This window comes from Carassius auratus, unplaced genomic scaffold (assembly GCF_003368295.1).
Source record: "Carassius auratus strain Wakin unplaced genomic scaffold, ASM336829v1 scaf_tig00215734, whole genome shotgun sequence".
Classification (NCBI taxonomy): domain Eukaryota; kingdom Metazoa; phylum Chordata; class Actinopteri; order Cypriniformes; family Cyprinidae; genus Carassius; species Carassius auratus.
In genome coordinates, this window is record NW_020528217.1 from 62,071 (window position 1) to 191,994 (window position 129,924).

General features: G+C 39.1%; 1 protein-coding gene and 1 long non-coding RNA gene across 5 annotated transcripts; both read left to right on the plus strand.

Annotated features, from left to right (window-relative positions):
• Positions 1-16,498: 16,498 nt before the first annotated feature.
• On the plus strand, positions 16,499-35,484 carry LOC113095466 (partitioning defective 3 homolog B-like). Of its 4 annotated transcripts, none has more exons than XR_003288345.1 (4): positions 16,499-16,688; positions 23,133-23,222; positions 31,379-31,765; positions 34,921-35,484. XR_003288345.1 is itself a non-coding variant. In XM_026261003.1 (3 exons), exons 1-3 carry the CDS (start codon positions 23,104-23,106, stop codon positions 34,925-34,927), a joined length of 513 nt encoding a protein of 170 aa, XP_026116788.1. In that variant the 5' UTR covers positions 23,057-23,103; the 3' UTR covers positions 34,928-35,484. The 4 variants fall into 4 exon arrangements, 1 of the variants encoding a protein (XP_026116788.1); XR_003288343.1 differs by having other exon boundaries at positions 31,495-31,765; XR_003288344.1 differs by lacking the exon at positions 16,499-16,688 and adding an exon at positions 22,453-23,050 and having other exon boundaries at positions 31,495-31,765.
• Positions 35,485-58,041: 22,557 nt separating this feature from the next.
• Positions 58,042-118,169, plus strand: LOC113095468 (uncharacterized). The gene is made up of 6 exons (XR_003288346.1): positions 58,042-58,175; positions 62,621-62,769; positions 69,111-69,244; positions 75,389-75,482; positions 75,988-76,080; positions 117,953-118,169. It is a non-coding gene; the product is annotated as an uncharacterized LOC113095468 (long non-coding RNA).
• The last annotated feature ends 11,755 nt before the right edge of the window (positions 118,170-129,924 follow it).

Sequence of the window (129,924 nt, forward strand, 5' to 3'; positions counted from 1 at the left end):
TGGTTGGTTATCTTGCTTGATTTATGACCTCCTGTTGCCTTTCTGAGGAATTTGGCTCGTGTTTCAACCACAGTCCTGATTGACTCTTTAATTTGTCTGGTTTGGGTCTGATATTGTAAGGCTCCAGCCCCTAGTTGCTGCCCATGTAATGACTCTCCCAACCATTAGTTGGCGCTGTCACTCATGAGGTGTAATGACTCTCCCATCCACTAGGTGGCCCAGCCATTGTAGAACTCTCTGGGTCATCACTAATTAGGAATTGATTTCTACCACCTGCTGGTCATTATCTTGTTGGTGTTCTGCCTATTTAAGTGTGCCTCTTCCTTAGACTTGTGTTAAATCTTGAGCTAACCTATCGTGTGTAATCCTTGCCTAGAAAGTCAAGTTTGTTAAACTTCTGGTTTTGTTACTGTTCTTCTTTTGTTTTGTATTTTCACTGAGGAAGCACGGCTTTTCTTATGTTGTTCTTTGGGAACTTGGAGCCTACAGTAAAACCCTTTTGTTTGATTGACAAAGCGTGCTTGTTATCCTTCTGCTCTTGGGTCCAACGGATATCTATCACTCACCATAGCCCAGTGGTAAACAGTTGACTAGAAGACCTGAGTTCGATTCCAGCTTCAGACACCCATTACAGCAAGATTGAACCATGGAAGTGGACCCAGCAGAAGGAGCCCCACCTGCCTCCAATGTGGATCGTATATTAGCTGCCTTGTCTGGCCAAGCCTCCACCATTCACAGACATGAGCAGATCTTAACTGAGATCCTACAACGCCTAGGTGAGCGAGCTGAGTCTCGAACCTCTCCAGTGTTTAATGTTCCCGCACCTCCAGTTCCTGGGCTTCTGTCTGAGCCAAAACTACCTGCACCAGAGAGGTATGATGGGAATCCTGAGAGATGTCGGGGCTTTGTCACTCAGTGCACTCTAGTATTTGGATTACAACCTAACAGTTTCCCTACGGAGAGCAGTAAGGTTGCATACATCATCACTCTGCTCACTGGAAAAGCTCTGGACTGGGCTACGGCTTTGTGGGAACCACAATCCCCACTTACTGACAATTGTGACCAATTTATTGCTGAAATGAGGAGGGTCTTTCATCACCCTGATAGTGGGGGAGAAATTGATCACAGGCTGCTTCAGATCTCTCAAGGGACAAGGAGTGTAGCTGAATTTGCGATTGAGTTCCGCACGTTAGCCACTGAGAGCAGTTGGGACCAACGAGCCCTGAGAGCAACGTTCCACCACGCCCTGTCCCCTGAACTCAAGGATGAACTGGCCTTCCGGGATCTGGCTCTCGACCTAGAGTCCCTTATTGACATTTCTATCAGGGTGGACAACCGCATTCGAGAGCACAGACGGGAATGCTGTGGGGAGGTCAGGCTGCCCGAGCCACAAGCTTGTAGCAGTACCCTTGATGCACCTCCACTCCCCAGGAATTTCGAGGAACCCATGCAACTGGGGAGGACCAGACTGTCACAAGCCGAGAGGGAACGACGCATGAAGGAGAAGTGCTGTTTGTACTGTGGTAAGCCAGACCACTTCAGGTCCAACTGCCCTGAGCTGATGGGAAAAGACAACTCTCGTCCGAGAAGAGGGGGGCTGGGACGAGAGTAATCACATTCCCCCAACCAACAGCTTCTGGGGTTTCACTCAATGTGTCACTGAAATGGGGCAACCACCATCATAAGCTTCGGGCCTTTCTAGATTCAGGGGCTGCTGGAGATTTTATGGATTATACTTTAGCCAGACACCTAAGAATTCAGCCCATCTCTCTTCAAGAACCCCTGACCATTACTGCATTGGACGGGAGACCTCTGGGCTCTGGTCAGGTGAGTCAGTGCACTACACCCATCCATCTCCAAATCGGTTGTCAGAATGAGAGGATACAGTTTTTCTTGATTCATTCACCAGAGTTCCCCTTAATCCTTGGTTTCCCGTGGTTGTCCCTCCATAATCCACATATAGATTGGACAGCCAGGGCAGTGATCGATCGGGGTACTAATTGTGGTATTTCAAGTCTCTCTCCCTGTTATTTTTTCCGAGTTGCTGGTGAAGTCTGACTCCCCAACCACTTCCAAGCTGCTGCCCATCCCTCTCAAGCCACCAGCCCAATCCACAGAGTTGTTAACGATCCCCAAGCTAAGACCTGTATCCTCCGGCGCCCCAGTGGTTCCTCGTGAGCTGTCTCGAGTCCCCTCAGAATACGCAGACCTCTGTGAAGTTTTCAGCAAGACCAGCGCCGCTTCACTGCCACCCCACAGACCATATGACTATGCAATAGATCTGCTACCAGGTACCTGCCCTCGTCGAGGGAGACTTTATTCCCTCTCTGCCCCAGAAAGAGCTGCCATGGAAGAATATATCAGTGATGCACTTAACAATGGATTTATCCGTCCATCTACATCACCGGCAGGGGCTGGATTTTTCTTTGTGGGGAAAAAGGATGGTGGTCTTCGTCCGTGCATTGACTACCGGGGCCTTAATCGCATCACAGTAAGGAACCATTATCCACTGCCACTAATGACCACAGCCTTCGAACTCCTTCAAGGGGCAACCATTTTCACTAAGTTGGATCTTCGGAATGCCTACCACCTTGTAAGGATACGAGAAGGAGATGAATGGAAGACTGCTTGTATCAGGTAATGCCCTTTGGACTATTCAATGCTCCAGCAGTTTTTCAGGCACTTATTAATGATGTGCTATGGGATATGCTTGACAAGTTTGTGTTTGTATATCTTGATGATATTCTCATCTTCTCTCGTTCCTATCAAGAACATGTTCAACATGTCCGTACTGTCCTGTCCCGACTGCTGAAGAACGGACTCTTTGTCAAGTTGGAGAAGAGCGAATTTCATGTCCCCACTGTATCTTTCCTTGATTTTATAGTCTCTAGTGGCAAGGTCCAGATGGATCCCGGCAAGATCCAGGCAGTGCTTAATTGGCCCCAACCATGCTCGGCCAAGGAGGTCCAACGCTTTTTGGGATTTGCCAATTTTTACCGGAGATTTATTAGGAACTTTAGTGCTATTGCCGAACCCCTGACCGCTCTTACCAAGAAGACATCAAGCCCTTTTAAGTGGACTGAGAGGGAAGATCAGGCATTCAACCGACTCAAGCAGCTCTTCACGTCTGCACCCATTCTGACTCTCCCAGATCCTGAGTTGCCATTTGTTGTCGAGGTGGATGCTTCGGACGTTGGGGTAGGAGCTGTTCTGTCACAGAGGGCTAGAAATGACCACAAACTTCACCCTTGTGCTTACTTCTCACGTCGACTCTCCCCAGCTGAGAAGAATTATGACATTGGTAACTGGGAACTGTTGGCAGTAAAGCTGGCACTTGAGGAGTGGAGACAGTGGCTGGAGGGGGCCAAGCACCCATTCCTTATCTGGACAGACCACAGAAACCTCACCTACATCCGTGAGGCCAAGAGGTTAACTTTACGTCAGGCTCGTTGGGCCCTCTTCTTTAATCGTTTTGATTTTACCCTCTCATATCGCCCAGGTTCTAAGAACTCAAAGCCTGACGCCCTCTCAAGACAATTCGATCCACCAGAAGTGGAGGGGGAACCCGAGCCTATCCTACCCAGCTCCAGAGTGGTTGCATCTATTCAGTGGGGAGTTGAGACCGCAGTTAAGAGGGCCCAACAGCAACATCCTGACCCAGGTAATGGCCCACCCGGGCGCCTTTTTGTACCTGATACTGTGCGTTCTGATGTGTTACAGTGGGGCCATGCTTCTCTTTCTTCGGGCCATCCTGGGAGCACAAGGACATTGAAACTCATCCAGAGAAGGTTTTGGTGGCCCAACATGCAACGAGACATTCGGGCTTTTGTTGCTGCATGTGCTGTGTGTGCCCAGAACAAGGAACCCAGAAGCCACCCTCATGGCCTTTTGCACCCACTACCCATCCCTAGACACCCCTGGTCCCACATATCTTTGGACTTTGTAACTGGTCTACCCAAGTCTCAAGGTAACTCTGTAATTCTGGTGGTGGTAGACCGATTTTCTAAAGCCTGTCACCTAATACCATTACCCAAGATTCCCACAGCAGGCCAGACTGCGGAATTGTTGATGCAACATGTTTTCAGAATCCATGGCTTTCCCCAAGATATGGTGTCTGACCGGGGATCACAATTCACCTCCCGATTCTGGAGGTCTTTCGGTAACCTCATTGGGGCATCCATTAGCCTGTCCTCTGGATTTCACCCCCAATCAAATGGACAGACTGAGAGGGTCAACCAGGAGATTGAGAAGACTCTTAGATGCCTGGTGTCTAACAATCAGACCGCCTGGAGCTCTCAGTTGATCTGGGCTGAGTTTGCACACAACACTTTACACCACTCTTCCTTAGGCATGTCCCCCCCCCCCCCTGTTCCCTGAACCAGATCCTCTTCCTTAGACTTGTGTTCAATCTTGAGCTAACCTATCGTGTGTAATCCTTGCCTAGAAAGTCAAGTTTGTTAAACTTCTGGTTTTGTTACTGTTCTTCTTTTGTTTTGTATTTTCACTGAGGAAGCACGGCTTCTCTTATGTTGTTCTTTGGGAACTTGGAGCCTACAGTAAAACCCTTTTGTTTGATTGACAAAGTCTGCTTGTTATCCTTCTGCTCTTGGGTCCAACGGATATCTATCACTCACCATAGCCCAGTGGTAAACAGGGAGCTCAGTTGACTAGAAGACCTGAGTTCGATTCCAGCTTCAGACACCCATTAAAGATATGCTACACCTGATTCAGACCAGATGAATATTATGGATAGAGTACTTATATTTTAGATGGAAGCAGTGTTTTCAAATGAAATACAGCTTCATGATGATTTATTTTTATTTATTTTTTCTACAGCCACAAAATATTTTTTCTTCACAAGACTTTAATTGATGGACTGGAGTCTTGTGGATTACTTGTGGATTGCTTGTGGATTATTAGCTTGTTTCCATCATCCTATTTTTATGTGCAAACCTGTATGCTTTTCTTTCTTCTGTAGAACACAAAAGAAGATGTTTTGAAAATGTTGGTATCCAAGAAGTTGGTGGGCACCATTGACTTTCATAGTATTTGTTTTTCTTACCATGGAAGTCGGTGGTGCCCATAAACTGTTCGGATACTAACATTTTTCCAAAATATCTTCTTTTGTGTTCCTCAGAAGAAAGAATGATAACTTGACTAACCAGCGGACTGATCTCATTGCACAGCTTCTCAAATGTTGTTTTTGTCATTCTGCAATGCCTGAGCCAAATTTTGTCATAAAAGTGTTTCTGTTGTAGCAGAAATGAGCCTTTACTGGTGTATCTAATATAATTTTAACCTCATTGAGGAACTCAATGCGAGCGCTAATTACGTGATTGATGGTTGTTCATGTTTATGTAATTTAACGTATTGCTGTTAACTTGGGATTCCATATTTCCATTCTCTTAAACTCATCTTTCCCTAACTTTTGACCTTCCTGCAACTTGTGTGAATGTGTGTGTGCGTGCGTTTATGTTAGATTAGTTTATATGTCTTAGATTTATCTAATAAAGCCTTATTCATATTGAAAAGAGAAGTATCTTGTGTTTTGTGCTTACAAGTTAATGTCTTAAACTGCCGATCTTGTTACTGTGCTAATTGATAGTGTTTTCACTATAGTGTGGATATTAGTATCCAGCGCAGATTTGATGTTAAACGGCTCGTTCATTGAACCGCAGGCGCGTCTCCGTGAACAGCCGTGAAACAGTGATTCTGTTCAAATTCCCTTTAAAATCTTAAATGATTCCCTTTGAGCTAAATTGACCTGTTTCCCTTACATTTATAATGGTGGAGAATGATTGCGGGCAGTTTAATCTAAATTGTGAGCATAAACCAAGTTATTTAATCTTTGATTTTGCTAAAGGAATGACGGATGAAAAGCTTCCGAGACCTGAGTATGTGTGTGTGTTTGCGTGACGTAAGCAGCGCGCGCCCTCCCGCTTGAATGAAAGGAGCTAGAGGAGACCTTAACTCGAGTCCGTCTCCCCTTTGTTAACAGCAGTAAGTGAACTTAAAAGTAAACATCTGAGATCGTACAATAAGGTAGAAATTGAGCGTGTTCCTCATTTGTGTAATGCCTTGTTTTATAGCTGATTTGATTTCACTGCGTGTTCCAGTGTCTCAAACGCTATCTCAGTCACTGTTTGCTGAACGGAGCTAAACTGTTAGTGTTTCAAAAGGGATATAAATCGGTGAATGAAGAATAGTTTTGAGCGGGTTCCTCAATCTATTTATCAAAGTCCCCGTATTCATATTTCATATAGTTTGATTGCCAGTGCGTGTTCCACTGCCGAATCAAATTTGATATTCGACTCCCCTAAGTTAACGTTAAACATTAGAGAACAATGTTTGCCCATGTGTATCCGTTCACAAAGTGAATGCAATCTCGCGTAACACTGCGTGTGTCCGAGAGTAATTTGAATGGGAGTGTTTTAAAAGCTTGATCAAGTAAATTTTAACTGTGTACCAACAGCGAAGGAAAACCTTTATGTTTGTGTCCAGAAAAACTGGCACGGAGAATCAAATTGCTGAGATTGATATAATAACTACAGCAGGAAGCTGCTATTTGAAGTAAGATAAATTTAACTCTATACAAACTGAGAGTTTAAGTGCCACATCGCAAAACCAACTGAAAGGCGGTGTTGTTATTTGTACAGTGTTGAAATGAGCCGACATTTCATGTAACATGCTTAACTGTATTTGCAACAATGCAACGATTCATGTGCTAATCCACTAGAATGTGTTTTGGTTGCCATAGTGACGACCAGGAAGCCTAACGTACTTCCGGAGCAACTCTGAACTGTGCACGCGCAGCGCACAAACTCCACGGTGTCGCTAAGCTAACGAAACCATTGCATTTACATTGAAGTCTATACTAAAGCCACTAGCCTCAAAGGTTAGCCGTTAGCATCACCATCCAGTGGTAGAATAATGTGTGTTTGGGCAACGCTGACGTGATTTAACCATTTTGAACATCAACACTTGTTAGTCCCTTTCTTTTTATCGCTCTCTTTTCTCACTAGACCACTTATTTTCATTTTACTAGAAAGGGAAATACTGACTCACAATTATTAATTGTCAATTTGAAATTTAATTGAAACATTAAATTTATTTTGAATCATTTAAAATTTCCCTCTCAGATCATTTCATATGATCTTTTATTTCTAGTATTCTCTTTTGGTCTTAATTATTTTAGGAATGAATAAGCCTTGAACTTTGGAAGTTAAGTAAACTTATTCTTCCTAATTTATTTATTACCCATCTGAATGTATGCTATTCAGACCTTTACTTATTTGAATGCGTTTTACCCCTCTTCCTATTTTGGTTATACACTTAACCACTATTGTTTTACTTATTAATTTCCTCTTTTTAATTTCATTTTTGCATATTTTGCCCATTTATTAATTTTTTTTATTTTACTTTTTCTTACCATTTCTTTACTTTGTGTATCCTAGCCTGGGAACGACAAACCTGAGCCCTAAAAGGAGACATTGTTATCCCTCACTACGAGTTCAAATAAATTAGAAAGACAACCCTCTTTCACTTAAAGTTTAAGATGTTTGATTAGTTGTGCAGCAACTAACACCACGCTCTGCTTGTAGTTGAGATAACCGCTACTGAGACTTACCATCTCCGTCCTCTCTCTCCTTTACTTTCCTCTTCTCTTTTTACATTTGTAGGACATGTAAGAACCATCAATCAATTCTAAGTGAAGTAAATACACAATCGTGCCAAAGACGACGAATCATCCTTATGAACTTGATTGTAATCATCCTCTCATTTGTTCTTCCTAACCTCCCTACATTTGGAAACGCAATCCAAGTTTTAGCATCTCATCCATCGTTGAGATCAATTTAATAGAGATACGTGTTGAGCAACTGTCGCCTTCGCTGACTCCCTGGTGAGCGGTCCAACTGAAAGGTGTACGGTGTCAATCCTGTCAGACTAAGAAAAGAGATATCAGAATTATTATTGTATTATTTTGTCCAAAGCAAGAAATATAATAATATTGTTTATGTTTTTGATAACATTTAATTGGAAAAAATAATTTTCCTCATTTGAAAAACAGAAATTTTGCTTGTCATTTGAATTTGTTTTTCACCTCTGTCTCTCTTTTCCTCTTCCTCATTAGAGTGACAAAGTCTTCGCATCTCTAGTCTACTTAGACACCCTGAGACCAACACAGTCATCACCACATTTCACTAGTGGTTCACAATCACTGATACAACACTTAGTTGTCCCACCACAAATAGGCTTTTACTCCACACAGATCTGTGTCAGTCTCTCTTCTCCCTAGCGTGCCAACATGCCGCAGACTGCAGACCCCATTTCCCATGGGGAAGATGTGAACTTTTGGCTGAGAGGCATAACAGACAGCCTCACTCCAAAGACATTTGAACTGTTATTATTTTTAATAATAATCCTAATCCTGAGAAGATTCCTGACACAAGATTCAAGCCAGAACAACAACCACGAGGAGCTAGTCAAGATCACGAGCTCACTAAGCTATGCCTTCACAACCCAGCTGAAACTGAGCGACAAGCACATCACCCACCTTCAAGAGGAGCTGACACGTGCTCAACATCGCATAGACAAGCTGGAAGTGAAAGTTCAAAATCAACTCAAAGCACCCAGCGAGAGGGAGCAGGATACAACAGAACAAGTTATGAAGCTACAAGCAGCCCTGGCAGCAGCTCAGCTCGACCAGCAACATACAACGGCTGCTCAGAAAGACCTGGTAAACAGACTCCAGTATGCCGAACAGCTACTAGAGAAAGCCAAGATAGACATCAGAAACAAGAATTCTGAAAATAGTGCTTTGAAAGACCACCTTGAAAGGTACAGCACTGAAATGGACAATCTGACCCAACAACTAGATGATACCAACGATGAGCTCTACATGGTCAGAAAAGAACTCCAAAATGCTTACAAGCACAAACTAGAGCCAAGGAAAGAGAAACATCTCTTAACCTCATCACTGCTGAGCAGAGCAGAGTCCCACGTCCAAGAACTGGCATATGACGAAAGGAGCGAAGGGCCACAACCCAAAACCTCACCTGCCTTCGCCACACAACCCTTTCCTGCCAACGAAAGAAAACCTCCCGTCCAAGGCCTTGAAGCTGCACACGGGATGACAATCAAAGACCTCAACAAGCTGTCTAAAAACATCAGCAGGTTCAACCCGAACTCCACAGAGAGCCCCGACATCCAAGCTTACCTGCGAGATATCGAATTTCACCTGGAAGTGAGACCTCATGTGACTGACAGAGACTGGTTATACCTCCTTAGAGCCACGTCCAGTTCCGAGGTACGAAACTTTCTAGATCGACAGCCCAGTCAAACCAAGTCAAACTACCAGCAACTTCGTGAGGTCCTGATTAAAGAGTTTACAGACCCAGAGTCTGAACATGGACTGTTAACTGCCTTGGAAACCAAACAAGGTCGTCAAGAGACTCCACAAGCTTACTACAACCGACTCCGACAATCCTACTTTGGTGCACACAACAACTCTGACCTTGAAGAGGATGTGAACTTCAAAACCCTCTTCCTAAAGAATCTGCACCCTGGAGTCAGTCACCATCTAGGTGTCATGGCCTGTCCGAACTCCATGACCATCCAACAGTTGCGTGACCTAACACAGAAGGCCTATAACAAGCAGAAGTTGGCCTCAAAGAAAGGTAACAAAACATCCACACTCTTGAACTCTGTCAACAAAGACTCAAGCCTTGCACTGGACGACACCCAGTGGCATCACAACACCAGAGTCTTCCATCAAGAGCACAGAGAACGTGACGCCCATATCCACGACCGCTTTCAGCCCAACTGCTGGAAAAATCCATGGGACCAGCCACGCTTCTCAAGAAACCAAAAGGATAACATCTGGAAACCTAACCAGATATCCAAAGGTAATCACCTGACTCATCCAAGAGCAACTCGTGTGGGTAAGCGACAACAAAACCCACCTCAGCACCACTCAGACATGCACAGTGCTGAGTATGCACAAGAACATGACCGCTTACCATTAGAAGACACGGAACAAGTCATGGAACAACTAAGAGAGTTCCTTCAAGACAATTTACATGCATATGACCACAAAGTTGAGTCATGCTCGCTGTGACCAGCGACAGAACGGAAGGCCGGTGATCACCTGGTGCACCACATCAGAGATGACAAGCACCTGTTCAACAACAACCCAGAATGAACAAGTCTTTCACGGCCAACTGTTGATGAAAAATCTGAGGTACTAAAGGACATCACCTCGGTCACTAACAAACTGTCAAATGAACTCCAACTCCAAGTTCCAAATTCCCTGTCTGTGCAACAGCAACCACCAGAGCACAGAAGGTCAGAAAGTCTGCTACAGCCAGAAGGCATCACAAGAAGAATGCAACATAGGAGACAAGTTTTGCAACTCAGCTTCACACAGCCATGCCAAACTGCCTCCGACTGTCTGCTAAAGAACTTCCTGCCTTGCTGGACTGACCCCTCATTAGACCATGGACACGCCCTCATCCAAGCCAAGGATGCTGAGAGCCAGTCTTAAGTGACATGCTAGAAAAAGGGGGAGACAACACAGATTTGAACAGATCTGACCACACATGCACTACACCAGTAACACACAACATTACCTACATCCAGAGGTAAACACATCTACTGATAACACAGTCAACAAACATATTCTTCCCACAGGTAGAATATCCAACTTTTAGCGTAACAAAGTTACACATACCATCCATGAAGAAACGTGCAGCCATCCTCACAATAGGTAGAACACCTGACACTAAGTTAAGGTTCATGACACACTAGCTGCACCTGACATCCTAGCTCAATAGTAGTTGTAACCCATGCTAGGAAAACCCACAGCAGCCTTGTTTTGTTTTGTTCTTCTTCTACCTATCCTTCTCCTTCCCCTCTTTCCTGAGTAGGTGAAATGCCTAGACACCCTGCGAGGGTCGAAGGTCTGATATTAGGATTGACTCGCAACACCTAATATCCGCCAGCCACTCTAAACTGAATGGAAGCCAGAGAGCTCCATGCATGATAGGTCAATTCATTGAATTGAAAATGAAATTACTAGAAAACTAATGGTAAACATGTAAAGTAAGACAACCTAGAAGAACCAAACAAAGTTAACCACAAATTTGATTGATGAATCAAAATAAAAACAATTTCCAAGACGATCTAAACTATCCTCAATGTGCTAAACTACATTGACTAATTGAACTTAACCACGTGTACCTAAATAACCTGATGCCTGCACCAGTACAGTAACTGTCATGGAGGTGTTGTCTTGCTGTTTGCTGTGTTTGTCTGCTTCTTCTGCCTTTGTTTCTCCAGCGATCGACGATGTCTTCACCTAAACACCTCGCCGATCGAAAGGGGGATATATGTAGCAGAAATGAGTCAAATCAGACAAATCAAAGAGTCTATCAGAGCTGTGTGCATTGAAACATGAGCTGAATTCCTCAGGAAGTCATAAATCAGTTCTAGTGCCACAAGAACCAAGCAAGATAACCAACCAACCAACTTGTTCACACAACAGCTTTCAACATTAACACCAATAGAACAATTATTGACAATTTTAATTCGAAGAAGAGATTGTCAAATTTATTGTTCGTGATTGGAATGCAACGCTGGACATCACATGTAAACCCAGGAGATCAAGTTAAATACTTGCATTGACTCCCCCCCCCCAGCCAGTGAAACCAGACTGAAATTCCTAAGGGGGAAGGGCTTTAAACCTTTGTCTTCACAGAAAAGTCCTTTGCCAGAGAATGGCAAAGAAACCCTTTTTATACATTATATATGGACCAGAATGAACTCAAAAAAGACTTATGAATGAATCATTCCATCGCTTAACTCCATATTAATTTATGTGTAACCCACACATTTGACTATCATGTATAATCACTTATTGTGTATGTCTTTTGATAACTATAGGATACCTAGTCATGTCTAGTATTGAAATAATCGCATTTTCTTGCTTGATATTGTCCTGACAATCATTTATTTGTAAAATATATCATAATCATGTTATAGGAATCATGTCCAAAATTAGACCCTGTGAGGCTAGAACCACATGCTTGGTAAGATAAACAATGATTTATGATACCCCAGACCCCAGGACCATATCTGATTGGTCAAGGCAACATTTGAGGGTTGGCCAACAAGGAAGTTTAAAAACTTTGGACACGATTAAATCTTGCTTTTTAGTTCTAGTCTAGCTGCTGCTATTAGCCATGTCGGCTTTTAGTTCTAGCATTGCTCGTGCTATCAGTCATGCCTGCTCTTAGCTTTTAGCTTGTAGCTTTGCTACCTAGCTTTAGCTTGTAGCATCTAGCCATGCGGTAGTCATCATTGTTCTTTGAGCGCGGTTCCAGCGTGCCTGCCTGCTGCTACTATGAGAAGGAACACAACCTAGTCTCGTCAAACTTTATTTCTTTTCTTTTCCGTTTGAGAGTTTCGTGTTCTGAGTTAAGTTTTGTAACGTCCATTCAACTTCAACCAGCGAACACGACTCTGCACTTTCAGCCAACGCCCAACAACCACGGGCTTCCCAAGACGTCACTTCAGAGACTGAACTTCCAGCCAATCAACGACCTCGGGATAGCCCTTTCACCGAGGCTCCTTCTTCACAGGAGATGCAAGTAACTTTACCTCCAGACTGTGACCTTTACTGGTGTATCTAATATAATTTTAACCTCATTGAGGAACTCAATGCGAGCGCTAATTACGTGATTGATGGTTGTTCATGTTTATGCAATTTAACGTATTGCTGTTAACTTGGGATTCCATATTTCCATTCTCTTAAACTCATCTTTCCCTAACTTTTGACCTTCCTGCAACTTGTGTGAATGTGTGTGTGCGTGCGTTTATGTTAGATTAGTTTATATGTCTTAGATTTATCTAATAAAGCCTTATTCATATTGAAAAGAGAAGTATCTTGTGTTTTGTGCTTACAAGTTAATGTCTTAAACTGCCGATCTTGTTACTGTGCTAATTGATAGTGTTTTCACTATAGTTTGGATATTAGTATCCAGCGCAGATTTGATGTTAAACGGCTCGTTCACTGAACCGCAGGCGCGTCTCCGTGAACAGCCGTGAAACAGTGATTCTGTTCAAATTCCCTTTAAAATCTTAAATGATTCCCTTTGAGCTAAATTGACCTGTTTCCCTTACACTGTATAATTGCCTCCCAGAATGGTCTAACACGACTTCATTCCCAAACAACAGGCATCCACCTCCGATAGCAATGACTGCATTTATTGTGTTATGTCTGCTCGCTCTGAGGCTCAAGTCATTTATTATAAATGAAAAATATTATATTCAATGGCTTCTCCTACTTTTCTTAGTGATATTTAGTTCCAGTTTATCAGGAAGTGACAATTTTGTTCTCTTTGACTCATTGGATAGAAACGGTGCTTTATTTGCAAATATTTTATGCAGTATATTCCAAATTTGCGCATAAGTTAACATTCACAACATTGGATGGAAACATAGCTATTGTGTTGTTGTTGTTTTTTTTTATCAACTGTTTGAACTCTTATTCTGATGGCACCCATTCACCGTTGATGAACAAGTAATGCAATGCAAAATTTCTCTAACAAATTCATCTACATCTTGGATAGACACATATTTGTAGATCTTAACGGTTTTATCTTTGTTCACAATGTCCTGTTTGCATAGAATGGATTTTGTGAGGGAGTCAGATATTACCCTAAACACGTTCAGAGCACAGACGGACAGTAAGAAGGGGTTGATAGGGTCACATCCCCACAGCAGGAATCCTCTACCAGCCTCTCACCATAGAAGCCGGCTGTGCCATCACTGTGAGGAATGCTGTATGCTCTCTGCTCTCGGCAAATGATCCTTGAAATTGAGAACTGGAAAAAAATGGATTATCACTTGCACTTTGAATATAGAAATTGAAAGCCATTAGTACGGACAGCACTTTGCTAATAACATTTATATGTTATAGGAATGTGTATTTCCAAGAATGTGTTCAGTGGCTTTATGGTTGGTCACCTTAAAGCAATAGTTCACTCACCCTCATGTTGTTTCAAACCCGTATGAGTTTCTTTCTTCCGTGAACCACAAAATGAGAATTTCTGAAAAATCAGAACAAGAGTTTGAAGTGACCATGTCTGTCAAGATTGAAAACTGAGAAAAAACAAGCAAAATAAATAAATAAAATAAAATCTACCATAAAAAAATCCCTAAAATATTGTTAAAAATTAAATAATAGGTCTAAGTTTGCAATGATAGTAAATAAACAATGTAATAGTGTAATAAATGCCTTGGTTCATGACCCAAATGTTTTATCTGGTTGAACCTTTTTTTTTTTTTTTTTTTTTTTAATTTTCCCTTTGTGAATGGAGTCTACAGGAATGCATTGTTTTGTTTGTTGTGAGAAAATGACAAAATATTTGCTCCTCATTCATGAAACTCAAGAATAAATAAATTATATGTAAATCATTTGTGAAACTCAATTAAATTATTGCTTTGAATACAGTGTGACAGTTTTTGTGAGAATTGTTTTGTGAACGATTTATCGTAAAAGTTACTGCTTATGTGTCATGATTGATGATGTGTGAATAGGCTTGTGTTGTCAACAGGAAAACAGGAAGAGATAAAAATGTAAAATAAAATAACAAATATTTTCTTAGCACAAATGAGTCCTAATGAATCGTGGTTTAATCCACTCGGACTACAGGTAGAAATAAGGCCAGCTAAGTTAAGTTATACTTTGTGTATTATTAGCTGTGTGTAAGCTACGTATAGACTCACGTGTGTGCTGTGGGACCCAACAATAAAGCTAAAAATTGTATGTCTTTTATGATATTCAACAATGTTGTCACTAGATTTTTACTGTTGTATTTCTTACGTTTAAGATTATGAATGAATTTTTGAATTTAAGGTTCATCTTGAAAATACTTATTATGTATTATTACAAATAGAAAAATACATTAGTTTTTTTTTTTTTCTTCTGTTTTTCTTTTCGATTATATCGGCTATTATTCAACAAGTAGATTTACAGTAGATGTTATTTGAAGGTACTAGAATGGTAAAACAAATCATTAAATTATAAATGTCAAATTTCCCACATTGTTATTTACGTGTTGAACGTGTTTATTTATTTATTTAATACAGTGATACATGTTAAAACACTTTTACTTGCATATAAAGTACATGCATTCTACTATTCAAAAGTTTAGGGTTGGTAAGATCTTAAACCTGTTAACTGTCACCCGGCCCCTCGGTGGGCCGCCTACATTTACTTCATTATATTACAATTAAATCCTAATCTAATCATGACAAACAATATATCACCGGAAAGGTCTAAGACTCCTAAATAGATATTTTTTAGCAATTTTTTTGTTAAAAATTATGTAGGAAAAGTATAAGATTAATTTATGGCAAGAGTGCACCCCCAAAAACCTACATCATAACAGGAATTCTGACCTTTGTCAAAAAAAAAAAAAGTCTTCTTTGTTTCTCTTTTCTCTATCACACTTTAGAAATCATCAGAAATTATATATATATATATATATATATATATATATATATATATATATATATATATATATATATATATATATATATATATATATATATAATATCACTTGAAAACTTAAAATCTCAAAATTCATCCTTTGAAACCTATTTGTCGAGCTCTAGTGTTCTGAAATGTCTTATCTCTTTAATATCAGTCTGTCTGAACCTATCATCACGGTCTTTATCTCTTTTTTTCTTCTCAGTCTCTTAGTTTTTCCTCAGTCTGTTTTATATTTCCTTTGTATATGTGTCTCATTTGGCCTTTTTGCACCTCTGTCTGTTGTGTTTCCATCTCCCATCACGTCATCATCTGGCGTCTGCCGATTCGGCCCCTTATTCATAAACACTTCACTTCTCCACCTTTGTTCCTATTCCCCCCTCTATCTCTCTGTTTACCCTTCTCTTCCTTCCTCTGTCTGTCTTTCTCTGTGTAGTCGTTCTGAGGGGCCACAGACTCATCTGTGTGTTCTTATCTGCTGTGCCATTGTGCGGTTGACTCCCTGCTGTCAACCCCTCGGGCCTCTTTCACACTGACACCCGTTTATCATCATCCTCTCATCACCCTCTCTGCCAATCACACACATACCCACTGATAACCATCCACTTTATCAGAGAGACAGTGAGAAAATCTTAAACTCTAACCCTGTCAGCATTGAGCCTGACTCCTGTGTCTAACTCTGCGTTTCCTCTTAACTGATCTTGATTCAGTCTGCGGGATAACATTTCAGACACGCCTCCTCTGGGGCTTTAATTTCGGCTAAGATAAACAGCAGTATCAAAGATTTGCCTTGTATTAGTTTCTGCCTCAAGATTATACCTGGGTGCTTAAGATTTTTTTTTAAATAGAAAGCATGCAATCTCTCTTAAATCAATTAAGCAAGAGCTGTTCTCAAGTGAAAGGTAATTGAAGTGATGAAAAGAGGTGGTGCAGGTAATCTGGGGCTCAGCGGTCAGTATCGTAGTGGATTAGAGCCGCATTGTGACGGTCTCAGATCGATACAGTGGTGTGATGATGAGGGTGATGGGAGGTGAGCTAAGAGCCCCATTCTGAGCTTAAGCGTCTGACTGACAGCATGGCAGTGAGCAGCTTAGATGCAACCCGCGGCTTGATCAGGAGACTTCAACTTCAGAATGTAAGTCTCAGAAAATCTCAGATTGGGGCATTTAAAGTTTGTTGTAGAGTACTCATAAATATTCAGTTTCAGTATTCAATGGAGGTTTATGCAGCTGATTTCAGAAGAAAACAGAACAGTTTTGTGGTGATTTGGTATATGAATCCATGATGTGATTTGCACAGAAACATACAAAAAAAGTAAGCATGAAGGTCCACCCCTAAACATAATTTTCATTGAGGCATAAGACATTTGTATGAAAAAGCATGGCTTCATATGAATTATATATCAGTTCTCCAAAACATAAAATAGTTATGAAACGCTGCACTCTTAATGAAGGTCCCACAAAGGGATTTCAAAATAAGAGCAGCTTTTAGTGAACAGTTCTTAAAAGAACATTTAATCTAACATTTTAATCTAAATAACCATTTTCTACTAAAACTGACCTATTGTGGAATAGAAAGGTTCCGTGGAACCACAGATAAAGAACCTTTTATTTTTAAGAGTGATGAGAATGTGTTGGGTTTATGACATTTAGAATGACAGAATATATATATATAATAATATACATAAAATATATAAGATATAATATATATATATAAACCCACAATTTATATTCTAATTCAGGTCTAATATACTTGATATGCAAATTCTAGTTTACTCACCTTCATGATGTTTCAGTCAAAAGTAGAAATTTAGTGGTATGTTTATACTGTTCTTTTCAATTCAGTGGTATTTAATAGTAAGGGATGAAAAAACACAAATAAATACTATAAAAGCTGTCAACACAATTTGTGCCTTATGCTTTAAGTCTTCTGTAGCCATACAATAGTATCGGTTATCTTCCTCCCTGCCATAGCTCTAAAATCTGAGTAATGCACATCTCAATAAATGCCACTTGTTAGTTCAAATCTTGTAAAGCACTGTGTTTGAGTGCACAATTTTAGAGTTTTTGTGGAATTACTTCAAATCTATAATATGACTCGGAAAAACAGTGAAAAGTAAGTCTAAAATGTTTTTCAAACACTGTACTTCAAACTCATCGATACAACTTTGTTAATTATTGAAGTGAACTTTTGCCTCTTTGGTGATCAGATTAACTGTTTTGGGCTGCTATCTTGTATTGAACATGATGCATTTTGTGTGCAATACTTGTGAATTGACGTAGATCTGGTGCAGTGCTTCTTGTACGGTTTGTGACTGCCTTGATGGACCACATTTATGGTGCTTATTTTGAGCTGATTTGCAGCCTGACAAGTCTCCATCCAGTCATTTTGTATGGAAATACTTTGATTAAGGAGAATAAGGAGGATTTTTAGTTCCGTGTGAACTATCACTTTAATATCTTTTGACAGCATCTTTGGCAGACTCAACCTGGTAAAGGAATGTCATGCAAGTACTGATCTGTACTGAAAACTCCACCTATTAGAAATTCCTCCAATCCCATCTGTAAAAGAGGATTTAGACACTTTTACAGCTCAAATAATGCATTCAAAACATTTGTCCCATGGATCTCAACTTTTAGTGTGTTTACCATCAAGTTCTGTAATCAGATATGTGGGACAGATGTGGTACATAGTGAAGACATTAAGTTGAAAATATTTTTGTACATTTCTGTGTGATTAGCAGTTAAAACAAAGTGCTGGTCTAAAGTAACCTTTGCATTTGCAAAGTGCTGTTTAAATACGTTTTTTACCAGCCCCTATATTTATTCCGAAGGTAAACGGGTTTAACGTTAGTCATCCTGCTATGAGTCTGGCGTATTAACCACTGGAGACTGAGAGCATGATTGTGCATGCGGTGCCTCTGCATCCCTGTTGAGTGACTGGATCCCTGATTGTGAGGCCGAATTAAATTCCTTCTGAATAGGGGGATTATTTCAACCCTGTAGGGGAGCTTTACTCTGGGATAAACACTTGCAGGTAAACACACAGCCTTGTTCACACCAATTCACATACATTTTCCATTACTCAGTCCTCTTCAGCCTACATCAGACATCTTTGAATCCGTAACACAATAGGCGATGCCTAAAGAAACAGCAACTGTATTCAAATAGTCCTTCATTCAGAGGAGTATCGCATGTTTCTCCAGGAACTCTTGTGAAGCAGGCCCACACTCACAAGAGAGACTGTTAATCTGAACCAGCGCTCTTATTTGTGCAAAGCTACTGAAGCTCAGCACTTTGAAGAAGGAGAGTTGAAAAGACGAGAGTGCTTTGGCAATTTGCTTTCTTTTATTCCTCTCTTTTTTGTACCTTCTGTCTGTATGGAAGAGAAAGCAGGTAAATGAAGAGGACACCTGCTCATGTGCCCCTTTCCTGTTTCACAGCTATGCTTTCATCCACTGTCCTCATCTTTAGACGGTGTGGCAGGCTTTCTTCGCCATTCATTTGTTTGCCTGTTGATGCAGGATGTTTAACCAAAGAGGAAAAGTAGAAGTGAGGTAATGAACGAAAGAGCTCTGTTCCAAATCTTAGTAAGGTGTTATTGAAAAGCTGATCCAAAAGGTAGGCAACCTCATTATGCTGCTTTGAAAAATACTGTGTTAAATTGTAGCCTTTGCAGAGAAGGCACTCACATGATGCAATGTACCAATCACTGTATGAAGCTGAGATGGGGAATTTTCAATTTCTCTCATATTGTCCACTGGATTTGTGTATGTGTGTGTGTGTACATGTATTTGAATATATTTTAAAATGCCATTTACTTCTGTCATGACAATGACTGAATTCTCATGACATGATTCTTTAGAAATTCTTTAATTTGCTGATTTGGTGAAACATTTAAAATACATATGTTTTTCTTTTTCTTTTTAAAGCGTCATAGACCCCAGACGTATTTAAATTCAAATTAAATGTACAATTAAAAATAAATTCAATATACATTTTGCATGCTGTTTAATGATTGATATATATATATATATATATATATATATATATATATATATATATATATATATATATATATATATATATATATATATATATATATATATTGTATATTGTATATTGTTTAACTTAAGGCTTATTTAACTGTAATATGCATGCTTATTAAACAGATGAGTTATTAATTAATTATGTTATTTTTCAATGTATGTATTATTTTTATTACATTTTGAGTTGAGCCCCATCAGTCACTTATTAGTAGATGACAAAGGAGCAGGGGTAGAGATATTTTCTTTAGAGCCATTATAAAAAGAAATACTGTGTTCACTCCAACCTATAAAATTCATACAGTAATGAATTAATGCATAATATGGAGTATGTAACAACATTTTGGAATTAATTAGAAGTGGAGAGTGAAATTGGGAGTGCTAGATGGAAGGGTGCTGAAAGCTCCCCCCCAATTAAAGCCATACTAATTATTTTGGGGCTCCTTGGCCCCTCCTCAAGGAGCTGATTCTCTTTGAAATGTCTTATTTCAGCCGGCCTTGATTAACAAAACTTCTGGTGAGCTGATGAGACTGCACTTCATAGAATTTACTCATACTTACCACCGTTTTTTCCCCCGTCTTTGTTGTCGTTGTTTGCGGTTTCCATCTCATGGTGATTTTGTTTAAACCCTGTCTCTCTCGCTCTCTCTCTTGCTCTCAGACAGAGTCTTTGCTGGGGTAGCTTATCAGTGTTGAGTCCTCAGAGCTCTCTCCTGCATTAGCATCTCAACAGTCTCAGCTCTTTCTCCAAATAGACTCTCACACACAGTCAGACACAATCTGCACTACATACCTCAGGAAACATGAAAGAATTAAAGTCAATCAGGAGCCCAGAGAAGGGTGTATTTTTGTGTGTGTGTGTGTGTGTGTGTGTGTGTGTGTGTGTGTGTGTGGTGCAGTCATTAAGACCTCACACACGGGTAAATTATTGGACTACATGCCTGTTTGAGAGTGCTGAAGCTTAAGGCTTCAGGAAAAGAGAGACTCTCCACGCATCTTTAAATTGCAGTGTTTTATTTTACCACCTCATGTTCACTCACAGCACACTGGAAATCACTGCAGATAACTTGAGCACCGGCATTCTAGCAATACAACTGATCATTATGTGGTTATTGCACAAGATCTTAGTACTATATGCTGAGAGAATGGAATCTTTGTTTTTCAGGCTTTTGATGATATTCAATATATCTTGCTATGTTTTTCCTTTGAATAAGCTTTTTTTATTATTTTATTGATCAAAATTAACAAAGACATTTATAATTTTACAAAATATTTCTTTATTCTAGCAAATGCTGTTCTTTTGAACTTTGAATTCTTTAAAGATTCCTGAAAACAAATGATCCATAATCTCTTCAACAATATCATAAGAGCAGCACAACTGTTTTCAGCATTGATGATAATAATTAATGTTTCTTCAGCACCAAATCAGCATATCAGAATGATTTCTAAAGATTCATGTGACACTGAAGACTGGAGTAATGATTCTGTAAATTCAGCTTTGATATGTCAGGAATCAATTGTATTTTAAAATCTAATCAGATAGATTTTAAACTGAAATAATATTTCCCTATAATTCTGTTTTCACTGTATTTCTGATCAAATAAATATAGCCTTTGTAAGCATGAGTCTTCTTCAAAAAACATAAAAAATTAAATAAAAAAACCTGCCGACCACAAACTTTGAAACAGTTGTGTATTTGTCCACAGTAAATGAAGATATCAGGGTTATTTTAACAGTGTTGTTCTCTTTGATTGCTGGAGTGTGTTGTATTTGTTCCTCATGACCTTGCAATCAGTGGCAGTGTTTTCATGTACTGTCCCTCGGGGATAATGACACACACTTCATTGTAAGAACAACACTGTGTCCCCAGCACTTCTCATTAAAAAAAAAAAAAAAAAAAAAAAGTTTTCTTCAAGTTTTCTTGACTATTCAAAGTGAAATTAATCCCCTCAAAGAGTTAAGCCTTGAATTTTAGCATTTGTTGTATTTGAAGTTATTTCAGATTAGGCTAAGTCTCAGAACTTGTTAAAGGGATACTCCACCCCAAAATGAAAATTTTGACATTAATCACTTACCCCAATGTAGTTCCAAGCAGGTAAACCTTTGTTTGTGTTTGGAAAACAATTTAAGATATTTTGAATGAAAACGGGGGGCTTGTGACTGTCCCATAGACTGTCAAGTAAGTTACACTGTCAAGGTCCAGAGAAGTATGAAAATCATCATCAGAATAGTCCATCTGCCATCAGTCTCCATGTCACTATATGCTGCGTATATGAATAGAAGAGCATACGCAGCATACGGTGATCTGGAGAGAGACAGAGAAGACTGTTGACAAAGGAATTGTTGAATAAAGTCGTTATTTTTGTTTTATTTGAATACAAAAAGTATTCACGACGCTTCATACAGTAACGTTATGGTTCAATCACCGATGGCAGATGGACAATTCTCATAATGCTTTTCATACTTTTCTGGACCTTGACACTGTTATTTACTTGGCAGTCAGTGGGACAGTCTCAAGCCCAGTTTTCACCCAAAATATCTTAAATTGTGTTCCGAAGACAAACAAAGCTTTTACAGTGATTAATGAAAAACTTTTCATTTTGGGGTGGAGTATCCCTTTAAGGGTGAGCTCTTTAGGGCTTGTTATGTAGTGTTCACACTATTTCAAATGCATCAAACTTTATAAACCTTTGTTCTTTTTGTGTCGATGCAGACTGGCTCTCACTCGTTCTCTGTTAAGTGCTACCAGTTGTATCATCAATTTCTGATCAAGAAAATTAACTGTAAATTAAGCAGAGATAAATAACATAAGTAGAGACTGTTATGGTTATACATTCATTTCCAGATGACATGCGAGTCTAAACTAGTGCCACGTTTATTTGGTTTATTTGTTGCTTGCACAGATCAATGAAGAAAGCTGCTTTTTTTGGGAACAGATGGTGTAGTTACAGCATATGCCAGCAGGGGCCAATGGGAACTCTCCAGCCAAACATAAAATACTGCACTGACCAATCAGCTTCCAGACTTATGTGTGTCATGTTTACTTCAAATCCATTGTCGGTCGGCCTCAGCCTGTCTTTCTTTCTTTCATGCTTTCATCCAGCTCCTGCAGTGTCTCACTGCACTCACTCACGTATGACTGCAAATATCCCACCATGAAGAGCTATTAGTTGTAGATTAAAGGTGAATGATCGGTGCAGCAGTGCAACAGAACGTTCTGTCCACAGTTATCACACTTACACTCCCACTATATCATCACACCACATGCCAAGAACATTAACTGCTGAAAAAGGGGAAAACAGGGGAAAAAAAGAGGAACATTTGAAAATCAGTCAGAAAAGGCAGGCAACATGGAAACTATTTCAGCAGGGTATGTAGGAAAACAAGATCATATACTAGAGAGCTGACTAACACACGGCAGCTCATGTGGGAGATCTGAGGGCCAGGAGACAGTGAGTTTACACAGGTTTATGTTGTGCCGTCTGACTTCTTAATATTGTGACTGATGGGTTTTGTTCTTGTGTGTGTGTGCAGTAGCAGCCTCACAAGGACGGTGGAGATTTCAGAAGAACAAGGGCCTCTAGGAATACACGTGGTGCTGTACTGTTCCTCTCTCAGCGGAAGGTTAGTGCAGCACTCCACATTTTCACTTTCTCTTCTCTTCATACGCAAACACATACTTTCTGTTGATGCATGTCTTACTTAAAGCACAGTGACATGCGCCAGAGAAATCTAAGCTCCACCGCACACATTCAGAGCTTTGTTTGTGTCTGCATGGTTTTTTGTTGTGGGGAATTATGGGAATGTTCTGTGCTTCTCTCAGGCTTTTGACGTCATGAATCAGAAGTGGGGTGTTTGTAGCTTTTAGTAAATGTATTTTAAGCTTTTGAACTATCTATATGCTAGTGTACTACTTAAGGTTGACAAAATAATGCTGAATTTCATAAGAAATTAAACAGAATTTAAAAACTTTCTTTTTTGGGAAAACTGACCAAGAATATTGATGACTTGATGACTCTTTTTGCATGAAAGTTTTTTTTTTTTTTTTTTTTTATTTATTTATTTTTTCTGATCATTATTCATGGAGTCTTTAAATCATTCAATACATTATGTATTTAATTCTTCCAAGCAAATGAGGACTCATATTACTTTTCTATTTTTTTATTATTTTGAATTCCCAATCCAGAACAGAAGATTTGTGAAAATAAAAAAATAAAATAAAAATTTATTATGTATATGTGGTTATTTGCATTTGTATGTTCGTTCGTTCGTTCGTTCAAAAAAATTTCATTTAAATTGTATTGTTTATAAATCTAGATCAGGGGTGTCAAACTTAATTTCTGGAGCCTCGGAGGCCCGGAGGCCCAACGCTATCTCACGACCAATTCGTACGTATTTTACGAGGTGGCTTATTCATACGTATTTGTATGACCTCACTCGTACAATTTTATACAATTTGTAAACCCCAGTGATGGTTAGGTTTAGGGCTGGGGTTAGGTGTAGGTCATTCATACAAATTCATACGAATTGTGCAACTCGTAAAATACATACGATTTGGCAAAAATCATATGAATTTGTATGAGTGTGGTCGTACGAATTCATACGAATAAGCCACCTCGTGAAAAATGTACGAATTGGCGTGAGATCGGGTTGGGAGGCCTGCAGAGTTTTGTTCAAGCAATGCTCCAACACACATAGCATATAGTTTTCAAATAAGCCTGGGGGACTTGATTAGTTGGATCAGGTGTGTTTAATAAAGGTTGAATTTAACGAGTTTGACACTCCTGATCTAGTTTTTGGTTTTTGTTCACATTTTAACTTAAAAATATAATTGTAATTTTCCAGCCTAGAACAAGATATTCTAAAAAAAATAAAATGATGTGTAAGTGTAAGGTAGTGCAAGTGAAGACTGTGTGTTCCTGTGGGACAGAGCTGGGTGTCCTGTGGTGTTCAGACTGCTGCAGCTGCTGTTTCAAGCGGTCAGCAGTAAAACCCACAGCTCTGTTTGAAGGCAGGAGCAGGGCTGTGGGGTCAGCATCGACTGCTGCTGGCTCAGGAAAACTCATCACGACATTTTGTAGAGTAAATGAGAGGGGTTAAATGTTAGGTACTTCAGCTGTAAAGGGGGAGTTTGGTGGAGACCATTTGTAAAACTAAGTTAGATTTAGTTGTTACATGTTACATGGAAACCCACAATACATTCTGTTCATTCTGCTGCAGTTTTTGATCTATTACTATATATCAGTAACCAAATCAGCATTATTAAAGATTAGTTATTTATATGTGGTTACTTGTTCTAGTACACTAAAGTAAATATATTTCTTTTCTTTTTCTTTTTTTTTAAGGCAGACAAAATAGTATAGATTGGTTATATTGCTATTATATTTATTATAAGCAGGCACACCCACATTTGTCATGGTCTGATATGGATTTTTTAATGACTGATGAAAAAAAAGGTAAAAGTAGAGAGCAGTGTGATTCAATTAATGTAGAAATATTTAAGCAAATTTAGTTGGTAAGGTTGGTAAAAAAAAAAATGCAATATTTACTAAGTAGACATTTTTTCACAGAATCATTTATGAAGTTCAAAATTTTTGTGTTTGCAAATAATTTGGCTAAATTGAAAATATTCAGTACCAACTAATCTGTATTGTACAGAATATGCTTGCTGTTACATCCCTAGCTTAGCTTCGGTGCTAGTTTTGGAGTTTGGAGTTTTTGTGCATAAACAAAAAGAAGCTGTCCTGATTGAGGGTCACACAATCTTCAAAGTGCAATTTCTGAGTAACTTTGGCTAACTTTCACCTGGCATGAACTTCTTTGGAAATGCTCAGTTAATGACCAGATGTTTTTACGGTCGAGCACTCTTACTGTCTGACATGCACGAAGTAATTCTTTCTCTTTCTGACTGAAACTGAGTCATCAGAGAGAGTCACAAGGACTAAAACAGCACAGGAGTCTTAATAAAGACAGATACCTCCCTGTAGGATTGAGTCTTTTTCTCTTATTTCTCTCACTCTCTCCTTCTGTATATTTCCATCATCCCCCTGACTCACGTCTCCCACAGGCCGTAACCTCCATCTGTTTCCTTTAGACATGCCATGCCCCTCTCTGTGTGTGTCAAAGTTCACCCCGTCTTAAAGACTGTTGTAAAATTCTCCAATGGTATGGCGAGCGATAGTATAAACAGGTCTTTTAGCAAATGCAGAGTGACTTCACGTGGGCGGGAAGCCTAACTAATGGAGGGGTGAAGAGATCCTTCCTGAGCATTAGCAGGTCACACTCTCATGTCTTATACCAACACAACACTAATTCACTCCAGAATCCGGGCCGTTATCTTCCTACGGATTCCATCCCGCTAACCTGACCTCTGGTGTTATTGGAGAGTTTTTACGCACACTTGTTTTTGTTATTGATCGTTTTGTTTAGTCTGACAATGGGAGACGTTATTAGTTTACATTCGGGTTTGCTTGGCTACTAATTTTTACTAGTCAACTAGTTGAGAATACTGAATAATAAGATGTAGTGGTGGCATATTCTTGAAAATCGTCTGTGTCTTTAGCTTTAGATATGTTTATTTTTTTGTGGTTTTGTGATTTTATTGTGTTGCAATATTTTTCAGTATATGTATGGCTGTTTAAGATGCTGATTTATAAGAGTATTTTTGTTTGGTAATGCTAATGAACACACAATATGTAAATGTGCAGAATCCTGGAGTTCAAGAAAAAAACTGTTCTTTGAGGACAGTAAAGATTATTTTAAATTATGCATTAAACATAAAACATGTTTTTGATATAAAATAATTTTGTAATTGTTGGAATCAGCCGATGAAGGTATTAGTGTTAGTGTAAATATGTTATATTTCATACGTTGGTGTTAAAATGACTATTGGCCACTCTTATATTGATATAATATTTCTGGCATATGCTGTACACTACTGATCCAAATTTTGGGATAAATTTCGAAAGAAATTAATACTTTTATTCAACAAGGATACATTAAATTCATCAACACTGATATTAAAGATGTTTATAATGTTACAAAAGATTTCTATTTCAAATAAATTCTGTTGTGTTAAACTTTTTATTAATCAAATAATCGTTAAAAAGAAAAAACAGGGTCAAACATTCTACAAAAATTATGAAACAGCACATACAGTATGTTTCAGCACTGATAATAATAATAAATGTTTCTTGAACAGATAATCAGCATATCAGAATAATTTCTGAAGAATCATGTGACACTGAAGAATGGAATAATGATGCTGAAAATTCAGCTTTGTCATTACAGGAATAAACTTTATTTTAAAATATATTAAAATGGCAAAGTTATATAAAAAAAAAAAAAAAGAAATCACAATATAATTCTGTTTACTGTATTTTTCAAATAAATGCAGCTTTGCTGAGTGTAATAGACAGACATTTGAACGGTACTGCATCGATATATGAGTTTAAAGCCACATAGTATAGCTGTTGAAGTTGATCTGCGCTGTAACTGTGGACATATGAATGTTTTTAGTGATATGTAGAATCAGAAACAGGCCGGTTATATTGGCTCTTGCTGTGAGCTGGCTATCAGCAGCTGAAGATGAATATATTAGTCTCTTAGTCCTTCATACAGTACACTTAACTAAAACTCAACCTTTATCCCTCCAGTCAAATATCACTTCTCTGAGGAAACCGTTTCAGTCCAGTGTGTCTCCACATATGTCCATTTGAATTTCTGCAAAGGTATCTTGCATAATTTTTCCATGCCTCAGTGTAGGGGCCCACTGTAATGTATGAATGTGTTATTTAGTGTGAATAAACTCGAGTGCATTGCCTGCAGGTGAAGACTGAGGGATTAATACTCATCTGCCATTCCTGCTCCTGCTTTATGAGTTTCTCCAGCCTGATAGCCTTTATCACTGCCAGCCATAGCGCTGATGTCTTGTGTTTTGCCAAGCAGTCTGTGCATGTGGATTTTGACGGAGGGCAAATCTATTGTCTATTGTCATCAATAAATAAAGCTTTAGAGGGGGCGATATTTAAAACAAATCTGAAACATAGATTAATCCTGGACTAGATTAAGCCAAATTACTTTTCCTCATTTCCGAAATTCCCTACAATACACTGGTGTGGACCGTGTTGATATTATTACTTGAATTAGTAGATTTTTATTTTTTATTTTATAATTATTATCTAATTACTGGGTAACTATTGTTTTACATGTGCTGTTGTTCTATTATAATACAATAGCACAGCCTGTCTTGGCCAGTCGCTGGCTGGTGCTGTGCTCTATTTTGTTGGTAATTATGTTGGCTTGGCAACAAGCCAACATACTGTTATGCTATTTAAACTTCTTCTTCTTCTTTTTCTTATTATTATTTTTCTGACAGAAATTCTGAACGCTACTCCTCCTAGGGCTTTAAAGCCACAAGCCCCAAACTCGGCAGACACCTGCGGGATAGAGCGGTGGTGTGTGCTATATCTTTTCAGACTGATCAGACTTAAAGTTTTTTTTTTATTAATTTTTAAATGTCAAAATTCATTACCCATTGACTTACATTGTCTGAGAAAAATTGCGCCCCTACAGTTGCAATGACATTTAGGGGAGGGGAGCAGTCAGACGAGAGAAGAATCACTGCTGCTCAGCTCAGGCTGTCTACACGGAGCCGACAACAAGCGGATTCATTCCTATTTAAGACATTTTAAAAACGCTATTGCACGCAATCCACACGTTAGAACACACCAAGAGCTAAATTGAGATGTTTCTGAACTGTTTAAAGTAATAACATGATATATTCGCGGCAGCCAACTGCTCGCGAGCTGGCGATGTATTTCTCTGAACACTTGAAGTCCACAGAGAATTTACAGCCTTTCACATTAAAACACTGCAGCGAAACGGCACAAAACAATTAGAATAATATATTAAATGGTTTTAAAGTAGTTTTGGCCACTGTCACGCTGGTCTTAGCTGGTTTCTAACTGAATCATCAGGCTGAACATCACAGCGAGCTCGCGACGTATTCCTCTGAACACTTGAAGTACACATTTACAGCCTTTCACATTAAAACACTGCAGCGAAACGGCACAAAACAATTTGAATAATATATTAAATGGTTTTAAAGTAGTTTTGGCCACTGTCACGCTGGTCTTAGCTGGTTTCTAACGTCACAGTAAACTCGCGCTTCAGCCCCGCGCTGCGGGAAACTGGACTGAGCAGCTGATGGCGCGTGTGCACGAGAGAGAGCCGCGCGTCAACACTGAACAGAGCTGTCGTTCAGGACGTTCACTTCCTCCTGGACCTGAACGAACAAATTCAAATCGCAGTTTAAATAAACAGAAAAAAGAGCGAAAAGCAAAAGAGCTCAATTCAGCAGCGCGGTGTTGTTCAGGGAGCAAGCAGAGACGCGTCTCAAAGTCTTCTTGCTTTTGTACCGACAACAAATACATTCAAAATATGTCGAAATACCCGTGTTGGAAAGTGTGTTCGAATAAGTATGTGGTTATGTCTTAAGTGAAAGTAAAGATTTGCAAAAAAAAAATCGGATGTGTATCATCATAATGGATGCGTTTGTCTCTTAAAGGGACCGCGCCTAATTTACTAGCTCTGCTGTCAGAGTCTTTAATGTATGAAAATGAAAGTAAATCACTCACTGCTCTTGACTGAATTACCTTGTAGTACAAGAATTTATCCAAAGTCAATCCAAAAATAAGATAGAATTGTTTTACTAGTGGGTGCAGGCCACTAGTTCATTTATGTAAGTGAGTATGGCAAAATAGTGATCTGTGAAATATTATACCCACTAATTCTTCATACAGTAGGCTACCAGTGAAATTGATTTAAAAAAATAATAATTAAGGACCTGCCCATGTTTTGCTTAAGTGTTTCTTTCTTTAATTGTTAATGCAACCTTTTCACACCACAGACTGAACCAAATTAAGCATTTCTTGCTTGGTAACTGTTCAACAAAGTATTGATAGTTGTGTAAATATTGTCATACTGACAGTCTGAAGTTTTGGTTGATTCCATTACATATCTTTTTATCAAAGTTATCCGAAATTATCAAGATGAATTTGTTCTGAGTTATTGTCATATATTATTACCAGTTTCTAAACTACAGCAAATAAACTGTGATTATGTGAGAAATGTTGAAGGTGTCTGAATACATTTTGGTTTGATTGTGTATTTTATCTTACAGTGAAGACTATGCAGTGCTATTTTACATTAACAAAAACAAACTTAAAAAAAGTAAACATTATGTAAATAGCACAAATAAATAAATAGAATGAACATACAGTACAAATTAAACAATTTTAAACAGTGTGTAACTGCATCATCTATACAAACCATTGTGCTTGGACCCCTTATGATCTCCTTGATTTAAAATGCATTGTTTCAGTAATCTTGTGTGTCGTTGCCCACAACGCAACGGTGGCAGGACTGTGAAATACATACACGAGAAAAATAGGCATGACTTATTTCACATCCAGCTAGACAACCCTGTCATAGCTGTTATCATAGCCCAGGCTTTTTATTAAAAAAAGAAAACAGCAAGGGAGCATGGAAAAAGACTGTTGCAGGTGTATTTTTTTATGGCATTATTATGTGTATTAATTTTGCAGCGGGGCAACTCAATGTTGGGCACACAAGTACTTTGGCTCTTTTGCTCCATGGCCAAGATGGCCAAGCCAACATCAAAGTTAGTTCACTAACTTTTAATTCTAGTTTATGGTTTGCTCTCTCTCAGGACTCTGGGTCTTGCACATTCGAGGCGTGGAAGAGAATAGTCGCTCCAAAAGGGAAGGCCTCTTTCAGGACGATTGTCCAAATTAATGATACTGAATTAATAGACAAATCCTTTTCACATTGAGTCTCTTTCTGCTTCAACTTCTGGTCTACTCTCTCCGTCTCCATCTCATGATATCCTTTCCTTCTAGTTGTTTTAAGCCATCTATTTTGATGCAATGTTTGTAAAAACAGGCATGGTGTCCATTGTTGTACTCTATTTATGGCTGTCATCTCTGGATTGGTCTCAAAAGCAGAAAACCCCTCAACCAACGGTGACAGAGCCCTTCCATCAGTCATGGTCATTTACTGTGCTCTGTTTGGTGTGTGCAGCAGATCTTCTACTCTTACACTACATGCTGTCATGCTGATCAGAGATCTGCTACCTGACCAAAAGCTGTCAGGATCTGATAAATCATTGGGTTTTGGGGCAGTTTTTAACATATAATGTTAGGTTTGTGTTCATTTTGATGGTACGAGAATATAAAGAGAACCCAAATTAACAAGATATATTCTTCAAACATTCTTCATTAGATGGATGCTATAGGAGCAGAAATTGTTGGATGCTCAAATTAATTGGGGCTTGCCATACCTTTTGAAAAATTATCCATTTGTTCCAAGGTCATCATGTATTTCATTATGCATACATTACATATACATATCTCCACTAAGGAGAATTGCTTCTATCCAGTAGAAGGTCACATTAATCGTATTATGCTCAGGATGCCTGGATGGTTTTTGAATTAAATCTGTCAAGTAAAAATGAAGGAGGTGGATTGATTTTTCTTTTGTGCTGCGTTGGACTCATTAGTCATAACCCCAATTATTCTGTCAGAATAAATGTCAGAGTGAGTTTTATCTAAACAAAGATTATATCACATATTACAATTTCCACCTCTTTTTAGTTTTCAGGTTCTTTTGTTTCATCAAGCAATTTGCAAATAATTAAAAAATATATATATATATTGTCTCCTAATTGCTTTTTTCCATATCTCTTTTTCCTTTATCAGAGCACAGGAAATATTCAGACAAGCCATGCGTTCTTCCCTTGTTTGTTTAGAAGTTGTTCCAGTTTTTAATAAAGAATGCTTTGAGAAGAGTGTGATCGGCCACCTCTTCATTTCAGAAAACCCTGAATCATCCAGATGGACCAAAGACCCTCCACCGCTGAAGGTGAAGCCTGTGGAGTCCTCCTCAGGACAGCAAGCTGAGATTCAAGAGTCCAACAGCAGTTTAGAGAGTTGCTCTCTGGCCTCCCCATTACCCATCAGGCTCTCACTCACCCCCAGAAGCAAAAGTGCTGACAGCCCTCTCCTGAAAAACGGCCTGGGACCATCTCCTCTACAAAACCACAACAACAAAAATGGAAAGAGGCTCAGTATCAATCTTAGGAAAAGGTAAACAACTGGGAAAGATAGACTGTAAAAAAAGGAATTGTAGAGAAAAATTGAACAAAACCTGAGGCATTCATATTTTTAGGTTCTCTCAAATATTGTTTTAATTGGCTTTAGTAACAATACTTTGTTCTGTGAGTTTGTTCACTAACGCAGAATGTCTTATTCATACAATAAATTCATGGAGGCAACTATGTATTTCTTGTCAAGTAGTTGCATAAAATAAATTGATCTATCATTTGGTAGCCTATAGATATAATTGTATTGAACAATTAGTATGTGACATAAACTATACTGTCTTTGTTTCTGAAAGTGCAGTGTCCTACAAAGCAAAGATATCTGGGAAATTGATTTAGAAAGCTGTACCTAGACTTCGAGACTTGACACAAACCTCAACAACAGTGACGATCAAGAAATGATAAAAGATGAACTCTTAACAACACAACACAACAAATAACTATCAGCAATGACAAAACAATAACAAAAGTTTTGTGAAACTGTAATCCTGAAACAGTAACCTCATAATTTATTAATTCTGCAATGCATGCTGGGAACTCAAAAACCCTTAACATTTTAGCAATATTGTTCAGTTTGGAATTCCATCAGACAACTGTGTTTGACTAGTTGGGACAACATTTGGAGGAATTCTGTTGGTCTCAAGTAATTCAGATTTCAAAAGGTCCCATAAACTGTTACAGTAAAAGTTACAGTTATCTGAGATATTAAAGGGACCATATTTTTTGTATCATCCTGTTTATGATTTCTTTTTTTCTTCTTTTTTTTTATCTCAAATAAACACAAATTTATTTAACACAATAATCTATGGATCTGAGATTGAAAAAGCCTGCATATAAGTATGCTTACATAGTGCATTAAAACTCTCCTTTTAAAAGAGCCAAGACATATATTACAAGATCTTTTAAAATAATGTACTACTTTTTATAATGATTCTCTCTCTCACTCAAACATCGGTCAACTTTGTAGTCGGTGGGTTTGGCAGTCTAATCGAATAAATGAAACTGTAAAGTCTATTAAATGCTTATTGATTCTGTCATTAATGATGATATAAATTCATCTTTGTAACAAAAAAAAGTGCTTACCGTAAAACGATACATATACATATACATAAAATGCTGTCTGAACGCTCCAGCTGCGCAAATTTTTTTCACAGACTGGCTTCAATGTGTATTGTCCTCTGTAGTCTGATGCTTTAGAGAACAACCACTGGCCCTCAGGCTGTCAAGTTTTTTCTTCACCCACATGCTCTATCCATCATTTATCCCTGATCTCAGGGACAGGACTGGAAATATCCACCCTAAAGACGTGCCTCGTGTCACACAGAGGGCTATAGCCTTTTCTCTAATCTACCTATCAGTCAGCGTGACAGCATCAAGACCGCTGTAAGAAGCTGTATGCACAGGTCAAGGCGGGAGCTCAGTTTAAATGGACCACCACCTGTGTTAGACAGCAGTCTCCTCCTTTAATATCCTCTTTTTATCTGGACTGAAAGAAAAAATGGCAATTATTTCCTGTCAGGTGCTTTTTTTTTTTTTCACCATTAAGAATGTTTTTGAAGAGTTGTTGTTTTTTTTTTTTTTTTTTTTTTTTTTGGTGGAACACTTGAATTTCATCTGAAAAGTGTAAATGTCAGCAACCGGAGGTCGTCCTGATATGAGTAATGATATTTCTGTCCTGAGTCAGGCTTGTGTTGACTTTATGTTGTGTAAGAAAGAAAGAACATTTTGATTGTTAGCATTATCTCTGCCTCTCGCTTTCTCTGTTTTCTTTAAACAAACTGATTCTGTCTTTCATATTCATGCACTCCGTATCTTTTTTTTTTTCTTTTTCTGTCCCTTTCACTCTGACTCTTTGAAATGTGCTCAAATGTGAAATTAAACTTCAGTTTCTAAAACCATACGGGCGTAATCTCAGTCTCGCACAAGGATGGCCTTTATCAGCCCGACTGTCCCTGACATGCCTCAGACAGGCCCACCCCTGTGTACAGTATAGAGTCTATGAGGAGTTTTATAGAGCCATCTCTTCTGTTGTTTCCTATGATTTTTTTTTTTTTTTTTTTTTAAGGTATTTATAATACAGACTTTGGATCTCCAAATAATTTTCTGCAGGGCATGGTTTTAAAACTGAGTTTATGATTTAAATTATGATAGATCCTTATGGAATATTAACAGAAAAGAAAAACAGAAACCTAATAGCACAAATATGTCGCCAAAATATATATTTGATGTTTAGGCAGACTAGTAATATTAAAATATTTTAGTCAGTTTTAAGTGTGTACACTGTAAAATAGATTTAAATTTCATATTTTGTATTTATATTTTGTTTAAATTCAGCAATTGTAATGCACCTTATGTGCTATGATTAAATATGATGTACTTACTGTAGCATTCAAGAGTTTGAGGTTGGTAAGATTTATTTTTTATGTTCTTGAAAGAAGTCTCATTCACACCGAGGCTGCATTTATGTCACTAAAATACAGATAGAAACAGTGATATTGTGAAATATTATTGCAATATAAAATAACCGTTTGAAGTTTTCTATTTTAATATATTTTAAAATGTAATTGATTCCTGTGAAGCAAAGCTTTTTAACAGTCATTAAACCAGTCTTCAGTGTTAAATGATCCATCAGAAGTCATTCTGAAATGCTGATTTGCTGCTCAAGAAACATTTATTAGTGTTTTCAATGTTTAATATTTGTGTGGAAATGGTGATACAATATTTTTTTTTTCAGTATTTTTATTTATTTATTTGTAACATTACAGTTGGTTTTTATGTCACCTTTGAACATTTTAATCAATCTCTGCTGAATACAGCTTTCATATAAATCTTACTGACTTCAAACATTTGAAATTCAATATTACATGTTTACTTGTAATACATATAATTCAGCATATTTTTTTTTTTTTTTTTTTTTTTTAATATGAGATATTATGGGCTGTTTATACATCCATGTGATACTTCAAATACGACATTCAAAATGACTATGTAGACAATGTAGACAAATTGCTGATATTTTTACAGTGTGGTGACTGGGATGAGAATAGGCTTCACACATGAATCACCGCAGTATTGCTGACAAATTAGGTTTAGGTAGTCTGTCAATCACTTTAATCCCGATTGCTCTCAATCTCTGCGTAGGTCCTGATGGTCTGGGCTTCACTGTTGTGACCAGAGATTCTTCTGTACATGGGCCTGGTCCCATCCTCGTCAAAAACTGCTGTCAAAGATGGCCACCTGAAGCCGAGTGCATGTGCATATTCGGAATGGTGTGGACTTCACTAAGCAGTGTGTTTGGTTGTGGCCAGACAGTAAGACATGTTCCTTCCACGTGAGCTGGTAAGAGTCTTCTCTGTCTAATTACAATGCGTCTAATGAAGTCATCAGTCCCATGGAAGAAATCATGTCTTATACATTTACCTCCTCCTATCTGCTGCTAATAAACGTTTCTTAAAGTCTCTTCCTCTCTTGGTCTTTTCTCCTTCCCAGTGCATGAATTGTCTGCTTGATTGCGTAAATATATACAAAACATACACCATATTTGCTGGCAAGTGAGTTGAGTTGCTTGTGAAATCTGATTTTGTAGCAGGTGCACAAACAAACAAAACTCATGCATACATGCATCACAGTTCTAAAGTCTGGGATAAGTAAGGATTTTTATAAATTTTTTCATGAAAGGAGGATGCATTAAATTCATCAAAAGTGACAGACATTTAAAAGTGTTCAAAAAAAAAAAAAAAGCTTTCTGTTTCAAATAAAAAAATATTTTGGACTTTCGGTTTATAAAGAATTCTGAAAAAAAAAAAAAAATGTGTCAAGCAAGTGTCAAGTTTAGTTGCACTTAAGTGTTTGCCATGTTTGATGTGGATGTGTTTGTGTGTTGATCAACGGTGAGTTAAAATAAAAGCCTAAATTTATTCTGTTCATCATATAAAGTGATCATGTCTCTTCAGAAGACTTGGATTAAAGTGAAAATTTAAAATATCTTAATTTGGGTTCCAAAAATGAACAAAAGTCTTGTGGATTTGGAGCAACATAAGCAAGTACATTTTGGGGTGAACTGTCCCTTTAAGTGACTTGTTCAAGAGCACAGTGCATTACCTTTGCAGGTTCATACCTAAAGCCTATCAGTTACCATCTCATATATTGAATCACCAAATCAAGTCACACCACATAGCTTTAAAATATTGAGTGTACTACATAGAAGACCGTAAGGTCTGTATATGGCAGTGTTCTTAAGCAGGGCACTTCCTATGCTTCAGAACAACAGGAAATGTAATGGCATGTTATTTGGGTCGTCTGAAGTGATATCATGTCCCAGTGGCATGCCTCTGCACTGTCATGTCTCTCTCCAAAGTCCAACAGGTCTCTGTTTGCTATCTTAGCCGTGTAAGTTCATAGACATGCTGTAGTTCCTCAAACCTTGAGGACGGGAAGTCCAGAGCTTCCTGCCTTTGTCTCAACCCCTGTAGGACGTGTAAGTATGGTAGTTTTGTCTGTTCAGATGTTCAGATGTCTTCACCTGTCACTCTTTCTCCACTCAACTTTCTTTCCCTTTGTTTTTGTCTTTTTGATATCTTTCCTGATGAACCTGGTGACCCACACACCCAGCCGCCGGAGCGCTGGCCTCTCTGCACACACCCTACTGTCCACCTTGTAGTCTGACATCCTGCTCTTATCCCTGCTTGTTGATTCAGCGCTGGGCAGGAAGTAGTGCAGGAGGTTTGGGCGCTCCTACAGGAAGTGCTGGAGCATGCAGGGGTGTCTGAAGTCAGGGACTACGACTGTGCAGCTGTGTGTTTCCTGTATCTCTCTCAGCATTGTGCCCGTCACTCTGCAGTCATCCAAATTCTGCCCTACTCAGCGTTTTCTGTAAATAACCGAATGCTGAGAACCACACTCACTCGACTATTACTATAGCCGTGCCACTTAAACTTTGGCCCCCTCGCAGGAAATGAGCTACAGCCTCCGTTGTCAACATATTTCATGTGTTTATTGAGATAAATTCACAGCAGCAAGAGGGGAATTTAGGACACAGTAGTTAGTGTCCAGTGAAATATTATCATTTTGCATTGTAACATGCAAGTCAGAAGACAATATACAGTAATATTCAGCCCAAATAATACATAATACATAACATTCTAATGTATTGTTTGGTGTATTTTAATGTATGTTTCATTCAAACCATGTCATGTGTGTTTCAACCATGTATGTTTGATTCAAACCAAGTGTTGGGTTCGAAAGAAGTATTGGTAACACTTTATAATAACTGCATGCTATTAATCATTAGTTAAGCATTAGGAAACAGTTAATTCATCATTTATAAAGCATTAATAGACATTTATAAGCAGTTTATAAATACAGATATACATGCTTTATACCTGATTTAAAAGCATATCTATAATGTATTTAATAATTGTTTTTTTTCATACTTTATTAATGATCAATTTTTTATTTCTAAATTATAGCATTATTTACACACCAGTTATTAAGGAGTTGTCAGTGGTTCATAAGATCACTTAGAAATTGTAAGTAAATGATTAATAAACTATTTAAATGTGCATTCATACATCTTTTTATTCAGACATATAGTAATAGTTACTTATAGTGTTAATAAATGGTTTATTAACATGTTTTTCTACTGTAATTCAGGGTTAATTCAGATAGTTATAAAACAGATGTAGTTGTTAGTTAACTATTTTTGTTAGCTCATCTAAAGTGAGGACTATTTATGCCTTGTAAAGCTTTTACATGCTTTTAGCTTGTGATCTTATGAATCACTGGCAACTCCTAAATAACTGGTTTGTAAATAATGCTATACTTCATTGAGAAATTATAAATTGATCATGAATAAAGTATGAAAATACAGTTATTAAACACGTTATAGATATGCTTTTAAATCAAGAATAAAGCATATATGTGTATTTATAAACTGTTTATTTCTGTCTATTAACGCTTTATAAATTATGAATTATCTGTTTACTAATGCTTAATTAATGATTAATAGTGTGCAGTTATTATAAAGTGTTACCAAATTATTTTAAGTTCTTCAAGGCTGCATTTATTTGATCACAAATACAGTAAGAACAAAAATATTGTTAATGTTCTAGAAATCATTCTAATATGCAGATTTGGTGCTCAAGAAACATTTCTTATTTTTACCAAGGTTGAAAACAGTAGAAAGTGCAAAAGAACAAAACTTTTTGTGACATTGTAAACATCTTTTTATAATTTACAATATACAAATATCATATATTTTATATATTAGACGGAGAGAGCTCTAGAAGAAGGTGTTTATGCGACACATTTTTAGTAATAATCTTTAAAACAAGTTCAAACTTTATCAGAGCTTAATTCTCAATGTAATTTCATTGTCAATCCAAATATGATTTAATTTCGTTGAGTCTATTTTACACAGTGTGAGGGCATCCCTATCCATGTTTGTTAATAAGTGGTATATCACCCACATTTCCCAAAGAACACAAAGTCTCTTTATTGCCTCTAAGCGCTTCTTTGTGTTCTGAATCGAAATCTCTTATTTTCACCATATTAAGACCAATTCACACTTGTACACATATTGTTCTAGTAAATTCTCTGGTGAATTGGGTCTCTCACTGTTCAATTACAGCTCTCATGCCTGCTGTGTTGAACGCACCTTTCACTGCATTGTTGCCACTGATTAGTTAAAAAGTAGTGGTCTGAAGCCTAATTACGACTCATTACCTATAAACCACTAGTTCTGCTTGTGCACATTAAAACCCTTCAGTGGATTGAAATAAATGTGTAAATCTTCAGATGCACAACAGTAATGATTTTATTTGGTTAGCGAGCCACTGCTGGATTTTGCAGACGACACGCATTCAGTTTTGAATTTCTAAACTGTTTGCTTGACTCAGTGACTGATGGATTGACGTCTCTGTGTGTGACTGGACTGTCTGGACTGAGATACGGTAGTCAGGGAGATTAATGTATGTGAAGAATAGCTCACAGACAGTGAAAGATGACTGTAGATACATTTTAAGAGCAAAAGCTGAAAGAGCGAGTGATTGAAATGTAAAAAAAAACGGGCCAAGGAGATAGAAATGCTGATAGAGGAGTGATGGATGATGAGACAGAGGGAAAAAAGGTAGATGGAGGGAAGGAAAAGGCTGAGAGTAGAAAAAGATGATGACAGAAGGTAGAGAAAGCTGTCATTGTCAGTCTTAGAAACAAAGCTGCAAAGAGGAATAAGAGACCAATATGAGCATAAACAAAGCAAAATGCAAGAAAGAAAAAAAAAGTAAGGTTGACGGAAGGAATTGTTGTATAAGCAAATGCTAATAAATTGGCTAGACAAATAAATAAAATAAATTATATGAAAATTTAAAATTCCATTAAATCATGGAAATTAATATATATGTATTTTTCAGTTAAAACGTTTTAATTGGTAAGATTTTGGAATTTTTTAATTAGATTCTTAGTTCCACTGAAGCTGCATGAATTTTATCAAAATATTGTTAAAACAGTAATTGTGAAATTATTACAATTTAAAATAGCTGTTTTCTATTAAATATAAGTCTCTTAAGCTCACTAAGGCTGCATTTATTTGATAAAAAAAAATAGTAAAAACTCTGATGTTGTAAAACATTATTGCTATTTAAAATAAACCCAGTTTTTACTGTAATATATTGCCAAATGTAATTTATCCCTGTGATGGCAAAGCTGAATTTTCAGCATCATTACTCCAGTCTTCATTTGATACTTCAGAAATCATTCTAATATGCTGATCTGATGCTCAATAAACATTTCTTCTTATTATTAATGTTGGAATTTGATGTGATGGTTAATGTTTTTGGAAACAGCGATACATTTCTTTCAGGATTCATTGATGAATAGAAAGTTCAAAAGAACCATGTTAATTTGAAATACAAATCTTTCGTAACATTACAAATGCCTTCACTGTCCATTTTGATCAATTTAATGCTTCCTTCCTGAATAAAATTATACAATTCTTTCAAAACTTTTGAACAGTAGTGTATATTTACATTTTACTGGCTACCCTGCTCTCTAGATATCCACATCAGCCAATGAAAAATCTGTCAAACACGAGTCGTATCAGTCTGCAGATAAAGTGCAAGCTTCGGACAGTAAGAAGGTAGAAGAGTTTGATAGAGATGATGCCATGTGAATGGATGGACGGGAGGGGGTCGCCTAAGAGAGATGTAGACTTGCTTTTCACTGATGTCTCACTAAAGACACATGCGGTGGTAGTTTGGCCCATGTGAAGAGGGGAAAGGAGAATCGGCAGGTTGGTCTGACACTCTATAGTGGATCCGTCTGAGAGCCTGCCAGGTGAGCTGTTGCTCAGAGAGTCTAACAACCTTCCATCGCTCTTCAAAGGCCACACACCGAGGAGCTCATGCACCCCTTACACAGTCAACCCTAATCTCTCTCCAATAGCACGGCCACCTGGTGGGTGATATAGAGCTCTGTCTGCTGCTCCAGCAGGATGAAATAGTAATAGTGATATTAGATATGATTCTAAGAACAAAAGAGAAAGAACGAGGACTCATTTCATGTTCGGTTTGTAGTGTTTTTGCACGACAGAGGCAGATTAAAAATGGAGAGCGGAGCTTGTAAAAAAAGACCCTCGCACCCCGTCTAGCAGGCGGCTTTGTGTACTTCAAAACAGCCCGCCAACAACGGCACCAGGCTGGGTAATAAGGGCCCTGACAAAGCCTTATCTCTCCCAGAACTCCAGCTGTGAAGACGAGCAGTTAGCGCATGCGATAATGTTGTTGTGACGGTGTTCCCCTCTCTGGCTCGTCCAACACAATCCGAGGAAGTCAAACCCAGCCGGGACGCTGGCCTCTGCACTCCTTAATCTCATATCCAGAACTCCTTGTTACTACCTGCATTACTTCCACAATAAACCTTTGATGTTGATATCACTGGCACTCTGAAGTTTCTTGGCCCACGAGTCTTGGTTTTTCAGTCTCTAACATTTTATGAGTAAATAAAGCCACTTCCTGAGCGACAAGGTTACGGACGTCAATCCAGACCCCTTAGTCTTTTACAGCGTCTAGTCTCAGTGGTTTGCTTTCATCTCCACTTAAACAGAATCCATTTACTCATGGACAAACTTCACTCTTAGCCTTTCTGCTTTCCATTGTAGCAATCGTAGAGATGTCTCTTTGTTTAAGGGGTTACGTGAGTGTCTGTGCTTTTACCCCTGTGTTGCCTTTAATGATGCCTCCGGTCTGCAGGGTGAATGGGCCTTTCCATATGCATGCGTGGGGTAAAAAGTGCACTTTAGCATGTGTGCAGTAAGCAGAGAGGTTTATCGTACGCCACATGAGTCTCTCGTAACTGCACGTGTGGCTCTTGGAGACATCATTTTAAGAGGGGAAATGTATTCGGCTCCTAGTGAAGAGGTAATTGGGCCTGATGAAAGGCACTGGGTATTTGTTGATGCTCCATTTGGTGAAATGAAGTCTATACTGATGGCTTTGTTTAGGAACAGCCAGATAGAGTTTGCCAAATGGTGCATATGCACTACTACTGCTGTGTTGATCACAATAATTTTTGCCATTGATGGATTTAAGCGACATTTTAAATATTGTTTCTTTTAATTCCATTCACAAATGTATCACACGTATGAGAACATTTAGAGAATCAAGAATTTCTCAAATATCTTGTTTTTTCTTTACTCTTTCCATTTTTTATTGTTTGAATGGAATCATATTTACCTGATCTGCTGGTCTTCTTCTCCCTCTTCTGACTTCTCTGCACTACTGATTTATTCACCTTGAATCTGGTGTAAAACACGTATTGGAAGCTTACACAACTCATAACCTTGTTAAATTTATACGTAATATTTAGCAGAACTGTAAAATTAAAGAAATTAAAAGAAATTGTACATTAAATGTTGAAATTAAAACCATTAGTAGGTGGCAGCGAGTAGGAGTGTCTTAATGAGTCATTTGAATCGTTCATTTAGTCACTTTATCAGACACTAAACAGTGGGTCATTTGATACAACCTTTTATATGTGTGTGTGTGTGTGTGTGTGTGTATATACAGTATATATATATATATATATATATATATATATATATATATATATATATATATATATATATATATATATATATATATATATATATTTATTTATTTTTATTTTTTTATCATCAAAATTTTGAAATGTCTAGGTAGATGTATTACCAAGTCCTGTCTAGTACTGGCAGATCCATCAATCAGAAGGATGTTGAATAAGAGAAAATAAGTAAAATATGACAGTGGAGCAGAATTAGGACTAAACGAGAGAGAAGGCTGTGAATGTGAGTGAGTTTGGGATGTGCTGTGGATAATGGTGTGTACGAGTGTAATGGTGGTATGAGTCTATCCCACACCTTCCTCTACCATCTGCTGCTCTCTCTTAATGCATGTACAGGATGTACTACAAAGACATCTCACCATCAACACACGCAAGCACACACACACACACACACACACACACACACACACACACACACACACACACACACACACACACACTTTACTGTTCAATTCACCACCTGCTCACTGCTGAAAGGTGGTAGAGTGCTTCCCAAATGGAAGAATCATTTTAAAAACATGCTGGAGATGTAGAGCACAATGATATGAGCTCTCTCTTTATTACCCCCCCCCCCCCCAAAAAAAAAAAAAAAAAAAAAAAAAACAAAAGCCTCCGTGGGTCTAAAATCATGTACTTTTGAGTGTTTTTAACAGGATGTGATTATCAGCGACAGCGGATCGGCATTACAGTGGATTTGCTCAGGGCTAAAAAAGCCCAACCAAGCTTTTTTTGGACATGAGTTTGTTTGCTTGATGTGCAAGAGGTTTTCCAAACTTAGGTGCTCTTAAATTGGCGATCTGGAGTCCGGTGAACTATGGTTTGCAGTTGGTATTATCAGTCAATCCTAAATCATGGAAGTGAACCCATCTGATGTCAGAATTTGCATCCTTTGCCCTCTCCACCCTTATTGCTTGTCTCCGAATAAATTGTCTTTTCGGAGCAGCTTGCATTTTCCAAAACTCTCTGAATATATCCACAAATAGATTTATTATTTTGTTTCATTTTGGTCAGTTTGCTATGACTAATACTAAAATGGGATCTAATTTTAGTCAACAAAAATAATGTTTACTTGATCTTGTTTGGCAAGGTTTAACCAAATATAAAAAGATTTTAAAATTGAATTTAAACATTTAATCGGCATTTAGCAAAAACATATGAAAACGATCCTTGTGGATAACCTGATCTCTTGAAATATCATGAGTTCACCATTTTAACACAATATTGTTTTGTTCATTGTCTGTGTTTTAGATACTATTTTAATGTTGTTACAGAAATGGCATATTCACAATGTCATTTATGTATTTATTTTTTTGTAGATTTAGATAGGGATGTTTTATATAGCCGATTACTCTCATATAGGATCCACGTAGGAGAGTTAATTAACCTGGAAGCATTTGCCTCGATTACCCAGACATTAATAACTATTATTAGATTATTTGACTGTCATATTTCCAACCTCAGTTTTTCTTTTTGAAATAACTTTTTGTTGTTTTTGTTGTTGTTGTTTATTATTATTGTCAAAGTGCACATTGGCTCACTTCAGGCATCACTATGACCTCACTGGCTCAGAACGAGCCGATACCCATCTGGCCGTATGTCTCAGTGAGTTCATGTCTGACCAGTGCAGCTTGCTGACACTCCCTCACATTTGAAATCCTCCTTTTCCCTGAAGATCCCCAGCATGCAGGCCGGGCTGTCGGCTCTTGGCTCTGTTTATCCAGTCTTTCGCAGTGCTTACAGACCTGCTGCAGCTAATGCCAGCCCAGCTGCACTCACTTATGTAGTTGGATTGCGCTTTGCATAATATCTAATACTGTGTCAATTATAAAGAGACAGTAATAAGACTCGGGGTAATACAATATTTCTTATTTTTCTGGTGTGAATGACAGCACTATACTTCTTCCTGGTGGTTGATGAAATTAGTCTCAGTTGAATGTACATCTTTGTCGGATAGGAACAGAAATGCCCTCAGGCAAAGAAGACCACTGACATTTTTTTGTACAGTGATATAGATGATTTTTTTGTTTGTGTGAGGAAAGTACACAATTTCCTAATTTTTTCTACCCTTAGACCCCAGAGGGTTAATAAAGCAATGTATAATTTTTATATATATAAAAATAATACAGTAGCTGTAGGAAAGGTTATTTTGAGAATACAGACCAAAGAAAATATTTTTATATTTAGATAGACCAAACTTTTTTTTTTTAGATGGAAGATGTGCTGAACTGGCCAGATACAGAACATTAGAATAATCCTCTTTTTTTCTCTCTGAGTATTAAAGTAAGATAACCCATAGTGCACTGCACTTTATTGTTGACATTTCCTATATGATTCACCTATATTATATATAGTATATACTAGGTATACATAATTCCTATATTATATAACGCACACTGAGGCCCCGTTCACAAGGAGATGCATTTAGCTGTATACGCATACATATATCGGCTGACATTTGACGTTTTTTTAATTATCAGCATTGGTTCATGTGTTGGAATTTTATTTTAACAGAATTTCAGTGAGTTAGCATCAGACCAACAAATGTCCTTGATTAATTTGCTGTCTATTTTTAACAGTTATGTCTAATAAAGTGATTAATAAATTAAGGTTCTGTCTTATAAATTATTACCCTCAAAAAAAGTGAGTCTCTGTTCACTACTAGTTTATACATTATTTACCACAAGTTCACTGTTTACCGAGTCTAATTTCTAATCCAAATCAAATCTTGTTTATGAGTCTTAATCAAGTCTCAAGATAATTTTTAGTGATTTAAGTGCACCTTGAAATCATGTGTTACTGTAACTGGGAGTTATAAATCACAGCTACAAGCCCTCAGCAATGTTTGAACAAAATGTTTACTTTATATGTGTGTGTTGTTGTTTTTTTGGCAGAACATCAAGAGAATCAATTCTGCTCTTGTTTAACATCGCATCATTGATTGTCCAGGATTGTCTCTCTCACTCCCTCTTTAACAGTCTCTCTTTGTTCCTTCCTGTTACCAGACTCTGATGAAACACCTGTTTTTTTTGTCTCTTCAGCATGTTCAACACTAAAGAAGCTAAAGAGACCATTAAAGCTCAGTGTGTGTTTAGTGCATTAATGGTCTGTCACACTCTCTCTCTCTCTGGCCTTGAGTCTTGATTTCCTGAGAACCTGTGGGCAAACCAAAGGGGGAAGTTTGAGCAGATCAATGACAGATAGACTAAAAGTGAAGGATGATGGCTTTGCTACCACATTTCCTCTTCCTCATACCTCCTTCCCCCTTCCTTGTGTTAAATCAAGAGGAAATAGAACAAGCATAATGACCCTGAGGTTTCCTTTTGCTGTATTTTCCTCATTTCAAGGAGGAATAAAGTATCAATTTGGCACAGTTACCCCTGTTATGCCTTGCATATTGTAGATGCACAAGTGTTGCAGTCTGCTAAACTTTAGAGAGCATGCCTACCAAGTCAGCATGTTAGACATTGCTGGTACATTCCAGACGAGAACGCTTTTCCAAAGAGTAGGAAACTCATGTAGTAATGGAACTGGTTTTTTTTAAAGCTGATATATTGGGTTACACTTATTAGAGCAGTGTTTTCCAAGTGTTCCCTGTTATTAACACCAAATAAATGTTCCTGGTAGTTTATATTATAATGGGTAACATTTAGCATTATCATTAATTTTGCTAGAGGGGTCTTTGTTAATGCAATGTTTAAACTAAACTCGTTTGGTACTGTGGGTGTAAAGCTGACTCTCAGACCTTAATGAGACACCTGAGCTTGTTTGTCTCTCACAAGTTTTGATAGTTGTGGGGGCAGTCATGCAGAAACTTTCCACAAGAAAGACCTAACGGCTAATTTATTTGGAAAATAAAATCCAGAAAGGACGTTTAACAAAAGTGAGAGTTGAAATATCACCTAAGCTTGACAAGTGTACTAAGTACTATAACCCACAAGCAAAAACATTGAATTCTTTACAAGACCTTTAAAGAGTGATGAAAAAAAGCCAGTGGCAAAAACATAATTGCAAGATTAAATCTATAAAGTGTTGGCAAAATGTTTGCAGTGTTTTTCTTGATGTTTTTTTTATTATTATTGTTGTTGTTGTTTGTTTGTTTGTTTTGTTTTGCATACATGCATGCATTCTGTTGTCAGTTCTGTTTTGTATTGGCAGTTTCAGAAATCAACATCTTTCCAGTGTCTTCATAGGATTGATAAAGTTGTGAGATTTAAAATACTTACATATGCATGTTGTGTTTACACAAAGCAAATCTGAAATCTTTCAAAGTACCCCATGGTTGTAAAAATCTCTATCAGGGTGCAGTCACATTGACCACTGTTTTTTGCATTCATTTCAATAAGAATCCACACCATCTGGTAAAAGGAAAGGTTTCCCAATGCATTTCCCAACAAGTTCAAGTTGGTTTTGTCATGGTCTTGTCATGATCCTGTCTCTATCTCTCTCTTCTTCTCCCTCTGTCTCCCCCTGCTGGTTTTTCCCCTCCTGTCTCCCTCGCTCTTCGCTTCTGTGTCACAGCTGTCTTCACTTCTCATTAAGATAATTCCCCCTCCACCTGGTTCTCATCTTGCCTTGTTATTTGGGCTACTTCTACCCTCTCGTTCCCGTGTCTCATTGTCAGATTGTTACTTCCGTATGAAGCCGTTGCCTTTGGCGTCCGTGTTAGCTGTTGGTCTCGTCCTGTCCTGTCTAGTCGGGGTGAAGTTAGTTGTCTACTATCGTTACCTGTACATCTCTGTGCTCACCCATTATACCCCACAGAACCTTACCTGCTGTTCTTCGCCGCGACCGCTCCGCACTGCGAGCTCCGATCCCCGGCTCTCCCCTGAGCCCAGTCAAAGCCTCCATCTCGCCAGCCTTCTGGTAGTTCCTGCCACGGAGGTTTCCTGTGTTAGTTTAACCCAGCCTTCGGGTCTTCCTTAGTTTTCATCTTTGTACTCCTTAGTTGGATTTTCCTGTGGCTTTTCTTTGTTGGATTAAAGACTGTCATTTTGCCCTCGCATTTGAGTCCTCTCTCTTCAATACCCATCACAGAACAATCTGACCATATGATGGACTCAGCGAGTGGCAGCCCGTTCCAGACCGCCGTCGAGCACCAGGGCGTCCTCCTCGGGAGGCATGAGGAGGACATCTCCGCTACCCGACACGCCGTCGGTTCTTTGGCCGCCCAAATGTCCGAGCTTTCCAGCCAGGTCCACAACCTCCGCCTCCAGCCTTCCGCCTCTTATTCTCCTCCTGGTCAGACGGAGCCTCGGATAAACAATCCTCCGGTCTATTCGGGTGAGCCAACTCAGTGCCGCGCTTTCCTTACCCAGTGTGAGGTGGTATTCTCGCTCCAGCCCGCTACTTATGCTAAGGAGAGGGCCAAGGTGGCTTTCGTTCTTTCACTCCTCCACGGGCGGGCTCGCGAATGGGGAACGGCCAACTGGGAGACGGAGGCAGAGTGCACCTCAACCTTTGAGCGCTTCAAGGAGGAGATGATCCGGGTCTTCGACCGTTCCGCCTACGGAGAGGAGGCGTCCCGTCGGCTTTCCACACTCCGGCAGGGAAGACGATCCGTGCCGGATTTCTCCGTTGAATTCCGGACCCTCGCTACCACCTGTGGGTGGAACCAACCCGCACTGACTGCTCGCTTCCTGGAGGGCTTGTCTCCAGAGGTGCGGGACGAGGTCCTCGTCCGTGAGATCCCCGCCCGGCTCGACGACCTTATCGACCTGGCCATCCGGGTGGAGAGACGGTTTGATCAGCGCCGTCGTGCTCATCGCCTTGAGGAGAGTCTCTTCTCGCCGCCTCGAGTCAGCCCCTTCCACTCAGAACCGGAACCCATGCAGCTGGGTGGCCTGCGTATTTCGCCTAAGGAGCGTCAGAGGAGGATCTCTAACCGCCTCTGCATGTACTGTGCTAGTGCCTCTCACTTTGTGTTTTCGTGTCCTGTAAAAGCCAACGCTCGCCAGTAGGAGGAGGGTTACTGGCGAGCGCTACCACTAAGACCATCCCTTCCACTTCCTGCACGATACTTCCAGCGCATCTCCAGTGGGCGGGGTCGTCAGCCTCCTGTGCGGCCTTGATCGACTCTGGGGCCGAGGGAAACTTTTTGGATGAGAAGTGGGCGCTCCAACAAGGTATTCCGCTCACACCGCTAAGAGACTCCACCTCTTTATTTGCCATTGATGGCAGCGCCCTACCTAGGGTACAGAAACAGACTATCCCATTAACCCCTTTGCGTGCAAACATCGCTGACGGCCCCAGTTTATTATTGTTTCACTTTCACAGCACATTAAACATCACTGTCTTACTTCATCTGGACAAACTGTGCATCAATGGAAAGTTTAAAGACTCAAGCTTCGATATTTGACCAATATTTTGATAAAACATTGTTGCAGTGACAGATATTTAGTGATTTATGTCAGGAGTGCAAAATAATAAATCCGTATTATGCCACATTTTGAATAGAAATTCACAACTCACTCATATTCAGTCACGTCAAGAGCGGTTTATTTGTGTTCACATAGACTCACTGAACAGCGTCAATAAGGATTTACAGACCAAAGATGCATATCTGCGGAGATATATGGATATATTTACTGATGTTTACTTCATATTTCTTCAGACAAAATCGTCATTTCTATTCATTTTCCACGGATTTACGCGATCAGATGATAAACAGCCTCTCCCAGCGATCTCTGTGTGCGTGCAGTAGTCACAGCTCGTGCGGTGTGTGACTCAGACTCTGATTGGGTCTTTCAAACATCAATCTTAGAGTTTCATATCTGGACACCGCCCCATCGTGTCACATGCTTCCTGCACACTTCCTGGTAGTTATCTGGCCAAAACAACACTGAAACACCTCTGTACACACAAAATATCCGAATAATAAACCCGCGATTACGATAGTAAAGCTTGGTATGAGAATTTCTTGAGATCTGGGGCGTTTTTATAAAAAAAATCGAAAATGTACATCGGAAATGCTAACTTGTGCAGCGATGAAAAAGGCTACAAATAACATATTTTTACAACAGTAAACGACCAAATTCCACCCCTGATCGCTAAAGGAAGTTATTATAAACACTCGATCGGGGTTTAAAGTGAGTTTTGAGTAAAAGTGTACTAATAATTTCATAAATTGTCAGATGTAGCTTGATGCTAACGTTAGCACCAATGCTACTGATAGCAGGTGCTTTTCTTCTTCATAATGCATTTTTGTCTCAATAATTCACGTAAGGTCGTAAGAAAATGTTTTGTTGTATTTTTATAGTAAGACTTTTGATAAATAAGGGCTAAATGCAAAGAGAGACTGAAGTGAGATCGCTGCTTTGTTGCTTTGTAAAGCCTGAAAAACCACAATCAAGGCTAATAAAGGTGGAATAAAAACAAAAGAATAATGATAAAAGAATAATGCGGATAATGTGTCATACTTGGCGGAGGTGTGAAAGAACCGTTTGGTGAGAACAATACAATCATGATTCGGGCAGTTTTCAACAGTGAAACATACACAAAGAGCACAGGAAAGTTTACATGTGAGATCTTACAGAGATGACAAGGGCCATAAATCAATCTGATTAGCCTTCTCTAAAAACACACATGACATGGCCTTAGAAAATATTTCATAAAATTCACAGTTTTACAGATTCGATTATGAAATTTTTTATGAAGTCTTGGAAGACTTGTGGCCTTAGCTACACTGTGTTTTCAAACTCATTTCCTACATCAACATTTTTTTAAATACATTTAAAACATATGTTTTTAATATTTTTATTTTTGTTTTTATGTTTGAGCTTATATATCTCTATTATCATAACAGTCTGAGTGATTCTGATTCCTGAACAGTAAACTTTAAAGTGTCAGCTTTGTGAACAAAGGTTGATTATGTATTTAGTCAGAAAGAATCATGAGCAGAAACCTTTTTATTTTGGGTATGTAATTTCGGTCTCCATGCCAAAAAAGGGGGGTTACTAGTAAGGGGTTAACTCTAACCATTTCTGGCAACCACAAAGAGACAGTTTCCTTTTTTTTTTTCAGTCTCCTTTTACCCCTTTAGTACTGGGGCACCCTTGGTTAGAACTTCACAATCCACACATTGACTGGGCTAGGGGGTCTGTTTTGTCTTGGAAGTTTTCGTGTCATGTTAAGTGTTTAGCCTCGGCTGTTCCCCCCGTGTCTTCTGTTTCTGTGTTGCAGGAGGAGACGGGAGATCTGACTGGGGTTCCGGAGGAGTATCACGATTTGCGAGGGGTTTTCAGCCGTTCTCGAGCCATGTCTCTTCCGCCCCACCGTCCGTATGACTGCGCTATTGATCTCCGCCCGGGGACCACGCCCCCTCGGGGTAGGCTCTATTCTCTTTCTGCTCCCGAACGGGAGGCTTTAGAGAATTATTTATCTGAGTCTCTCAGCGCCGGCACAATCGTTCCATCCTCGTCGCCTGCCGGCGCCGGATTCTTTTTTGTTAAGAAGAAAGACGGTTCTTTACGCCCATGCATTGATTATCGGGGGCTGAACGACATCACGATTAAGAATCGTTACCCCTTGCCACTGATGTCCTCAGCCTTCGATATCCTGCAGGGGGCAAAAGTCTTTACCAAACTCGACCTACGTAACGCCTACCATCTCGTACGCATTCGGGAGGGGGACGAGTGGAAGACCGCCTTTAACACGCCCCTCGGCCACTTCGAGTATAGGGTCCTCCCCTTCGGATTGGTTAACGCCCCCGCTGTCTTTCAGGCTCTGATCAATGACGTCCTTCGGGATATGCTCAATTTATTCGTTTTTGTCTATCTCGATGACATTTTGATTTTTTCGCCCTCTCTCCAGGTTCATGTGCAGCACGTTCGCCGCGTTCTCCAACGTTTGCTTGAGAATCGACTCTTTGTTAAGGCCGAGAAGTGCTCCTTTCATGCTTCGTCTATAACGTTTTTAGGCTCCGTTATCTCGGCAGAGGGGATCAAAATGGACCCTACCAAGGTCCAGGCCGTGCTCGATTGGCCCGTCCCTGAGTCCCGTGTCTCGCTACAGCGCTTTCTCGGTTTTGCTAATTTTTATCGCCGCTTTATACGCAACTTCAGTCAGGTGGCCGCGCCACTCACTGCCCTCACTTCGGTTAAGTCTCGTTTCAGTTGGTCCGGTTCTGCGCAGGAGGCGTTTGACCGGCTAAAGACCCTTTTTACGTCCGCACCCATCCTCCGCACCCCAGATAGCTCAAGACAGTTTATCGTTGAGGTCGATGCCTCCGAGGTGGGGGTGGGAGCCGTTCTTTCCCAGCGGTCAGCGTCGGATAATAAGATACACCCTTGCGCGTACTTCTCCCACCGCCTTTCCCCCGCTGAACGTAATTATGATGTCGGGAATCGAGAGCTCCTCGCCATCCGCCTGGCATTGGGTGAGTGGCGGCAGTGGTTAGAGGGATCCTCTGTTCCTTTTATTGTTTTGACGGATCATCGCAATTTAGAATACATTCGCTCCGCCAAGAGATTGAACTCGCGTCAGGCTCGCTGGGCCCTTTTCTTTACGCGTTTTGATTTTGTCATTTCATACCGTCCGGGCTCTAAGAACGGTAAACCAGATGCGTTGTCTCGACTCTTCGATCCCTCGATCGGCCGCACCCCCCGAGAGGAAATTATCCCTTCCGGTCGGGTGGTGGGGGCTACGGTCTGGGGGATCGAGAGACAGGTTAAACGCGCTCTCTCTCACGTCGCTACTCCCCGTAACTGCCCTAGGGGCAGCCTCTTTGTCCCAATTCCCACACGATTAGCGGTTCTTCAATGGGCCCATTCTTCTAGACTAGCGGTTCATCCCGGTGCTCGAGGCACTGTCGCATTTATCCGCCAGCGTTTCTGGTGGCCCTCTTTAGAACGTGATGCGCGCCGCTTTATCGCTGCCTGCTCTGTCTGTGCCCAAACCAAAGCAGGCAACTCTCCGCCTGCTGGTCTTCTCCGACCGCTACCTGTTCCCTCTCGCCCGTGGTCCCATATAGCTCTCGACTTTATCACCGGTCTTCCGCCCTCAGCCGGCAAGACTGTCATCCTGACGGTAGTCGACCGCTTCTCAAAATCGGCGCACTTCATTCCTCTTATCAAACTGCCCTCTGCGAAGGAAACGGCCCAGATTATGATTGATAATGTGTTTAAGTATCACGGGTTGCCCACCGACGTCGTGTCCGATAGGGGTCCGCAATTCGCCTCGCAGTTCTGGAGAGAATTTTGCCGTCTCATAGGGGCCACTGCTAGCCTTTCCTCGGGTTTTCACCCACAGACTAACGGCCAGGCCGAGCGAGCCAATCAGATTGTTGCCCGCATGCTCCGCAGTCTAGCCTTTCGCAATCCCTCATCTTGGGTCGAACAGCTTTCCTGGGCTGAGTATGCTCATAATTCCCTCCCCTCCTCGGCCTCTGGTATCTCTCCCTTTCAATGTTGCCTCGGCTATCAACCGCCCTTATTTTCGTCCCAAGAGACCGATTCTCACTGCCCGTCCGTTCAGACCTTTATCAGTCGCTGTAAACGAACCTGGAAGAGGGTGAGATCCGCACTTTGTCGTTCTAAGAGACGCATGTGCGTGGCTGCCAATAAATCGCGTGTCAAGAGTCCTCGCTATGCCGCGGGTCAGAGGGTTTGGCTTTCTACATCTAATTTACCCCTCCAGTCTGACTCCCGTAAACTGGCTCCCCACTTCATCGGGCCGTTCCGCATTGTCAAGATCGTTAACCCTGTCGCCGTCAGACTCCGGTTGCCGCATAATCTTCGTCGTGTTCACCCGGTGTTTCACGTCTCCTGCATTAAACCGACCTCTCGCTCCCCCCCTCCCACGTCCTTCTCTGCCGTTCGTATCGAAGACTCCCCGGTCTACACCGTCCGCAGGATCATAGATAGGCGGCGTCGGGGTCGTGGATACCAATACTTAGTCGATTGGCAGGGGTATGGTCCTGAGGAGAGGAGTTGGGTCTCCCCTAAGGATATCCTGGACCCCTCGCTCATTGATGATTTCCTCCGGTCTCGCCAGCATTTCCCCGCTGGAGCGCCTGGAGGCGCTCTTTGAGGAGAGGGTACTGTCATGGTCTTGTCATGATCCTGTCTCTATCTCTCTCTTCTTCTCCCTCTGTCTCCCCCTGCTGGTTTTTCCCCTCCTGTCTCCCTCGCTCTTCGCTTCTGTGTCACAGCTGTCTTCACTTCTCATTAAGATAATTCCCCCTCCACCTGGTTCTCATCTTGCCTTGTTATTTGGGCTACTTCTACCCTCTCGTTCCCGTGTCTCATTGTCAGATTGTTACTTCCGTATGAAGCCGTTGCCTTTGGCGTCCGTGTTAGCTGTTGGTCTCGTCCTGTCCTGTCTAGTCGGGGTGAAGTTAGTTGTCTACTATCGTTACCTGTACATCTCTGTGCTCACCCATTATACCCCACAGAACCTTACCTGCTGTTCTTCGCCGCGACCGCTCCGCACTGCGAGCTCCGATCCCCGGCTCTCCCCTGAGCCCAGTCAAAGCCTCCATCTCGCCAGCCTTCTGGTAGTTCCTGCCACGGAGGTTTCCTGTGTTAGTTTAACCCAGCCTTCGGGTCTTCCTTAGTTTTCATCTTTGTACTCCTTAGTTGGATTTTCCTGTGGCTTTTCTTTGTTGGATTAAAGACTGTCATTTTGCCCTCGCATTTGAGTCCTCTCTCTTCAATACCCATCACAGGTTTCAAGTTGACCAACAGGAAGCAACTTTTAAAAGTGAAAGTGACTTCTGTGTGAGCTGTGCCTCATAAATTGCTACACTACTAACAATAGGAATTGGATCTTTTTGCTTGTGAAATTTCTGCAAAAATGTTTTGCTTACCCAGCCGGCATTTCAATGTTGATTCACCGGTACCATGGTTGAATCAACATTAGATTATGTTTTGATTTTGCAAATTGGATCAATGTTGATATTGTGATGTTGTTTCACCATTTTACCTTCAGCATGGATGAATTAAGGTTGTTCTGTAGACGTTGGATTAACATTGAATTAGGTGTCAATTTGCAAATTGAATCAACCTTGATAACGCAACGTTGTTTCACCGTCAAACATTCAACACGGGTGAATATTCTGTCATATCATAGTTTGCATTTAGATCAAATCTGTACATTATAAAGGTTTAAAACATATAATGACTGGCAGAAATGGCTTTACAATCCACTTAAATAAACATCCACATCCTCAAAACAGCATTTCTATCTTTTAAACATACTGTAAAAACATATGCAAATAATCCCAAATTTCAGCTTGCAGTGTTTGTGCATGCATTTATTGTTAAAAGCCTGTAGAAGAACAATCCAAATGCAATATTAAAAGGTTTGTGCACTTGCAGGAGGAACCTTTGTACTTTTATGACTGAAACCAGTTAATCTTTTATTTTGGTGGAAAATTATAATTTCTGTGGAAACATTTTAAAAGTTTTACTAATGTGTCTCAACCAAGAGATGTGTACATTTGTGCAGTGAAAATGTGTTGGAACAGTTAGAAAGGAACCTGCAACCAGGGGCCCCCAGAATGCATCTTTTTTTTTTTTTTTTACAGTGGGGAACTCAGAACGGGATTTCAACCGAGGGGGACCATAAAATGTTAGAACCAACAACCTTGTGCATATAGCGTGGTTGTTCTAAGGGTATAGATGGTGATCCTTGAAAGAGTCCCAGCTCTAGGTCCTTTCTGATGCTGTCCCATCCAATCTCTCCCACTTGTGCACTTTATTTACTGTCCTGTATAAATGAAAACACACCAAAAATAAATCAATGTAAAATATATCAACTTTGATATTGTGAAATATCTTTAACTGAAAACTCAATAAAAAACAAATCACATACAATATTTTAACTTTACAGTTCAACAGTGTGTTGGAAACAAAGTGCACAACACTATTAATTAAACACTTATTTAATGTATTTAGATGAAAGTTTACAATGTTAATGTTAACAAATTATTTATAAGCAGTTTTTTTTTTACCCCCAGTCACACTGTTTTAATCAGATTTTACATACCTCTACAGGCTTTCTGTTACAACATGTAAATGTCTAAAACATTTGTTTATTTGAGAAATATATCTAACCAAATTCATCTAACTGCAATAAACTCTGACCATATTTTTGCCAGTTGTACAAGCGTCTGGGTGAACTCCATGCTGGTAGCAATAGTGATTTACTATGCTGGTGGAAGTAAGCATACCCTGATTCGCATTAAAACAGAAGTTGCATGACGTCATGTGAAAAGGGCCTATTCCTTGATGCAGATATCTGTTCCAAACCATCACTTTGGTTTGGCACAAGTTTCTTTTCAAAGGCGCATGCATCTGTTCTTAAACGCTTCCTGCAAAATCCCCAATGAGTATCAGAAAAATATCACTCCCCAGGTGGGTGAGTTATACATCACATGTAATTGACAGTTTTCCACAGAAGGTCTTTTTGTAGCATGTGTTTGTTTGTGGGGGTGGCCTTACAAAGCTTTGTTCACTGTAGCCATTGTAAAGCGCTCATTCGCTGAGACTTCAGCGGTCCGATGGCATCCGATTCCCTGGAGAACCTCCCTGTTTCCTCTTCCTGTCCTCACCGAGCACACATACAGTGTCTCTGTCTCCCTGGAGTGCAATAATTCTGAGGGGCCTGTCTGTTCACTCTCAAACAATAGAGACCGAAACCTAAATGTGTTTGTGAGTGACTGACACAGAAAGTGAGAGGTTATGAGAGACGGCGTGATTTCCTGAACGAACAGCTGCGGATCTGCTCATCTTTAAGCCCTCAGAATGTCATTCGCTGCTGTACCTATAGATGACGGTGATCCATCTGCTTCGGCTGATGACATCATATGTCTTGTTCATCATTAAGACGCTTTCCACGGCAGAGGAACAGATGTTGAGTATGCAGATTAGACAACGCAAACCTAAGACATATAGGTGGTGCTTATTCAAACACTTATGCCCTTTGTCAGAATTGCAGTTTGAATGACTTTGCTTGGCATAATGATTAAAACAATAACGCTTATTGGAGAATGGCTTGTGCTGGAGGCATATGTCTCACACAGGGGTACACGCTGACTGATAAACCCTTTCTAGACTGGGAAAATGGCTGAATGAAATGGAGTGTGGCATTTCGATTCAGAGCAGGGTCCTGGCAGGGGGCTCGACTGTGAAATATCACAACTGTTATCATATGGGAGCGCTGCTAGCTCTACACACAGCAGGCTTTAGTCCTCTGATTTCCCCAGCTGATAGACTAGCTTTGTCTTCATTCAGAACCTTACGGTATTTCATTTGGGTTTAGTTGCTCAAATACATCCGTAGATAAACAAATGGGATTATGGTGGATTCAGGTCATTTGAAAATGGCTTTGGTACATTAATAAATCAATTTTATTATTATTTGTTGTTGTGTGATTGACTAGCTCGGAAATGTACAAGTTGCTTTGTGGCGTTTGGTTCATCCACTCAGGGTTAAATTCCTTAAACCGCTCTCTTTTTCCTCTCTTCCCGGTGACACATGGTCAGCTGTATTTTGCAGTCTTCACAGAACGCCTCAGAGTTGTTGAGTCGAGCATGTGTTTGTGAGTGCGCAACACTAATACTTTCAAAACCCGCAGTCCCAGAGTAGACAGGCATAAACCAGACCTTGCTGATACACACATACTCCGTCTTAGATTGCCTTCTCAACCCTCTTCATCCTTTAACGATGTTTCATAATATTTACAGTTCTCAAGGCTTGTGCCAGGTCTAGGAATTCTGTACACTGCTGGTTGTGTATCACATGTCTCTATAAATATATTTTTTAATGCTTTATTTTATCATTGAATGTATCTATATTGTTAGTTTAGTTTTATTGGTATCGTATTTTACAAAGTTTCAAAGCAGCTTAACAGAAAATCACAATGTTTATGTGTTTGTTATCTTAATGCTTTGTCGCATTTACAGATTAGTCATGATTAATTAATTTAGCAGACAATTCGTCAATATTCATCAATAATCAAGCAGTTGAGATTTACCATATACTATATATTGCTTTAAGTACGTATATTGTATATATGCAGATTAAATTGGACGCACTATATATCTAACTTTAAATTTATCACTGGACAAAAATATAGTTTATCTTGCGACAACATAACCAATCATATATAACAATCGTGAGTGTACTGCATGTATGCGGATAAAGTTGGATGTACTATATCCAGCTTTAAATATATAATGCTGGGTAGTAATGAAATGTATAATTTGTGAGGATATAAACATTCACTTTAGAAATGGCAAGGCTGCTACTGGATTTTTGAAGGTAAACGACATATTATGACTACACGTAATGCAGAGCTTTCAACTTAGTAGCTACACTCTGACTTAAGAAGACATGGTGGAACCAAGCTAAGTACAGAGCTGGTTACTACCTAACTAAACCCCACAGGAGACAGCAGGATGGCTGAGATCTGTGCATCCTATAGCTGCTATAAATGGCCTTTTGGACTAGGAAACAAGCTTTGTTTCGTGAACATTAGAGTATGATTACATGGTACAGCAAACTATTATATATAAAAATAGCAAGTAAAATCCTGTTTTTAAAGAGAATGTACTATTGAACGTGCATCAAGGTGCCTAGAGAAAGAGTTGGGTGTTTCACTTGTACCATTAAAACACTGTTAGACACTTTGGCATCAACATCTCTCTCTCTCATTTTTTTCTTTCTAGCAGACACTATGCCATTATATAGATCAAAAACATACTACTTTTAGACCTTTTTAAACCCGTTTTCTCCTTCATTTGCTCTCCTTCATTCTTCTTTGCAAAAGAAGCCTGTTCCCGTGGCGACATACAAATTATTTTTTTACCACACAGATATAATAATGTCATTTTTTTCCATCCCTTTTTATTAGCATTCATTTTAAAACAAACTTTTGCTGAAGAGGTGTACAGGTAATTTTAGCATCATTATGGAAAGAGAACAGACAAAGAAAAAAGAAAGGAAATGGGGAAAAGCGGGGAGCTGAGTGTGTGGACTCCATTATGGAGAATGGATTATGTTTCTAAATGACCCCATTGCCATCACAGGCAGAAAAGAGGCATGAAAAGGTTGAGCTATTCTCTGCTAAAATAGTGGGCTTTTCATGTTCGAATGGAATGACCTGCCTTCTTCCTCGTCCCAATCTCTTCTGTCATTGTTGTTTTCCCGTCAGAAAGAGGAGCAGGCCCGCTTGCTGCTGTCTGAGGAAGGGAAGGAGCAGCTGATGTTTGAGGTCCCTCTCAACGATTCGGGCTCAGCTGGGTAAGGGATCAGCCTGAAGAGTAATAAGACCCGTGAGACTGGCGAGGTGCAGTTTTTAGGGTAAAACATCACATTTACACAGACACACACACACACAAACACACACAAACAAGAAACATTCCAATAAAAGCTTCTCTGTGAAATACTCATCCTCCAATAATCAATAATCAATAAATCCATCCCAACTTTCATTTCATTTTTAAAACAGGCATGACACTTGGTCAAACATAAAATTTTTCATTTCATGTTGTAGCAGTTGTAGTTCATAAATTGCCTGTTCACGGTTTCAGACTTACCACCTTGCAGTCAACAGCACCAATTTATTTGGACAAGAAGCCCGAAAATGTATGAATTTCATTACAGATGGTTAAGTGTGGCTCAACCATCTGGTCCCAAATGTTTATTAACACTAAGCATACTTTGATTAGGCATATTAAATTATTTTTGAAGGATAATTTGATAACGAAGACTGGAGTAATAACTCCTGGAATAGAAGTGTGGCTCAAGTGTCCAAATACTTTTTTGGGGCCACTATAGCTTAAGAGGTCAGAGGAATGGCATCACTTGTAAAATAAAAGCCATGATAAGATGTGTTAATAAGTAAAATATGTTTTTCAAATGTTTTTTTCATGACAGAGACACTCATGAAGATCTATTAGATGTCCTCGCAGGGTTAAACATGGCTTCAGGCTTGTGAGTTGAGTCTGTAGATAGGTCATGATCCCTGTTAGCTGCTCTTGGCATGTGTTTTGGTTCCCTTAACCTCTAACCTCTGTCCCCTCCACTGAATGGGGTTTCATTTGACCCTAACAGATGGGTTCAGGACTGTCAGAAGGGTGCAGAGTGGAGCCCCTCTTAAGTTTTTCTATAGGCTGGCCTTTTTGTCTTTACTAACTTTATCTGTTTTTTTTTTTATTTTATTTAATTAATTAATTAATTAATTTATTTATTTATTTATTTTTATTATTATTATTATTATTATTATTATTATTAGTAGTAGTATTATTATTAGTATTATTATTATTATTATTATTATTATTATTATTATTATTATTATTATTATTATTATTATTATTATTATTATTATTATTATTATTCCAGCCGCACCTGTTCATTTTCCAGTTTCAGATTTGGTCATTTGGTATTTGGTGATTGTGCCCATTTTGTTAAATAACATTAATCTCGATTAGATTTTTGCAGGTGTTCAAATGATTGGAAATCTGCACCACAGGATAAGTGACATGATGTCTATGCATAAACGACTCAATGGGCTGCACAGATTTCCAGTCTTTTGCTCAGCCAAGTGAAAATGTGCTTGTCAGACATGTGGTTTTGTGTGTGTACGTCTGCCCAAAGCATTCGCATTCATGAGTGTGAGTGTGTGAAGTTTACTTGTGAAGATAAGGGTTTGATTTGCACCTGACTGAAGCATCTCCTCGCTCTGCTTTGTCAGAACTTTTGGTTGGAAAAGCTGCTTTTGTGTTTCAGAGGTTGTGTTGCAAGAAAATAACTTCTTAAATGTATATTGTTCTCAAGCTTCAGAGTCAGATAATTTTGTTGAGAGAGGGGTAGAGGGAGCCACGGCAAGGTGATTGAGTCCCAGCACAGTGGAACTCTGGGTAACACGTTTCTAATTCCTCATCCAGTCCCAAGTGAGAGAGTTCAGAAATGGTAAAGCGCTACCCGTGTTAGCTTCAGCACATTAATGCTAATTAAAAACTCTCCAAGCCCATGTTAATGAGTTGGAAGCGTCCCGAGTCTGTGGGTGGGATGCATCTTCTCCCTAGAGCCGAAGTGGGAAGGCAAGAAGAGGCTGGGGTGAACAGCAGTGTCTACTTGCAAAATCATCGTTAGCTTGCTCTTGCAAAACTGCCATGTTCCAGCAGTTATATAATTTACGGAACATGTCCTAGAGCGTTTTATCCTCTTGTCCTTCTGTTTATCAGCATCATTGATTTGGCCATGGACTTCATGGATTATAGCAGACAAATTGTTTTCAGATCTGGTTAGTTTTTAGGTTCATTATTATTATTATTATTATTATTATTATTATTATTATTGACAAAAGCCCAAAATCTGCTAAAGTACAAAGTGAGTAGCTGAATTAATGTATTGTATGCGTACAGTATAAACAAAGTATGAACATGCATTATTATACATAGTTAGGAAGTTATACAGTTGTTACATACTGTATGTAGTGAGCAGTTGTTGTTGTTCAGTTGTATGTTAGCTTAGGTAAACATTTTAACATATAGATAGATAGATAGATAGATAGATAGATAGATAGATAGATAGATAGATAGATAGATGATAGATAGATAGATAGATAGATAGATAGATAGATAGATAGATAGATAGATAGATAGATAGATAGATAGATAGATAGATAGATAGATAGATAGATTTCATGATGTGATTTAAGCAACTTTGTGGGCTCAAATTTTTTAGGCAATATATATTCCCTAAATGCTTTTTGCCTGCATGAATCAATACCCCATTTCCTGCTCTTTATTTACCACCATTAGTTTCATCTCCATTGTTTCTCAAAATAGCCATCAACCGTTCTGTTAGAATGTAAGCACGGTCCACAGGGATTTTTAAACAGGACTGCTTTATACAGAGGCAGAAATTTTTCTGCAGTATTCAGAATAGTGGTTGAGGATTTTGATTTAAGGATTTAGATTTTAATGAAGTTTTGTTTTTAATGGCCAGTTATTAAAAGATTACTTCTATTTTATTTTATCTCTTCAGTACTTAATTGTTGGTTACAGTTGTGCTCCTGTCTTCTAAAATCCTGTCTTCCCAACTCTACCATCGATGTGCATTACAGACACATCATGCCCTATGCACTAAGAGTATAATAAGAAAAATAAACTAGGGATTCATTTCTTGTAAGGCTGAAAGTTTGTATAGACTATGTATGTTAAGTAATTCAGATCGAATTAATTGTAGGAGTTTAATACTTCATGTTAGAGGTTTAGAACAAATCCTAAGCAAAATGATCAAGGAGCCAATCAATAGAGTTATGCCTCTGTTAAATGATTATATAAGTGGTGAAAGAATGTGAGACAGATGTACTCATTTTAAAATGGCACTGCAAACTGCAGACGGATTGTGTGATTTCACAGAATCAAGAATTGAGAATTAGATTATGGCTCTAATAAGGATCCCTAATTCTCTGTGACTCATGATGTCATGAGGACAGGACATCTTTTCACCCAAAGGCCTCAGTAATGAAAGCACATCTCCTTCATTTATATAGAGCAAAGTCAAAAAGTGCATGCTGCCTGGGCTTAGAGAGTTTGTGGATGTTATTTCCGTGAACTGTCATTAACCGTGTGGCACTCTGCTACCTCTATAGGCCATAACAGTTAGTAAATAAAAATCACATTCATTTTCTCCATAATAAAAAACAATGATGTAAAGATGGTTTTTAATCGATGGTATATCATGTATATAAAATATTTTGTATAATCAATGACTTTAGGTCATTGTTTTTTATTGTAGTGTCTTTTTAGTATTCAGTTATATAATTTGCAATGTTTAATGGGATGAGATGAAAACTTCTATAAACAAGACCATTATGCATTTGGCTCAATAGTAAGTAATATTAAGTCTTCAGTGTGGACAGAATCACAGCAAAACATTCTGTTTTACATGATATCCAACATCGTTTTCACTGTAGTTCATCATCTTTAGCTTGTACAGTTCATTAAAGATCAGCGTCAATTCTTGCGTTAACCCTCATGTAACTCCAAGCGCTCTCTCTCGCTCTCTCTCTCTCTCTCTCTCTCGCCTGGAGACAGAGGAAGCAGATCAGAGGCCTCTGCAGTGAAAAGACCAATTTATATTAATTGTAATGAACTCTAGGGCTTCTTATATGCCATGTAATATGCATGTCTTATAATGTGCTTATACAGTACCATAGAGACTGAGCTGCTGGATTGTGGGAAATTTACTCCTTTACAGAATGCCCCTGTAGACTCAGCTGAGGATAATAAGCCTGTGGAAAGCAGAAAGTTCTCGCAGAATATGAGGAAATACATTAGAGATTAGAGAAAGTAGGACATTGTCAAGGTTTTCTGATAGATAAAAAGCCCCAAATCAGATGCAGAGAGTAGAGCTGGTCTTGGTCCAGTGTAGCTAAAAGGTAGTTCACCCAAACATGAAGTTGTGAACTCACCCTCATGACTTAACTTTATTATGTTGAGAAACTACACTGGAACCCATTGACTTTCATTGTACTGTCAAAACATTGCAATGCATTTCAAAATATCTTCTTTGGTGTTCCATAGAAGGAAGAATGTCTTACAGGTTTAAAAAGACATAAGGGTGAGAATCCTGGCAGAATTTTCATTTTTGGGTGAACTATCCTTTGGAGCTCACCAATGTGGAAGTCGCTGAAAGGAATCAAAACTCAAACCATTGGAAATTCATCTTGTGACACTAAATAGAGATTCTGACTTCTGATGATGCCTTTTTTTTTTTTTTTTTTTTTTTTTTAGGAAGGGCGTCTACGTGTCAATGACCAGCTGATTGCCGTTAATAGTGAGACTCTTTTGGGGAAGTCCAACCATGAGGTCATGGAGACCCTGCGAAACTTAGAGGAATGATCCAGTTGGTTGTACTCCAGCTTCAAGCACCACCTACCCAAGTATGTACTTCTAGAACACATTCATTTTGTCTTAGCACACCAGCTTTGATGTTTACTGGTTTTGAATGTTTCTATCTGGTCCATGCTGGTTGATCATATGAAAGTGAAAAGTGAAAGTGACGTGACATTCAGCCAAGTATGGTGACCCATACTCAGAATTTGTGCTCTGCATTTAACCCATCCGAAGTGCACACACACAGAGCAGTGAACACACACACACTGTGAACACACACCCGGAGCAGTGGGCAGCCATTTATGCTGCGGCACCCGGGGAGCAGTTGGGGGTTCAATGCTTTGCTCAAGGGCACCTAAGTCATGGTATTGAAGGTGGAGAGAGAACTGTACATGCACTCCCCCCACCCACAATTCCTGCCAGCCCGGGACTCAAACTCACAACCTTTCGATTGGGAGTCTGACTCTCTAACCATTAGGCCACGACTTCATATGTACTCCCAGTTGATGGGATAGAGCAGGGGTGTCAAACCCAGCTCCTGGAAGGCTACGCTGTACTGCAGAATTTAGCTCCCACCATAATAAAACACAACAGATCCAGCTTATCAAAGTCTTTGGGAGTGCTAGAAATGGGACAGTAGCTGAGTTTGACACATGAGTTTCTTAGCCAAGCTGGTGGGGATCTGGTTGACCTGGTTAACCATAACACAGCCTGAACTTTCAGTCCTTTTTAGCTCACAGATGTTCAGCATATGCACAGTCATACTTTTTTCCACCAGGATGACTGATATTCTCTTTGACTGTTTACACAGCAGCCGTATGCATTTGTCAGTTTTGATTTAGGGTGGTATATACACAATTTTGTTATGAACAAGAGTGACAACTGCATTCTGCAACCAAACAACCAATTTTGAGGTCTCATAACCACATTTTGAGAGTGAATTCGGATAATCTGTAATGTATAAATGCAACAGCAGTGAACGACGTGTCACATAATGCAGTGTTGAGATCATGTACACTGTGGATTTGTTTGTGTTATGATTTTTCAAGTATTTAAAGCCGATGTGGGTCAACTTTGCAAACTGTGCTCAAGAGTTCGGGCCTCTCATGACAATACAGTGTTTATATGCTATTCATATAAACACTGGCTTTATTGGTTATTTATTCGTACAAACAGTATTCAAGCTTCTACTGTAAGTTTTTGTATGGACAGAACAATTTGACAGTCAGACCTATTAGTAAATATGAATGTCATACCTAATCACTGACTTTTTGGCTGAGGTCAATGCTCTGCCTCTTTGTTCTATGAGTTTTCATGGCCATGTTGTAGATTTATTAGTGAACTGAGAGTTAAGTGATGGATGTGGATGTTAATTTTTGACAGATTTCAGTTTGTCCTGTTTCCTCTTTTTCTCCAACATAGCTGCTAGCATCAGAAGATCTTGCAGGGCCGCAGTTTAACACATCCACAATAAAGTTGAAATATCTGTCACTCCAACTCACTGGCACATTGATACTCCCATGGTAATATCACTGTAAAGTAGTTCCAGTAAAACGAACAATTGTGGTACGCCAGTCTAGACCAAAATCATACATGATCCTGTTTTTATGACTTTTACTAGACAAGCGTTTGGCAGTTTAAGACCGGGTGCAGACATATGCTTGCTATGCCATAAAAGATGGTCAGAATAGCTGGTAATTGCCGTTAGTACTCCACATCCTTTAACTTTCTCCATCATTTCCTCTGTGCTGGTGGAATTCGCCTCCAGCAGGATGTTTTAGCCTTTTCTCCTCCCCTGCACCTGGGTTCGAAAGCAGCCATATGCTCACCCCAGGATTCCCTCTATATCTCACACATACACTCACACGTGTTGACACACTCCACCCCAAGGCCTCCAACCGCTCTAAAGTGGTGTGTAATTAGGCTACACAATGGAGTAGCCCCTCTGGCCTCATGGATTGATGGATACTGGGGGCTCTTTGTGAGGACTGACAGGCTGGGAGGGGCAGCCACGGCCAGGCCAGCGTGTTATTGTTCTCATAAAATAAAGATTCATGTTCATTATGCTTTATGGGCTGTGGATGTCCCCGTCATTGCTGCCAATTGGGCGCAAAATGGAGTCAGGGCCGATGGGATGCTATTAACCTTTGAGTGCAGAGGTGGTATAAGATGCTAGTTGGTGGACAGATGAAAAGAGAAAAGCATAAATGGATGGGTGACAGACTGCAACTTTATATGGGACTAGAGAGCTTGTCGCCGGGTTCGGATCAATAGATCATGCAAGCCAGATGCAGGAGAATGAAAGTTTGGTCCTGAGGTGAAACTAATGGTGAAATATTGCTTAGCATGCGTTTAGTACCACAAATAAGAGTTGTACCCTGTAAAAAATGGGAGATTAGTTTCTACACCCACAAGGCACTAGGAGAATATAATGCTGAAGCTTTTATTTCTTTATATTATGCGGTTTGTACTTAATGAATTTCAGCCCATTGTAGAGTTCCAATTCTTTCTAGCTCTAATAAATAAAGTCTAAAAAGTTATCTTCAGGCCTGGAGCCAGTTTTAATTCTTTGCAGACTTTTCTTTTTTTTAAAGTCTGTTCTCCAGAGTCTCAGAGAGCTTCTGGGAATACACATGCGGATCTGTTCTTGCTTGAGTCTGCTGTGTGTCCATGTCTCCTGACCTAACTTTGCTAATTATGGACAATTTCTTAGACATCAAAGACCAGCTTCACACACATACTCTCAATCCCAGTCTAGTTTTGGCTAATTCTCAAAAAATCCATGAAAAAAGAGACAAACTGTTGAAGAGGAAGAAAGGAAGAGCAAAGCAAAAGAGAATAAAAAACAGATTTTGCCTCCTTAGAAAAGCTCTTGGAACCGTTTTTTCAGCCACTTTCTTAAAAGAAAAAATCCTGAAAGCTTTTTTGGACATGTTACCAGGTAATGTTGGATGATGTATTGAATATTCACCATATATTCGAGAAGATTGTGCTGACAGTTTAAAAATCAGCAGCATGGTGAAAATAGCAATGATTTTAAAGGGCTTTTTATTTGGCCACTAAATAGTTTTTGCGATCCCTCATGAGTATTGAGAACGTTAACAGTCATTTTAATAGCATCTTTCGTTTCAGCTTTGGTTTAGTTGACTTGGCAAGTTCATGTGCATGTCTGTGAATCAGTTCAGTCTTTTGGTTTCAATGAAATGATTAAAAATCAGAAACAAAAGCATGTCAATGTTTTATTTATTTTTTCTAACAATATTTTTTTTTTATGTTGGTGTGTATTTATTCTATAGGTGTACATGCATTTATTTTTAATAATTAACATTTATTCCTATAGATAGACATATAGATCAATTCTGAAAAAAATATTTTATGGAGATGTGCCAGGGCAGTGCCATCTCTCTTCTCTCTGCAGACTAAACACTATTATAGCTGAGTCTGATCTAATCAATCCTTCTCACTGTTTCTCTCAGACAGCCATCTAAACAGTGCTGTCATAATCTCATTACAGCGTGGGCATTAATAATGAAAAGTAGCCCGTGGAGAACCCACATGATCTGTGCCCTGGAGACTGTTTCCTCCTCCTCTTGTGCCAGAGGAATGCTGGGAGGTTTGATCTGGTGCTGCATGCTGTCGTACAGACCTGCCAGGCCACTTTTGTCTTCAACAGCAGGTTGAACTGTACGCTTTGTGATGTTGATTAAGATGTAAGCGGAGTCTGAGGAGATTTTATGGATTGGATCTCAATCAGAGAGGTGTAGATGAGGCTAATAGACAGAGAGAGTATTGTCTGAGGATGGAGAACGCGTGGGGAGAGAGGCTGTGGGAAACAACGTACCTTTTATCCTCTGACCACTGTGTTTTTGTGTAATTTTCAACATTTATGTAAATGAAATGCTGAAAACTTTCTTGACCTCTCATCACAAAAAAGCAGGGATCACAAATACAGACAGAATGTTGTCTAAACTGAGATGGTTAAATCAGCTTAACACTGAATGAAGCTGTAAAGATAACATTGATGTCAATAGAATCACTTTCAGCAGGTTTTTGTTGTTGTTTTTTAGCTGATTAAATAAATTTGAATATTTAAAGTGGCAGACGCCAAAACTGCAGCACACAATTTTAATAAACCTAATTTTGCTATCCATTTGTGTCTTGAACGACCCTCAAGAATTACCTCCATTTAAGTGTGAATGTGAATTAAACCTGCCACACCCAATATGAAGTTTAATAGGAATGACAAAGTCAGTAAAATAATTTACGAAACAACATACTAAACAACATAGACTTCAGTAAATGAAGACACAAATCAGACACAAATAGTCATTTTGTTACACAAGGCATAATGTTATATAATGTATACTAACTGTAAAAGTGTATCAGAAACATTACAGCAGTTTAGTGGGTTTCTTTCAATTTTAAAATCTAAATTCTGATTCCTGATTGCTGCCTTAATTCTGCAAATGTGAACGTCAATATTGTTGCAACAATCCCTTAATGCCTCCATCCACTGCATGAACTTTCTAAAACACTCTGCACTACACTTTTTACACCCCCTCTTCCCACTGTCAACATTTCCTGTTCATTTTTATTGATTCAACTGCGTTTTCAGAATCTCATCCTCTCAAAATTGCAAGCTGTATGTCCTCTTTTTTTATTCTGATAAATATTATAAGGGAAATGGAAAAGTTGGCTGGGGAATCCTCATTGATCCCCTCCTGTAATCTCATTTAGTCCCAGTCACTGTTTCCTCTCCTGTTCCCCACAGGCCACCCCCTCCATGGCCCTGCTCTTACTGCTGTTAACATTAAAAGAGCCACATTATAAACTTCTGAAGCATTTTTCATACATTTTCCCCAAAGTCCACAAAAATTGTTAGTCAAGCTTTCTTGCACCAAAACCACTCTCAATTCAGTTATACCCAACCATTTTCCACTATCTCTCTCAACCTTTGAATTAAACAAACTGTTTCTGCTACTCTGCTACTTTAAGGTTTAAAAACACTCCAGGACTTTTGCACAGATATTTGCTTTGTTTTACTTTGTATGAATTATTGAAGTTGACAGGTTCCACAGTAAATCGTAGTGTATGATTTTCACTGATACTTTTCACACACTGTTTATCAAATACTATGAATTTGGACATAGTCTTTTGCCCTACTTATTAATTTATTTTATTTTTTACAAACAATTTATAATGGAAGTAGGAATATTTGGACATACAGTAGCAATTATTTTCATTCATTAATCATTGTGCATCTCATAGCAGCGATTGAAAGTATTGTAACGTTTGATCCTCAGACATTTAGAGTTTGATGGCCAGTTATTCTCTAATGTTAATAAGTGGATGATGCCCAGTGTTTTAAAAATCTGTTCCGATTTGAAAATAAATATGAAAATCATCCACCTCAGCCAAATCTTAACAATTAAGCATGCATGTTTAAACATAACACAACGTAACCCAGAAGAACTTTTGCGATTTCCTTCAAGAGTAAATTATAAGTATATTTTATATACATTAATGTGTAATACTTTGTTTCGTAATTGTTTTTATTAATTTGTTTGTTTATTGTATTTGTATTTTGTGTTCTACAATATTTCTTTATGTATAATCTTTGCTATGAAATAGCCTGTGAAGCTGAATGTGGCAATAAACATAAATTAACTGTAACTTAAACATAACAACGCTGAACAGGTGCCCTGGTGCCCTTTTTTCCAGAGGGACACGACTTCTTGTCCCTCTTCATAATTGCTGTTTTCAGACCTTCAGACACTCAAGGCTTAAGCACACACAACACACACACACACACACACACACACACACACACACCTTGATTTCCAATTTATTATTCAAGCAGTTATCTTTCCTAATGATCCACAGTTAAACAATTGCCGGCAGCATGTGCAGTTTCCGAAAAGACCATTAGAAGACCCATCTGATGCGCTGCACCCTGCCTCTCTCTAGCATTTGAAATCTGCCAATCGAATTAACATATCTCATAGTGGCGCTTCAGGCCTGGGGGCAATATAATGAAATGAATTACCATTCTGTTTTTCTCTCTGGGAAAGAAGAGACCAAAAATCTGTAACATCTGTGTGAGTGGCTTAAATCCTTCACGCCACTGACATCTAGACTGATCAGATGAATTAAGAGCACTTCCAGAAGCACATTCTTGTGCTGTTTTCATCTCTCGTTCTCTTCCTTCCTCCAAAATCCAAATCTTAATGTGGTATTTGTTTTGTGATGAATCCTGAAGCCGGCGTAATGATCTGCCTGCTATTTGAAAGTCTTTACCTATCCCGGTGTTCAGATTTGCCGCTTCTGTTTCCATAATTCACAAACAGAATCAATACAGTGACACGGTTTCTCTAATTTTCTCTCGCAGGAGTTCCAGGAAGCATGGCAAATTCTCAATCGATCATTTGATAGCTGCGTGGGGCAGGCATGGTAGCTCGGCCAATCAGATGGCAGCACTCAGCCCCCCAGTGGTGATGAACAGCATCTAAGAGAGATATACAGGTGAGTGACGGGCTCGCTGTGTCTTTATCTCACAGTCGGTCCGCAATGAGACGTTCAAGGAGAAGGCCACACAGATATCTAGTGCTAATACATTTCTGTCGTCTGGAGCACATTTGCTTGCAGATTGCCTTTTCATCAGCTAGACTGATAAAGTACGACTCTTCATTGTGACTTACAGGCTGTGGAAACAAAACAAATAGTAAATTTGACATCGTAACACAAAATTACTTTAGTATAATGAAAACCGAACCATGGTCTTTGTAATGTATGAGAAGACAGTGGTATTAAATTAATAAAAAGCAATCGTAACAATGTTAAAGAAGATTTCTATTTCAATTTCATCATGGCTTTCACATAAATATTAGCAAAACACTGTAGAAAACAGTTATTTGAAATTTTAATAATTTATACTTTTTTATTATATAAATATATTTTTTTTATTTAATAAATTGAATCTTGCTGAGCACAGCAAGAGATGGTCAAATGTAATCTTTAACAAATCTCAACATGAATGTCTGGTATTTGTCATATTGCACATACTAATGTTATGATTTCAGTTTTATTCCACATGGATTGGTCTTGCTTCATAGAGACCAATATATTATATTGAGACCTTTTAAATGCTGCTAAGTTCCGTAGCAGTTTTCTGTCCATGTGTCATACTGGAAATATGTTTGTACATGAATGTCTGTCACTATTATTACAGTGCGCTTGTCATACATGTGCTATGTTTTTAAGTCTCTCTTTCATGCCTAGAAAGACCCTTTTATCACAGCTGTATTAGAAACTGGAAGTTTAACTCGTATGAGAATTGGAGCACATTTGCAATTCTTTTCATGTGAATTGCCTGTGTGCATAGCCTGTCGTGTGGACCATCCTTTTAACCGAACATGAAAGAGTAACACTTCTCCTCCAGGATTTCAACACAACTAGAGACAGGCAGAAAGAGAGTGGGGCTTAAAATGGAGCTGCCTGCTTCACGTGTCTGCAGTTTTCTTCTCGAGGAGTGTGTTTCACACATACTGGACTCATTGGGATTCCCAGAGTGCATAATGCTAGGAAACATACAAATAATCCAATATCAGCCACATCAGCTTCATATATCCAACACAATATGAAGACACCTCATGCTTCTCCCCGTTGTTTATTTCCTTGATAGACAGATGCTCTGACGCTCATAAATATGCAGTTCAAATATATGTATTCTCTCTCTCTGACTGGAAATGGTTCTAGGTATGGTTGTCTTTTAATCAAAGGTAGTATGACAGCAATAAGGCAGAAAAAAGCAAAGCAAGCCCTCCACTCATGTTGTGATTGTGTGTTTGTGTTGGTTTCTCTCACCCTGACCTTGAATCATTAAGTTGATGTGCGCTTTATCTAGGGCATGTTTCCACAGGCTAAACAGTAATGCTGTCCACTAGTAACGTAGCATAGCAAACAATTTAAAATGCATAATGCCCTCATCAAGTGCTGAGCTTTTTAGCATGGCATAGCATTTGGGCCAAGGAAACCAATTTACTGGTAGTTGCTTGAGCTGTAAATAAAAGTGAAAAAATGATTTCGTACATATGTATGGGTATTGTGTTTGCTTTTAAAGTGGTGCTCCTCGGGAGAATCGCTCTAATTATAACCCTGGATATCAGTGGGATGGGAGCTGAAGACAGGGCGGAAGTGTGGGATGGAATGAATATTACTGTTTCTGAACTCTGTCCATCTCAGAGTTTATATCCCCTATAATTACTTCATAAGAAGATGAACTGAGTTCTGTGGAGTTTAACTTAAGAGTGTTTTTATTTGCTTCATTAAAGGCATTTTTATTTTTATTTTATTTTGCTATACTTGAAAAAAAAATAAAACACTGTGGTACCATGATAGAGTGTTGAATCCAATGATGTATCAGATGATAATACTATGGTATACCGTGGTAGTGAAAGATTGTCATATTCGCATATCATAGTGTTTACATAATATTCCATGGTATTTAAATGCATAGTTCATTTAAAAAACCTGGTATTATTGTGGTACATGCCCAAGACTACCAATGATACTTGTTTTAAAGTTACAAGAAAAAAGAGACTGGAAGAGGATATGTTGCTTGTTGAATTGGAATGCATCGGCAGCTAAATGTACAGCTGTACTGATACAATACTATGTTAAACAATTTTAACGCCTGGGAGTAAAAAAAGAGCAGACATAGGCATAAATTAGAAAAAGTGTAATGGCATGAAAGAGAACGTAATTTGGTCCGGTTTTCTGAATGTGCACACCCAAATCACACAGAAAAGTGCCTCTCAGACAGTGCACGAGTACTGAAATCAGTTCTCTTTCACGTCTTATCTCATGAACGGAGAAATACACACAAAATTATGTCAAATGGTATGTTTTGAAAAGTATTCATGTAAACACACTCAGTTACATCATCATAAACAGTTGGGAGGCCGCTTTTTCCTTTCAGTTTTAAAGGGAAAGCGCCCTAAGTTAGTTCCTGTAGTATGTGTCATTAATATTAATCAAACAACAAAAGAAAGAGAAAAAAATCACTTGCTGCTCTTGACATAATTACTTTAGTAGCCCTAATAAGAATTAATCTAAATTTAATTTAGATTAAATTCGCACAGCAGTTAAATCTGTGTCTATATTGCATGTGAAAGTGAAAATGAGGTGACATTCAGCCAAGTATGGTGACCCATACTCAGAATTCGTGCTCTGCATTTAACCCATCCAAAGTGCACACACACGGAGCAGTGGGCAGCCATTTATGCTGCAGCGCCCAGGGAGCAGATGGGGGTTCGATGCCTTGCTCAAGGGCAGCTTAGTCATGTTATTGCCAGCCTGGGATTCAAACCCACAACCCTAGGGTTAGGAGTCAAACTCTCTAACCACTAGGCCACAACTTCCCAAAATCCTTGTTCAAGCCTTAATGTTCAATCCTTAATATCATGTTAGAAAAGCTAAATAAATGCATTACACTCTAACCAAAGTCATTCGATTTTAGTTGACTAAATCTAGACTAAAACTAAAACAGTTCAGATCAGTAAAACATGACTAAAACTAAAATGGCATTTTTGTAAAAAGACTAAAACTAAATCAAAATTTGCTGTCAAAACGAACACTGTTGTAGAGTAATTTAGACTAGAGTAATTTGAGTAATTTGATGACTTTGCCAAAGCAGTTGGTCTTTTAACTCAAACATGGGACTTCAATTCCCACAGCTGCCATACTGAGCATTGCAATTTCTTCCATTCTTTTTTCTACAATATATACTGATTGTGTGTGTGTGTGTGTGTGTGTGTGTGTGTGTGTAATACAGTATTTTCATAACAGGAAATGCCTTATGTTCTCATAGCAATACTCATGCAGCCAAACCTCCCCTGTTCCGCTCACTGTCATTATGAATATTGTACACAGATGTGAAATATTATATCTGTCCAGTATCTGTGGTAATAGATTCATATCCAGCCCTCTTGGAGAGAAACTTGGCATTTATTTCAGTTAATGTTTTACATAAGGATGTGTTTTGCTAGTGCAGGCGAAAGGTCGGGCAGTGCACACCGTTTAAGATTAATGACCCCTTTTTTAGCTGGAAGAGCCATATATCCATCATCTTCTGAAGGAACAACTTATTTCATTTCCACTACACCACACTTTAGCAGATAAATAATTGTGAGTGTGTGTGACTGCGAATGTGTCTACTTGCGTTTATATGCAACAAATACATTTTCAATCACTCCAACATCAGTTCATCTCTTAAGTGTGTGTATGTTCATGTGTGTGTGCATGCATGAGTCTGTGCGCTTGATGTATTATGGCAGTTGTGCAGCACACAAACAGATGAGATATATAATACTAATAAGCATGACCCAGTGCAGTCTGATGAGTACTGATGAAGTTCTGCTGGGTGGGGCGCACTGATCTATGTGATTGTCAGGCCCGAAATCCAGCTCTACTCCGCCAAAACACAGACACTCCATCAAGAAGACAGAACAACTTGCTATCCATATCCCAGCAACCCACAGGAAGTTTAAAATGTTAAGTTTATGTATTTTATTGAACCCCCCCCCCCTTTATCTCTCTCTAAGCTAAGTTCACGAGACATCATCCAGTTTTGTAGTAGAGCAAACAAAACTGAATTATTATTTTTTTTTTTTTGTCTCTCATATGATATATAGTTTAGCAGAATCACACGAACAAGAGTGCTGTTTTTCTCAAATATCTGCACAATTGCAAATGTGATTGTGCTTTATACAGAAATCTAATATTGTGTTACATTTTTGAAAGAGTATTGTCAATATTGTCTGTTTTGATGCATTTTACAAACAAAAGTCGTTCCAAGCAAAGCCATGGCAGAACTGTTTCACTGTTCAGAACATAATTAATGTGTGATTAATTTGCGGTTAATTGTATATATTACATTTAATGGATATATTTACTTTATGTGCATATTACATTTACAGCCAATATATATTGTACCAGCTACCTTAAGCTACCTTTTTTTTTCTTTTCTTTTTTGGTGATAATCGTATATTAAATAATGTGCAAAACAATCTAATATCAGTTTCTATCAATGTCTGTTTTATATTTATAATTTATTGTTATTATATTATTTTCTAGTTTATTCATTTGTTTTATAATTTTTTTTTTTCCCTTAGCCACCATATACTGTAGCAGCTGTCATATGCTGTTGACTCTGATAAAGGAAAATGGGTTAGAAAATGATTACAAGGGTTCAGTACAGTATATACATCTGGAACTGTTGAGTGGCTGTTCATACTGTAGATTGTTTGCAAAATGCATTCGCAAAGTGTCTGGGAATCTGCGGCATTTGTTTTCAGTTTTACATGGCTTTCAGACAAAGCCCCCCAGCCTTTGTTTTGGTTCAGCACTATTTGGCCTAACAGACATTTATGATGTCTTTGTCATGTGGGGCTCCAGATACAGTAGTTGAAAACATCAAGTAAATAATAAAGGAGAATTCTGGGTAAATGCTCATGAACCAGCCTTGAGTTAAATAAACATGCTCAGAAACAGCTTGTTGTGTCTTTGTTTCTGCAGCAGGTTGTTTAAGTCTTCTGTGTCTCCTAGCGAGAGCCAGGCAGCAGTAGTGTGCAGTCTCTTTAGCCAAATGAGACATGAACCGAGTACACAGTCATTGCATCATCCTGCTAACTGTGCCTCCTGTTTCATTCATCTCTTCACTTCACGTTCTGGTGGGCTGTTGGTCTCATCCTTTTTAACCTGCTAACACAGTATACTGTATAAATCACACAAACAAATATTCACTAACAATATAACTTTTCAATTTACTGTACATTCAGTTAAAATAGGGCTATGTATTTAAATCAATTACTTAATTAAAATTGAGGTGTAACATTTGTTTATTTAAGTGTTAAATTAATTGAATTTAGCAAGGATGCATTAAATTGTTTACCATTTTTTTTAAGTCTATTTTTAAATAAATGCTATTCTTTTGAACTTTTCTGTTCATGAAAGAATCATGAATAAATGTGTCACTGTTTCCAGAAAAATATTACAGTGATGACAAATGTTTCTTGAGCAGCAATTCAGCATATTAAAATGATTTCTGAAGGATCATGTGACACTTAAGACTATAGTGATGATGCTGAAAATTACATTTTAAAATATACTGAATGGTGATTTTATTGATATTGATATAGTGATTTTTTTTTGTGTGTGTGTGATCTACACTGTTGAAGTTAAATATAAATAGTACTGAACTAATTAACAGACTGAGTTAAACAATACTCATTAAGGATATAGATGAATAATAGACTAATTATGCCAATACTAGTGATAATACACATATGTTCAGTTATAGAGAGACAGTCTCTGGCAGACAGACACATAGAGACTCCCTTACAACCTTAACCAAGCTTAGAGGAGGAAAAATTAAGTCAATCCGAGGACCCAGTCCCATTATCATAGGAGCGATAGATCATTAAAGGTGAGTGGAGATTGCAGTGTGTTGGAGCTGATAATGGTCTCTGTCTCTGTCTGTCTCAGACTGTCACCCTTCTCCACCGCTGGCCTGACCCCAACAGACCCCTCTTAAATGATCCCACATAATATTACCTGAGAGCTCTAATGATTCCTTTTCTCTCTCTTGGTTTGCCCGTTCTCTCACAGTTTCAAATGGGGGATACGGTCACGTGGAAGAGGGGGATGATGAAGGCTTCACTGCAAATCCTCATAGACAGGACAGCCTGAAGCTCCAGCAGAGGTAACATGGATTTGCCTTGGACTGAAAATGACAAACATGTCTCTTTTTCCACGTAGGGGTTGCACCGGCTAGTTGGTTAATTTAAAAAGCAGTTGGTCACATGATCTGAGTGTTTGTCTATACTTGGCAAAATCAGGAGGACAATCCCTCTATCCACAAACTGCACTCCACAAACCCAGTGTAGCTACATTGTGTGATATTAGGTTTGTAGTGAAAATGCCAAAAAAAAAAAAAAAAAAAAATTATTGAGATGAGAAGTTTGTAGGGTTTACAAGCCAGAAATCTTTTAATCCATCCTGATCATAATAAGGTGTCAATGAATGAGCAAGTGGAACATGAGTATTTTGTGGTGCTTCATTTTCAGCAGACTAGTAAACAAGTAGTTGTTCAATCCCTATATGTTATTTTAAACAGCAGGTTCAGTGACTTACTGCGGTCTTAGTAAAGATACTGAGGAAATGTGTGTGTGTGTGTGTGTGTGTGTGTGTGTGTGTGTATCGTTTAGGTCTTCATTCAGCTGACACTTCTTTGACTGATGGAGGTCAGCAGGGTCATACTGAGCAGAATCATTTGAAGTCATCTAAGAGCATGGATCTAGGTAAGGCATCCACATCATCGTGTGTTTTCCCTGAATGCCTTCTCTATGTGCTGTCCCATCAATATATATATATATATATATATATATATATATATATATATATATATATATATATATATATATATATATACACATATATATACACACATATATATATATATATATATATATATATATATATATATATATATATATATATATATATATATATATATATATATATATATATATATATATATATAATTTTTTTTTTATTTTTTTTTTTTTATATATAATACTACTATTCAGCAGGGACACGTTAAATTGATCAAAATTGACAGCAAATGAATTTATAATGTTACAGGAGATTTATCTTTTAAATTATTGACATTATTTAGAAATGTATTTTCATTAAAAAATGTGTCACGTTTCCACAAAAATATTAAGAAGCTTAACTATTCTAAAACTGATGCTAAAAAAAAAAGAAAAATGTTTTTTAAGCACTGACTCAAAAATGAGTCAAAAATGATTTCTGAAGGATCAAGTGACACTGAAGACTGGAATAATGGCTTCTGAAAATTCAGCATTATATCTAATTTAATAAATTAAATTAATATATGTTTAAATAAAAACAGATATTTAAAATTGTAAAAAAAATATTTTAAAGTATTAATGTTTATGATTAATGTTTAATGTTTAAAGGAGACTTATTTCCAAAAAAAATTATTATAAATAAAATGTGTAATTATTATATTATATTATATTATATTATATTATATTATATTATATTATATTATATTATATTATATTATATTATATTATATTATATTACATTATATTATATTACATTAGATTATAGTTAAGTAAAAAATACTTTATTTTATATATATACTGAATGTATTATATTCAGAATATGTCAAATTAAGATGAGTGGAAACCATCCATGTTCTAGCAGTCTCTTCATTGTGAAGTGTGGGCTGACTGGAGGATGAATCAATGCTCCTCCTCACTGAAACACAATTAATCTCTCATGTTCCAAGATTACCTTGAAAATCTAATCAGCAGCGCTCTGTATCTGATACATCAGCCACCGCTACAGTCCATATCTGTGTGATGGCTTTTTAAAAAAACAATATTGAAAGTATTGAAGAGCTCAATATGATGCGAGCGGATGGGGGCTGCTCTCTGGTGACCGTGGCAACTGTAGCTATGGTGGGCGACACAATGGCCAGCCTGAGCTGGCCCCGCGGTCCAATTCAAGCATGAATAAAAACCCACTGTAATTTGGTTCCAAGTGCTGGTTATGAAATTGGATCTTCTTTGATACGAGAGCTAGGATATTAATAATACATAACCAATAAAGAGAGAACCCTTTAGTTCATGAATAATAGAAAGTTTGAATAGTTTTTTAATTGAAATTGTTGTTGGTGTACGCTCATTTACCTGGGTGTATGCACATTAAAAGGAAAAAAGTCGAGTGAATTATGCCACCGGCCTTCTCTCTAGATCCCCTCAGAGGCATTAATAGCTGTGAGGATATAAACCTGTACGGTAGATTTAGGTTTACAGCTGCTGTAATGGCTTTGTTTTGATTACTGTGCATGCGCTGATATGACTGCTTTAGTGGCGATTTGTTTTCCTGGCCGGTTGGCAGGCCAGTAACTTTGTTAATGAAGAGTGCAGGAAGTACACCAGTGTTGTTTTGTTACTGTTGATGGGGTTATAAAGTAAATCGTACCGTCATCTATTGAAAAATGCAATAACTGTGTTGGAATAGCTGAGCAGCTGGGTGAATTTCATTTAACCACTCAAGAACAAATTAATTGGAAAATAAAAAAATAATTAAAAAAAGTTATTTGTATATACATTTATATTTGAATATATGTTTGTGTATATAGAGAGAGAGAGATGCATATATGTATGCACACATACATAATAGTATTTTTTTTTTTTCATGAAAATCGTCATTGTACTAATGCATAACAACTGATTTTAATAAGAAACAAATATTTGTATTCTATTCTATTTTTGCTTTTTATATGTAATGTTTGATATCATTTTTATTTTATTTTATTTTATTTTATTTTATTTTATTTTATTTTATTTTATTTTATTTTATTTTATTTTATTTTATTTTAATATGTGCTCATGTACATCACGCTCCATGCTTTTGTTAATTTCAATTCAGACGTCTTATATATTTCTCTGATCTTGTCCTACCCTTTAAACTTCTCTCAGCTCGGCATAAATAAAGGCAAAAAAGATGAGAGACTAGGTTAACGATACCCATACCGGCAGCAAATGTTCAGATGGGGTCTCTGCAGCGCTCCACAGAGCAGTTTAAGGGAGTCCATCAGTTACTGTCTTAGCAAGGAGTTTTTTCGCAGAGAGCCGCAGGGGAGAGCGATGACAGACTTCTCCCACCTTTCCTCCCTCAGGATGGAGACAGGAAAGAAAAGGAGTAATGAGAGAGAGAGAGAGGAGATTATACAGGTGCTGGAGGTGCAGATGAGAAGAGAGAAGAGGGTCCACTGGATGACTGCCTCTAAGGAACGGAGGGATCACTAAAACAGAAATGAGATGGCACGTTTTCTAGTCATTTTCTGTGCAGGCTTGATGGGTGCGACGGCTCTAAAAATTGAATGCTCACCATGACAATTGAACAGTGCAGCACATTTCCACACATTAGCTAAGGATGACCTTATTAGCTCTGTTTTTTTTTCCATAACACACTGAATGATAAATATTTCACTCTCTTAAAATGCTGTATGCAGGAGAATTTCAATTACACTTCATTAGTTTTCCATATTTGGTTCTCGTAAAGTAATGTTTCAGTGGCGGCAGTCGACTATGCCAACAATTGATTGGCTTTTATTGTCGTAAGAGTGCGTGTTCTGATTTTTCACAGAATAGACACAAAGCAAAGGACTTTCTCATTCAAAACAACCTTTTTTAGCTAGTTTCTATGTGACTTAATGGAGAAACATAATGGACGTAGAGCTGTTTTTATCTATCTGACCTCATCTCAACTCTTATCTAGAGACACCATAGTTGTCAATTACAGTGGTCATTGGCCATGGTCGATTTTGTCCCCAACACTTTATAAAATTAGCTTGTAGCAGGGGTGTATGATACAGAAGAATTTTTGTAAGATATTGTGTTAAATTATGTGCAAAACCTAATTAATATTCATGAGCTAAGCCTTCATTTTGTGACATAAGTATGTTTGTAAAGTCTCCTAAACTGTTCCCACCACTTTTTAAAACAAAGCGGTGCCCATGTGAGCCACTTGCTATCTTAAAACCGATCCTGAACAATCACTCACAAATATAGTTGTTAAAATATAGTTATTTTTTATTTTATTTTTTTTTATTGCTGCAATTAGTTAAAACAACTTAAAATATGATCAAGTCTAATCAGGGAATCATTTGCTAATTCCCAGCACTGGTTCTTAAATGCTAATATATTTTATCATTCAAGATGAAAAACACAAAGGTATAGCACAGTCTGAACAACCACTGCAGTGAATGAAGTGTGTAAAATAAAATAGGTACTAACATAATTGTGTTTCTCGCATGAACCTAATACCATCCTCTCCAGAGAAAATGCTTCATCCCCATGTGCTCATACAATCGCACTTCAAGATGAATACTTGCACTCAAGAGTCTTTTATTCCTGGCTTCTTTTGATCAGAAACTGTCCTAAATGCTTGTCTTTCATCTTCGTTCGGAGGTCCAAGGTCAGAGAGTGTTATTCTCCTGAGCTTTTGTTCTCACCGGCAGAGCAGGAATACATTTGTTCGATGAGCATGAGTCTTTCTGGAGAAGCATTATTCATTGACCTATTTTGTATTGTTTTACCCCTCTTTGTGGAATCAGAATTAGATTTGTAATGCAGGAAATCCACCTTTCTCCACATTGTGTTTTAAGAAAGAGCTGAATAGAAAAAACAGGTAAATGTTTATAAGAGATGGACATTGTACAGTCTACAGTTGGTTTGTTATGAGCGTGCAGGACATTAATGTTTTTTTAGTTCTCAATCATAATTCAGGTCTTTTTGCTTGTTTTATACACTTTGGTTATACAACAGAAAGTCTTTATTTTCACCTTCATACTCTGTCATTGGTATTTGATAAAACAGATCATTTCTTCTATTTGCACTGTTGAGCTTGGTAAGTCCATCTACTAAAATGTAATTGGCCTAGAATCACACAGAGCATAAATCGTCCCATGGACATGAATGATACTTTAAGAGATACTCCACTCCAAAATGAAAATGTTGTCATTAATCCCTTACCCTCGTGTCATTTCAAACCCTTAAAAGCTGTGTTCGTCTTGATGAAACACAATTTAAGATATTTTGGATGAAAACCGGGAGGCTTGTGACTGTCCCATTAATTGCTAATGCCGCGTTTCCACCGAAATTACCCGGAACATTTGTACCAAGAACTTTTTTTCCCAGGAACTTTTTTCCCCTTAGACCTGTTGCTTTCTGCGTTTCCACCGCTGTGTAAAAAACCGGGAAGATTAGGCAAATAGACTGGTGATGTAGGTTTGCGTGCATTTCTCAATAAAAAGTACGCTGATTTTGGATGTGCATCCTCGGTAGTTAGTTCAGACTTTGCGCATTCGGCTCGGGAGTGTGATGTCGCGATGACGCAAGTCCGGTAAATCTGCTAACAGCACCGTACTTGATAACTTCAGTCAGCTGACCATGGCTACTTCAATTTTCCTCTCTGTATATTTACAATAAAGCGAAATAGGATATCAAATACCACTGCCTCCTTTCATTTTCATTTAAACATAATAACAGCTGCAGAAATGTTAGTTCAGGGATATGTGTATATACAGTCATTACAATGAAACGAAATATTATATAAATTTGCCTTTTTTATTTTCATTTTAAACATATAGATAAATTGAATACAGACCAAAGATAACCTGTTAGATTTATCCAAAACAAATGATATGTTATGTTTAACCACTAAAGAGACATCAGAAACAGCGGCACATATCAGAAGGTCTAGCCGAGGTGAGGCTGCTCTTGGCGGATACATGAGGACTGAGCTCCCGCTGATCGCGTGGAGCTCACGTCTGTCACGTTCGGTGATACAGGAAACACAGGAGAGATCCAAGTACAGGTAAGAGGTTTATTGAGGGGCAATCCAAAAGGGTAAAACAGTCCAGGCAGGGTCAAAACCAGAATATCAAATAAACATGAAAACAAAACAAGAACACACGGCAAGAGCAGACTACGGATAGTATCACACATAAGACAAGGACTCCGTGACACAGACTCAGACAGACCGGGTATAAATACACAGAAGGATGATGAGGGAACTGGAGACAGGTGGGGAACAATCAATTAACTCAAACAAGGAGGAAGGTGACCAAATAAGGGAACAGGAAGTGATAAGGTGACAGACACTGTGGAAAAGGAGGACACCTAGTGGAAACCCAGGGAACACAACCCAGACACTGTGACAGTACCCACCCCCCTGTACGGAGTGGCTCCCAGACGCTCCACGACAGACACAAAACAGAGACCAGGAGGGAGGCGGACAGGTGGAGGCTCAGGGGGAGGGATTTAGGGCCAGAAAAGAAAAACATGGGGAACAGGTACCAGAGTGTAAACACAAAACAGGGAGACCAGGAGGGAGGAGGACCGGAGGAGGTTCAGGGGGAGGGACGGAGGGCCAGACTAACAGAGGGGAACAGGGACGGGAGTGAACACACAAAACAAAAAAACAAACAACAACATGAAGCCCCCCCAATGCAGAGCAGAAGACCACCACGTCCGTGTGGTGGAGACTGGAGTCCCCCAGCGTGAAGCAGAAGACCACCACAACCGTGTGGTCAAAGCGGAAGCCCCCCAGGGCAGAGCAGAAGACCACCACGTCCTCGTGGTCAATGCCAGAGTCCCCCAGGGCAGAGCAGAAGACCACCACGTCCTCGTGGTCAATGCCAGAGTCCCCCAGGGCAGAGCGGAAGACCACCACATCCTCGTGGTCGACGTCGGAGTCCCCCAGGGCGGAGCAGATGACCACCATGTCCTTGTGGTCGATGCCAGATTCCCCCAGGGCGGAGCAGAAGACCACCACACCCCTGTGGTTGAGGCCGGAGTCCCCCAGGGCGGAGCAGAAGACCACCACAACCATGTGGTCCGGGCGGAAGCCTCCCAGGGCGGAGCAGAAGACCACCACGTCCTTGTGGTCGATGCCGGATTCCCCCAGGGCAGAGCAAAAGACCACCAGACCCCTGTGGTCAAGGCGGAAGCCCTCCAGGGCGGATCAGACATCCGTGCGGCCAGACCAGCGGAACGACGAAGCTCTGGAAGTCCCCTGGTGTTCTTACTGGACTCCAGAAGATCGGCGCTGGCCTGAATCTGCTCGCGAAGATCATTGGTGACTGGCACTTGTTCATGAAGATCACCGGTTACTTGACTCAGTCCTAGAAAATCACCAGTGGCTTGACACAGTCCTTGAAGATCACCAGTGACTCGACTCTGTCCTTGAAGATCACCAGTGACTTGACTTGACTCTAAAAGGTCAACGGTAGAGCTGTAGTCAAGTCCGGCTTTGTCGAGTCCAAGTCAAGTCCAAGTCCAGGACTAGTCGAGACCGAGTCAAGACCGAGTCCAAAGAGGTTCGAGTCCAAGTCAAGTCCAAGTCCAAATGTTTCGAGTCCAAGTCCAAGTCCAAGACCGAGTCCAAATGAAAGAAAAAAGGGTCCTCTTCAAGACCACATACTTAACTACTGATAATGTTTGTGATGCGAGAGAAAGCATATCTCCTATTCTAAGAAAATCATTTTACATTACTATTTGTAATGATCAAAAAGCATGTGCAAAGTAACAACTCTGTAGGACAGGGGTCTCCAAACTACATCCTGGATGGCCAATGTCCTGAAAAGTTTAGCTCCAACTGGCCTTAAAACACCTGGAAGATTAATGTGTCTAGTAAGAGCTTGATTAGGTTCAAGTGTGTATAATTAGGGTTAAAGCTAACAGGGACGTTAAACAAGATCCTGGGCCCTATGCATAGGCAGTCCTGATGGGCCCCCATGGCCCCCACCCATGAAAATATCCAGGTAAAAAATGTATATTTCAGATTCATACTTTTCAAGGGCCCTCTCTTCCTTTGGGGCCTTGTTAATGAGTACTGGTTTTACCCCCAGTCCGACCCTGGGAAATAAACTTGGATAAACAAACAAAGTTTGGAACTGTAAGGTCAAATAATTTGTATGTACTTTATTTTTTGTTGACATTATATCTGTGGTCAAAAATGTATATGACTATGCCTAATTGGCACAGTGCACAGACACACGCAAAGCTCGGGATATGACAAATGCGCGCAGCAAGGCTAGAATGGATACGTTTGGCTCTACTGGACATGCGCACATAAATACAGTGAAATTTTTGTCATACTGTACTAGGGCTTGCATGGACTAGTCAAGCTCTGTCGGAAACAATCGACTACTCCAGCATGCATTAACCATAATGCATACAAAGTGTTTGCAAGAACGACGTGAATTTTAGAATTACAATATTGCGTGGAGCTGTTACTATATGACCTTATCTATGTTGCATGTAAAAATAAAATATGTAATGTAATAATTAGGGTTGTGCCTGAAGCCGAATAGGCCTACCTTATTCGGAATGGCACGGATAATGTCTTAAAAAACAAATAACGCTCAAGGAATAATTCTGCCTGAATACTCGGCTAAAGCTGACAGAGTCTGGTGTTTGCTAGATAACAGGTGAGCCAGGGCATCAGCGCCAGAAGTGAATGAATGTAAACTTTATGAGTGAAAAGAGAGCAAATCAAACACCGCATTTTTGTCGCCTCTCTGTTTATCTCTCAGAAATCAGAGCGTTGCAAGAGTAATTTTACCTATAATAATACATCATAGCTACACGTTATATTATTTGTATATATTTAAAAGGCAAATATTGAAAGCTTAGGCTACCATGATACGAATGAATGGAATAAGCACAGCGCGCTCACCAATCAAACAGCCGCGCTGCGCGTCTCAGTCTCTCAAAAACCAAATCAGTTCTCTCTCAAGAGTAGGCTAATAATCAGCTTCGATACGGATACATTGTGTACTTGTCCTACATGTTTGCATCTGTACCTTTTGCTGGTTTGGGCGGAACACACACATCTGTTTAGTGAAGTTCATTAACATTAAGACTCGCTCAAAGCGTTCTGCGTAATGAGAATGTGTGCATTGAATGGATTCAGTCATGTTCAAATGATCACTAAACGTTTGTCATGACATCTCTCTGCTTGCATGATAAATATTATTTTAGAAATTAATAATTATTTCAGTTTAACACGACATACTTGTTCAGTGATAAATACGAAAAAATATATAAAAAGTCATAACAGTCTTATCAAGTAACTGTACGATGTTGTATCCGAATGCAGATAGGAAAAAATTTTGTGATTTTTACAGATACAAATACTGGCTGTTACATGAAAATGTAAATATGTAATGTCATATATAAAGTTTTTAAAATTTACATATGTAATTGCTGCATAAGGCTATACATTAATACGCGTTTATTGATAAAAAAAAAAGCCATCTAGGTGTAGACGTAAATAAAACACAATCTAAGAGGTAGAAAATTAAATTAGAAACATCTAAACTTTTCAGGTCGCAGTAAGTGCACCACTGGTCATGCATATCCTTTCCCGGAACAATACTGAAAGCTAAGGCAAGATGGAGAAACAGATGATCATAGTTGTACAAGGATAGCCATTTTTTTAAATGAATCTATTAGCAGAGCTACTGCAAGTGATTTTAAGTGCTGGAATTCCATTTATTCTTTGCTGAAACTTCTGCGTCATCATGGAGAGCGGGTCATGGTTGCCCAGCAACAGCAGACGCCACTGGAGCGCGAGCGCAGGCTACAGAGTGCTTTGGAAATAAGGAGAGCGGCGCGACTAGCGTTTTCCACACGTTTTCAGTCGCGACATCATGCAAATGTGGTTTGGTTTTTTAAGGAGAAATTTTTTATTTTATTTTTTTGCTGGACTCGGTCGAGACCAACTAGAAGACTTGGCGAGTCCAATGGCCAAGTCCGAGACAAGTCCGAGTGCAAATTCAACGAGTCCGAGACAAGTCCGAGACGACAGAAAAATGTCTCGAGTCCGGACTCGAGTCCAAGACCGGACTCGAGTACTACAGCCCTAGTCAACGGTGACCAGCCTTGTCTCTGGAAAGTCTATGGTACCTAGCCCTGACTCTGGAGGATCAGCGGTGACTAGCCCTGACTCTGGACAGTCAGCGGTGACTAGCCCTGACTCTGGAAGGACAGCGGTGACTAGCCCTGACTCTGGAAGGTCAGCGGTGACTAGCCCTGACTCTGAAGGGTCCACGGACACCTGACTCAACTCTGGAGAGTTCACTGTAACCTGACTCGACTCTGGAGGGTCAACTGGAATCTGACTCGACTCTGGAGAGTTCACTGGAACCTGACTCGACTCCGGAGAGTTCACTGGAACCTGACTCGACTCCGGAGGGTCAACTGGAACCCGACTCGACTCCGGAGGGTCAACTGGAACCTGACTCGACTCCGGAGGGTCAACTGGAACCTGACTCGACTCTGGAGGGTCAAGAGGGTCAACTGGAACCTGACTCGACTCTGGAGGGTCAGCTGTGACTGTCATCCTGTGCAGCAGCGCTGGGCAAGCAGCCATCTTGGGCCATGACTCTGGACAGGGAGCCCTCTTGGGTTGTGGTGCTGGGCCGGCGAGCATCTTGTGCTGTGGTGCTGGACCGGTGGCCAATTTGGTCATTGGCGCTGGGTTAGCAGCCATCTTGTGCTGTGGCGCTGGACTGGCGGCCATGTTGTGCTGTGGCGCTGGACCAGTGGCCATCTTGGGCATTGGCGCTGGGTTAGCGGCCATCTTGTGCTGTGGTACTGGGCTGGCGGCCATCTTGGGTTGTGGTGCTGGACCGGTGGCCATCTTGGGCATTGGCGCTGGGTTAGCAGCCATATTGTGCTGTGGTGCTGGGCTGGCGACCACCCGGTGCTGTGGCGCTGGGCTGGCGGCCATCTTGGGCTGTGGCACTGGGCTGGCGGCCGTCTTGCTTCGTGGTACTGGGTTGGCGGCCATGTTGCCTCTTGGCGCTGAGCTGGTGGCCATCATGGGCAGTGGCGCTGGCTTTCTCCTTCTGCCATGGTGAGACGGCGGCTCGGGTCCCTCCCACATGAGCCCCGAGTCGAAGGGGGGCCATGGTGGAGAGCGATGCTGAGCTTCATTTCGCCCACCTCCTCCTCGGCGACCTCCCCTGGTCCCGCGAAACACGACCAGGCGGGTTCCCTCAAACTGATTGCTTCTCTCCCGCTTGGTGGCTGGGGAAGAAGCGTCAACCGACATACTGCTGGATCTCAGGGTGACTGAGTCCTTCTGTCACGTTCGGTGATACAGGAAACACAGGAGAGATCCAAGTGCAGGTAAGAGGTTTATTGAGGGGCAATCCAAGAGGGTAAAACAGTCCAGGCAGGGTCAAAACCAGAATATCCAATAAACATGAAAACAAAACAAGAACACACGGCAAGAGCAGACAACGGATAGTATCACACATAAGACAAGGACTCCGTGACACAGACTCAGGCAGACCGGGTATAAATACACAGAAGGATGATGAGGGAACTGGAGACAGGTGGGGAACAATCAATTAACTCAAACAAGGAGGAAGGTGACCAAATAAGGGAACAGGAAGTGATAAGGAGACAGACACCATGGAAAAGGAGGACACCTAGTGGAAACCCAGGGAACACAACCCAGACACTGTAACAACGTCTCTGAGATCGGCAAAACACATTTTTAAATAGGCGCTGTCTTTATAAATAAACCACAGATTTGAGTTTAAAACAACTACATTCTCGCTTGAAATACTTGTAAAATTACATTTAATGACACAATAACAGTAATATTTTGAAAATGATCCGAATAAATGGTGGTTGCACCCAACCTGTGCTGCGTGAACTCAACCAATTAGCATGTTTAGCACTCAAGTCCCACCCCCGAAAGTTATGGAACTTTGAAAAAGTACTACCTCACCAGCAGGGACTTTCTGAGGGGCATTTTTTTTACCCGGAACTTTATTTAGTTCCAGGTTCCTGCGGTGGAAACACACCGAGTACCAGGCCAAAGTCCCTAGTTCCTGGGTAAAGTTCCTGCGGTAGAGACGCGGTATAAGTAAGTTACACTGTCAAGGTCCAGAAAAGTATTAAAGACATTAGCAGAATAGTCCATCTGCCATCAGTGGTTCAACTGTAACATTATGAGCAATGAGAATACTTTTTAAAATACTCCATAATATGTGAACATTCTACATTTATTTGTGTTTACTCAGAATGACAACGAAACGTTGAGCTTCTGTAAAATGTATTCAGGCAAACAGAGGATCCGCTTTCTGCCATCTCTGTCTGTGAACTTGAGCGAGAAAATTTGAAACTCTGTTTATGAAAAATAAACCTGAAAATGAAAAAGTGAAATATCTACTTTCAAATGAAAAAAAAACAAATATATATATATATATATATATATAATATATATATATATATATATATATATATATATATATATATATTATATATATATATATATATATATATATATATATATATATATATATATATATATATATATATATATATATATATATATATATTATATATATATATATATATATATATATATATATATATATATATATATATTAATCAAATAGGAAATGTGTGTGTTAGCATGGATGATATACATGAAATTTAATGTGTGCTATACAAAAATAAATTAAAAAATAAATAAAAAACAACATTTAGGGTTTATATTCAACTAAAGTGGGCAGGAAGTGGGACAGGAAATGTTTGAAAATCCACTCCTGTATCTATTTGGAACGACATGGGGGTAAGTGATTAATGACAAAATTTTCATTTTGGGGTGGAGTATCCCTTAAAAAACAAAAATTGAAATTTCGGAAGACATTTCAAAATGTCTTCCTTTATGTTTCACAGAACAAATAAACTCATGCAAATTTGGAATGGTGAGTAAATGATGACAGAATTAACATTTTTGTGTGAACTATCCTTTTAATTTTTCTTTACAAAAAAACTTAGTTGTGACCTGGTTGATTAAAATTAGTCCAACCAGTCTTTTTGACCATACAGACTAATGCCATATATTATAGAAATCTGAATATCATAAAACTATGTACCCCGAAGTTGTGAAAGTAACATGTTAACAACCACTAAAATATACCTTGGCAACCTCATAGCAATGGCTGAATAATGACACTATTGCCTTCTGTTGAGCTGCTTATTGCTGAATTGAATATGTTTCATAATTGATGAACTTTGCAACATTGGCACAGTTATCGAACTCAATTGAAACAACACTGGATTAAACTTAGATTAATAATGACACTATTGGCTTCTGTAGAGCTCAATTTTTTTTATAATTGATTTATTTTAGAACAGCCGCACAGTTACTTTCCTCTTTATTAATGTGAAGCTGCATTGAAACCATCTGTAAAAAGCGCTGTACAAATAAATATGACTTGACATATCTTTTTCACTTTATTCACTATGTATTTATTGTAAATGTATCTTAATGCGTCTGCAACAATGTCATTTTTCATGCCAATTAAGCTTATTTGTCTCTGAGAGGCAGAAAGATTTCGCTCATAAATTGAAAACTCAAGTTATGTGGGACGTGACACTGGTTTCTTTAAGCTGATTGGCTAAAACTCCCTCCACATCATTGTAGTCAAGACAAAGGATAAGCTAATTTTTCCACACAATAGCACTTTGTTTCAAACCCAAAATCACTCATGCCAGCCAACACACAGCATCTTCGAGTTAGATTTGCTGCTGAGTCAATAAGCATTCACACATTTGAAACAATTATAAAATAATTATCCCTCCACCCCTTTCTGACTGATTTGCCACAAATTGCTTTTGTTATTCTTTTGAATGTCTAAATCCTTTCCTTTCATTCAATGCATTCAAATCTCTGAGTGCATCTAGTATGTGAAGTTTGTGTTTGTCTTTATGTCTGTTTGTTTTTGTATCTATGGTACATAGCAGTTTTTAAGCTAGCTTTTTTTTTTATTTTAAGCTTGTGCAATCTATCATCACATGACAGATCACAGCCTGCTGAGAGCCGTATTTGGCTTTCTATCTCTCGTCTGCTGGGAAAAATTTACCTCATGAAAAATGAATAGGATTATTTAAAAGAGATTGCAATGTAATGAAAACCTATTACTGTGTGCTAGGCTGCTGCTAGCTCGTCTGCGTTTGCCTCTCTCCCTTCAAATGCTTTTTCTGTGGATTACCCGAGCCTCTGCCACTATTGCTTGCCTCAATTTAACATCATATCATATTTGTCACAAGGCCCAAACCCCTATAGTTCAGCTCTCAGTAATTACTGTAAATCTCTGCCAATTTCCTGCCCCTGTATTTCTATTTGGACACGTACACAAGTCAGTTCTGGGGTAGCAGGGTTGAAACAGAAACTAGTCGGCTAATTTAAACCATACAGGCTCTCCAAAGCCAGCAAGTCTTTTTCTCTCCCTCTTTTAGTGATTTGGATGGAATATCAGGGTTTTGGAGGTTTATTTATGATTTATTTTGAATTTAATGTTGGTTCTGAATGTGTGGAGTTTTATGTTAGCACTATAGCTGGCAGCATGCAGCGGTAATGTGAACAGTGCCGATGCTAGACTGACTGCACAGATAACTCTATTGGCTTTAAATGGGGATTGTGGTAAGAACTTGAGAGCAAAAGTTATTATCAACAGGACAGAATTGACTCTCTCTTTCTGCCTCTCTGTCCTGTGGTAGTACTAGAAATGTGCCTGCCCTGTGGTTGTGTGGTTTTACTTTGTTTACAAGTGTGTGGAAAAAAGAGAGCGCTGTGCTTTTTTTTTCTCCTGATGTAAGCAATCTTCACTCCCTCCAGGTGTACAGAAAGAGCATATGCTGCCCATACACATGTACACGTATGCATAAATCCCCCACACACATAGAGAGATCACACTCTTGCATCTTTGCTTTACCCCAGCAGTAGAAATATGGTTCAGCATATTTAACATCATTTATTTAATTATTTTATTTAATTTTTTCCTTGTTTTGTTTTATTTATTTCGTTTTCTTTGTTTTTTATTATTATTTTTTTATTATTATTATTGTTATTATTTTTATTATTATTGCATTATTTATTTATTTGTTTCTTTTCATTTGTTTAGTCTATTCAAACAGACATCAACACTATCATATTGTAATAAATGTCAAATCATTTTGTTCCAAAAATGAAAGCAACTGTTCAGAAAAAGAGTTCCCAACCCTAATTATCACTAGTGATTAAAATGTAACCTGAGTGAGGCCTATCCCAGAGTGCATTTGTCTCCCTTCATGGTAGATGAAAGGAGCATGCATGTTTTGTCAGAAGTCAGGTAATGAATGCACTCTTGCTTGCTTTGGATCAGTCAGACTCACACACTCATGCCCACAGCTGTGTCCATGACTCCAGTGCCCTGCTGATAGGCTTGTGCTTCTATCTGATGGATTGGCCCCTGAGGGCCCTGTGTAGACCCTGGCAGAGAGCATGTACGCCATGTGGGTCTAGAGACCAGAGAGAGTGATGTACATAGAAGTAGACCAAAGGGTTTCATACGTAACATCTTGATTATTTCACTCCACCATGTGTACTGCCTGAAGCTTGGTTTGAATGATGGTGAAACTCCACAAACACTGCCTCTCCTTTAAATAAAATCCATTGCAGTCTTTGTCCAGGAGACCTCGATGATAGCGGAACTTAATTTATTCCAGTGGAAGATGTGGTTTAACATTTAGTTTATTCTAGTTTACCGTTTAATGGATTTCCAATTATGGCCTACACTGGAGAAAAATAAAAAATTATTAGTGTATAATTTGCTTTGAAACAGTTTATTTTGTGAGTAAGTCAAGTAACATGTTGGATTAAACATGAAGTTTTGAAGTAGAAACATTGAAATAGCAATTTCTTGTAAAATTTATTTCAATGGTCTTTGTATTCCAAGTCTGTAAAAGAAAGTATATGATCATTCATTTTATTTTATTTTTCTCAAAGTAATCTTTTTATTATTTTATCATGAAAATGTGTTGACATTTGTCCATTGCATGCATGGATCTCTCTACTATTGCTTTCTCAAAACCAAGTGTACCTAGGCAGTTTTATTTGGCCTCATTGTCTTCTCTAGGAGTGGGTCTTATGCCCAAAAATGCTTTTTATGTAGGCTACTAACTAGATTTTGAGGCAGGCCAGTAAGTGTGGACAAAACACGTGTGTGGCCCATGAAATGCTGACTCTCACTCTATCTTCATACATCCTATATTTTGGACAAGTATCGCTCTCATATGTGACTCCCACAGAGAACACATGACCTCTGACCTGTTGAGGAGTTATAACCCGTGTTCCATTCAAAATCGGATGTGGAACATTTCTACTTAAATATCTCCAGCTTCTGCCCGTAAAATGTTCCATCGTCTGAAGTGTGCAAGATGACACAATACAAAAGAGCAGTGCTAGCATTTGTTTTGCAGGTGTGCAGTTATAAATGGAGATGTTTTTTTGCACCCATTTCATTATTTACAGTATTAATTAAATTATTCCTTTTAAAATCTGCTAAAGAAAACAGTGTACTGTCTGAATGATCAATACTGAATTGAAGAAAATAACTCATAATAGAAGTACGTCTGGCTGGTTTGTTCTTGGAAAAAAACTCTACTTAAAGAAGAGAGCTACAGCAAATCAATGTTACTGTTAAGTTTTGTACTACAGTTATGGACACGTATAATTCGAGAGATTAAATAAGTTCTGCATTTCAAAGTAACGTTAGTATTTTTTATGGGGCGTTTTTATGCTTGAAGGCACATGGACCACAAAACCAGTCATAAGGGTCAATTTATTGAAATTGAGCTTTATACACCATTTGAAAGCTGAATAAATAAGCTTTCCATGGATGTATGGTTCGTTAGGATAGAACAATATTTGGCCGAGAAAACCACCTTTTTTTTATTTGTCCAAATGAAGTTCTTAGCAAACCATATTACTCATCAGAAATTAGGTTTTGATATATTTACGGTATACAATTTACAAAATATCTTTATGGAACATGATATTTACTTAATATCCTAATGATTTTTGGCATAGAAGGAACATTGATAATTTTGACCCATACAATGTTATTTTGGCTATTGCTAAAAATATACCCCAGCGACTTAAGACTGGTTTTGTGGTCCAGGGTCAAATATATGCTATATTAAAAAAATAAAATAAAATAAAATAAAAAAAAATGTATGAATTCTGAAGCGTAAATACAATTGCCAGAAATAAAATAAGCTAAAGTTAGGCTATAAACAAACTACAGTACATGACTGTACAACTTCATATAGAATAATTTGCAAGATCATGAGTATGAACTTAACTGTAAAAGCAGCCTAGTGAGTAGATGAGTTTTATTTGTTTGGTGTGATGGTGTCCAACAACCTCCCATTTAGCAACTGCCTTGGTGCATTTTATGAGGTAGAATAAATGTGAGAAAATATCTTGAGAAACTGTTCACAAAGGGTTATATTTTTGTTCTTCACATTATGTTTGTGCCAGATGATAAAATGTTTTAAAATGTCTTGAATAGAGCATGTGCACAATACTGCACATGCTCTTTTTAAGTCAGTCTTTATCGCCAGGTCAGATTTTTGAGTCAGATTTCGGCCTGATTTTCCAAATTGGAAGTCTGACATCTAGTAGTATTCTGTTACACTTATTCAAGTATTGGTTTGTAAATTCAGACTTTTTTCAAGTTGAATTGAACACCACAATAGGGCTTACGAATATGTGTTCATTTTGTTCTTCGCCATATCTGTGTGTGTCTGTGCTTTTGTCTTGTTGTGTGAGTATTTCTAGTAGTGTAAAATCCAGGCGTTGGCGAGAGACTGTAGTAAAAAAGGGGATTGGTAATACGTTTAATAAACCAATCCATTTGGTGGATGTTTTACTGATGCCCAGACTAATATTTATTGACAAGATGTGAAGGCTTTGCTGACTAGGTGGGTTTGGTAAAACTAGCCTCTGGGAAAAGGCCCCAATGTGTCTTTATGAGCTTTGACATATTTAATTAGCAGGATGGTCTTAAGAGCCCCTCGCTCTGGGCTTTTAATCTCCCTAAAACCTTCTCGGCGCTGGAATCCTGTTCTCCTTCCTGCTTTCTCTCACTTTGTGCTCTCTCTCTCCATCACTCCTCATATCCCTCCCTCTTTCTGTGCCCCAGCCTCTCTTGGCAGCTGTGGTCCCACCCACACGTGATTCCTAGCCTCAGAATCCAATTCCCATCAAAATTGTGTTACACCTTCAGCTCTGAGAGCTCCCATAACTCTCTCTGGCCAAGCAGCTCAAGGCAATAATCTGCATCCAGCCACCAGATGCGGGACACAGTCCAACACAATAAGCAGAACTTTTTCTCCTCACAAGTTTTGATTCCCTGTGCTTATTCAGTGCCAAAATTCTACAAAAATGCATTGGATGGTAGCCAATATGTTTTGTGTACATTATGGTGGTCCTGATTCGCCAACACCCAGCAATAACCAAACCTTGAGCCCGGTGCATTCCAGTGAACCTTAAGCGCATTGCTGCAGAATCTACTCCTGCTATATTTGTCTTTTTCAAAACCTAGTTTGCTGCCCACCTAGACAGCTATTTAAGGCATTATGCATTTCCACCACAAAGCCTGTTTCAGATGGTAGGGATCAACTTTACCAGAAGAAAGCTGTTTGGTTCGAAAGTAACTTCAGTGTGAACTCTGCCTGATCTCTACACTATTGACATTGCACCTTTTTTCGTCTGTGAAATTTCTGATAAATGCTTTGTGTGTTTTGATGTTTATTAGTGAATCTGACTGTTGGCTCAGCAACTTAAAACTAGATAAAAACTATTGTTTAGCAACTAAAAGCTAATGTTTAATTTTATTGGTCTCAATTGAGAGTTGCGTCTCTTGTGTGATTGTGTGAGTACCTCTACTTTTGTATGCCATTTGCTGTTTATGTCTATGAAGAGAGTCTCGAATCAGTCACTTTTGAGGTACATTTTTACATATTCAAAGCCATATGGTTAGAGTTATGCCCAGACAGGCAGGTTTTTGGACAGTTCCCCAGACACCAGCTCTCTTTTTCTCCCTCAAATGCTGTTTCTCTCCCCTTCTCTCTCTGTCTCCTTCTGAGTATATGAGAGTCGAATGCACTTCCTCTAAGTGGCCACTTCGTTCCTCCTTCTCCTTCCTCCTTAATTGCAGTGAAGTGCAGATGAAAGAGAGGAGAGAAGGAGCATGAGATTTCTTTCTCTGTAAACCCTCAGCTCTTGAGCACCATAGCAGTCTTGCTTTCTATAATCAGACTCCGCATGCATATGTGTGTGTGTCAGGCAGATGAGATCTTTTGCCAGCAGTACAGGGAGAGCATAACGTAAGAGCAAAGCACCCTGGGAAACATATTTTCCCTCTGCTTTGGCCTGAATACAGAGACCACAGGTCCCTCCACACCCCAATACCGCAGCAGCCTTTGGTCCAGCTTTCCTTCTCAAGTAATGGAAAAACCCTGCATTGCCAGAAGCCAGGCAACACATTGTTTGGAAAATTGGAATGTCTTATGATTTTTAATATGCCGTAAAAAGGAAGCCAAGTCACAAAGCGTCTCACTCAGAGTTTGTGATAAGTATGCCATCTGAAGCAGTTTATGCATTTGGAAATTAAGGAAATTGTTCTTATTCAGCGGGAGATAAATCATATTAGAGGGATTACCAGTGCAAGCCTGGAGACTAGTTTGATCTTAAAGGAACAGCCCATCCAAACATTTGTTTTTCCTACAGTGTACTCCAAACCCTTTAAGTGAGCATGGGTTTCTAAAAAGCACATAGGATTATAACACACGAGTCAGTTGGACTAGTCTAAGACTTCTGAAGCAATGTGATTGATTTATGCGGGGCTCAGCATTAAATATGTCCCACTACTCGGGGCCCGTGTGAGAGAGTAACGGGCCAGTTGACCGATCTCCCATTTGTCAATCTGAGCAGTTGCTGTGATGCCATAAAGTGTATGTTTACCGATTTTGTGCTTCCATTTTTTTGTGCCTTGCTAAATGGCGATGTACACTGCAATATTGAATGTTTTTTTTTGTTTTGTTTTTTTTATAAACTAATACTTTTGTTCAGCAGGGATGCATGAAATAGAACAATTGTGTCAATAAAGATATATGATTTTCATTTGCTGTTTATCTTTATATCTATCAATGAATCCTGAAAAGCATCACAATTTCCACAAACATACATTATACGTACTTTGGCAGCACAACTGTTTTGTTTTTGTTTTTGTTGTTGTTGTTGTTTTTTTGTTTTTGTTTTTTGCTAATTGATTGTAAAAAAATAATAATAATAATAATCTCTTGGGGCCAGTGACATTTTTGGCAGACGAAAAGAAAACCACTGGCCTGTTTGGACAAGCAGAAAACATGTAGACTATTAGGAAAAGCAGACTGAAGTTTCAGTCCTCATTCATTGTTAATCTTCCATATCTTTGGTCTCAGATTTCATTGTTTGTGAATGTGAGTGTTTGAAACTTGTGTTTGATTATGGGACAAACCAATAGTGTTTGGTGTCAACTTGCCAACATGGCTTGACAGGTACATGTAGATTCAGTAAATGTTTTTTTCTTTTTCTCTTTTTTTTTCTTTAAACTGTTCCTTTAAAGAAGAACTTTGGTTTGTTAGAGAGTAATATATAATTCAGTCTCTCTCTCTCTCTATCTCTCTCTCTTTGAGAAATGAAAAAATTTAAATATTCTTCTCCGCTCAAGATCAGGCCTGAGACCAGGAGTTTTTATTGCACAGCGGTGTGTATCAAAGTAATATCCATCACCTGCTCAAGGCAACAGTAAACAGAATATTTGCGCCTGTGAGTTTGACTCCTCATCCATCTCCGTCTACAGAGCTTAGAGCTAAACCACTCAAACTGCCCACTCATCCAGACCCTCACAGAGACATGGAAGGTCACACATCGCACCAGTCAGAAACCAGTGAAAACATGGTTCCCCTCACTTCAAACTAAGGGTATTATGTCCCTGTGTTGTAAATGCATTCTTAATGAACAGCTGCCTTCGTCTTCTGATCATCTCCAGATGTGTAAAATGCAACTAGTGTCAAGCAGGCCTGAGTGATCATTTTAGACAGAAAATAGAAATTAAAACCACAAACCTGATTCCAAAAAAAATTGTGACACTGTACAAATTATGAATAAAAACAGAATGCAATGATGTGGAAGTTTCAAATTTCAATATTTTATTCAGAATACAACATAGATGACATATCAAATGTTTATTTTGAGAAAATGTATCATTTTGAGGGAAAAATTTGTTGATTTTAAACTTCATGGCATCAACACATCTCAAAAAAGTTGGGACAAGGCCATGTTTACCACTGTGTGGCATCCCCTCTTCTCTACAAACGTCTGAGGACTTAGGAGACAAGCTGCTCAAGTTTAGGAATAGGAATGTTTTTCCATTCTTGTCTACAGGCTTCTAGTTGCTCAACTGTCTTAGGTCTTCTTTGTCGCATCTTCCTCTTTATGATGTGCCACATGTTTTCTATGGGTGAAAGATCTGGACTGCAGGCTGGACATTTCAGTCCCCGGATCCTTCTTCTATGCAGCCATGATGTTGTAATTGATGCAGTATATGGTCTGGCATTGTCATGTTGAAAAATGCAAGGTCTTCCCTGAAAGAGACGATGTCTGGATGGGAGCATATGTTGTTCTAGAACTTGGATATACCTTTCAGCATTGATGGTGCCTTTCCAGATGTGTAAGCTGCCCATGCCACACGCACTCATGCAACCCCATACCATCAGAGATGCAGGCTTCTGAACTGAGCGCTGATAACAACTTGGGTTGTCCTTGTCCTCTTTAGTCCGGAAGACATGGCATCGAAGTTTTCTGAAAATAACTTCAAATTTTGATTCGTCTGACCACAAAACAGTTTTCCACTTTGCCACAGTCCTTTATAAATGAGCCTTGGCCCACAGAAAATGCCTGCGCTTCTGGATCATGTTTAGATATTGCTTCTTTTTTGACCTATAGATTTTTTAGCCGGCAACGGCGAATGGCGCGGTGGATTGTGTTCACCGACAATGTTTTCTGGAAGTATTCCTGATCCCATGTTGTGATTCATTACAGTAGCATTCCTGTATGCGATGCAGTGCCGTTTAAGTGCCCAAAGATCACAGGCATCCAGTATGGTTTTCTGGCCTTGACCCTTACGCACAGAGATTGTTGCAGATTTTCTGATTCTTTGGATGATAATATGCACTATAGATGAAGATAACATCAAACTCTTTGCAATTTTTCTCTGAGAAACTCCTTTCTGATATTACTAAACTATTTTTCCTCTGCCCATCTTGACTTCTGAGAGACACTGCCACTCTGAGAGGCTCTTTTTATACCCAATCATGTCGCTAATTGAACTAATAAGTTGCAAACTGGTCCTCCAACTTTTCCTTATATGTACATTTAACTTTTCCAGCCTCTTATTGCTACCGTTCCCAATTTTTTTGGAATGTGTAGCTCTCATGAAATCAAAAATGAGCCAATATTTGCAATGACATTTTAAAATGTCTCACTTCCAACATTTGATATGTTATCTATATTCTATTGTGAATAAAATTTAAGTTTATGAGATTTGTAAATTACTCCATTCCTTTTTACTCACAATTTGTATAGTGTCCCAACTTTTTTGGAATCGGGATTGTAGATGTCGGAGATGGTGCGATCTCGCTGACTGAATGTGCTTTCCCTTTCTGCTAATGAGCCACATACTGTATGTATAAACTGCTGTCATACTCAAATAACATAAGGATGTTGTGTCAAAATTCCTGCCTTCATGAGGGAATGTTAATTCAGATTCGATAAATATGAAGCATTTAATGTCAAACAAAGGAAATATTGGTTGCAATTTGAACAGTCTTTCTTTAATCTTGGGAAAACTCTACACCGAGAAGGGCAATATGATTGGGCAAATTGTTTCTCTTAACCATGATTGGTCAGTATTTATAGAGCTAGCAGTGTCTAACTGTGTTTGAAAAACTTGATGTGTTGTAAAACTTTTACCATTAAATAGCTTGCTTTATTCAGTCAATCATCTAACAGCAGAGTCAAAATCGCTGATCCGAGCGAGAAGCTCGCAGATGTGTTTCCTTGCTTTTGTTTTTCTTTGGAGATCCAGACAGAAGGAAAACTTTGGATATCTGTCTGGGGTTTTAACCGTTATGCCAAGAACATAAACATAAACAGACCAGGAAATTTATTTGAATTAAATTGGCAAGAATGAAAGCTTGATGCAGGCTGTTTGCACACGTGTGTTATCATTTGTATTGCAGATGGAGGAGATGTCAACATTTCAGATGTTGTCTTTGCTGTGATGTGATGTGATGTATGTAAGTGTGTTTTTTGCCAAGTATAACAACAGTGGTTCTCAAGTTGGCCACGACTAAAACAGATTTTGCTAATAAACTTTGTGGACAGCAAGGACGAAAAAAGTTTAAAATAAATAAATAAATAAATAAAATAAATAAATGCAATTATTTAAATGGCCGTACTTCAAAAAAAGTAGAAAAATAATGGCTGAAATAATAATAATAATAATAATAATAATAATAATAATAAAACAATTGAGAAGCACTGTGTTATACAGTATTGCAAATGCTTTTAGGGCATGTGTGCTGAACAGTCTCTTTCTAACTCTTGTGTGTTTCCTCACCTCCAGCACCTCTTAATGCTCATAGACTCATAGTCAGGATATTTCTTTCACTCACTCACACACACACACACACACACACACACACAGAGAGAGACACACGCAGAGACAGACAGACAGACAGGCAGGTGTGTTGATTGAGAGGGATGAATACTTACTGTCTAAAACAAAGATGTCTCTCTCTCTGGCTCTCATTGAGTGATTTCCCTCTCTCCATATATCACTCAGTCAGGAGCTGGGATGCTTTCCAGAACCTCCTCTTTAACAAACATCAGGCTTTTACATCTCTGTTTCTCTCCAGAAGTCATATCCTTCCATAGCAGATCTTCTCTGTCTGTGTGCATGAATTTAATTTAATCCTGAATGACCATGAAATCAAAATTGACAATTTTCATTTTTCATGAAATGTTGCACTGAGCAATAAGGTTGTCTAGTTGCCAGATGAGTTTTAATCGGTCCTTTCCAGCATCCTGTCACTCAAGTGAAATTATTGCAACAACTAACATCCAAAAATCCAATGGACAATTTCAAGTTCCATCCAGCATTTTGTGTGGTTCAATAAGCCGTTCACTTGGATATACATCACCGTAGAGAAGAAAAGTTGGTAGTTTTAATGCTGAGTTTAAACCTCAGTTCAAGGCCACCCTTTAGTAAAAGTTTTGTAATTTTGTGATTGTAGTTTTGTCATTTTCAACCCTAGGTTATGAAATCCAGTTTGAGACCAATATTAGACAAAGCACTAAGGCTTTTTGATGTGGGACTAGAGTATTACTTTAGGTTGATTAGGGACAGACAACCAATCATAAACTGCCTCATTAAATATTCATGTTATCTGTACAGTCAGAAACTTTGATTTGTTGTTTATTATAATTATCTGAATGTAAACTCATGATACAACGATGCCGTGATTAATTTTTGTGTGTTCCAGAAGCCAATGTGGGGTATTCAGATCAAAGCATCACAAACAGTGAAATATCTGCCATGACTTGCATATCTTCTAACAGCCTTTTGCTCAATGGAATAAATACAAAATCCTGACAAATCTTCATATGTTTGAGAGACAGAGAGATGGTCTGGTCTTGTACTGAATATAATACTGTTGGCTTGGTAATATGTTTTTAGGCAGAGTCTCTTAAGCTCACCAAGTCCAAATTTATTTGATCAAAAATACAGTAAAAACAATAATATTGTGAAATATGGTATTCCTATGTTTTTTTTTTAATTAGGATAAAATAATATTTAAAAAAAATCAAAAGAACAGCATATCTTTTAATGGAAATCTTTTGTGATGTTATCAATGTCTTCACTATAACTTTTCGATCATTTTTTTTTTTTTTTTTTTTACTTTTAGTTAACGTTATGCTTTGAGTGACATGTTGACATGTTTACCTGCATTTTTCACAAATAAGCAAGGGAAAAAAAAGATTAAATCAATATTAATAAGGACAGACATACTGTACATATTCATAAATATAATAGTTTCAGAAAATGCTCAAATCATCAGCCTTGAGCATTTTGTACCCTGTTTGTGCAGAAGTCCTCTGAAGTTTGGCTGTGGTGAGCGCCGACTGTGCTGCTCATTGTCTGATGTGTCTCTTGTGTAATTTTGACTTTGAAAACACACAAGTTGCTGCCAAGCGCTGGCCTGTTGAGAGCCCTGATGCCACACTGTTCTCTGTCTCATTTGCGTGTTCCCGCACACTAATCTCTACACGATTGAGAGGGAGTGTGTTGTTGATTCAAGTTGAAAGCTGCCATATTTCGCTGATTAGAATTGATCGATTAATTTGCGCTGTTGAAAGCCATCTGTTTGTTTCTCTGTGTGTGCTAGTGCATTTCCCTAGGTGTACATAGATGAATTTAGACATATCCAAATAAATGTTGAAGTCACCTCTTCTGGTGTATAACATTTTTTGGGAAGGTGCTGCAGTGTTTTGTGTTCGTATGATTGTTCAGTTAATTTTGCAGCAGACTGTGACTGAAAAGATCAGAAATAGACCAAGCACTTACAGCTAAATTCGTCACTGTTAGAGTCAGAGACCAACATTTGTTTTGAATCGTAATGTATGGTTAATCATTAATTAATCACATCTTTATAGTTTCAAGCTAAAAAAAAACTGCATTTAGTGCAATGATGTGATCATCTGCTTTTAATTAATATTTTAAGAAACAGTGGTTCTCAACCTTTGTGACTTAAAATCTCACCATCGTCCACAACAATATGCAAAGGCATATGTTTGTGATTTACTGGATTAAGTGTAGGATTTCAAAAAAATATTTGTACTCACAATTACTACCTTTTAATAGATTTTAGAGCTTGGCATAACTAGGAAAATGTATACTACCCTTGAAAAGTTTTGGGGCATTAATGTTTTTGCAAATAAGTCACTCATGGTCACTAATATTGCATTTATTTGATCAAAAATAAAGTAAAAACAATAATTTTGTGAAATATTTTAAATAATTGCTTTCTATTTTTTATATATTTTTATAACAGCAAAGCTGAGTATCCAGCATCATAACTCATTATTGCTGATTATGTTCAAGAAACTTTTATTATTGTAAATAATTTAGCTGCTTAATATTTTTGTGTGAACCATGATCCATTATTTGATGAATCGAACAGAACAGCATTTGCAATATAATTTTTAGTGATTATAAATGTATATTTTTATATATTTAGAATGTACATGGTATATTTAGAATGTATATAGAATGTTTTTGTAATTCTAAATGTATTTAATATACGTTTGATCAATTCAATGTAAAAGAATTGAGTAAATAAGTAAAATAATTAATTTATTGAACAAAAAAAAAAAAAAAAAAAATACTAACCCTAAACAGAATGGTTCTGTATATTCACTATAAAGTTATGCATGTAAATGGAAATTTCATTCCTCACATTTTTAGCTTTAGCAAACATCTGTTATATATTCAGGATTTTTAAGCCCATGTGAACCTTATTTTATTGCTTGTTTTGTCTTATTTTAAATCATTTTAAGTCATCTTGAGGCCCCCTAGGAAGTTTTCCGAAGCCTACTATCAGGCCCCGGCCCCCTGCTTGAGAAGCAGTGTCCTGTCACATGTGTACCTCCACTTGTCCTTCTGTTCATGACACGTTCAGTCAGTTCAGCTGACTCTCACAGATTTGTTTGCCCCCCGACACTCACGTATTCAAAACTAGCCCTGCCTACAGTGTTTAAGCTTATAATGAGTTTCGGATTGATCGATACCATCTTTATTACATCAAAATAAGATGAAAGCTCTAGCTGGGAGGGTTTCTCTGTCTCGTGCTGGTATGAGGGCGAGCTTTAATGGTGTGTGCTGGTTACCAGTGCAAGTGACCATCCATCACCATGCACTCAAAAAGTGACAGTGCCCTCCGCCCTCAGACATCCGTCTCCGAAAGCCAGCAACCCCTGCTACACCCCCTTACACACGGTAAACCAATAAAGGTGAACTGTAATTATGAGATGCCTTTTAAAAGTCTGCCGTAGGCAATTATCAAAGCCATACATCTCCTGCTGCGAAATTATCATAACAGCCCAGGATTTCAGGATTTTAATACCCGCGCTGCAGTGATGGATGCCAGACGGGGTGGCAAAGATCAGGTTTACTGTGTGTGTAGGATGTCACAGAGCATCTGAACTGTAAATGGCATGTGTGTCTCTATCCTGTTTTCCTGCCTGAATACACCATTGAGTTTGATTGACAGACTCAGACATGTGGTATGTAGGAGTATAACTCTCAGAAAGCTACTTCCTGAACTCTGCACTTATAAAGCAAGAGCAAGTGTTTCTGAGTGTGACAGGAGAACTGAAGTGACACTAAGACAGCTGACCTTTCTGATTATACGCTCCACATATCTCTTTTCTTAACTTCCACCACAGATTCATCTTTGACGTGGCAGACTCCAAATGACCCTCTCTTTAGAGTGTCTGTTAAATGTGTTTGAAATATAGTGATAGAGTCTTAAAATGTGAAAAAAAGTTCACTCCTGGTTCCATCTTTCTGAATGTTTGTTTTGTTTATTGAATGGGTTTTTGGTTAAATGTCTTAAATAATACCTGTGATTAACAAAAGCTCAGGATATTTCCATGTTTTATTCTGCATCAAAAAATGCATCAGTAACACTCCGTTCATGTTTTTTTTTTTTTTTTTTTTTTTTTTTTTTTTTTTAAGCTTTTAGTTGCCTTGAAGTGTTTGCTTAATTATGCATATATTTCTCCCTTTTACAGTAGGGCTGCTACAACTAATCTATGAAATCGATAATAATATTGAAAATAATCGACTACGAATGTCAATATCGATTAGTCACGTCTGCCCACCGCACACGGAAAACTTATGCCAGTCACGTCAAATTACAGCAGTGAATAATTCATTTCTATGGACGAAATCCATCTAAAAATAGGGTGTGAGTGAGCTGCTGTGGGAAAGATGCATGATCCAAGCTGACCGAAACATAGGAATGCTTTATTTTAAACTTCAGGTTAATGCATAAGCATAATGTTTAACACGGCTTGTCCTGTCAAGCACTTTGGTAATATCATTTTCGATTTTGCATGAAGGCTCGTCCTTAAAGTCTGCGATTTTTTAACTTTATAATGATTTAATTAATATGTATTATATGACATTGTTATTATTGTTGTATGTGTATTTATTTGTTTATTTATACTTTGGAAACATTTGTGTTCATGTATTGTACATTTGACAACAGGTTATTATTTGTGATCTAGTAGGATAGTATGTTAATTAGGATGTACTAGAGCCATAGTCTCTTATGCTGTCTGTGAGAAGTTGAAATTAAAGTCCACACTCACTTCTGAATTCTCCTTAAATAAGGTGACAGCTACAATAGCCCCTCCCCTTTGTATATATGTGGGTCTGATTAAAGCATGTAATCAGTATCCCGAGACACACATTTAGACTCTCATCTCCAACCCAAAAGTGTTTTGGAGACCTCCAGAGAGCAGACCTCTCAAAAGCTGCTTAATTTCATCAGCAGGCCATGGGACAGAAGTAATTACATTTGTGACACCAGCTATGCTCGTACAGAGAAGATTTCAGTCACGCTGGCTGGTATATCAGCGGCCTGCTATTTATAAGCCGCCTCTCACACAAATCCAGCCCTGCGAGAAGAGTCTGGGGCTCAGCTGCAGCAAACCTCTCCTACTCAGTGATGCTCCATACTGCTGTTAATGAACATGTCCCTATAATCCACCATCACCATGTGCTTGAAAGTCCAATTTAAGAGTGGTTTGCTTTTGTGGTTTCTGGTGAAATTTCAAGGTTATTTTCCTTGCCTGAATTACTGCAGCAATGTGGCGTGGCATGGAGTCGATCAGTCTGTGGCACTGCTCAAGTGTTTCGAGAGCCCAGGTTGATCTGATAGTGGCCTGCAGCTCTTCTGCAATGTTGGGTCTGGCATATCAAATCTTCCTCTTCCCAATACACCATAGATTTTCTATAGGGGTTAAGGTCAGGCGAGTTTGCTGGCCAATTAAGAACAGGGATGCCATGGTCCTTAAGCCAGGTACTGAAAGCTTTGGCACTGTGTGCAGGTGCAAAGTCCTGTTGGAAAATTAAATCTGCATCTGCATAAAGTTGGTCAGCAGCAGGAAGCATGAAGTGCTCTAAAACTTCTTGGACCTCAGAAAACACAGTGGACCAACACCAGCAGATGACATGGCACCCCCAAACCATCACTGACTGTGGAGACTTTACACTGGACCTCAAGAAACATGGATTGTGTGCCTCTCCTCTCTTCCTCCAGACTCTGGGACCCTGATATCCAAAGGAAATGCTAAATTTACTTTCATCAGAGCACACAACTTTGGACTACTCAGCAGCAGTCCAGTCCTGTTTGAAGCAAGACGCTTCTGACGCTGTCTGTTGTTCAAAAGTGGCTTGACACAAGGAATGCGACAGCTGAAACCCATGTCTTGCATATGTCTTTGTGTAGCAGCTGCAGTCCACTCTTTGTGAATGTCCCCCACATTTTTGAATGAGTTTTGTTTCACAATCCTCTCCAGGGTGTGGTTATCCCTATTGCTTGTACACTTTTTTTCTATCACATCTTTTCCTTCTCTTCACCTCTCTATTAATGTGCTTGGACACAGGGCTCTGTGAACAGCCAGGCTCTTTTGCAATGACCTTTTGTGTCTTGCCCTTCTTGTGCAAGGTGTCACTGGTCGCCTTTTGGACAACTGTCAATTCGGTAGCCTTCCTTATGATTGTGTAGCTTAAAGAACTAGACTGAGAGACCATCATTAAAAGGCGTTACGGGTGTTTTTAGTTAATTAGCTGATTAGAGTGTGGCACCAGGTGTCTTCAATATCGAACCTTTTCACAATATTCAAATATTGTACTGAATTTGAGATTTTCCTTAGTTGTCAGTTATAAACATCAAAATTAAAATAAATAAACATTTGAAAATATATCAGTCTGTATTTAATAAATAAATATAATATAGGTAATATAGTTTCACTTTTTGAATGGAATTAGTGAAATAAATCAACTTTTTGATGAAATTCAAATTATATGACCAGCACCTGTAAATTATGATGTTTCTTGATGTAAAAATAGTGCTGGGCAAGGATAAAAAAAAAATTTTGTGATTCATTGCGTTATTTTATAGTTTGTTATATAAAAACTAGTTATGCTCAGAGCACAGATATTCTGATACGTGCTGCATGATTGCGTAAATACTTCTGAGCGCCGAAAGCGATGGATCTGTAAATCAATATATTGTGAGGGGCCCGTGTGTTAGGACATCCCATAAGACTCAAAATAATAAACCAGTGGACTGTGGTTTGGTTATGTTGATGCTTAGCCTTTAAATAATTTGATCGGGAGCATCCCCTCCTGTGACACATGATTTGTCTGTATGTGCATTCAGAGCCAGTGAGCAACAGACTTTCATAATAATAAAAAACTGGCGTTAACGTGCAATAAAATAATTTTCAGCATTAATCAATGAACACAGTTTTTTATCTTCCTACTCAAAATCATCATGCCATACATATGCACATATATATATATTTTGTCCTTTGAACTTTCATGAGCTTTCATTTCTTGTCAAACTTCAAGGTGTTGGCATCTGCTACTCTATATGGAGACTCTCATCCAGCTGTGTCCCCATCTCCATTCACCCTTCCTGTCTCTTAGCGCCCCATTCCTCATTTCTCTCTCTCTCTCTCTCTCTCTCTCTCTCTCTCTCTCTCTCTCTCTCTGTACTACATCCCAAATTATGTGTGCATAAATTTATCTCATGTCACAATCATGAGAGCAGAAAGCGTGCAGCTGGGCTGGGCTGGGCTGGATTCATCTCATCTGGCCTTCTCTGGCAGTTTGGAGGCCACACAGATTAAACGACTGATCCCACTTCCACTTTCATTTAAACAATCATTTGCCAAACAAAAAAGAGGACGGTGCCGGCAGCAGGCCAAGCTGATTGGAATTCCAGTGAGGCACACCACCTGTCGATACAATGATTTCCTGATTCATGAATGCATTCTGTGAGCTTCAGTGCTTTTGCTAATGATTGTGGGTGCAGGAGATATTTGGAGAAGGGTGGGGTCGACCGAAGAAAGGATGGAGGAATGCAGAGATGGAAAGGAGGTAGATAAAGAGAGAGAGATAGCTGGTGCTTCTAAATGATAGAGAAACGAGTCCCGGGATTGAACTCTCATTCATCATTCCCTGTGGAGACACATATTTAAAAAGTCATTTTCATTAGAGGAGAGAGAACATTTCACACACTCACAAACACACATACATACATTCACATACATGTTCAGTTTAATAAAGATCCACCTTTGCCATTTAAAACATTATTAACATTTAGCTTTGTCTTCGTCCCAGAATGCCACTGGGAAATACTCCAGTGGTCTCTATTGACCCGCCATCTTTGATTGGCACAGAAACAAATGAGTACGTTTTTCATAAAGCGCTGATGCTAGAATTAAGTTTCCTAATACCAATGCTTTCTAGGCAGCAAAAAGTAGTTTTAACGTTTTATTTTAGGGTAATGTATTTAATTTTGCACAAATGACAAATAAATGCAAGAAAGAAATGTCAGAAATTACACATCGCACCTTTGATTTCTGTGACTCTGTTGCTATTGCATTGTGGGTGCTCACCATCATCATCCTCTGGCGGGCCATCGTATGATTTGTCGATTGCTGCCCGGAAGCTCTCATTGCAGCCCCGCCCCGCCCCCTCACCATGTGTGACCCACGCTAGGCCTGAAGAAGTCCAGTTCTCTAGAAAGTCTTCAGACTGCCATGACAGAGGTCAAGACCAACGAGCTGCTGCCCTTCCACAGGCCCCGTCTACACATGGTGAGGGGGCGGGGCTGCAATGAGAGCTTCCGGGCAGCAATCGACAAATCATACGATGGCCCGCCAGAGGATGATGATGGTGAGCACCCACAATGCAGTAGCAACAGAGTCACAGAAATCAAATCTGATTTTTTTTTTTTTTTTTTTTACAAAGTCCAATCACCAAGTCTGCATTTATTTGTTCAAAATTACATATTTTTACAATTTAAATGAACTGTTTTCTATATTAATATATATTTGATAGCAAGTCATTACTCTAGTCTTCAGTGTCACATCACTCTTCAGAAATCATTCTAATATGCTGATTTGCTGATCAAGAAAATGTATTTTTATAAGTGTTGTGCTGCATATTATTTTTGTGGAAACCATGATACAGGATTCTTTGTTGAATATAAAGTTTAATGAACAGCATTTATTTGAAATATAAATTTTCTAACATTATAAATATTTTTGCTGTCACTATTAATCAATACAATGCATCCATGCTGAAAAAAAGTTTCACAAACAAACTTATTGACTATAAATTTTTGAATGGTAGTGTAAATTAAAATTAAAAAAGAACAAAAAGTAAATTGTGTCCACTTTAAATAAAACTGGTAGTTGCTGCATTCCACATTTCACTTTAAGCCCCATAGACTCCCATAAGCCTGCATCAGTATCTGTAGTGATTGTGGATGTGTGTGAGTAAAGTCAGTGGCTGTCAAGGGAGAGTATTTGAGAGTAAAGTGTTTGGTTTTGTCCCTGTCATGTGCTTCCTCTTCCCACACACCAGCCTAATTGGCCCTTCCGTTAGACGACAGAATACAGACATATGGTGAAAGAAGGAGAGAGTGTGAGAGAGGAGAGGGGTTGTTCATTATGGTCAGTGCGAACAGATACAGCACAGCTGAAGACTTAAGATCCTGTCTCATGCACAGACACATCCCAAAGCAGTATCTAACTTTCCTATTAGGAGATCAAAGTAAAACCGGAACTCTTCATTGTAAGATTTTCTCGAAATTGTAAACTAAGATCTGGTTCAATAGTGCAACTTGGGATGACCTAGTTATGAGTTTGTAACTTCAAAACAAACTCATTAACACAGATGATCAGGTTATTTACTTATTTGCTCACATTCGTGTGATTACATCTGCTGTTTACCTCGATGTGGAGATGCCAATCCCACACTTACGTGTGCACACCGTGATGATCTGGTCAAAAAACAGCGGCAGCTTATTACTAATCAATGAGGACAGTAATTAGGCACACAGCGTTCCTCTCACTTCTCATTACCATCACTGTTGTGGGATCATAATTTGTGGGTATTCAGAAAAGAGAGTTTAAGCATCACATTCTAACCAGCCTCTCTCTCTCTCTCTCTCTCTCTCTCTCTCTCTGTGTGTGTGTGTGTGTTTAAGAGAGAAAGAGAGATTATATAATTACATTTATCAATCTATTCATGCATACCCTTGTGAAAGATTAGCACACTTTTAAAAAGAGTACGCAAGGAAAATGTAGGCATCTAGATGTGGTGAAGACGACTAGCTGAAGTTCAAACCGAGCATCAGAATGGGGAAGAAAGGGGATTTAAGTGACTTTAACCTGGAGGTTGTTGGTGCTAGACGGACTGGTCTGAGTATTTCAAAAACTGCTGATCTACTGGGATTTTCACGCTCAACCAACTTTAGGGTTTACAGAGAAAGGTCTGAAAAAGAGAAAATATCCAGTGAACACCAGTTATGGGGACGAAAATGCCTTGTTGATGTCAGAGGTCAGAGGAGAAAGGGGCCGACTGGTTAGAGATGATAGAAAGGCAACAGTAACTCAAATAACCAATTGTTGCAACCAAGGTATGCAGAATACCATCTCTGAACGCACAACACGTCGAACTCTGAACCAGATGGGCTACAGCAGCAGAAGACCACACTGAGTGCTGCTACTGTCAGCTAAGAACAGGAAACAGAGGGTATACGATTCACAGAGGCTCACCAAAATTGGACAATCTAAGATTGAAAAAACATTGCCTGATCTGATGAGTCTCGTAGATTTGTGCAGCGACATTCAGATGGTAGGGTCAGAATTTGGTGTTAAGAACATGAAAGCATGGATCTATCCATCTTTGTCTGAATGATCCAGGCTGCTGCTGGTGGTGTAATGGTGTGGGGGATATTTTCTTGGCACACTTTGGGCTCCTTAGTAACAATTGAGCATTGTTCAAATGCCACAGCCTACCTGAGTGTTGTTGCTGACCATGTCCATCCCTTTATGACTACCGTGTACCTATCCTCTGATGGCTACTTCCAGCAGGGTGATGCACCATGTCACAAAGCTCAAATCATCTCAGACTGGTTTCTTGAACATGATAATGAGTTCACTTTACTCAGATGACCTCCACAGTCACCAGACCTCAATCCAATAGAGCTGTCAGGGTTTTGGCAGGGAGGAACTCAGGTGCAGACAGGATTTACAACACAAACAGGTTTATTTACAAAAAGGGGAAAACAAAACCCACGAGGGGGAAAACAGGACTAAGGCAGATACAACAATAACTAAACAGGACTGATTAATCAAGATAAACAAAGACTCAACACAGGAGAACACCAACTACAAATAACACTCACGGTTATACAAGATACAATATCTCAATCACAGGTGAGGAACACACATCACAATCCTTAGGGAACAAATCTCAATGAACCGACGCAAGACAGAGCACACTAGGAGATCTAAATAGGGGGAACAATCAAGACACGACAGGTGGCACAGATGGGACAATCAAGACACGACTAGGTTAACAAGGGGGGCGGGGCAAGGGAACGAGACAACACAAGCACATGGCCCAAAGGCAAGGACATGTGCTTGTACACAAAACACGGGTCTGTCATGATCCTGCCTCAAGACTAGGAAAAATCAAGGACACGAGGGCAGAATCATGACAGAACCCCTCCCTTAAGGAGCGGCTTCCAGACGCTCCTCAAGGGAACATCAAACACGAGACATGACTGACATGACGGACTGGGACACCGACACAAACCAACAAGACATGACAAATAACAACAAAGGCAGACATGAATACACGACGGCAGGGTTAGGGTGACAAATAAAAAAAAACAAACAGGGAAGGGGAGGAGGCGGGACCACAAAGTTCATGGGGGACAGACCAGGGCGGGTGGGAGGGGTAGGAATCTTAGGAGGACAGGACGAAGGCTGACGACGGGGGGTACGGGCAGGTCTGGGTGGTGAGGGGCGGGGAGGGGTCTCGGGACAACTGACAGGGGACATGACAGGAGCAGACAAGGGACGCGGGGCAACACTTACGGGACGCGGGGCAAGACTTACGGGACGCGGGGAGACGACATCTACTGGACACGGGGGGACCACAGGACACGGGGGGACATTAACGGGACACGGGGCCACATCAACGGGACACATGACTACATCAGCAGGACACGGGGCCACATCAACAGGACACGGGGCCACATCAACAGGACACGGGGAGACAACGGCTGGACACTTGGGACTTCTGGGGACAGGGTCAGGGGACAAGACAGGACTGACGGGGATTTCTAAAATTTGGACAAGACGGGACAAATAATCAGAAAAGGCTTTAGCAGCTAGGACAATTGGCATCTCCTTATGAGAGGAGACCGACTGTACAAGAGTCTTTGCTGCAGAGTCAGCCGCGGCTCTCTCCTCCGCTCTCACGACTGCCGACTTGAATACGGCTTTCTTCTTTGCCGCCTCGGGCACGCCAGCGCTCACCGCTGCTGGCTCGGGCACGTTCACCGCCGCTGGCTCGGGCACGCCCACCGCTGCTGGCTCGGGCACGCCAGCGCTCTCCGCTGCTGGCTCGGGCACGCTCACCGCTGCTGGCTCGGGCACGCCAGCGCTCTCCGCTGCTGGCTCGGGCACGCTCACCGCTGCTGGCTCGGGCACGCCAGCGCTCTCCGCTGCTGGCTCGGGCACGCTCACCGCTGCTGGCTCGGGCACGCCAGCGCTCTTCGCTGCTGGCTCGGGCACGCTCACCGCTGCTGGCTCGGGCATGCCAACGCTCACCGCTGCTGGCTCGGGCATGCCAACGCTCACCGCTGCTGGCTCGGGCATGCCAACGCTCACCGCTGCTGGCTCGGACACGCTCACCGCTGCTGGCTCGGGCACGCCAGCTCTCTCCGCTGCTGGCACGGGCACGCCAGCGCTCACCGCTGCTGGCACGGGAGGAGACAGGGTCACAGGACCGGCAGGCCCCTTCTTCCTCCTCTTCCTCCTCTTCCTCCTCGGGCGCGGTGCAGAGGCTACAGCTGGGTCAGAGGCGGGTTGGGGGAGTTTGGTCTCGGGCAGGGCAGCCTCGGACGCCGAAGACTCTGAAGCTGACTCCCATGAAAGCCGTCTCCCTCGCTTGTTGGGGAGACTTAAGGTAGTGGGAGGTACCTCAGGATCTTGGGAGGGACCTAACTGATCCCCCAGGGTTGCCACGGCCAGGACACGACCCTCCGGGATCGCCGGCAGCTGGGTAGGTGGGGACCTCTGGGGCTCCTCCTCTCGCCCGCTCGCTCCGGAACGACCTCCCCTGGTCCCCCGGAACACCACAAGGCGAGAGCCCTCAAAACAATCTCGCTGGCTGGCTGATGCCATCCAGCATTGCCTCCTGTCTGCTGAGTTCCTTCGCGCTTCGGTTCATTCTGTCAGGGTTTTGGCAGGGAGGAACTCAGGTGCAGACAGGATTTACAACACAAACAGGTTTATTTACAAAAAGGGGAAAACAAAACCCACGAGGGGGAAAACAGGACTAAGGCAGATACAACAATAACTAAACAGGACTGATTAATCAAGATAAACAAAGACTCAACACAGGAGAACACTAACTACAAATAACACTCACGGTTATACAGGATACAATATCTCAATCACAGGTGAGGAACACACATCACAATCCTTAGGGAACAAATCTCAATGAACCGACGCAAGACAGAGCACACTAGGAGATCTAAATAGGGGGAACAATCAAGACACGACAGGTGGCACAGATGGGACAATCAAGACACGACTAGGTTAACAAGGGGGGCGGGGCAAGGGAACGAGACAACACAAGCACATGGCCCAAAGGCAAGGACATGTGCTTGTACACAAAACACGGGTCTGTCATGATCCTGCCTCAAGACTAGGAAAAATCAAGGACACGAGGGCAGAATCATGACAAGAGCAGCTTTAGGATGTGGTGGAATTGAGATTCGCATCATGGATGTGCAGCCGACATATTTGCAACAACTGAGTGATGCTATCATGTCAATATGGACCAAAATCTCTGAGGAATGTTTCCAAGACCTTGTTGAATCTATGCCACAAAGAAATAAGGCAATTCTGAAGGCAAAAGGGAGTCCAACCCGGTACTAGCAAGATGTACCTAATAAAGTGTCCATTGAGTGTGTGTGTGTGTGTGTGTGTGTGTGTGTTTGTGTGTGTGTATGGAATGATATTCTGGACATTATTCAAAAGGAATTGCAAATTGTATTTGCAATTGCGTTTTCAATTTGTGGACGCGTAAAATGTTACATAATCCAAATGCAAATGCAAATCACGCATTACCGTTTGCATTTTCGTTTAAGCAAATGCACAGTGTCTGCCAAATTTAAAATGGAAATGCAGAGTCCATTTGCAATTGTGGTTTCCATATCTTACGAGCTATGAGCATGTCATATTTAAATAGCAATATTAATTACCACATTGGCCTTTTCACTCTCTGCACTGTGCATATAAACTGCCAAAACTCAAATGGAATCGCAATTCCTTTTGCATTTGAATTTCCAACGTCTACACGGAAACCTGTCAATCAAGTGACAGGGGTGGGGCCATTTTATTGGGCGTGTTTGCATTGGGAAGTGGTGTCACTCACAGTCGACGGTAATAAATAATAATTAATTAATTAGTGTGGACTTTGTAATCTAAATATTTAATAACCAATAAGGTTATGGATGTGTCCTAAAAATTACTTCATCTTTTCTATCCTGTGAAGCTTTACTTAAAAAACATGTTTCCTGATATTGACACTTTATGTTTTTTTTTTTTTTTTTTTTGTGGTGCTGAACACAAATCCATTTCTCATCTCTTCTGGGAATGCACATATACAAGTCTGTTCTGGAAGAATTTTTGTATCTTAGATCATACTAAAATGTACCATGTACTATGGTAAATATGAGTTATCTATAGTGTTTATAATTAAACCACAGTAGCCACGGTACAGTTGTCTGAGACGTTATGAAATGTTCTTTAACATCATGAACCATAAAATGTAGTCAGTGGTCTGCTATGGTTTATTTTCATAATAGGAAAACACAGGTCACAAGTTAACACGGTCACATTTCCTTGATTCAGCAGATGCACGATGTGCAGCCGAAAGTCCTGTCTTCAATCGAGAGATCCGGAGCTGATTCAGTGTAGAACGGTAGCTCGTTTGTTAGTTAGCGCGTGTTTGAAACCCGGGCCAACACAGACGTTCTTTATTTTTTTGTCTATCCTACTTACTTCACCCGTGAAACGGGCGATCATACTAATAACTTGTAATCTTTACAAGAATATCTGAATCATGCAATGAGCAAGTTTGCGTTTATTAAACACTTAATTTCGTGTCAGTTTGTGCTTTCAGAATCGCCAAGTCGGTCACCAGATAACACGGTAACCAGGGCTGAGTTCAGCCCCGACAAAACGTTGCACAGCGTTTTTTAAACAGAAACGGTGGTGCTTTGAATACACTGTTCTGATGACGCAAGAGTTGCAACTATGGCAGCTGAGAAGGCCATTCTTTGTGTTCTTTGTGAAGAATTTTCGGAGCCATCTATTTAGCCTCACATTCTGACTTTATTTATAGTTCATGCGGTTTTAATACCCTGTATTTTCTTTCTCATTTTTAGGAAAAGCACTTAATTACCATTGTTTATTTCTATACCAACCCTTACGAAAAATAACCATGGTTTTATTATAGTAAAACCGTAGTAACCCATGGTTTTTTGGCGTATTGACTGCCATTTGTAAAACCACAGATTTACTACAAATACCATGGTTAAACTATGGTTAATATAGCAAAACCATGGTTAATTTGTGGTTACCATGGTTTAACTACAGTAACCATGGTTTTTTGGTTTTATTTGTAGTAAAACCATGGTTAATTTTCGTGAGGGAAATGTCAGTCATACACTTGCAATGAAGCTAAAAATATAAACAACTACATCATTATGTTGATATCCTATATTTTTACAATAAAACTTACGACAAGCATTGTTTTCTAATATCCTCAGTTGTTGCGTATACCGAGCTGCAATGAACAAATTTGTACATTATTTTCCTTGAAGCCATTGTGCGAGTTCACTTTAATACCGCGTTCTTTATATACATGTTGCTGCTGATTGGACTGCAGTTCTGACACACCCACCAAACAAAAGAAAACGCATCTCAAACCCCGTTGCACACCGGTGCACGCCATTTCCAGGAAACATGACGTTCAACACGGAAACCATAGCAAAATGTTGCACACAGTTTTGAACTTGAACATGCCCCAGTTAAACCGTAACACCGGGAAGATTAGGCAAATATACTGGTGACGTAGGTCTGCGCGTTTCTCAATACAAAGTACGCTGATTTCGGACTTGCATCCTCGGTAGGTCAGACTTTGCGCATTCGACTCGGAAGTGTGATGTCTGCCAGGATGCAGGTCCGGTAATTCTGCAAACAGCAGCGTACTTGATAATTTCAGTCAGCTCGCCTTGACTACTGCAATTTTCCTCACTGTATATTTACAATAAAACTAAAAAGGATATGACATACCACTGCCTCCTTTCATTTTTCATTTAAACATAATAATAGCAGAAGAAATGTACTTAGTTCAGGGAAATATGTATATATACAGTCATTACTACAAATGAAACTAAATATTATATAAACTGCCTCTTTTCTTACCGTCGACTGTGAGTGGTGTCACTTCCCAATGCAAACACGCCCAATAAAATCGCCCCACTCCTGTCACTTGATTGACAGGTTTCCATGTAGACTGCAAAGCTAAGTGTGTATAGAAATGCATGAAAGTGTACTTTCTATAAGTTTAGATTTTAGAATTTAGTTTCATTTATATTATATTATCTATTATATATATATATATATATATATATATATATATATATATATATATATATATATATATATATATATATATATATATATATATGGAATGCAAAAAAAAAATGCAATTAAGCCTTTATATGTATATATATACTAGGGTATGTCACTGAAATATTTCCATCCCTTTTCAGTCTTTCCTATGATATGATAATATTGGTTAGTGTAGAGTACTACAGTCTTGACAAGATGAAAGCATGATCAGATTATAGAGATGAAGTAAAATATAGAGATGATATATGATAGTGATCGAACCTGTAACTTCCAGTTGCAAGCCGCAATATTTAGCCACTACACCAGCACCCTAAAGAGAAAATTATGAGGATGCAGTCTTCTCACTTGAAGAAGAACCCATATAAATATCAAAGGCCATACATCAGTGAGGATGATCAACAGATGATCGCATTTGAGGATGGGAATTATTTCTCTTTGAAATGGTTTCCATTATTTCACTTTGAACTCACAGAAGTGCCATTACAGCTTTATTATGTAAGCCTTTCAGGGCATAGGTACTGCTCTCTAAGTCCTCAAGCCTTGCTTTTTTAAAGTGTTTCATATTGAGACGCAAGCATGATGAGAAATATCTCCCCTTTATTCTTTATCCTTCCTCACCATTTTTTTCTCCAGTGTTGCACATTGTGTACAGCGGATTGATATTTACAATAAGCCTTTGCACTGGTCCGAACAAAAGAGTTTTCTGATGCATATTAGAGAAGTGGGAGCTGGAGCAGGCCTTTGAGGCTTCTCTGTGTCTCTGAATAATAGGGCGGCTGTACAGTCATTACCGAGCCAGCCGCTTCAATGCTAGTTTAAACAGCGGATCGACATTTGTTTGTGTAGAAATCAGGCCATGGGGAAACAGATGCTGATGTTGGTCTTGGACTAAGACTCAGAAGAACCAACTCAGATATATTTTTGCATGCTTATATTTGTGTTTACTATTTTTTTTTATCTCTGTCATTCAAGATGGAACTGGTTAGACAGAGTCATATTGAATGTATTGTATTGTGTATCACCACCAAACCAAATCAAGTGGAGTTTAATGCCTTGTAATGTAACAGGCACAGTCCTAACCTGCAGTGATTTTGGCTTAGTGTCTGACTCAAGTACACAGTGGTGATAATTATAAAAAAATAAAATAAAAAATAAAATATAGATTAGACTAGATAGCCTTTTCATGAGGTTTGTAACAAAATTTTAATCATTTTAAGACTTATTGAGGCCCCCTGGTCTGTATTTTGTATTAAATTATAATAAAAAGAAAAATTACAACACATTGTATTTTTTTTATGTTATATTTCATATACTATTTTAATAAATACTGCTTGTAATGTGTATCTTTTAAATAAAAGCTATCATGTGAACAGCTCGTTAAAGTAATTAGTTCACAGACTGGAGTACACCAGTTGCGTTCTGTGTTTGGATTCACTAACAAGACCAGCTCATAAAAGTCAATCGTTCAGAAAACACTGTTAATTATTGATACATTTGCATCAATGGAAGAATGCACGTGCAAGAACTGTTAATTGAACATCAATTGGTCGATTAACCAGGTTTGCAAGTTAAAAGGTTTGGTAGTTCCAACTTGTATCATCAATTATCCCAATAGCTTTTTCAAAAGCCTTTGAGAAATGTTGCGAAAATGTAATTGTCAATGTAATTTTAACAATTTTGTGTACCATTTGCCATTGTTTTGTCGATATATTGGTCTCTACACATCAATATCAGCCACTGAAAAACATATTGGTTGACCAATACTTGCAATCTTTTGGTTACAAACCCAGATCGCTCTTGGCTGTTCCTTCGCTAATTTCTTGGTGGTTTCCCTTGTCATAATTTGGCCTGTACGATGCCTGTCAACTAGCCATCAATAAGTGGTAGTGTACAGGGCTATCGGGACCTTCCCCATAGCTACAAGTGGAGGGTTAGGAAGATGGCTGCTGTGAGGCTTATGAAAGACTGATGCTTTTTCACACGTCTCCTCATCTCTCTTTTAACGCGCTGTCTGAGGCGGCCTGGTAAACGTACATCTGCTCCCAGCACCGCCGCTACCATCTGACAAACCTCAGAGCGCAGACACATAATGCAACCGCGATTGATCGCCACACACACACACAGTTCCCCACAGTGAATAGCCAGTAACAGATGGTTATGTCAGCAGGTTCCTCAGTTACCCAAGCTTCTTTTTTCACTTTTTCTATGCTTATCTTTCCTCCCCCTCTCTCTATCCAGTTATCCGTGTCCCTTTTTTATTTTTCCTTCTGATTATGATAATGTGAGTAACTTTTTGATGGTCCAGGGCAGATTAGCTGAGAAAAAAAAAAGAAAGAAAAAATCTGATCTGAAGAGATCTTTTATATTTTCATGACCCTAACTGAAGTATAGGCCATGCTAGGACTATATGGTTTCAAGGTAAATACTGTTTGAATATAGAAATCGCAGTGCAGTTTATGTTCTACAAACACAACAAATATGTAATGTATATGATGTTGGTTGTGCTGTCTGTCCACTTGTAGGCCACTGTGTATTCATCATATTTTATGTTTGCTTGTTGTATTGAAACAGATGAGAGGTCGGACCAGAGCTCTGGGCGAGATACTCCAGCCAGCGAATCCTCCAGACAAGATACGGGAGACAATGAGGAGAACAAGAAAGACAAGAAGAAGAAGGCCAAAGGCAAGATGAAAGACAAGTTGAAAAACAAAGGGAAGGAGTGAGAGAAAAAGAAATCAGAGGAAGTGATGAGCTGGATAAGAAGTCCAAGAAGAAAGGATTTCGGGTTGCTGAGGCAAGAACCCTGTTCTTTGTGTTTATATTTCTTTTTGTCCGTCCCTCTTCTCTTCTGTCTTTGTTGTTGTGTGTCTCTCCTAAAGGGACAGTTCAAATGAATTTACTCAAAAAAAAAGTAATTCTTTTTTCTTATTTTTTGCAAACCTGTATTACTTTCTTTCTTCTGTGGAACATAAAATGTTGTTTTGAAATATATTCTGTTCACTCCTTTTTTCATGCAAATACAGTGAATGGAGACTGATGTTTTCAAGCTTCAAAAAGACACAAAAGCACCAGAAAAATACCATGAAAGATCCATTTGACTCATACACTTTATTCTCAAGTCTTGCAATAATTTATTGTGATAAATAATCCAAAATGTTTTTATTCACTGATTTACTGGATTATTGAGTTGGCCAGAATCGGCCGAGTCAGTTTGGTTAACAAATAATTCCATTTTGTATATCAGATCTACAACATGTTTTGTAAGAATGTGCAGGTTCTGGTGTGTTTAATTAGGGTTGGAGCAGGACAGTCTGCAGGAAAGTCTGCAGGACACCGGCCCTCCAGGACCCAGTTCGGTTACCCCTGTTCTATGGTGTTTTGGGTTTTGTTTGAAACTTGAAAGCTCCAGCCCAGTTTATTGCAATTTATTTAAAAAAAAATGATTATTGTGTATTCCACCGAAGAAAGAAAGCCAGGTTTGGAACGATGTGAGGATGAATGAATTCATATATTTTCTCTCTCTCACACTTTCATTAGTTTCTCCCACACATATAAATGTCATGATGGATGACTGTTGATTTTACCCACATGCTAAACTGCAGCGATGGGGCATTGGTCGGTCACATGTCGTGTGACAGAGTTTTGGCCAGAGCTACTGTGGGACGCTCTGTTGGCTTGCGCGCATGATTGAAAATGTTTCGGCTCACTTGCATGTGTATAACTGACTTCAACCACTGGTAAACAGAGCAGTCAGCCTCAGCTCCATATGGCCTGCCGTCTCTGTGTCACAGCGCTCAATCTCCCCTGTCTACACACTGTGCCAGGCCTAATTTGCATCAGGGTGGGCGCCTGTGCCAAACCCTGCCCATCTGCCTGTCAATCGGCTGTCCGGCCGGCATTGGCTCCGGCACCAGCAAGACCATGCGGCTCCATCCCAGTGGAGGACAACCCGCATGAGTGATTCTACAAATCAGAGCATGGACGCCCCGGCAGGCTCCACCTAACGGGCAATTAGCTCTATAATTGTTTTAATTTGGATGACTGCGGGGAAAACTGAAAAGCACACCATGTTGTTGCAGCAACATGCAGAGAGAGAGAAATAGAAACAGCGGAGAGAGGAAAACATCCGGGGAACTTGATTCAGCTGGTGTCTTTCTCAAGGTGAGCCGTTTTGACTCATCAGGAAGTGCGGGCTACGATACGGCTCTTGCTTCTGTTAATCCGACTCGGTCTGACTTGGCCTGATCCCACTGTTTTTCCTCTTCCGTGTGTGTCTGCCGAGAGTCTGCAGTGCCCCCACAGCGGCCAGCTCTTCTCCCACGCTCATACAATCATTTTTAATGTTCACTGTTGTTCTGTGGAGATAAGCGTTTATGTGTTGGCTTGTCAGTGGTTGATGGGTTGAGGGAAGTAAAGGTTATTGAAAACCACCATAGTTTTATTTATTTATATTTGGCAGGCAGCGAGGATTAGTGATGGGATTCGAGAGCCGTGCGGTGATGCTGCTTGGCACAGAATGTGACACAGCCTTCGCTCAAAGCAGACGTAACCCAGAACCTTTTACCATGAGATTGCCCTGTCACCCTGAGCAGGCCAAATATCCATGGATTAAATAGACTGAAAATGTGTTGATAAAAGAGTAAAATTCTCCACAAAACAACTTTTTGAAGGTCCAGGCAATGTGAAGACTGTTTTTTTACAGTGCCGTCTGGGGTAACAGAAGAGTCTTTGCTCAACATGACCTTTATTGTGGGGTTGTGCATGTATATAAACTAACCCAGATGCCTATTCTTTGGGAGCCTTTTGGGTCAGTGATTAAAAAAGAAGTGCCCGTTTATACATTACCAGGCAAAAGTTTGAATTTTTTGTATTTATGTATGTATTTATTTTTGGAAACAGTTTCTCAAGTTTGGGATAAGATTAACAGAAAGAAAGAAAGAAAGATAAATGTTTTTATTTAACAAGGTTGCATTAAATTTGCAGTGTAAAATGGTGAAGATTAAAGACATTTTAAAATATAAAACTTTATATTCATCAAAGAATATCCTGAGGGGGGAAAATGTACTCCACTGGAGTAGACTGGAGACTTTTAAATTGAAACAAAGCATTCCCATAATCTACACTGAGTCCAAACTGATTCAGAATGAATGTATGAATTAATTACTTTCCCAATAGAATAATTTCTACCAATTGTGCTATTTTAGTTGGTTTGACGATAGACTGCATAATTCATTTTGTTGTTGTACCTTAATAACTTTTTTTCAAGCACTTTTTTTTTCTTTTTATCTCTTCTTATATTCCTCTCGTATTTGTCCTCAATAAGTTTTTTGTATTTATTTTTTAAACATGCAACTAAATTATCTGAAACATTCTGTAGATCAATAGAAACCATTGACTGCTCTTTTCAATTAGCATTATGTGTATTTGTGATGACTGAGCTTAAAGGTTAAGAGCAGGTGAAGCACAAACTAGCTGAGACACCTCTTGAGGAACATGACCTTTAACCCCACTGACTGTAAATCAGTGTTTCCAAGTGCTTGAAATGACTCTCACTGAAGAAACAGTCTTCATTTAGAGCTTTTAAAGGGATAGTTCATCTAGAAAAAAAAATACCATTGTCATAATTTATACACCTTTATGTTCTTACAGACATGTTTGCTGTTCATTTTCAAGCTTCAACAAGAACCAAAGACAGTTTGGAATGAATTGTCATTTTTGGCAGAGCTATTTCTTTAAACCAGGAGAGGCTGAGGTATTTCAGTCTGTGTACTATCAAATGAAGATTTGTTCAATTTGAATGTCAGCCAGTGCAGCTATAGACACCATTCGCGTTCTCTGATACTGAACACAAATCTCTTATCTGAGGTAAGAAACCTTAGACATTGTCTCTGACTAGATGAAATGTTTATTTTCTGGCTCAGTTACCTCTTCTGTTTTCCATCTCAGTGTTATTTGTGCCTGGTAAATCTTTAGCTGGGCAGTTTGGATGGTATTTTGTTCTTTGCCTGGCTCTGATTCAGTGTTATTGGCCACTATTTAGTGCCCAGTGGGAGTCACTGGCTAGTGTCCATTCTGCTGATAGAGGCAGTGTTGATTTGGTGTTAGCTGTGACTGTCGGTTAGAGCAGTGCTGCAAATCTGGGACATTAAGCCAGGATACGTCCCTGCAGCTCACTGATAAACATATGACAAAAGAGGAAAATCAACCTTTTATGTCACGCTGTTTCTCAGTCCTTAGCCTTCAAAGGCAGGAAGTTTACATCTAGTCCTTCCTTTCAAAATTTCCTAACAGGTTACTGAGTTATACAATAACACTGTTATTTCCCTCATTTTGTTGTTTTAGCACACCCTTATTAGGCTGTGAACTGTCTATTAGCCTCTTCTGATGGATCAGTCTGCACTATAAAACCAAAAACATAATAATGTGGAGTTTATCGTAAAAACAGTAGCAACATTTTAGGCTTTACATGACTACATTGAAACCCATCAGACTAAAGTACTGAAATCTGTTTTATCTCATTTACGAAAAATTGACACTTAAGACTGGTTTTGTGGTCCATGGTCACATATAGTTTGGAAAATTGACCAGTTAGCAGGTGTTTACCATTAGACTTTTTTACACATTCAAACTAACTAGAGATGTGAGAGACTAAACTGCTAAACTGCTGTTGCTAGATGACATCAGAAATACTAGTATAGTAAATACTATTAAATACTTCTACTGTTAGGTACTTTTTGGTCATTTTGATGATTTTACCCATTGCTTGTGTCTACAATGTGTGTTTATGCTCAGTAGAGTGATATCACATGTTTACTTAGCAACTCAGACTTCATTGGAATCAGTTGTGAGTTTCGCTTTGTGTTTCACCGTGTTTTATATTTTTTTTACAGCACATTTTTTTGTGTTTTGTGGTAAATTACTGGTATAGTGTGAGCTGATGATTTAGCACCACAGTAGAACTGTATAGCTTGTATGTGTGTGTATGTGACAGAGAGATGGAGTAGCTCTATGGGAGGGTAAGGTATGTATAGCCTCAGGTGGAGGATGGGACCCATTAGGATGTTTTACATCTTGCAGACAGATGGAGGCCTGTGTGGACTGCCAAATGCACCTCATTCTGCTGCTGCGATACACAAACACACACTCTTAACAACAGATATTACACTGCCTAACGCACACAATCCTGTGGAAACCCAGCTCATCCATTCCAAATTTAGATTTAAACATGTCTATTTTTTCTATTTTATTTTTATTTTTACTCATAAAATACAATTCGTCTGTCCCGAAGACAGATTTGAGCCATTTCTTCTCAGATACTTCAAACGTTTCTCAGTGAAACTACACAGCGTTAAACAGTTCCAGACTCCACTTTTATCTCATCAGCCCTGCTACTTTTTATCTGAAATGAAATATTACATAATTAACCTTAATGCGAAGCAATTCAGCAAAATTGCAGTTCCTCGAAGCCTCTTGGCTTGCATGTAAAACTGTGACAGAGCATATGACTGTCTCCCATTAGAGGCAAGGGAGGAATGCAGCTTGCAGCTTTACCTTGTAAGGCAAGAGATTAACAGGGTCTTTTAGGTCAGCCATGTTTGATAAACAGTTTTGAAGGCAACACTGTGCCATGTTGAAGAAAATAATTGCATGTTAAACCAGACTGAGATGGTTGGCTGGTCTCCCATCCTGGCTAGACTCTGCTTTTTTTTTTTTTTTTTTTTTTTTTTAAAGCAGGGTACATAAACACTGTTGAGTGATCGAAACCATGACAAGTGACAGATGATGAAGGACTGGAGGGATGGAGTGATCGAGGAAGACAGAAAAGTTGCTGTGATAGTGTTGCACTCTCAGCGGATGTTTATGTAGAGGAGAGAGAGTGAGAACAAATGTTCACTACTCCCGCTACTGCCATGAACAGAGACCGCAGAAGGCCCGCTCCCTCCGTTCTGTCACCAGCTGTCCTCTTTTCTTTCTTGCTCTTCTGCCTTTCTCTTCTCATTTATCCTCACATCTCTAGGCCATTTTGCCTTCCAGCAAATTCAAACACAGCTGCCGTGATTATAGACCTTTTCTTTAAGAAAAACTTTTGGTAACATTAGAAATTAGACTTATATAATAACAAAGCAAAGAAATAGTATTAAGCACTTCGTGAATCTATCAAATTGATTTATTTAAACCTGCTTGTTCATAAGAGTTAATCATTTGCGAAAAATACTCTAAAGACTTTAGAATCTGTCTCATAAAAGTTATTCATCTGTGAAAGAAACTGATTTGTGAATCTGTTCAACTGATTCATTAAAGCAAGCTGGTTTATAAGAGTTATTCAAACCCATCAGACACCATTCCACCATGGTGATGCTCAGTGAGGTTACATTTTGGCAGCATCCCTAACTCTTCTCCTATCAAATTCATATTTAGCCCAACTGAGGTTGATTTATTGTGTATGTGCATGTTTGTACATAAGTGTTTATTTATATGTGAAATGTCTGTATGCATGTGTATGTGCATGTTTAATTATACGCATGTGTGTGTTTTCGTGTGAGTGAGCACTGGTGTGTGACCTTTAGTGAGTGTGCTAATGGCCTCTAAAAGCTTCTGAAACAAGTGTCAGAGTCACAGATGGTGTAACTTACCTCATCCCTCCCCCACAGACCTGCTAACGATTAACACATTTCCTAATGTCTTTCCTGCTGTGTGTTTGTATGTTTGATCAAGTCAACAACCAAGTCTGACACTCATCAGCAAAAACCTGGACAGCCTTTGGGTAGGAAGTGACATCACTGCACCCTGCGCAGACACGTAGAGGCCTATATACTGAAGCCCCCAAAACAATTTGGACACTTTATTCACACTTAAACGTATAAATGTCAGTTCGTAATAAAACAAAATATCAGAACAACTAGCAACTTTATTTAAAAAGAAAAAAAAAAGTTATTCAAGCATAACATTTCACAAAATGATAGTTGTTAGTTTTTAAATGAAGATTAAAAGTACACATAACATTTTATTTGTCCAATGTTCATAGATAATGTGATGAAACTACACCTGTGGTTATGACTGATTTCCGATGCCACTTGCCTTGATATTTAATTGTCAATGAAATAACATTTTAAGTTTCAAAAAACCATTAAATGTAAGGAACATGTCAGCCTTTCTTTATCAGATGTAGGGCATCTACAAATTATCCTCTCTCTTCTAAACTGCAATTTTAATTTCTAGTAGGTGTATAAAATAGCTCATGTCAGTCATCAATGGCGACAGCTGCCCACAACGGTGCCCAGCTCTCCTTTACCAGCACTGTGATCTGGAGATAGGTTTATTTCTGTGAAAGGGTATGGTCGTCTCAGTCTTCGGTTCACCATGGTAACGGTATCACGGGGAGGTTCATGCGTGCGGTTTGAGTGTAGCTAACAGTAGCTAACTGGCCGCCGCTGTTCTCCCCTCCATCTACATAAGAATCACTAAAAGGCCTCTTTAATGGAAGTTCAATCATCTCCCCTTTGATTCCCAAGATGCAATGTCCTGATTAAGATGATTGGATTAATGGAAAATGGCATGAATATGTGGTTGGGTCTATGTGTCCCACCGCTGAATGGGTCTTTTCTTTTCTTGTTTTTTTTTTTTTTTTCTTCATCTGTAGCACTACTGTGCTAAGGCTCTTGTTCCGACTCATCCTTTTTATTTTTCAATACAGGCATGTTCCAGCCTTTGATTACATTAAAGAGTGAAGATGTGGCAGGCTTGCTTAGACCAGGCTCTGAAAGGTAACAATCAGTACGAGAATATGGTAGATTTGAGTGGAAATGAACAGGAACAGCTAAGTAGGAGCTACAGGAACAGTACTTTACTTTTCTTTCTAAAAATAATTTAATAATCATAGTATGCAGTATGTGCAGAGGGTTAATTATAATATACTGTTTATTTGATGTTTACAGGCTGGTGACAAGAGATTCTCCTTCTGACCTCCCCCTTCTGAGTTTGATGTACATTTATCACGTCAGTATTTCATTCAGATCTGTTGATTTTAGGATGAATACACTATTGTAAAGTTCTGAAAAAGTTTGGGGTCAGTAATATTATTATTTTTAATGTTATTTAGCAAGGACACATTATATTGATTAAATGTGACAGTAATAACGAGTAATGATGCAATAAATTAAGCTTTGCCTTCAAAGGAATAAACTGTAGATTGAAATGTATATCAAATTGAAAAAGAAAAAAAAAGCATATGAATGTAAATCCTCAGATCTTAACTTTCTATTGCACACATCTTTCCTGTAAAGTCGATTCAGACTGATGGTCGATTCAGTTTTTCAGTAAATGTCAAGTGTATTTTGACACAAAGTATTTATTCATTTATTTATTTTTGCTTGATACAGGATCAATACTGACTCCATAGGCATCGTGAGCTGAAAAGATCTTCTGAAAATATCTGTGCCAATGTTTTTTTTGTTTTGTTTGTTTGTTATGTTTTGTTTTTTGCCTCTTCTCTATCTCTTAATGTAGTCTATTTTGCACCTTTCCAAGTGAGAAATTGTCTAAAGTCCATCTTCTCAACAGCTCATTTTCAATAGGAGGTTGAAAGCTCTTTGACGTTGAATATTCCCCAAATGCTCCTCAAGTAATCAGAAACATGCAAGCACCTGTCATTTCCTGTTATATTATAAGTATATTAGGTAAGTTGTCTGTGTTAGCTAAGAGAGTCTGTATTTAAAGCCTTGATGATGCCGGTCAAACTCTCTTTATGAAAACTAAATGAAAGAATTTTCTAGCAGCACAGACATCTGAAGAATTTCCATTATTCTACTGTATAAGCAAAGAGATACTGTACTGAGCACATGACCCCACAGCGTTCTATTGGCCAAGATGTGAATGAGAGTAGAATCCCAATCCGTAACTGAACTCCAAATAAATAAAAAATTGGTGGGGTTATTAAACTGGTTTACTGAAAATAATATGTATTTTCATTCAGAACAAGCATTAATCTGTTTTCAATTAAACAAACCAAATTTTTTCATGTTTAAAAGACAGGCACATAGATGGTTTTGCATCTGCAGGGGTCGATAGTTTCATTTGGGCCAATGATTATTTGTTTGGTTTAGTTAAGACACAGTGTAACTATTCAACGAGACATAATGGATGAACCATTAGATCTATGGAGGTCAGGTACCTCAAATGGTTCTGCCTAATTGAGTTCTTAAATCAGAAAGTTTGAGAGCAACAAGGTCTTGAAAAATGATCAGAATCTATTATCCTAATTTAGTTCTTGTTTAATTAAACAACAATGGTGCTTTATTTCTGTAATGTATTGTTTGGTGATTTATGAAGCAGATAGCCATAACGACAATATAGAGATATTTCACAAATCGCAGATGTAACAAACCCACTTTTAGTACTTTATGTATTGTTGCCTTTTTTTGGGTTATTTCAGTCTCTGCGGACTCGCAAACTTTCTTGGCTGTGGAAAGTGGGGTGATTATAGCTGATGATGACAGTGTAATTTGAGCCATTATGGTGCTCTGTGGATACTACTAACGATGTACACCGTGAGTGCTAATGAACATGACTGATTACTGTTGCGCGGGTTCTATGATTAGACCTCATGGGTTTTACTTCCACCTACGGTCTGGATTCAGGCTATAGCATTTGCTCAAATTCTAAATTCATGGAATGGGTTCTGGAGCCTTATGATTTAAAGCATTTTTTTTTTTACCATTGCTGAGTTGTAGCTGGTTTGTGTACTGTGTGGTAAAGTTTTTCTCACTACTAATATATATATATATACATATATACATAATTTCTTACTACAGTTGATTTGATGTCAATCAAGTGTTTGGAGTAAAATATAATGCATAGGAAATGGATGTTCTCATATGAATATTTAGAGGTAGAGATAGACTGATATTAAAATTCTGGCCAGTACAGATAATCCAATAATTAATTTCATGTTATGTTTGATAACTGTTATATGGCCAATGTTAAAATTCTATTCTGAGATTCTATACACCAAAAATCATAGACAAGAGTGAGGCTAATCACTGAAGTAAGTCCTTAATCTAAAATGAAGAACACTGGGAGAAGTTCTTCTGAAGTTCTGAGGACTTGTGGTGACCAATAGCAGAAGCCAAAGAGCTCAGCATTGGGGGAGACATTCTGCTCGGCAGTCTGTCCCATTGTTCATCCAGCCCTGCTTCCTTCTGCTTCCTGCTTCTGTACAGATCCAGGCAAGTGTTTCCTTCGCCTCCCTTCTGTCCTCCCTCTGTCTTTCTTCCATACCATCAGCAGATTGTCTCTGATCAACTCTACAGTTCAAGAGAGTATGATGGCCAAAGCTGAACAGCAGTGCCTTTTTAATGTGCGCTAACATTGCCAGCCTCTGACATCCATTTTAATGTGCAGTTGTCCTCTACGACGTTCAGGAGAGACACCATAGAGTCTCTGTACATAATTAGCAGGATTCTTGGTCGACGAGGTGCGATGAAGCATCGTTGACATGATGAAAGCTGTTAATGTATTCGTGCGATATGGATGGTGCTATTGCGGTGGGAGGTTAGGCGTCAAAAATACAGACAGTCGTGCCAAAGACAGCTGGTGCAGATGTATCAGGGATGTCACCACATGGCCACGTTCACGCCTCAGGAAAACAAGCAAGCCTTTGGGGTTTTGGCCAAAGATCCGTGACTCCCACAACTGCTGTAATTCAATCCATCGGTAGCCTCAGACCACAAGTCATCTATAAGCTCTTGTTGGAGCTAGAAGGTCATATATGCATTTCTTTAGTTAAATAGTCATCCATAGCGCTCAAGCACCTGTCAAAAGACAAAACAGGTCTGAGAGCCATTAAAGGTTAGACAAAGCCAAAAATGGTTGAGTCTACTAAAAGGTGAATAGATGAAAGGGGCAGTTATGTTCCGTTGGAGGAAAAGGCACCCTGCGCAATTACACCCTGATTGGCCATCATCAGGCAAAGAGGTATTGATTGGCTTCCTCCACTATTACTCACTCCAAATGCTCAAAGCAAATCTCACCCTAGATCTTTCTCTTGGAGAAAAAAAAAAAAAAAAAAAGTTAAGTACTTCTTTTGCAAAGGAAGGAAGGTGGAAAAATGAATGACTGGGAGGATAGAGTGAAAAAAAGTGAAGGAGAAATGTGGTCAGCATATAGACCTTCAGCTTCCATGTGTTTCTAATCACGTCAAGAGCTGTGTTCCCTGCAATCAATCTTCAGGATGAGTGATCTCTCACACTTCCTCTTGTTGTAGTAGAGAGTTTAGAAAGCCGTGGATCAGATCTGGCTTTGAGGGATCTCTGCGCCTTATCCATGTGGTTTAAGATTGACGGCCCCTGCCTTTGATCTGTCCAGATGAGGGTGCACTTACTTGTCCCACCTCAGATCAACACAGGAAATTAGCATCAATAATTCTGTTTCATCCCCTGGAAGGATATAGGACAATAAAGCAGCCCATACCTTTGTGCCAGACCAACGGAAAGAACATTGAGTAGAAGAATGCTCTTAAAAATAGATGTTATAGTCATGGCTTTGAGGTGCTCCAAACACATTGAACCTTTTTTATGAAAGACAAGAAAACTATTTTTATTTAAAATGTTTATAAAGTGATTCTTATGGAAAGTGTTGGAATGAATTTAAATGCATGATTTATATATATGTTTTATAAGTTATGCTGTGTGCTTGTTTTGTTTTTTGTTTTTTAGAACCATTGAATTGTGGTGCTTAAATGAGTGTTGTTTCCCATTGCCTGCCTTCTTTCCCATTATTTCCTGTAATCTCTCATTAAGCTACAAAAAAATCCTATAAATTAGGTCTTTTCTTCCATATTGTGAAGAATGGAAACAGATCTAAACACAATCTTAAAACTCAAAATATGAGTTTCATCAAGTTATATTTTGATTAAAAATAAGATCAATAACATGCATTTAGAAAATAGATGTTAAATTAAAAAAGACATTGCAAAGCAAACAAGTGTTGTTTCGTGGACGTGCATCAGAGATACACACTTTGAATAAGCGGTATGTGGTTTGTGTATTGTTGCTGCCAAAAAGCCCTATGGTCTGATTGGTATGTTAATATTCAGATGAGCGGAATGGTGACTGATTAAGACACCATGCTGTTCTAACAATCCAAAAAAAAAAAAAAAACACTACAGGAATTAATGGATGGTGGCATGCTGTGTGTGAGTATGTGTAATCCAGGTCAAGTCCCAGACTCTCCAGTCTCTTTGTTTTTTTTTTGTTTTGTTTTTTCCTTTCCTCTACTCAGTGCCGTTGGGGTCTTTCTGGCTCTGTGAACACAAGTGGCCCACATTATTGTGTTTACTGTTAAAAACAGGCATGGAATCTGCTATTGAAGTGTTAAATTACTGGAAATTACAGAATCTGCCATACTGCATTTGCCGCAGATATTTCAAAAGTGTAATAAAACTTTCACAGACATCCTGATTCAAACTGTTTTCCAGGTTTATAGTGTTTTGGTGGGGTGGGGGGGGGGGGGGGGGGGGGTTGGGTGAGGTAGACACATCAGTCAAA

What these genes read in the sequence shown, in the direction of transcription:
- LOC113095466 (XM_026261003.1), top strand. Translation starts at nt 23,104, where the DNA reads ATGGGTTTTGTTCTTGTGTGTGTGTGCAGTAGCAGCCTCACAAGGACG. An exon ending in TGTTCCTCTCTCAGCGGAAG is followed by an intron (nt 23,223 to 31,378) that starts GTTAGTGCAGCA and finishes TTCCTTTATCAG; the next exon opens with AGCACAGGAAATATTCAGAC.